The sequence below is a fragment of the Rhinoderma darwinii genome, chromosome 5, assembly GCF_050947455.1.
Source record: "Rhinoderma darwinii isolate aRhiDar2 chromosome 5, aRhiDar2.hap1, whole genome shotgun sequence".
Lineage (NCBI taxonomy): Eukaryota > Metazoa > Chordata > Amphibia > Anura > Rhinodermatidae > Rhinoderma > Rhinoderma darwinii.
In genome coordinates, this window is record NC_134691.1 from 328,884,049 (window position 1) to 329,004,683 (window position 120,635).

At 42.5% G+C, this 120,635-nt stretch overlaps 5 protein-coding genes across 9 annotated transcripts; 3 read left to right on the forward strand and 2 right to left on the reverse strand.

Annotated features, from left to right (window-relative positions):
- Positions 1-6,977: 6,977 nt before the first annotated feature.
- Positions 6,978-12,123, forward strand: CLXN (calaxin). Of its 2 annotated transcripts, XM_075827716.1 has the most exons (6): positions 6,978-7,174; positions 7,895-8,050; positions 8,311-8,415; positions 9,939-10,090; positions 11,541-11,645; positions 12,013-12,123. In XM_075827716.1, the coding sequence occupies exons 1-6, from the start codon at positions 7,096-7,098 to the stop codon at positions 12,061-12,063; spliced, it is 648 nt and encodes a 215-aa protein (XP_075683831.1). In that variant the 5' UTR covers positions 6,978-7,095; the 3' UTR covers positions 12,064-12,123. The 2 variants fall into 2 exon arrangements, with proteins under 2 accessions (XP_075683831.1, XP_075683832.1); XM_075827717.1 differs by lacking the exon at positions 7,895-8,050.
- A 280-nt stretch (positions 12,124-12,403) lies between these two features.
- On the reverse strand, positions 12,404-38,645 carry RBM48 (RNA binding motif protein 48). 2 transcript variants are annotated; one of them, XM_075827710.1, is made up of 6 exons: positions 38,526-38,645; positions 38,291-38,404; positions 36,850-37,040; positions 35,439-35,584; positions 14,914-15,395; positions 12,404-12,586 (listed from the first exon to the last, which is right to left on the reverse strand). In XM_075827710.1, exons 2-6 carry the CDS (start codon positions 38,396-38,398, stop codon positions 12,497-12,499), a joined length of 1,017 nt encoding a protein of 338 aa, XP_075683825.1. In that variant the 5' UTR covers positions 38,399-38,404; positions 38,526-38,645; the 3' UTR covers positions 12,404-12,496. The 2 variants fall into 2 exon arrangements, with proteins under 2 accessions (XP_075683825.1, XP_075683826.1); XM_075827711.1 differs by lacking the exons at positions 38,291-38,404; positions 38,526-38,645 and adding an exon at positions 38,088-38,275.
- Positions 38,646-38,941: 296 nt separating this feature from the next.
- On the forward strand, positions 38,942-92,753 carry PEX1 (peroxisomal biogenesis factor 1). 3 transcript variants are annotated; one of them, XM_075827699.1, is made up of 24 exons: positions 38,942-39,064; positions 44,873-45,016; positions 54,880-54,963; positions 55,535-55,649; positions 56,622-57,325; positions 61,404-61,523; positions 63,806-63,929; positions 64,961-65,064; positions 65,320-65,408; positions 66,561-66,693; positions 70,086-70,182; positions 73,436-73,606; positions 74,488-74,642; positions 77,624-77,813; positions 79,428-79,594; positions 79,691-79,825; positions 81,310-81,374; positions 81,808-81,950; positions 82,031-82,134; positions 83,312-83,488; positions 84,870-85,097; positions 88,741-88,905; positions 90,791-90,918; positions 92,586-92,753. In XM_075827699.1, the coding sequence occupies exons 1-24, from the start codon at positions 38,951-38,953 to the stop codon at positions 92,659-92,661; spliced, it is 3,732 nt and encodes a 1,243-aa protein (XP_075683814.1). In that variant the 5' UTR covers positions 38,942-38,950; the 3' UTR covers positions 92,662-92,753. The 3 variants fall into 3 exon arrangements, with proteins under 3 accessions (XP_075683814.1, XP_075683816.1, XP_075683815.1); XM_075827701.1 differs by lacking the exon at positions 88,741-88,905; XM_075827700.1 differs by lacking the exons at positions 38,942-39,064; positions 44,873-45,016 and adding an exon at positions 50,786-51,291.
- Positions 47,318-51,059, reverse strand: LOC142652158 (E3 ubiquitin-protein ligase UHRF1-like). Its single transcript, XM_075827702.1, has one exon. It carries the CDS (start codon positions 50,859-50,861, stop codon positions 48,597-48,599), a length of 2,265 nt encoding a protein of 754 aa, XP_075683817.1. The 5' UTR covers positions 50,862-51,059; the 3' UTR covers positions 47,318-48,596.
- A 2,955-nt stretch (positions 92,754-95,708) lies between the features above and the next one.
- On the forward strand, positions 95,709-100,290 carry LOC142652159 (E3 ubiquitin-protein ligase UHRF1-like). The gene has a single exon (XM_075827703.1). The coding sequence runs from the start codon at positions 95,889-95,891 to the stop codon at positions 98,112-98,114; it is 2,226 nt and encodes a 741-aa protein (XP_075683818.1). The 5' UTR covers positions 95,709-95,888; the 3' UTR covers positions 98,115-100,290.
- The last annotated feature ends 20,345 nt before the right edge of the window (positions 100,291-120,635 follow it).

A 120,635-nucleotide genomic window follows, 5' to 3' on the forward strand; every position in this document is an offset into this window, starting at 1 on the left:
AGAACGAACACGGTCACGTGCAGCAGGCCTAAGGCTATGTTCACATATAGCGATTTGTTGCAGATTTTTGAGCCACAAGTGGTTTCAAAAGGAATGGGAAATATAAAGGAAGAACTTCTGCTTGCTCCTGGATCTACTTCTGACTTTGGCTCAAAAATCTGCATCAATATCTGCAACAAATCACGATGTGTGAACATAGCCATAGGGTGCAATAAAACATGGCAGATTTTGTTGCTAAAAATTATCTGCAACTGAAAATCCATTCCGGAGGAGGAGGGTTATATAATATTCCCATTTTCTGAGACACTAAATTTTGGGTTCTCATTAAGGGCCTGTTCACATCAGCGTTGGCTTTCCGTCCCGAGGTTCCCGTCGGGTGAACCCCCTCAACGGAAAGTCAAACAAACCACAGCTTTTGGTTTTTTTTTTCCTCCCCCCCCCCCCCCCCCTGTGGTTATTACACCAGGTATTGGTACCTTTGGCAGTGTGGGCAGGCAGGGCCGCCATCAGGAATTTCAGGGCCCCCTACCGTGGCACCGCCTGTTAACGGTACTCCGTCCAGTACTATATCATGGTACCCAGGGCCGCCATCAGGGGGGGTATTAGGGGTACTGATGTGAGAGGCCCGGCCAAACCTAATTGAAAGGGGGGCCCGGCAAACTGCCGCGATTTGCCTTTGGTAGAAAAAAAACAGGCCCCTGCAATGGGGCCCGTTTTTTTCACCAAAAGAATGTCATGAGCTGCGGGCCCCCCTTTCAATTAGGTTTGGCCGGGCCTCTCACATCAGTACCCCTAATACCCCCCCTGATGGCGGCCCTGGGTAGCATGGGGGCCGTCAAACACCGCCGCCCGTGCGACCGATCACGCGCACCCGCAAACTCCCGCGCATGCGCACCGGCGACCGCCTGGAACCGCGCACCGAATTTTGAGGCAGATTTTGAGCTGCCCACACTATCTTGCCGCGTTTTTTGCCTGCGGCGATTGAGGACAGCAGACAGAAAACGCAGCGAAAAATGAATTTTCTGCCTCCCATTGATTTCGATGGCAGGTCAGAGGCGGGACCGCGGCAAGAAAGGACGTGCTGCTTTTTCTTTTTTCCGCGACTGGCTCCCATTGATTTCAGATGAAATCAATGGGAGGCGGTTTTGGAAGTTTTTTGGTGCTGATTCTGACGCAGTGTCCGAGTCAATATCAAGGCCCAAAAACTCTGTGAACTGGGCCTTATTGTTAGGGCTTATTCAGATGAACGTGTAATACATCCGTGAAACGTGTGTGATTTTCACGCGCCTCGCACTGACCTATGTTACTCTATGGGGCCGTGCAGACTGTCAGTGATTTTCACGCGCCTCGCACGGACCTATGTTACTCTATGGGGCCGTGCGGACTGTCAGTGATTTTCACGCAGCGTGAGTTCGCTGCGTAAAACTCACGACATGTCCGATATTTGTGCATTGTCCGCGCATCACGCACCCATTGAAGTCAATGGGTGCGTGAAAATCCCGCCCAGCACTTCCGCAGCCGTATAAACTATGAATGAAAACAGAAAAGCACCACGTGCTACAAACAGAGTGTCATAATGATGGCGCGAAAATCACGCAGCCACGCATCATACGCTGCTGCCACACAGAGCTGTTATGGACCTTTTGCAAGCGCAAAACGCCACGTTTTTGCGCGCGCAAAAAGCACACGCTTGTGTAAATCCGGCCTTAGGGTAGGAACACACTAGGCATGAACACTGCGGATTTTATGCAACACATTTTATTGTGGAAAATCCGCAGCGTATCACAGTCGCAGCAGAGCGGATGAGATTAGAACAAATCTCACCCACACGCTGCAAAAATAATGGACCTGCAGTGTGGCTTTTTGGCTTTTTAAGCCGCAGCACGTCAATGTATTCTGTGGGATCGCCGCTCCTCTGTTGCGGAAATGCTGCGGTTCTGCCGCAAAAATCACAAATGAGAAAAAAAAAAAAGGCACTTTTTTTAATTTATAAAAAAGTTTAGACTTGCCCCGGCCGTAGTCCTGGTGACGCGATCCTCTATTCTTAGCGCAGCCCCGACTCCTGTCATGACGTTTCATCCCATGTGGCTGCTGCAGCGGTCACACGGTTTACAGCGTCATCCCAGGAGGCGGGGCTACGTTCAGAAGAGAGAGACGCGTCGCCCTAAACTACGGCCGGGGCAAGTCTAAACTTTTTTTTCCCTGCAGGATTCCCGCAGCGGACATGCCTCACGAAACCTGCGCCACTATTTGGTGCGGTTTTGCTGGCAGAATTCCCTGCGGCTACCGGGGCGGATAATCTGTGGAGTTTTACTCAGCATATCCGCCTAGTGTGTCCCTTATGATGTCGCTCCTGGAGCTGCTGCCGGTCTCTAAATAGGCAGTTGGTTCAGTAGAATTTGGAATTATTTTTTTTTGTGAACCAGCTTAAAAAAATACAAAACTTTTGTGTTAGGGCCTGTTCACATCACTGTTCGCTTCCGCTCCGGGGTTCCATCTGAGGTTTCTGTCGGGTGAACCCCGCAACGGAAAGTGATAGCACAGCTTCCGTTTCCATCACCATTAGCGCAGTCGACTGCGCTATTGATTCCGTCCGAAAACCAGCCGAAATGGTGACGAACCACCGCTCCGGTGTTCCGTCTGAGGTTTCTTTCGGGTGAACTCCGCAACGGAAAGTGAAAGTGACAGCACAGCTTCCGTTTCAGTCACCATTGATCTCAATGGTGACGGAAACATCGCTAATGGTTTCCGTTCGTCACCATTCCGGCTGGTTTTCGGACGGAATCAATAGCGCAGTCGACTGCGCTAATGGTGATGGAAACGGAAGCTGTGCTATCACTTTCACTTTCCGTTGCGGGGTTCACCCGACAGAAACCTCAGAAGGAACCCCGGAGCGGAAGCGAACAGTGATGTGAACAGGCCCTAACACAAAAGTTTTGTGTTTTTTTAAGCTGGTTCACAAAAAAAAATAATTCCAAATTCTACTGAACCAACTGCCTATTTAGAGACCGTCAGCAGCTCCAGGAGCGACATCATAAGGGACACACTAGGCGGATATGCGGAGTAAAACTACACAGCTTATCCCGGGAGCCGCAGGGAATTCTGCCAGCAAAACCGCACCAAATAGTGGTGCAGGTTTCGTGAGGCATGTCCGCTGCGGGAATCCTGCAGGGAAAAAAAAGTTTAGACTTACACCGGCTGTATTTTAGGTGACGCATCTCTCTCTTCTGAACGTAGCCCCGCCTCCTGGGATGACGCTGTAGACCATGTGACCGCTGCAGCGGTCACATGGGATGAAACGTCATGACAGGAGGCCGGGCTGCGCTAAGAATAGAGGATCGCGTCACCAGGACTACGGCCGGGGTAAGTCTAAACTTTATCAATTTAAAAAAGTACCTTTTTTTTCTTCTCATGTGTGATTTTTGCGGCAGAACCGCAGCATTTCCGCAACAGAGGAGCGGCGATCCCACAGAATACATTGACGTGCTGCGGCTTAAAAAGCCAAAAGCCACACTGCAGGTCCATTATTTTTGCAGCGTGTGGGTGAGATTTGTTCTAATCTCATCCGCTCTGCTGCGACTGTGATACGCTGCGGATTTTCCACAATAAAATGTGTTGCATAAAATCCGCAGTGTTCATGCCTAGTGTGTTCCTACCCTAAGGCCGGATTTACACAAGCGTGTGCTTTTTGCACGCGCAAAAAACGTGGCGTTTTGCGCATGCAAAAGGTCCATAACAGCTCCGTGTGTCAGCAGCGTATGATGCGTGGCTGCGTGATTTTCGCGCAGCCGCCATCATTATGACACTCTGTTTGTATGTTTGTAGCACGTGGTGCTTTTCTGTTTTCATTCATAGTTTATACGGCTGCGGAAGTGCTGGGCGGGATTTTCACGCACCCATTGACTTCAATGGGTGCGTGATGCGCAAACAATGCACAAATATAGGACATGTCGTGGGTTTTACGCAGCGGACACACGGATACACGCTGCGTGAAAATCACTGACAGTCTGCACGGCCCCATAGAGTAACATAGGTCCATGCGAGGCGCGTGAAAATCACGCACGTTGCACGGATGTATTACACGTTCGTCTGAATAAGCCCTAACAATAAGGCCCAGTTCACAGAGTTTTTGGGCCTTTATATTGACTCGGACACTGCGTCAGAATCAGCACCAAAAAACTTCCAAAACCGCCTCCCATTGATTTAATCTGAAATCAATGGGAGCCAGTTGCGGAAAAAAGAAAAAGCAGCACGTCCTTTCTTGCCGCGGTTCCGCCTCTGACCTCCCATCGAAATCAATGGGAGGCAGAAAATGCATTTTTCGCTGCGTTTTTTGTCTGCTGTCCTCAATCGCCACGAGCAAAAAACGCAGCAAAAAAACGCGGCAAGATAGTGTGGGCAGGTCAAAATCTGCTTGAGGCAGATTTTTTTTTTGCCTGCAAAATACTGTGTGAACAGGGCCATACATAAACAGCACTTTGAGATAATTTACTCACCGTGTCAGAAGAGATGCTCCCACTCCAGTCCTCTTCCGGCGATGTCTTCCAGGCGAGGTCTTCGGTCCAGACGTCCAGTCCTTCACCTCCAGCCAGGCTCCAGGTAAGTTTTGTCCATGTGTGTCCGCGGCTGCGCGCGCTTCGTTCGCGGGTGCGCGCGCGGCCAATCGCGGGTGCGCGCGCGGGTGGTCTCCAGTGCGGGCGTTCGTGGGTGCGCGCTCGCGAGTACGCACGCGCGGGAGTTTCCTTGTGCGCGCGGTCGGGTGCGCGCGCGTGGGCGGACGGTTTGACGGCCCCCCATGACGAGGGGAGGGGGCACGCAGCAGCAGCAGCAGCTCACGACATTCTTTTGGTTTTTTCCTACCAAAAGAATGTTGCGGCAGTTGCCGGGCCCCCCTTTCAGTTAGGTTTGGCCGGGCCCCTCACACCACTACCCCTAATACCCCCCTGATGGCGGCCCTGTGGGCAGGTGCCAAGTCGTTCTGGAAATGAAATCCGCATCTCCATAAAGCTGTCAGCAGAGGGAAGCATGAAGTGCTGGGAAATGTCCTGCTAGACGCTGCGCTGACTCCGGACTTGATATAACACAGTGGACCAACACCAGCAAATGACACGGCCCCCAAACCATCACTGACTGTGGAAACTTCACACCGGACCGCAAGACACTTGGATTGACGCCTCTCCACTCTTCCTCCAGACTCCGGGACCGAGATTTCCCAATTAAATGCTAAATTTACTTTCATCTGAAAACTGGACACTGAGCAACAGACCCGACCTTTTGCCCCTTAGCCCAGGTAAGACGCTACTGAGGTTGTCTCTGGGTCATGAGTGGCTTGACACAAGGAATGCGACAGTTTTCTCCCGTGTGAACATACCCTAAGAATTTGTAAAATCTCATCCCCTTGCCTGCTATTGTAATCCGCTGCAGATTTTACCTGTTCAAATCCGTGAGGATTTTTGCCTGTGGCACAGACAAAAAAAAAAATACACAGGCTACTAATTCCAGCAAATTCCACACAAAAAAACCCATCAGATTTCCACCTGTGGATTAGGGGCACATCAAACTGCACAACAAACATCAGATAAGCCTCGTATCTGCCGGTAAATGCGCATCGGATTTGTCTACGGCAAATTCAAAATGTGTGAACAAAGCCTGGGTAAATTCACACACGCTGGATATTTAACACATGGGGATTTGCTGTGAAATCTGTAAGAAGACTGCAGCGTGTGGACTGATATACGGCTGATAATGAGGGGCACTAACAATATTATGAAGGAATTAACTTGCTAGATGGCAGTGTTAGGGTATGTTCACACGGCCAAATTTCAGACGTATACGAGGCGTATTATGCCTCGTTTTACGTCTGAAAATACGGCTCCAATACGTCGGCAAACATCTGCCCATTCATTTGAATGGGTTTGCCGACGTACTGTGCAGACGACCTGTTATTTACGCATCGTCGTTTGACAGCTGTCAAACGACGACTCGTAAAAATACAGCCTCGTCAAAAGAAGTGCAGGACACTTATATACATTATATACAGGACACTTCTTTCAGACGTTTTTGGAGCTGTTTTCTCATAGACTCCAATGAAAACAGCTCCAAAAACGGACGTAAAAAACGCCGCGAAAACGGCGCGAAAAACGCCGCGAAAAATGCCAGTTGGTAAAAAAACGTCTGAAAAGCAGGGTCTGTTTTCCCTTGAAAACAGCTCTGGATTTTCAGACGTTATGGTTGACTACGTGTGAACATACCCTTAGGGTTTCGTACTGTGCAGACGAGCTGTTATTTACGCGTCGTCGTTTGACAGCTGTAATATACGGACGTATTTCGGCCGCAAGTTCCGGACCGAACACAGTGCAGGGAGCCGGGCTCCTAGCATCATAGTTATGTACAATGCTAGGAGTCCCTTCCTCGCTGCAGGACAACTGTCCCGTACTGTAATCATGTTTTCAGTACGTGACAGTTGTCCTGCAGCGAGGCAGGGACTCCTAGCATCGTACATAACTATGATGCTACGGTAGGAGCCCGGCTCCCTGCACTGAGTTCGGTCCGGGACTTGCGGCCGAAATACGTCCGTCAATTACGGACGTAATTAGTGTGTGTGCACATACCCTTAGGGAGTCACAAACAGTTTCTGACCGGCAATGTTGAGGGCACTACTGTTTGGCAATGTTATGGGACATTACTATTTGTACAAGCTGTAGGTATTAGTCATATTGGTAGACAATATATTCGCCTCCTTTATTTCCAGTCGCTCAGTAGTTGTTGGTAACTAGACCTGAGTACACGCTACACCCGTGACACACAAGCATCTCATTACACGTCATCTCTAGTATACAATCTACACATCACTGCGCCGAGAACTTCCGCAACAGTTGTTTATATAGCGTCACGTGGTCCCTCTGCTACACAAGAGATAACCAATCAGATGAGTGGCGCAGTCGTGATGACGTTCCCACGACGCAGAACCCTATTGGTTCGAGTTGTTACCATGGCTACGCGTGTTGTGGCGTTCAAGTGTTTCTGAGAACATCCTTGCCGACTACACCAAAGAGTCCGGGGCTCCGAGGACTACAACACCCAGCAAACCACACCATGTCCCAGCAAGTAGCGGCCATGAACCGCAAGAACCTTCAGAAGCTGGCGGAGACATTGTGCAAGAGCACCAGACACTGTAACTATCCCGTGTAACGTAACGTATGCCAATTCTGCTGCAATCACATGTAGGATTATTCCAAGGACAGAGCCATAAAGAGACGTGAATTGACACTGTAGACCCTAGCCTAATACATTTGTGGTTTAATTCCTCACCATTTTGAAAATAGCTGCTTGCTGTCAGTGAATGGATACATTTTAATTATGTCCAGAGACTATATATGGAGCTGGTACTTCTCACAGCTGAGGGTTTGCTACAAATGTATCCAGTCTAGACAATACTCTATACAACTGTAGCAAACTCTCAGCTGTGAGAAGTATTACGTGGGTTTTCAACCTCTGGGCATTAGGGAATTCTGAGTTAATAAGAGCGGGGGCTTCCATGCCCAGGACTTTCATCTGGTGGCGAGAGCAGCTAAAAAAGAGCATCTCTGGCGCAGTCTGTCGGCTGTGATGTCCTCTCTATATGTTAAACTTAATCTTTCTAAAACCGAGCTCCTTTTCTTTGCTCCGTCATCCTCACCTAAACCTGATGTCTCCATCTCAGTCTGTAACGCTACCATCCTGATTTTAATGAGAACTGTGTAATACCTAATTTCTCCTGCGGTGGTGCTGCAGGGAAATTTAACACTTTATACAAGATTACATCTAATCACTGGGGGTCACCCTGTGAGATCAGCCTATTGCCGCGGGACCCATCAAGCTTTAGTAAATCTGGGATTATCTGTGATTCTTGCAGTCACTAAGCATGAAGTGGAATGCCTGATACGACTGTACAACACAATAGTCGGACGTCCTATAGATCCAAGCACCAGGGGTGGCATAGACAGAAACACCTTCAGGAACATCCTGCATAACACATTTACCATGACAGATGATATGATCATGGACAGGGGTGAGTACTGTGCACTGCAGCATTATGACATCACACGTCTTCTGCATCTTAAGGCCTTGTTCACACAGTGCAGATTTGCTGCAGATTTTACATGTAACTTTTAAGACAAAACTAGAAACAGAACCTGAACAGAAAAAAATATATAACGCAAGGTCTTATAGGTCTCCTTTCCTGGATCCAATTCTGATGTTGGCTTTAAAAATACACGCAACATCTGCACCATGTGAACAAGACCTAATGCTTGTGGGTTTTATTACCAGTGTTTCGGGGATTCGATAAGGACAATGACAGCTACATCAGTGTGACCGAGTGGATCGAAGGTTTGTCTGTGTTTCTCCGTGGAACGCTGGATGAGAAGATTAAATGTAAGTGTGCTCATCGTACCATTGTATTAGCATTTAAAGGAGAACTTACATCTTATTTACATCTCCAACCATTTTTTAAGACCATTAAACCCTTAAAGGGGTTTTCTAGACATAAAAAAATTGATGGCCGATCCTCTACATAGGCCATCAATATCTGATCGGTGACTCTGCACACCCGCCGATCAGCTGTTTTGAAGGGGCCGCATCGCTCGTACGAGTAGAAAAGCACCTCCCTCTTTGCTGTAGTCCACACAATTCACATATACTCACTGTCCGAATCTTCCCTCCTGGCTCATTGTCTCTAAAGAGCTTTCCCTGTTAATCAGTGCAAAGGTAAGCGTAGTCATTACACCACGTACTATACAATAATCTAAAGCCCCCTGCATTATAGGTGCTCAGCTAAGATAGTTGAATATTTCCAATGACAACCGGCAGAATTGTGAATGCAGCTCTGAAGTATAATACTGGTTGTAATTTAGGATAAGTCATGTAATGTATGTACACAGTGACTCCATCAGCAGAATAGTGAGTACAGCTCTGGTGTATAATACAGGATGTAACTCAGGATCAGTACAGGATAAGTAATGTAATGTATGTACACAGTGACTCCTCCAGCAGAATAGTGAGTTCAGCTCTGGAATATAATACAGGATAAAACTCAGGATCAGTACAGGATAAGTAATGTAATGTATGTACACAGTGACTCCACCAGCAGAATAGTGAGTGCAGCTCTGGAGTATACTACAGGATAAAACTCAGGATCAGTACAGGATAAGTAATGTAATGTATATACACAGTGACTCCACCAGCAGAATAGTGAGAGCAGCTCTGGAGTATAATACAGGATGTAACTCAGGATCAGTACAGGATAAGTAATGTAATGTATGTACACAGTGACTCCACCAGCAGAATAGTGAGTGCAGCTCTGGAGTATACTACAGGATAAAACTCAGGATCAGTACAGGATAAGTAATGTAATGTATGTACACAGTGACTCCACCAGCAGAATAGTGAGTGCAGCTCTGGAGTATAATACAGGATGTAACTCCGGATCAGTACAGGATAAGTAATGTAATGTATGTACACAGTGACTCCACCAGCAGAATAGTGAGTGCAGCTCTGGAGTATAATACAGGATGTAACTCAGGATCAGTACAAGATAAGTAATGTAATGTTCATACACAGTGACTCCACCAGCAGAATAGTGAGTGCAGCTCTGGAGTATGATACAGTCCTTCAGAGTAGCCTGCGCTTTGTCTTGTAGAGGGTAGTGCCGGTCAAACTGTTTCCTATGCACGGTGGCTGTTGATGAATGGCTTTCTATGAAACGTATGGACGCACTGGGTTCACCAGCGCAGCTCTGCTTTCTGGCACACAGAGGGAGGTCGCAAGCGGAGGACCCCCTCTATGACGTCCATAAGCCCAATTAGGGTATATGGACAGGGGGTTGTCATCCTAATTTAGATATGGATTGTGAGTATAATACTGGGCAGACATCTTATGTACATTCTGTTTTGCTGCAGACTGTTTTGAGGTTTATGATCTGAACAGTGACGGATTTATCTCCAGAGAGGAGATGTTCCACATGCTGAAGAACAGTCTTCTCAAGCAACCGACCGAAGAAGACCCAGACGAGGGCATAAAGGACCTGGTAGAAATTACACTGAAAAAGATGGTAATCGTGTTTAATATACTGCTGACCGAGAACGCGTGTTATACGTCATCTTCAGTTAACGGGAACCTCTCGGCCGGAGCCCTAACCACGGACAGCACGATATAGCGACAGGTCGCCTGATTACATGAAATGTTGTTTTACTCTTCAGCGCTGCAGCGTTTCACAGCAAATATAATTTTAATAAGTGCCAGGATTAGGGTGAAGTGTCCGCGTGGTGACTCCCCTCCGCCCAGCTCTGCTTGATTGACAGTTCTCTCCGATCCTGCTGTTTGAGCAGGGTGCCAGCTCTATAACACAGCCAGCCCCGTAAGTGATGACACGGCCATAGCTCCTTTACCCGCTGTTACTGTGACATACTATTACAGCAGTTTGTGGGAATGACCCGCTCACCACGGTGTAATAGTACGTTGCAGGCCATCAAGGGGTTAAACACTTAAAAAAACAAAAAACTGTGTGCACGAATTCAGCCTTAGAGGGATCTCTCCTACTTACATATTCAGGGTAGCGAAGCAATGTATTATTAATCACTAATTGTTCCCACATAGCGTAAACACTGCGGAATTTCCACAACAAATTCTGTGCGGAAATACCGCAGCAATTACAGTAGCAGCAAAGTGTATGAGATTTAGAAAATTTCATGCCCACGCTGCGGAAAGAACCCGCAGCGTAAACGTTAATAAATTGACTGGCGGCGCGGAATTTCATGTCGATTTATGCTGCGTTGTTGATTTTCTGTTGCGGTTTTTCCTCATTGAATTCCATGGGGATGCAAAGCCTGCAACAGAAAGCCAAGTGTCGTGACTTTTGCGGCGGAATCGCAGCGATTACGCCGCAAAAATCGCAACTCCGGGAAAAAATATATCATACTTCCCCCGAACACTCTCCTTCTTCCTAAAGTCCGTCCTCCTGGGATGACGTTTCATCCCATGTGACCGCTGCAGCGTCACATGGCATGCGATGTCATTGTAGGAGGCCGGAGCGGACGTCAAAGGAGGGAGGCGGTAAGTATGAGCGCTTTTTTACACAGCGGAAATTCCATCTGAAAATCCCGGAAGGTGCTACGGGTTCCAGGTCGGTAACACTGCGTGACTTTTACGCAGCGTATCCGACTCGTGGGAACCCGGCCTAAGGCTAGGGCTACATAGCGACTTTGGCTGCATCACAGGTCACAAGGCCAATGATCGCTGTGGATTTCTTGCGACTGTTGGTTTTCCTGATCCGTTTTTTTTAATACAGTTTTTATCCGCAATGTAATTACGAAAACACATTGACCACGTACTTTTCTTCCGTGGCATTGATGCTTTCTGCTGCAGCACTAGCCACGTGTGAACATACCCCAATATGGAGGGTCTACAGAATTACAAATCGTATTGAGAGCTACGGGGGGGGGGGCTCGGTCTGACCATTTATCCGTGTAAAGACGTAACATATTCTGTACATTCTCCCGCAGGACTATGACCATGACAGCAAGTTATCCTATTTGGATTTTGAGAGAGCGGTCACAGAGGAGAACCTCTTACTGGAGGCGTTTGGCCCTTGTTTGCCAGACAGTAAGGTGAGATGCTGCTGCACAATATCTATTTCTCTAGAGTAAGGCCTCATCCACACAAGCGTATTATGACGTTATTATACACTTTGGGAGACATTTCTTTTTGAAACTTGCGCAAAAGAAAACTGAAGCAGTTGACGTAACAACCAATCAGATTCCACCTTTTATTGCTCATAGGCTTTCTGGAAAGTGAAAGCAGCAGCCTGATTGGTTGCTATAGGCAATGCTCAACTTTCCCTTTGTTCCAGTTTTGATAAATTTCCCTTTTTGCTCCGCGTTCCTGGTTCTTAATTGACCTATAATCGGATATTCGCTGTTTAGCGAGCAGCGCAGCGTCGTACTAGAAGTAATAAATTATATTTTCCTCTGGCAGAGCATCGTGGCATTTGAAAATCAAGCGTTTGCGGAGCCCAATGACCTGTAGGTGTGAATACGAAGAGGGAGACGTGGATTTTCTTCAAGAATAAAGCAAGAAATGAAATTATCTGGGACTGCACGTATGGGGGTGGGGTGTCTATGCCAGTGTACAGCAGGGTTACACAATGTCACACATCATATACTATATACCAGGTTATAGATTTTCTTCTGATCGCACCTACACAGGACGGGTATAATGAAGGAGCAGCCGCAGGATCTATACCAGGGTCTATGGCTGTAAATGCCAACCTGCCTGTGTGTATATGTGCCCAGCATGGCCGCTCACTCTGTGCCCAGCCGGATTAGATTAGGACTGAAACCCCTAATAAACGTCTCAACAACCCGGATACCATTTGCACGTTTTTATTACAATAAAAAAAAATATATATATTCTCTGCGGTGTTATTAAATCTTGTGACTCGTTTTTTCCCCGCCGACGATCATATTCTTCTTCTCTGTTTTACTGGAGGTGCAGATTGGGTGTCGGCCGCCGCGGCCTCTGGTTTAGTTACTGGGGAGGATTCTGAAACCTGTCGAAAATAAAATGTTAGGAACTTTCGAATCGCTCTTTTTTTTTTTTTTTTTAAGATCCAATCCACTCTGAGGGTGTGTTCACACGCAGAGTTTACAGGCGTATTGTAAACGCCTCGAAATACGCCTGAAAAAAGGCTAGCTGAACGCCTACAAACGTCTGCCCATTGACTTCAATGGGAAAAATAGCGTTTCGTTCAGAGGGGGCGTTTTTTTATGCTGCCGTTGTAAAAACGCAGTGTAAAAAAACATGTCACTTCTTGAGCCGTTTCTGGAGCTGTTTTTCATTGTCAGTAGAAAAACCGCTTCAAAAAACGCCTCAAAAAACCTTTCAGCTTCTAAAACGGCTGAAAATCAGACGCTGTTTTCTCTGATCCATTTTTGACTTTGCGTGTGAACATACCCTTAAATCGAATGTCCACCTTTTTATCATTATGTCATTTCGATCCCACATTCTGTGCTGATGTCTTAGGCTTCGTTCATATCTGCGCTAGGGCTCCGTCCCGACGGAACCTTCCATCGGAACGGAGACCTGACAGACACAAACGGAAACCATAGGTTTCCGTTTCCATCACCATTGATTTCAATTGCGACGGAACGGGTGCCAATGGCTTTCATTTGTCTCCGTTGTGTAACTGTTCCGTCGTTTTGACGGAATCAATACTGTAGTCGACTGCGCTATTCATTCCGTCAAAACAACGGAACCCTTACACAACAGAGACAAACAGAAACCATTGGGACCGGATCCGTCACCATTGAAATCAACGATGATGGAAACGGAAACCTATGGTTTCCGTTTGTGTCTGTCAGGGCTCCGCAGTTGTGAACGAAGCCTTATATCTTTATAGTGGTTAGGCTGGAATCACACGAGCATGTTCAGTCCGTAATGGACGGAACGCATTTCGGCCGCAAGTCCCGGACCGAGCACAGTGCAGGGAGCCGGGCTCCTAGCATCATAGTTATGTACGACGCTAGGAGTCCCTGCCTCGCTGCCGGACAACTGTCCCGTACTGAAATCATGTTTTCACCGAACATGCTCGTGTGAATCCAGCCTTAGAGCTCACCCGAACGCTCTTGCCGCTTTATTTTAGCCATCAGTGAGGGTTTCAGTGCTCGGACCCCATCGTTTAAAATTTCTGACATGTCAAACGTTTTTTAAAAGTTTAGTTACCCTTTAAGGTCTATTTCACACAGAGTTTTTGGGCACTGTTTTTGACTTGGAAGCTGTGCCAAAAAACGTCTGAAACCGCCTCCCTTTGATTTCAATGGGAGGCGGAGGTTTTTTCTCCCCCGCCACATGCTCTTTCTTCCCCCGGTTCCATTTCTGTCCTCCCATTGAAATCAATGGGAGGCAGAGAAAGTGTTTATCGCTACGTTTTTTTGCACGCGGCGATCAATGGCCGCGGACAAAATATGCAGCAAAGAACGTGCAGGCAGAGCAAAATCTACCTCAAAATGTTGAGGTAGATTTTTCTGCCTGCAAAAAAACTCTGTGTGAATTGGGCCTAAATGATAGAATTCTACTTGCCTGCAGTTACCACTAGGGGGAGCTTAGTAGTTTATACAATGAACTCAATAATAACACAGAATACAGTAAGCTCCCTCTAGTGGTGGTTGCAAACGACTAAAACTTCCGTTCTGCAACACTGGCTATTGCACTGTATATTTGTAACAATCATCTTTCTCCAGCTCTCTGCCTTATAAGTAATGACCTGAGTGACTCTATGGTACTGAAGATTTGCACATCCCCTTCTCAGCGGCCACACTGGTAACATTAATTATTAATAATTCTATAAGTAAACATTTGCTGAGCCGCTCTCTGAACACAACCATATTTAGGAGACCTTTGATTTACATTACAATCGTACTTCTTTGCGGAGATAATCTCTTGCATTTAGAGGCCCAAATCCTGAGGCTGCACTCCTGGAGAGATTCTGATCACCGCTTGTCCCCTTCAAATCACCAGCCACATCAATATCTATATCCTACATGACTTGAATATTGGAAAAGAAGTGTATAAATTAGTATGAATAGAGATCTGGATTCACACTAGGTCTCCATAACACTACTGCATGTGACAAATCAGAAGGGGACATCTTATCAGAATCTCTCAGTAGTGCAGCCTCAGGCTTGGGGACTTCTATACCTTTGTGTGATCAGATCTCAGAAAAGAAGTACCGTATTTAAAAAAAAATATAATTCATTGCACACTATAGTATTTACGCAAGTCCCCTTTAAGTCCCTAAGTAATTATTCTGCATCCATTTCTTTGTAACAAAGAACAAAAAGGACACCAGCGGCTCCGGAAGTGCCAATATATACGTACGTTTTTTAGTTTTCCTCTTATCAATTTGGCAGATGTGTTTAGTGAATCGTCTTCCAGGTCTAATTTTGGCATTTCAGGCAGTTTTGGTCCTATTACAATCTCCGGAGAGTCAGGAAGAGATAGAGAAAGTGCCACGCTCGCCTCCCGTCTCCTCTGCCGCTCTTGAAGCTGGGTAGTCCTTGGCATAAACCTGGCAGAGCTACTCCCCACAATGTCTTGCTCTGGATTAATTGTTCTTTTTAGTCTGCCGCAGGGTGGGGGATGGACATTGTCCCCAGAACACAGGCTGCTGGAATAAGAAGTAGTCGGAGATGTGTATTCCTGGTAAGGTTCAGGGAGCATAGATGGCTGGATGGGTAAAAAGTCATCAGGCTGAGGAGTGGGGCCCCAGGTGGAGGGGCCCACAATGTTGGACACCCCAGCTACAGACACTGAATTGGACTTGTCACGCACAAATTTTCTTTTCTCTGTACCTTGGTAGTCTTCAAGAAAAAGATGTGGATATTAGGGTACAGCGCACTGCAAATTACAACCAACATGGGAGACAAGTGACGTAACATGCTTTACTTTTTAAATTGCTGCTACATGCCCATTTGGGGTCCCAAACAAAGTGTATCTCTACTAGCAGATGGGCACATAATAGGATTTGTGATGCAACTGCCATACTACAGATGCCATTAGTAGGTGAGTGAGCTTTCCTATTATATTTAATTTAATCGAGCATGGTACTACTTCATTAACATCACCTTGATATTAGTGTTACTATAATACAGCCCCCTATATACAAGAATATAACTACTATAATACTGCTCCTATATACAAGAATATAACTACCATAATACTGCCCCCTATATACAAGAATATAACTACTATAATACTGCTCCTATATACAAGAATATAACTACTATAATACTGCCCCCTATATACAAGAATAGAACTGCTATAATACTGCCCCTATATACAAGAATATAACTACTATAATACTACCCCCTATATACAAGAATATAACTACTATAATACTGCTCCCTATATACAAGAATATAACTACTATAATACTGCCCCCTATATACAAGAATATAACTACTATAATACTGCTCCTATATACAAGAATATAACTACTATAATACTGCCCCTATATACAAGAATATAACTACTATAATACTGCTCCTATATACAAGAATATAACTACTATAATACTGCTACCTATGGACAAGAATATAACTACTATAATACTGCCCCCTATATACAAGAATATAACTACTATAATACTGCCCCCTATGTACAAGAATATAACTACTATAATACTGCTCCTATATACAAGAATATAACTACTAGAATACTGCACCCTATATACAAGAATATAACTACTATAATACTGCTCCTATATACAAGAATATAACTACTATAATACTGCTCCTATATACAAGAATATAACTACTATAATACTGCCCCTATATACAATCATATAACTACTATAATACTGCTCCTATATACAAGAATATAACTACTATAATACTGCTTCCTATATACAAGAATATAACTACTATAATACTGACCCTATATACAAGAATATAACTACTATAATACTGCCCCCTATATACAAGAATAGAACTGCTATAATACTGCCCCTATATACAAGAATATAACTACTATAATACTGCCCCCTATATACAAGAATATAACTACTATAATACTGCTCCTATATACAAGAATATAACTACTATAATACTGCCCCCTATATACAAGAATATAACTACTATAATACTGCTCCTATATACAAGAATATAACTACTATAATACTGCCCCTATATACAAGAATATAACTACTATAATACTGCTCCTATATACAAGAATATAACTACTATAATACTGCCCCCTATGTACAAGAATATAACTACTATAATACTGCTCCTATATACAAGAATATAACTACTATAATACTGCTACCTATGGACAAGAATATAACTACTATAATACTGCCCCCTATATACAAGAATATAACTACTATAATACTGCCCCTATGTACAAGAATATAACTACTATAATACTGCTCCTATATACAAGAATATAACTACTAGAATACTGCACCCTATATACAATCATATAACTACTATAATACTGCTCCTATATACAAGAATATAACTACTATAATACTGCCCCCTATATACAAGAATATAACTACTATAATACTGCCCCTATGTACAAGAATATAACTACTATAATACTGCTCCTATATACAAGAATATAACTACTATAATACTGCCCCTATATACAATCATATAACTACTATAATACTGCTCCTATATACAAGAATATAACTACTATAATACTGCTTCCTATATACAAGAATATAACTACTATAATACTGACCCTATATACAAGAATAAAACTACTATAATACTGCCCCTATATACAAGAATATAATTACTATAATACTGCCCCCTATATACAATCATATAACTACTATAATACTGCCCCTATATACAAGAATATAACTACTATAATACTGCCCCCTATATACAAGAATATAACTACTATAATACTGCCCCCTATATACAAGAATATAACTACTATAATACAGCTCCTATATACAAGAATACAACTACTATAATACTGCCCCCTATATACAAGAATATAACTACTATAATACTGCTCCTATATACAAGAATATAACTACCATAATACTGCCCCCTATATACAAGAATATAACTACTATAATACTGCTCCTATATACAAGAATATAACTACTATAATACTGCCCCCTATATACAAGAATAGAACTGCTATAATGCTGCCCCCATATACAAGAATATAACTACTATAATACTGCCCCCTATATACAAGAATATAACTACTATAATACTGCTCCTATATACAAGAATATAACTAATATAATACTGCCCCCTATATACAAGAATATAACTACTATAATACTGCTCCTATATACAAGAATATAACTACTATAATACTGCCCCTATATACAAGAATATAACTACTATAATACTGCTCCTATATACAAGAATATAACTACTATAATACTGCCCCCTATTTACAAGAATATAACTACTATAATACTGCTCCTATATACAAGAATATAACTACTATAATACTGCTACCTATGGACAAGAATATAACTACTATAATACTGCCCCCTATATACAAGAATATAACTACTATAATACTGCCCCCTATGTACAAGAATATAACTACTATAATACTGCCCCCTATGTACAAGAATATAACTACTATAATACTGCCCCCTATGTACAAGAACATAACTACTATAATACTGCCCCCTATGTACAAGAATATAACTACTATAAAACTGCCAAATATATACAAGAATATAACTACTATAATACTGCCCCTATGTACAAGAATATAACTACTATAATACTGCTCCTATATACAAGAATATAACTACTAGAATACTGCACCCTATATACAAGAATATAACTACTATAATACTGCTCCTATATACAAGAATATAACTACTATAATACTGCCCCTATATACAAGAATATAACTACTATAATACTGCCCCTATATACAAGAATATAACTACTATAATACTGCCCCTATATACAAGAATATAATTACTATAATACTGCCCCCTATATACAATCATATAACTACTATAATACTGCCCCTATATACAAGAATATAACTACTATAATACTGCCCCCTATATACAAGAATATAACTACTATAATACTGCCCCCTATATACAAGAATATAACTACTATAATACAGCTCCTATATACAAGAATATAACTACTATAATACTGCCCCCTATATACAAGAATATAACTACTATAATACTGCTCCTATATACAAGAATATAACTACCATAATACTGCCCCCCTATATACAAGAATATAACTAGTATAATACTGCCCCCTATATACAAGAATAGAACTGCTATAATACTGCCCCCATATACAAGAATATAACTACTATAATACTGCCCCCTATATACAAGAATATAACTACTATAATACTGCTCCTACATACAAGAATATAACTAATATAATACTGCCCCCTATATACAAGAATATAACTACTATAATACTGCTCCTATATACAAGAATATAACTACTATAATACTGCCCCTATATACAAGAATATAACTACTATAATACTGCTCCTATATACAAGAATATAACTACTATAATACTGCCCCCTATTTACAAGAATATAACTACCATAATACTGCTACCTATGGACAAGAATATAACTACTATAATACTGCTCCTATATACAAGAATATAACTACTATAATACTGCCCCCTATATACAAGAATAGAACTGCTATAATACTGCCCTCATATACAAGAATATAACTACTATAATACTGCCCCCTATATACAAGAATATAACTACTATAATACTGCTCCTATATACAAGAATATAACTAATATAATACTGCCCCCTATATACAAGAATATAACTACTATAATACTGCTCCTATATACAAGAATATAACTACTATAATACTGCCCCTATATACAAGAATATAACTACTATAATACTGCTCCTATATACAAGAATATAACTACTATAATACTGCCCCCTATATACAAGAATATAACTACTATAATACTGCTCCTATATACAAGAATATAACTACTATAATACTGCCCCCTATATACAAGAATAGAACTGCTATAATACTGCCCTCATATACAAGAATATAACTACTATACTACTGCCCCCTATGTACAAGAATATAACTACTATAATACTGCTCCTATATACAAGAATATAACTACAAGAATACTGCCTCCCTATATACAAGAATATAACTACTATAATACTGCTACCTATGGACAAGAATATAACTACTATAATAGTGACCCCTATATACAAGAATATAACTACTATAATACTGCCCCTATATACAAGAGTATAATTTCTATAATACTGCCCCCTATATACAATCATATAACTACTATAATACTGCCCCTATATACAAGAATATAACTACTATAATACTGCCCCCTATATACAAGAATATAACTACTATAATACTGCCCCCTATATACAAGAATATAACTACTATAATACAGCTCCTATATACAAGAATACAACTACTATAATACTGCCCCCTATATACAAGAATATAACTACTATAATACTGCTCCTATATACAAGAATATAACTACCATAATACTGCCCCCTATATACAAGAATATAACTAGTATAATACTGCCCCCTATATACAAGAATAGAACTGCTATAATACTGCCCCCATATACAAGAATATAACTACTATAATACTGCCCCCTATATACAAGAATATAACTACTATAATACTGCTCCTATATACAAGAATATAACTAATATAATACTGCCCCCTATATACAAGAATATAACTACTATAATACTGCTCCTATATACAAGAATATAACTACTATAATACTGCCCCTATATACAAGAATATAACTACTATAATACTGCTCCTATATACAAGAATATAACTACTATAATACTGCCCCCTATTTACAAGAATATAACTACTATAATACTGCTCCTATATACAAGAATATAACTACTATAATACTGCTACCTATGGACAAGAATATAACTACTATAATACTGCCCCCTATATACAAGAATATAACTACTATAATACTGCCCCCTATGTACAAGAATATAACTACTATAATACTGCTCCTATATACAAGAATATAACTACTAGAATACTGCCTCTCTATATACAAGAATATAACTACTATAATACTGCTCCTATATACAAGAATATAACTAATATAATACTGCCCCTATATACAAGAATATAACTACTATAATACTGCTCCTATATACAAGAATAGAACTACTATAATACTGCCCCTATATACAAGAATATAACTACTATAATACTGCTCCTATATACAAGAATATAACTACTATAATACTGCCCCCTATGTACAAGAATATAACTACTATAATACTGCTCCTATATACAAGAATATAACTACTATAATACTGCTACCTATGGACAAGAATATAACTACTTTAATACTGCCCCCTATATACAAGAATATAACTACTATAATACTGCCCCCTGTGTACAAGAATATAACTACTATAATACTGCTCCTATATACAAGAATATAACTACTAGAATACTGCCTCCCTATATACAAGAATATAACTACTATAATACTGCACCCTATATACAAGAATATAACTACTATAATACTGCTCCTATATACAAGAATATAACTACTATAATACTGCCCCTATATACAATCATATAACTACTATAATACTGCTCCTATATACAAGAATATAACTACTATAATACTGCTTCCTATATACAAGAATATAACTACTATAATACTGACCCTATATACAAGAATATAACTACTATAATACTGCCCCTATATACAAGAATATAATTACTATAATACTGCCCCCTATATACAATCATAACTACTATAATACTACCCCTATATACAAGAATATAACTTCTATAATACTGCCCCCTATATACAAGAATATAACTACTATAATAAAGCTCCTATATACAAGAATACAACTACTATAATACTGCCCCCTATATACAAGAATATAACTACTATAATACTGCCTCCTATATACAAGAATATAACTACTATAAAACTGCCACCTATATACAAGAATATAACGATTATAATACTGCTCCTATATACAAGAATATAACTACTATAACACTGCTCCTATATACAAGAATATAACTACCATAATACTGCCCCCTATATACAAGAATATAACTAGTATAATACTGCCCCCTATATACAAGAATAGAACTGCTATAATACTGCCCCCATATACAAGAATATAACTACTATAATACTGCCCCCTATATACAAGAATATAACTACTATAATACTGCTCCTATATACAAGAATATAACTAATATAATACTGCCCCCTATATACAAGAATATAACTACTATAATACTGCTCCTATATACAAGAATATAACTACTATAATACTGCCCCTATATACAAGAATATAACTACTATAATACTGCTCCTATATACAAGAATATAACTACTATAATACTGCCCCTATATACAAGAATATAACTACTATAATACTGCCCCCTGTATACAAGAATATAACTACTATAATACTGCCCCCTGTATACAAGAATATAACTACTATAATATTGCCCCCTATATAAAAGAATATAACTACTATAATACTGCCCCTATATACAAGAATATAACTACTATAATACTGCTCCGATATACAAGAATATAACTACTATAATACTGCCCCCTATATACAAGAATATAACTACTATAATACTGCTCCTATATACAAGAATATAACTACTATAATACTGCTCCTATATACAAGAATATAACTACTATAATACTGCTTCCTATATACAAGAATATAACTACTATAATACTGACCCTATATACAAGAATATAACTACTATAATACTGCCCCTATATACAAGAGTATAATTACTATAATACTGCCCCCTATATACAATCATATAACTACTATAATACTGCCCCTATATACAAGAATATAACTACTATAATACTGCCCCCTATATACAAGAATATAACTACTATAATACTGCCCCCTATATACAAGAATATAACTACTATAATACAGCTCCTATATACAAGAATACAACTACTATAATACTGCCCCCTATATACAAGAATATAACTACTATAATACTGCTCCTATATACAAGAATATAACTACCATAATACTGCCCCCTATATACAAGAATATAACTAGTATAATACTGCCCCCTATATACAAGAATAGAACTGCTATAATACTGCCCCCATATACAAGAATATAACTACTATAATACTGCCCCCTATATACAAGAATATAACTACTATAATACTGCTCCTATATACAAGAATATAACTAATATAATACTGCCCCCTATATACAAGAATATAACTACTATAATACTGCTCCTATATACAAGAATATAACTACTATAATACTGCCCCTATATACAAGAATATAACTACTATAATACTGCTCCTATATACAAGAATATAACTACTATAATACTGCCCCCTATTTACAAGAATATAACTACTATAATACTGCTCCTATATACAAGAATATAACTACTATAATACTGCTACCTATGGACAAGAATATAACTACTATAATACTGCCCCCTATATACAAGAATATAACTACTATAATACTGCCCCCTATGTACAAGAATATAACTACTATAATACTGCTCCTATATACAAGAATATAACTACTAGAATACTGCCTCTCTATATACAAGAATATAACTACTATAATACTGCTCCTATATACAAGAATATAACTAATATAATACTGCCCCTATATACAAGAATATAACTACTATAATACTGCTCCTATATACAAGAATAGAACTACTATAATACTGCCCCTATATACAAGAATATAACTACTATAATACTGCTCCTATATACAAGAATATAACTACTATAATACTGCCCCCTATGTACAAGAATATAACTACTATAATACTGCTCCTATATACAAGAATATAACTACTATAATACTGCTACCTATGGACAAGAATATAACTACTTTAATACTGCCCCCTATATACAAGAATATAACTACTATAATACTGCCCCCTGTGTACAAGAATATAACTACTATAATACTGCTCCTATATACAAGAATATAACTACTAGAATACTGCCTCCCTATATACAAGAATATAACTACTATAATACTGCACCCTATATACAAGAATATAACTACTATAATACTGCTCCTATATACAAGAATATAACTACTATAATACTGCCCCTATATACAATCATATAACTACTATAATACTGCTCCTATATACAAGAATATAACTACTATAATACTGCTTCCTATATACAAGAATATAACTACTATAATACTGACCCTATATACAAGAATATAACTACTATAATACTGCCCCTATATACAAGAATATAATTACTATAATACTGCCCCCTATATACAATCATAACTACTATAATACTACCCCTATATACAAGAATATAACTTCTATAATACTGCCCCCTATATACAAGAATATAACTACTATAATAAAGCTCCTATATACAAGAATACAACTACTATAATACTGCCCCCTATATACAAGAATATAACTACTATAATACTGCCTCCTATATACAAGAATATAACTACTATAAAACTGCCACCTATATACAAGAATATAACGATTATAATACTGCTCCTATATACAAGAATATAACTACTATAACACTGCTCCTATATACAAGAATATAACTACCATAATACTGCCCCCTATATACAAGAATATAACTAGTATAATACTGCCCCCTATATACAAGAATAGAACTGCTATAATACTGCCCCCATATACAAGAATATAACTACTATACTACTGCCCCCTATATACAAGAATATAACTACTATAATACTGCTCCTATATACAAGAATATAACTAATATAATACTGCCCCCTATATACAAGAATATAACTACTATAATACTGCTCCTATATACAAGAATATAACTACTATAATACTGCCCCTATATACAAGAATATAACTACTATAATACTGCTCCTATATACAAGAATATAACTACTATAATACTGCCCCTATATACAAGAATATAACTACTATAATACTGCCCCCTGTATACAAGAATATAACTACTATAATACTGCCCCCTGTATACAAGAATATAACTACTATAATATTGCCCCCTATATAAAAGAATATAACTACTATAATACTGCCCCTATATACAAGAATATAACTACTATAATACTGCTCCTATATACAAGAATATAACTACTATAATACTGCCCCCTATATACAAGAATATAACTACTATAATACTGCCTCCTATATACAAGAATATAACTATTATAATACTGCTCCTATATACAAGAATATAACTATTATAATACTGCTCCTATATACAAGAATATAACTACTATAATACTGCCCCCTATATACAATATAACTATTATAATACTGCTCCTATATACAAGAATATAACTACTATAATACTGCCCCCTATATACAAGAATATAACTACTATAATACTGCCTCCTATATACAAGAATATAACTACTATAATACTGCTCCTATATACAAGAATATAACTACTATAATACTGCCCCCTATGTACAAGAACATAACTACTATAATACTGCCCCCTATGTACAAGAATATAACTACTATAAAACTGCCAAATATATACAAGAATATAACTATTATAATACTGCTCCTATATACAAGAATATAACTACTATAATACCGCTCCTATATACAAGAATATAACTACTATAATACTGCCCCTATATACAAGAATATAACTACTATAATATTGCCCCCTATATAAAAGAATATAACTACTATAATACTGCCCCTATATACAAGAATATAACTACTATAATACTGCTCCTATATACAAGAATATAACTACTATAATACTGCCCCCTATATACAAGAATATAACTACTATAATACGGCCTCCTATATACAAGGATATAACTACTATAATGATGCACCTATATACAAGAATATAACTACTATAATACTGCCCCTATATACAAGTATATAACTACTATAATACTGCCTCCTATATACAAGTATATAACTACTATAATACTGCCTCCTATATACAAGAATATAACTACTATAGTACTGCTCTTACATACAAGAATATAGCTACCATAATACTGCCCCTATATACAAGAATATAACTACTATAATACTGCTCCTATATACAAGAATATAACTACTATAATACTGCCCCTATGTACAAGAATATAACTACTATAATATTGCCCCCTATATACAAGAATAGAACTACTATAATACTGTCCCCTATATACAAGAACATAACTAATATAATACTGCCCCTATATACAAGAATATAACTACTATAATACTGCCCCCTATATACAAGAATATAACTACTATAATACTGCCCCTATATACAAGAATATAACTACTATAATACTGCCCCCTATGTACAAGAATATAACTACTATAATATTGCCCCCTATATACAAGAATATAACTACTATAATACTGTCCCCTATATACAAGAACATAACTAATATAATACTGCCCCTATATACAAGAATATAACTACTATAATACTGCCCCCTATATACAAGAATATAACTACTATAATACTGCCCCCTATATACAAGAATATAACTACTATAATACTGCCCCCTATATACAAGAATATAACTATTATAATACTGCTCCTATATACAAGAATAGAACTACTATAATACTGCCCCCTATATACAAGAATATAACTATTATAATACTGCTCCTATATACAAGAATATAACTACTATAATACTGCCCCCTATATACAAGAATATAACACTGCCCCCTATATACAAGAATATTGTAATGTCGGGGTAGGGAGACAGACAAGTGAGCCCTAATCTACCCGCCACTCAGTCCCTGCCTACTTGCAACGACCCGCCCTAGGCGACGGGGTACAACTGGGCGACGGTCCCTACACTCAATAGGTGCACGACAGACAAACAGACAAGGGTACAAAGAAGCCAGGGAAATTGGGAAGTTGCCCACGGGGACCCCGTGAGCAACAAGCGAAGTGAACGAGCCGAGTCAAATCAGGAGATGAGCGAGGTACAAAAACGCAGAGCAGAAGAGTGGTCAGTAAAGCCAAGGTCAAACACAAGCAGAGGATCAGTAGTTCAAGAAGCTGCAGCAGGGCCAGGAAATCAGCAGAGAAGAATCACAAGCAAAGGAGGAACAGGAAAAGCAGGTATAAATAGACAGAGGGCGGGAGCTAGTTCCGTCTGGCCAGGCTGTGATAGGCTCTCCCACTCCTAAGCCTGCCATCCTGAGTGGTGGAAGATGGAGTCAGTCTCACAGACATAGAAGCAGGTGCAGACTGATTACCTATGGGCGTCGACACAGAAGTTGTGTCTGGCAGATCCTTTACAAATATAACTACTATAATACTGCCCCCTATATACAAGAATATAACTACTATAATACTGCCCCTATATACAAGAACATAACTAATATAATACTGCCCCCTATATACAAGAATATAAATACTATAATACTGCTCCTATGTACAAGAATATAACTACTATAATACTGTCCCCTATACACAAGAATATAACTACTATAATACTGCTCCTATATACAAGAATATAACTACTATAATACTGTCCCTATATACAAGAATAGAACTACTATAATACTGCCCCTATATACAAGAATATAACTAGTATAATACTGCCCCTATATACAAGAATATAACTACTATAATACTGCCCCCTATATACAAGAACATAACTACTATAATACTGCTCCTATATACAAGAATATAACTACTATAACACTGCCCCTATATACAAGAATATAACTACTATAATACTGCCCCCTATATACAAGAATATAACTACTATAATACTGCCCCCTATATACAAGAATATAACTACTATAATACTGCCCCCTATATACAAGAATATAACTACTATAATACTGTCCCCTATACACAAGAATATAACTACTATAATACTGCTTCTATATACAAGAATATAACTACTATAATACTGCTCCTATATACAAGAATATAACTACTATAATACTGCACATAAATTCACTGTATAAATTGATATAAATATAATTGTGCTCCCACAATATGAAAAAATTAAAGGGTTCACTGAAGTGACAACTGAGTAAAATATACCTTTTAATAGTAACTCGTTTTAAAAACAGGGGTAACACACCACTGTGAAATGAGCCCCACCGTGAAAATTAAAAAATGTATTAAACAGAAAACACTGAGTCATTATGATAAATATATCTCAGTGTTTGTAACAATATTTTTCTGGAACCAGCATATATCCTGGGCACAACAATAGTACAATCCCCAAAAAGAAGCACCAGTGTCCGAAATAAATCACCGGATCTACTAGCGCTGGGTGTAACACAATGTTCCTGTCCCCTATGCAGACATTCCATATACAATAAACGACCCTACGCGTTTCAGATACTCATCCTCAGGGGTCCGTATCTTGGTAACTCTGGCCTCATCACCAGCGATAATAATATTCAACAGCAGATATTCTGCTGTGCGTCACGAGAAGATGCACGTATCGATGTCAACGGCATACTTCATTTCAGGCGCTGGGTTACTATAAACACCTAAACTCCACCCCTCGTATTTGGCGGCGATACCTGAACTGACCAATCACAACACCCTCTCGATTCGTGACACCTGCCCATGTGACCCCCCGCCGTCAGCTGACAGCCAGGGGTCATCATCGACCGCATCATGCCGAACGCGCAGGCGCAGTAGAAGCCAAGGACGTGTCGCCCGAACTGCCAAGCAAGAGGAAGGTAAGCGCAAAACGATAATTAATTTTGTAAGTATGTCTTGCGGGACAGTTACCCACCGCAAGTGGACTACCTCACAAAGCAACTCTTAGGTTAATAAACACATATTAGGTGGACAAGATTACTGAGTCCCTCCCATTTGAAAAAACGACAAAAGATCTCTTTATATGTTGGCTGGCCAATATGGCCATATCGAACATAGTGCACTATGCAAATAGAACCCACCCACCCACAAAGGCAACCCAAGGTGAAATTTGGCCACCTTAAGGGGAATGGTATTGCATATTAAATAAAACACGTATAATTAGTCTGCTCGTTTAAACCCGCTGGTTGTATGCATGCCAGTCTATGGATCCATTGGGCTTCTTTGCGTAGAATTAGGTTGTCCCAGTCACCTCCTCTTTTTGGGGGTCTAATAAGTTCAATTGCTTGAAATTTTAAACATGCTGCATGCTTAGATATTGGGGTGTCCCTAACATGGATAATATCTCCAACATGCTCCCTTATCCGGCGTCGAAATTGTCGTGCTGTTTTGCCCACATAATTTAGGGGGCATGGGCATGTAATTAGGTAGACCACCCCCGCTGTTTTGCAATTGACAAAATCCCGAATGTTGTATTTTTCCTGTGTTGCAACACTGGTGAAGCTGTTCCCTTTGAGAATGAAATCACACGCTTTACAGCTACCACATCTGAAAGTGCCTGGAATTTGTCTATCCAGCCACGTACCCCTAGGTGTAATGGGGTCAAAACAACTGTGCATGACTCTGTCCCTAAGGTTTTTCCCTCTCCGATACGTGACAGAAGGCCACTGTGTGATCTGATCTACCAAATCTATATCAGAACTGAGAATACGCCAGTACCTTTTCAGGATCTGCATAATATCATTTTGTTTAGAATCATAGGTGCCTATGAGTCTCGTAACTTGTTCTTCTTTACGTTTTTTAGGAACCAGGAGACATTGCCTGTCTGCGTCCCTTGCTCCCTCATAGGCCTTTCTGATTACACCCTTGGGGAAACCTCTGTCCTTCAATCTTGTTTTGAGTTCCTGGGCCTGGCACTCAAAATCACCCATAGAGCTACAATTCCTACGTACTCTCATAAATTGGCCTTTCGGAATGCCACGTTTGAGGGGATAAGGATGACAGCTATTCCATTGCAAGAAACTATTGGTTGCTGTTTCTTTCCGGTGTACCTTGGTACGAATTGTGCCTTCTTCTGTTTTTATAATTTTCAAATCCAGAAAAGACAATTCTTTTTCACTGATCTCACATGTGAACTTTAGCCCTACATCATTTGTATTGAGGGCTGCTACAAAACTATGGAACTCCTCTGCTGTAGAGTTCCAGAGAAGCAGCACGTCATCAATATATCTAATCCATAATCCAACGGATGAAGTCCATTTGGCAAAGTTGTCCCCAAAGACAATTGTCTCCTCCCACCAGCCAAGAAATAAATTTGCATAGGTGGGAGCAGCAGGACTCCCCATTGCAGTACCACATTGCTGATGAAAGATCTTGTCTTCAAAGATAAATATATTTTTTTCAAGAACAAATTGTAATAACTGCAAAACAAACTGGTTATGGGCTGCAAACTGAGTGCCTCTTGATCCAAGGAAGTACTCGATCGCCTTATAACCCAATTTGTGAGGTATGGATGAATACAACGCCTCAACATCCAGGCTAGCCAGGAGTGTGTCTTTCTCTAAAGAAATACCGTCAATCTGTTTCAAGACATCCATGGTGTCACGTACATATAATGTGAGACTCAAGACAAAAGGGCGCAACACCTGATCAACATATGTACTCACATTTTGAGTTAAATTATTAATGCCTGAAACAATGGGTCTGCCACGTAAGGGGGGATACCCTTTGTGGATTTTGGGCAGACTATAAAAACACGCCATGATAGGAAATTGTGGGAACAGGAACCCAAACTCACTCGCACTAATCAAAGATCTGCTCTTTGCATCACTCAGAATGCCCAGCAATTCCTTCTTGAATAGTGCTGTGGGGTTGTCCTTTAAAATGGTGTAACAGTCAGGGTTGAGTAAAATGTCCTCACACATTTTTTTATAATCATCCCTACTCATGACCACGATGTTCCCACCTTTATCAGATGCCTTTAGAACAATATTTTGTTTTTTCTCTAAAGTGGTCAGAGCTACTCGTTCGGACCAAGACAAGTTGTTATCCATGCCCCTACTGTCCTGACTAAGATTTTTGATCTCATCTCCCACCATCTCCACAAATAAATCCACATTGGTAAAATCTCCTATAGGTGGCAACTTTCTACTCTTCATTTTTAGGTTGGTGAAAGGACCTAAACCTGGGGTTCTACCAGATTCCTCTAGTAACCCCTCTAAGGCCACAAGGCCTTCCATATCAGATTCTTCTAGCCCCAATTCCATGCATTTTTTTCTATTATGGTGTTTGAAGAATTTGATCCATTTGAGCTTACGAGCAAATAAATTGAGATCCTTTATCCAAGAAAATGAGTCAAATTTAACTGTGGGGACAAAGGAAAGTCCCTTTTCTAATAATGTACTCTCTGATGCACTCAATGTGTATTCAGATAGGTTTATGATTTGTAGCCTATCCATATTACTTCCCTTCACTAATCCTTTTGTCCCCTCAGCATGTAGCGGGAAATGGGGGGATTGTTGGCTAAAAAATTATTGCCACTATTAGAAGAGGCTCTAGCACGGCCTCTATTTCTACCTCTTGCTCCTCCCCTATATTTTTGTTTCCCACCACTACCGCCAAAGAAAGGGCCCACTCTTTCAGAGTCTGTTGTTTCACTCTCTGATGTGGAAGGGTCAGATTCCCTCGGCCCCCTATTGGTCTGTTGATATTGCTGTTGTTGGGTATTAACAAAGTCGTAAGCTTTTTTCTCCCTAAATTCCTGTAGGTCTCTCTGGAATTGGAAGTGTTTACGTTCCTTTAAATGATTAGTGAACCTTTCTAGAGTTTGTTGAAGGATTTTGTCTTTTTTATCAAAACCAGGGGTATCTACCAAAGACTTAGTGGCCTCGATCTCTTTTTTAAGCTCAGCACTAATAGAGTCAAACTGGACTTTCTCTTCCTCCACTAAAATCTGCATCAGCCTAAGTGAACTCCCTGTGATCTCCTGTTCCCACCTTTCTTTTATATTAGTGGTTTTTAATCTTGATGCTGGAACAATGGGGACCCTAAGGCCTCTGGGAACTATATTGTTTTTTAAATAGTTTTCCAGACTCTGAATCTCCCACCAACTTCTAGTGTAATCCTTATGCAATCTATTAAAGGAACAGTGTCATCGCAAATAATTTTTTTATATGTTAAAGATGTTAGTGCTTTAATAAAAACGTTTTTATTCATTTGTGTGTTTGTGTTTTACTTTTTCTTATTTTTACACTTTTTCTTCCCTATGGGGGCTGCCATTTTTTGTTCCATTTCTGTGTGTGTCGATTAACGACACACACAGACATGGAATACGGCAGCCACAGTCCCATAGGGACTGCGAACGGCTCCCGTCCCATTGACTGCCGTGTACGGCGTCTGTGTGGGAACTGCGCATGCGCCGCTCCCACACAGTCCTATTCGAAATTGGCGCCGTCCGGCGCCATTTTCCTGTTGACCGGAAGTCGCGGCCGGACAGTAATATTACTACTTCCGGTCGCGGCTTCCGGACTTGTGCACATGGAACAGCGGCAGCAAACGGAGCGGACGGGCCGGAGGGAGCCGCGGCGGCAGGAGCAGGTAAGAGATTTCAATGTATGTTAGTGTTTGTGTGTGTTTTACTACTGTATGTAAACCTACTACACTGTGGGTTACCTCAAAAAATGGCGACACACAGCGTAGGAGGTGACACCGTTCAAACCCCTCGTTTATCCCGGCACTAGCCAGGATAAAGGAGGGGGGGATGCTGAGAGCTCACTAGAGCGAGGGCTTTTAACCCAATGTTGCAATGCTGCAATTTTGGGAACAGCCCCATCTAGTGACCAAAAATGGGTAGTATTATAAATTAGAAATAATTTATAATATTTCCTGGCTCGTGCCAAAAAAAAAAAAAAAATTTGAACAATGTTTAATCACCCACACACTAAATGTTTAATTTTTAAAAAAAAAACATGTTTTTCTGGCAACACATTCCCTTTAAGGTTTTTAAAGGTAGATTTAAGAGATGCACCCTGTGCTGTATACACCAGTTCACATTCAGAAAATACACTTTTTGCCTCACTCATCCACCCTTCTGTGTTTAAATCAGAGAGTGCAAAGGCTGCCATACCCAGATATAATGAAATTATTAACTGTATGGACTAAATTTAAATTCACTGTATAAATTGATATAAATATAATTGTGCTCCCACAATATGAAAAAATTAAGGGGTTCACTGAAGTGACAACTGAGTAAAATATACCTTTTAATAGTAACTCGTTTTAAAAACAGGGGTAACACACCACTGTGAAATGAGCCCCACCGTGAAAATTAAAAAATGTATTAAACAGAAAACACTGAGTCATTATGATAAATATATCTCAGTGTTTGTAACAATATTTTTCTGGAACCAGCATATATCCTGGGCACAACAATAGTACAATCCCCAAAAAGAAGCACCAGTGTCTGAAATAAATCACCGGATCTACTAGCGCTGGGTGTAACACAATGTTCCTGTCCCCTATGCAGACATTCCATATACAATAAACGACCCTACGCGTTTCAGATACTCATCCTCAGGGGTCCGTATCTTGGTAACTCTGGCCTCATCACCAGCGATAATAATATTCAACAGCAGATATTCTGCTGTGCGTCACGAGAAGATGCACGTATCGATGTCAACGGCATATAATACTGCACCTATGTACAAGAATATAACTACAATAATACTGCCCCCTATATACAAGAATATAACTACTATAATACTGCTCACTATATACAAGAATATAACTACTATAATACTGCTCACTATATACAAGAATATAACTACTATAATACTGCCCATATATACAAGAATATAACTACTATAATACTGCTCCTATATACAAGAATATAACTACTATAATATTGCCCCCTATATACAAGAATATAACTATTATAATACTGCTCCTATATACAAGAATAGAACTACTATAATACTGCCCCCTATATACAAGAATATAACTACTATAATACTGCTCGTATATACAAGAATAGAACTACTATAATACTGCCCCCTATATACAAGAATATTGTAATGTCGGGGTAGGGAGACAGACAAGTGAGCCCTAATCTACCCGCCACTCAGTCCCTGCCTACTTGCAACGACCCGCCCTAGGCGACGGGGTACAACTGGGCGACGGTCCCTACACTCAATAGGTGCACGACAGACAAACAGACAAGGGTACAAAGAAGCCAGGGAATTGGGGAAGTTGCCCACGGGGACCCCGTGAGCAACAAGCGAAGTGAACGAGCCGAGTCAAACCAGGAGATGAGCGAGGTACAAAAACGCAGAGCAGAAGAGTGGTCAGTAAAGCCAAGGTCAAACACAAGCAGAGGATCAGTAGTTCAAGAAGCTGCAGCAGGGCCAGGAAATCAGCAGAGAAGAATCACAAGCAAAGGAGGAACAGGAAAGGCAGGTATAAATAGAAAGAGGGCGGGAGCTAGCTCCGTCTGGCCAGGCTGTGATAGGCTCTCCCACTCCTAAGCCTGCCATCCTGAATGGTGGAAGATGGAGTCAGTCTCACAGACATAGAAGCAGGTGCAGACTGATTACCTATGGGCGTCGACACAGAAGTTGTGTCTGGCAGATCCTTTACAAATATAACTACTATAATACTGCCCCCTATATACAAGAATATAACTACTATAATACTGCCCCCTATATACAAGAATATAATTACTATAATACTGCCCCCTATATACAAGAATATAACTACTATAATACTGCCCCTATGTACAAGAATATAACTACTATAATACTGCCCCCTATATACAAGAATATAACTACTATAATACTGCCCCTATGTACAAGAATATAACTAATATAATACTGCCCCCTATATACAAGAATAGAACTACTATAATACTGCTCCTATATACAAGAATATAACTACTATAATACTGCCCCTATATACAAGAATATAACTACTATAATACTGCTCCTATATACAAGAATATAACTACTATAATACTGCCCCGCTATATACAAGAATATAACTACTATAATTCTGCCCCCTATATACAAGAATATAACTACTATAATACTGCCCCCTATATACAAGAATATAATTACTATAATACTGCCCCTATATACAAGAACATAACTAATATAATACTGCTCCTATATACAAGAATAGAACTACTATAATACTGCTCCTATATACAAGAATATAACTAATATAATACTGTCCCTATATACAAGAATATAACTACTATAATACTGCCCCCTATATACAAGAATAGAACTACTATAATACTGCTCCTATATACAAGAATATAACTACTATAATACTGCTCCTATATACAAGAATATAACTACTATAATACTGCCCCTATATACAAGAATATAACTACTATAATACTGCTCCCTATATACAAGAATATAACTACTATAATACTGCCCCCTATCTACAAGAATATAACTACTATAATACAGCCCCCTATATACAAGAATATAACTACTGTAATACTGCTCCTATATACAAGAATATAACTACTATAATACTGCCCCCTATGTACAAGAATATAACTACTATAATACTGCCCCCTATATACAAGAATATAACTACTATAATACTGCCCCCTATATACAAGAATATAACTACTATAATACTGCTCCTATATACAAGAATATAACTACTATAATACTGCCCCCTATATACAATATAACTACTATAATACTGCCTCCTATATACAAGAATATAACTACTATAATACTGCCCCATATACAAGAATATAACTACTATAATACTGCCCCCTATATACAATATAACTACTATAATACTGCCCCCTATATACAAGAATATAACTACTATAATACTGCCCCCTATATACAAGAATATAACTACTATAATACTGCTCCTATGTACAAGAATATAACTACTATAATACTGCCCCCTATATACAAGAATATAACTACTATAATATTGTCCTTTATAGTGACATTCCAGTAGGACAGGATTTATGATATGACTAACCTTTGTCAGCCGTGACTCGTGCCACATACCGTCTTCTATCTTGGAGTTTTTCTCTTGTCTCTTGTACACTCTCGAACTCTGGGGCGTAGCAGATATGAAGGACTCCTCCGAAGAAACTGAATTCATCTAATTTCCGTTTGGCAACTCTGCAGAGTGAGGAGAGAAGCCATAAAAAACATCACCACAGGTTTGCAGAACAGGAAAATAATATTATTAAGAAGCATAAACGTTCAACAAACTTCTGGCATGTCATAGTGACATGTCAGAAATTTTGATTGATGGGGGTCCGAGAACTCGTGTGAGCGCTGAGCCGCTTCGTTTGTGTTTCATTTTTTCCAGAAATCAATGGAGTGGTGTACGGACACAATAGAAAGTCTATGATCCTGTACTCTGCTACGTTGATTGCCGGAAAAAAAGCTGAACAAAAACTAAGCCGCTCAGCACTCACACGAGCACTTCAGCTGCTTTATTTTAGCAATTGGTGGGGGTCTCAGTCCTCGGACCCGCACCAATCAAAACTTCTGACATGTTAATATGACATGTTAGAAGTTTGTTGAACGTTTAGTTATTCTTTAAAGGAATCGAGACAGCTCACTAAAAGTCATACTCCCCCCTTTTTAAATAACTTTTATTACATTTCTCTAGGTGGGTATAAACACCTTATCCCGTCTAAAATTTTCTCAAACCTCCCTAATGTGCGTAGCGTTAAAGATTACTGAGGTTGTAGATCTTGGAAGGGGCACGTGGGGAGGACCGATGCCGCTCCCAGTCTCCTCTCGGCAAATTGTAATTTGCTTTACCATACGTCCATTTTTTGGTCGGCAGGTTTGGAATGCTAAACCCCGGCCACATAATAGCATGCTGGTGGTTTAGTGGTTTCAAACCTACTGTTTCCCTTTAACACTACCATTGACAGGATATAAGGGGCCTAAAAAACAGCCCAGACCTTTACCCCTCCTCCACCACATGTTACAGTAGCCGTTATGCATTCACTACGGAGAACACGATGCTCCAGAGTCCAGTGGTGACGCGCTTTGTTACTCAAGACGCTTCCACTTCACAATAGCAGCACTTATCGGTGATCGGGGAAGATCTAAATAATCAGAAATTGAATGTAGTGACTTTTGGTAAAAGTGGCCTTCTATGACAGTGCCACGTGTAAAGCCACGGAGTACGACCCATGCTACTAGCATTGTTTTTCTATGGAGATTACATGTCTGTGTGCTTGATTTTATGCACCTGTTTGTATTAGGTGTGGCTGAAAGATCTGAACTAAATAATTAGGAGGGGTGTCCACATACTTTATATAGCTCTTTTAGCGGCTCTCCACACTGACTAATATAAGGGGGTCTCAACAAGGAATACGTATTATGGCAATAACCACCTAATACATAAAGCAGCTGCCGCTCACCGTGCGCTCTGTAACCTCTGGTATTTAATGAGATAAACCTCTGTGAACTGCTCGGCCGGGTATTCATCCAGGGGATTGTATTCTTCTATTGCTCCAAACAGTGCAAACTGCTCAATCAATTCCTGCATAACACCAATGGCCGGAACCCCCTGCACCAACAAGTACCGAGACTCCAGATTAATCGTGTAAACCTACAGGCAAGAGGACAAAGCAGATTACTGAAATAGGTCTCCAGACACAGGTCCATGCACTATCACAACTCACTCATTGGCAACATTATACAATCTACATCAATTGTACTGATCCAGTTATATCCTGTATTATACTCCAGAGCTGCACTCACTATTCTGCTGGTGGAGTCACTGTGTACAGACATTACTTATCCTGTACTGATCCTGAATTATACAGGATCAGTACAGGATAAGTAATGTAATGTATGTACACAGTGACTCTACCAGCAGAATAGTGAGCACAGCTCTGGAGTATAATACAGGATGTAACTCAGGATCAGTACAGGATAAGTAATGTAATGTATGTACACAGTGACTCCACCAGCAGAATAGTGAGTGCAGCTCTGGAGTATAATACATGATGTAACTCAGGATCAGTACAGGATAAGTAATGTAATGTATGTACACAGTGACTCCACCAGCAGAATAGTGAGTGCAGCTCTGGAGTATAATACAGGATGTAACTCAGGATCAGTACAAGATAAGTAATGTAATATATGTACACAGTGACTCCACCAGCAGAATAGTGAGTGCAGCTCTGGAGTATAATACATGATGTAACTCCGGATCAGTACAGGATAAGTAATGTAATGTATGTACACAGTGACTCCACCAGCAGAATAGTGAGTGCAGCTCTGGAGTATAATACAGGATGTAACTCAGGATTAGTACAGGATAAGTAATGTAATGTATGTACACAGTGACTCCACCAGCAGAATAGTGAGTGCAGCTCTGGAGTATAATACAGGATGTAACTCAGGATCAGTACAAGATAAGTAATGTAATATATGTACACAGTGACTCCACCAGCAGAATAGTGAGTGCAGCTCTGGAGTATAATACAGGATGTAACTCAGGATCAGTACAGGATAAGTAATGTAATATATGTACACAGTGACTCCACCAGCAGAATAGTGAGTGCAGCTCTGGAGTATAATACAGGATGTAACTCAGAAAGACATTCAGATGAAGGGAGATTATTAGGGAATTGCTATTTATGCAACCCACCACCATATTAGCTTAGATTCACTTTTAGAGAAGGAGCTAGATGTAAAGCAATTTTCAGAAACAACGTTATAATTGAATTATTCAACGGGCTCTATACTACAGGTTTCCATCTGTTGTAGGACAAGAAGTCCCAGTCCCTTGCTGTCCCACATGATGGGACTTCTAAGTGCCAGATGTAGCGCTCTTATAAAGACTGCACGCACTTTGACTGCTCTCGGCTTCCGTCCATCGCGGTACTTGGCTCGTGAGGCGCAGATTTTTCGCTGTTCGTGGTGCGGATGCACTTGTAATTGCAAACGGGGATCCGTCATCTTTCACTGGAAAAAACAAGCACTACAGATCATTCCCACATCTACGACCGTTCATCTGAATTTATAATAACGCATTACTGAGGTGTCTGCAATCGAAGCAACCATTTTGCCAAAGCTATTTGCTTACCTCCTAACGCTCTTGATCTTCGGAAAGATGGCCGCTGCAAAAGAGCGTGGTGTTGAGGTGGGGACATATCTGGTCACATACAAGCCACTCTCTAGTGTCATTGTCATTCAGTACGCGGACATACCAACTACAAATTTAATTGGACGGAAGGAACCACAATCCAGAATATTGCGGGGGAGACAGTTTAAGGTGTAACTAAATTGAAAAATCAATTCTTCACATCTACGCGATATTTTGTTTATTTTCCCTTATTAAAATACAATAAACTGATGCCGAAGCGTTAAAATGGCTGTGACTGTCACTTTCAGAAATCTTGACTGACAATTGTGGGATGCCACCCCTATAATGCAGAATGTGTTGTCCCAGTAGCGGTGTGTCCCCCAGAACACTTGAGACGATGTTGTGATCTGGAGCCGCTGTGGGGAATGCTGGGAGGGGGGATAACGGGGGCTGCGGCTGTCACCGTGACGTTAACCGGCGCCAAGGACGCGTTTTTGCGCCTGACACCCGAGCTCAGGGCACAGCTGCGCCTGGAACAGGTGAGACGCGTCCCCCATGACGTTACTGCTGTCACCTGTGCACTCATTGTGACCCCCACAGGGCACCCTGCTGCCACCCATCCCTTACTTGATGGTGGTCAATAACTGTGCCATGCTTCCTCTCAAAACCCAGGTGCCAACAGCCATGCCCCGTGTGCAGGTGCTTCTGGTGGTCTCCAACGTGTTGCATTCCAGCTGCTGCAAAACTATAACTCCCAGCATGCCACTGGGTTTCAACAGCTGGAGAGCCATGGTTGGGGACACTGCTATGTAGCCTGATTCCAAATGATCTCTTAAAGGGGTAGTCCCAAGATTATCACTCATCCACAGGATAGGTGATAAATGTCTGATCGCTGGGACTTCTTCCGATCACTGGAAGGGGGGGGGGGGACCCAAAGCGCCTGTTCCGCCTCACTACACCCCCTGCAGTGAAGAGCTTAAACGGAGTAGCGGTCAAAGCAGACGCCTGCCGCTCCATTCAATGACTGAGAGAAGTCCGATCTGGGCAGGCGAGGTATGGGGCCCGACACAGGCCTCTTCACTAAGGCTCGCTTCTCTGCCTTTTGGCTAAGATAAAGTGTAGTACCTGCTCAAGCTGAAGTTAGTAATCATCCCTGCCGGTGGAAGACGGCCATCGTAGGGGGATGACAGAACGCCGAGATGAGGGCAGGGAACCACAACGGTCATCGCTCTGGTGTACGCATTTGGTTTAAAGGTACCATTTGTAGGTGACCAGGCGACCGCCGGATCGAGGTCCGGTAGTTTGGAAGCCCGAGTTGCTATGTGCCCCGGGGCTGGTGACCCTGGGGTGCCCTATCTCACTGGGGGTGGGATCCCACTGAGTGAAGGCACATTTGCACCCACTCCGTTTCACACTATATGAGCACACACCTTTATTCTTCTGGCTGGGAGATGAGGAATTGTTTATACCTGGTGGATGTCCAGGCTGTATAACAGCGCACATCCACTTATTTAATTTTGTTTTTCACTGTGTTTGTCACAAGGATTTTCCGGGATGTGGTGCCCTTTTGGGACCCTCTTGAGGTCTAGGGGGAAAATGTGTGGCCATCTGGTGCCGTTTTCCCCTGCAACCCGGCCTCCCTTCTTCGGAGGGGAGGTGCAACCTTGATGCAGGCTCCTAGGTGGACACTGGGGTGGCATGTGGGGGGGGATCATCGATCCTCTAGACCTATGGTTTGGAGCGTCGGGGAATGGTTATGTGGGGCCTCTCCCTTTTTTTTGACACAGGGGATGCGATAGACCGCATCCATGTGCACTTTTTGTGTGCCACTCCCGCACTTTTTATGCACTTAGGTGAGAGAGAGCACGGCTCGGGCTTTCAAAAAAAAAAAAAAAGGGGCCCAACCCAGTGCTTTAACTTACTACGCCGCACAGACTTTTGCAGCTTTTTTGTCCTAGAAAGGTTCACAATTTTTCTCCAATGTTTTTGGAAATAGCCAATGGCTGTACTCTGCTTTCTCCATCTATCCCAGACTTTTAATGGACCGGCTCCATTCAAGCTCCTCCCCACTACAGTCGTGCAGTGAGGTGGAACAGGAGGGTTTGGGACCTCCCTTCAGTGATCGGTGGGGTTCCCAGCGATCACACACTTATTACCTATCCTATGGATAGGTGTTAAATGTTAAAGTGTAACTAAACGTTTGACAAACTTCTGACATATCATAAGTTTTGATTGGTGGTTGTCTGATCACTGAGAACCGCACCAATCACTCAAACGAAGAGGCAGAAGGGCTCGTGTGAGCGTGCAGCCGCCTTGTTTATGTTCGGCTTTTTCCGGAAAGCCGATGTATCGAAGTACGGGCAGATAGACTTTCTACTGAGCCCGTACTCCTACGTTGATTTCCGGAAAAAGCCGAACAGAAACAAAGCGGCTGAGCGATCACACGAGCCCTTCTGCCTCTTCGTTTGAGTGATTTGGTGGGGGTCTCAGTGCTTGGACCCCCACCTATCAAAACTCATGACATGTCAAATGTTTAGTTACCCTTTTATCTTGAAAATATCCCGAATCCAGTCAAAGTACTTTGATAAGTTATAGATACATTACAGGATAATAGTGAAGTCTGGGATCTCGGACCAGCACGGAGTTCTAGAATGAAAAGTCTTTGTAGAGGGTTCAGATCCTCAGAGATTTCTATTACTGGGAATTTGACAGCTTTGTAAGCAAATGTCCATCTATTTGACTGTGTGGGTGGAATTATTTTGAGTGCATTTCTCCTTTAAATCTGAATAGCATAAATATAGACCAGTCTGTGGGTCAACGATAAAGCCGGTTTTGGGGCTTTTTGTTTTGTATGTCGCAGCTTCTATACAGCAGTGATATCGCTCTACATGTACGTGAGGTCCGCAGCGTAACTAACTATAATAAAACCTTTGACCGGGGAGAAAGGCAGAAATAGCGATGTTAATGAGTAATTACGTTAATGAGAGTCTAGACGGGGGGGAGGGGGGTTCTGCATCGTCCTGCGGAGACTATACAATTCATATTCTGTAACCCTGAGACTAAATCACTTGTAACATGTACAGGTTCAGATAAGACTTTATATACATTAGTGTAATCTGCTAACTTTGTGTGTCCGTTTTCTAGCTTTACGTATATTAAACAAGGGTTGTTTAGTTTAAAAAAAAAACATTCGGTGAGGTCTCATGCACACAAACGTATTTCTTTCCTCCCGTAGATACGGGTCCTTGGTAACACGTATTCGACCCGTATTTCCGGGCACGTTTTCGCTGCAAAATTGCACTGCACTAATCGGCAGCCCCTTCTCTCTATCAGTGCAGGATAAAGAGAAGGGACAGCCCTTTCCGTAGTAAAAGAAATTCATACTTACCCGGCCGTTGTCTTGGTGACGCGTTCCTCTTTCGACATCCAACCCGACTTCCCTGGATGACGCGGCTGTCCATGTGACCGCTGCAGCGGTCACATGGGCTGAAACGTTATCCCGGGAGGCCGGACTGGAGGAAGAAGCAGGGAGTTCTGGGTAAGTATGAACTTCTATTTTTTTTTTTACACGTTTATCTATATTGTGATCGGAAGTCGCTGTCCAGGGTGCTGAAACAGTTACTGCCGATCGTTTAACTCTTTCAGCACCCTAGACAGTGACTATCTCCTGACGTCGCCTAGCAACCGTCCCATAATTACGGGAGCCCCATAGACTTCTATGAGCCTGCCCATGCTGTAATTACGGCCTGAAATAGGACATGTTCTATATTTTTCAACGGCATGGGCACCTTCCCGTAAGCATACAGGGAGGTACCTGTGGCCAATAGAAGTCTATGGGCCTGTAATTACGGGCCATGATTACGGGCGTTTTTACGTTTGTGTGCATGGGGCCTGAGTGTGTGTGTCTACCCATTCAGAACACTCATCTATTAGGGTGGATTTACACGAGCGTGTGCGTTTTGCGCACGCAAAAAAGTGGCGTTTTGCGTGTGGAAAAGGCACTTAACAGCTCCGTGTGTCATGTTCATATGGATGTGTGGCTGCGTGCTTTTCACGCAGTCGCCATCATTGACACTCCGTTTGGATGTTTGTAAACAGAAAAGCACGTGGCGCTTTTCTGTTTACATTCATTTTTTTACTGCTGTTGCACGAATAACGCGCGTCCCACGGAAGTGCTTCCGTGTGGCGCGCGTGATTTTCACGCACCCACTGACTTCAATGGGTGCGCGATGCGCAAAAAACGCCGAAATATAGAACCTGTTGTGAGTTTTACGCAGCGGACTCACGCTGCACAAAAATCACGGACAGTCTGCACTGCCCCATAGACTTGCATAGGTCCGTGCGACCCGCGTGAAAATCATGCGGGTTGCACGGACGTAAATCACGTTCGTGTAAATCCGCCCTCAGGCTGTGGGTTTATTACAGGTGAAACTTTGAAACTAGGTGCTTCACCTGTAATAGTCGCACGACCAAAATCCGCATTGATTCGTGGTAAAATGCAGGCGGTATTTACAGCAATTAAAGTGTCCTTCTAGTTATATTCTCCCTCCCGTACGAACATTGGGTTTGGAGAGACGCTCCTGCACACTGGGTGCAACCATATGACACCTGGAGAGTATTGTGCAAGGGTCCAATTCTAATTAACTGGACCCTTGCACGATACTTTCCGGGCATCGGATGGTTGCCACGGCAACATTACCGCCCACAGTGTAGGAGCATCTCTACACACCCAAGGTGGAAGAGTATAACTTGAGGGACACTTTTAAGTGAAACTAAACTTTTAAAAAACAATCTGCACTTTGGTCAGTGAGGGTCTGAGCACTGAGACCCCCACCGATTACTAAAACGAGGCAGCAGAAACGCTCTGGTGAGCACTGTGCTGCTTCGCTTGTGATTGGCCCTGCACGGTGCGGTATACGGAATCAATAGAAATTCTGAGTCCGTACACTGCTCGCTGGGGCGGCTTACCAAGGAAAGCCACAACACAGCGCTCACCCGATCCCTTCATCCACATCGTTTCAGCGATTGGTGGGGGTCTCAGTGCTCAGACCCCTGCTGAACAAAGTTTCTGATATGTAAATAACATGTCAACAGTTTTCAAATTTTATTTACACTTTAGGAAGCAAAATGATAACTATGAAACTGGAGTAAAAACACACGCCTTTGTGAAATCCCAGCCTTAGGCGATGCACAGAGCAGCCATGAAAAAGTCTCTCTCTGGAGAACCCAGCAGGTCTGTGTATTACATGGACAGAGCATTGATTTTAATAAGAACGGTGTAATGCTTCATCTCTCCTGTGGTGGTGCTGTAGGGGAAATGAGCCCTTACTGCCGTTTTACTCCAGAGAATTCAACTGATCACTAACATCCCAGCAACAGAGCATCATGTGATCAATTTATAGTCGGGGTCCTTATAACAAAATAGGATTGTCTAAAGCAGACAATCCTTAAGGCCGGGCTCATACATTGCGACTGTGTTACCATACAGATTTCACAAAGAATGAAATCTGTGGTGAAAGTCTGGCATTTCTGCAGCATGTCTAGAATCCGCTGCTGCGTTTTTACGCTATAAGTAAATAGGGTTTGTTAAACCTTATTCACTTACATTGTACTATACTTTACAAATACGCAGTGTGTGAACCTGGCAGAGACATTCCAGGCAAAACTCAAAATCTGACAGGACCCCTACTCCTCTCCCCGCTCCTGTGATACTACCTGCGGTCATATTGCGTTTGACACGTTGTCTTGCAGCCTACTGGAGTGCCACTCAATTAGGTATAGCATTGGATAAAAGTTGCCGCCAGATTTTTTTTAAAACAAATGCATGGATGCTGTTGAGGCTGCGGGAGGGGAGCAGAGGGTCCTGGGACAGTCAGATTTTGTGTTTCAGACAGAATACTGAAAGTCTGCCTGAATGAGGACAATTTTGGTTAAATCTAAGGGCCAGGCCAAATACTTCTCACAGCTGAGTTTTCTACAGTTGTATCGAAATACATCCTCTCCTGATTTTTCTGTAATCATTTAAGGTAAAATGTGTCTGTGTAACTCAGAGCATTGTCTAAAATGGATACAATTGTGTCAGAGGTTTATGCCTTCCTGTTTATGAACCTAGTAGCTTTATAGGTTGGACTTGATGGACCTGCCTTTTTTCAACTCTGAGTAAAAGCGACATCGGGATGTACACGAGTAAGGAGCTCTCGTATGTTTTGATTAGTTTTCACCTAGGAGCACTGAAAACAGATCTCCTTGGAGACACTGGTCCAAAATGCAGCATGATACAGAGCATGGCGATATTTGTTTCTGAAGAATAGTAGTCTGTAGTCATTGCACTGTAATATTTCTTCCAGGGCTGCGCTGTAGAGGTCACATGGGAGGAGCAGCCGGTTTATCTCGGGTGGATGGAGAATCGCAGCAGAAGAATTACAGACTACACCGTTGTGGAGCTCAACAGACAAGTGGCAGAGAAACTGGGACTTGTGGATGGACAGCAGGTACTGAGCATGTACTCAAAGCACTGTGGCACTACAACAATAGGGTGTCAGGGCATGCTGGGAGTTGTAGTTTCACAACACCCACTGGTTGCAGACCACTGCTCTGGAGTGATGTATATGTAAAAAGTCTATTATATTCACCGCTTGATAACCCCTTTTTGAAAGAAAGCCAATCTAGCATCCAAAACCACCAACAATCCGTTGCTACCTTGGGGATATTGCGCCCAGCCTTAAGAGGCTCTGTCACCACATTATAAGTGCCCTATCTTGTACATTGTGATCTGCGCTGTAATGTAGATTACAGCAGTGTTTATTTAGAAAAAAATTATCATTCTTTACGGAGTTATGACCAATTTCAGATTTATGCTAATGACTTTCTTAATGGACAACTGGGCGTGTTTTACTTTTTGACCAAGTGGGCGTTGTACAGAGCTGACCAATCGGTGTCATACACTTCTCTCCATTCATTTACACAGCATATAGTGATCTCATTATCACTATGTGCAGCCACATATACACACTATAACGTTACTCAAGTGTCCTGACAGTAAATATACATTACCTCCAGCCAGGACGTGATGTATATTCACAATCCTGACACTTCTGTAGCGTCTGTGTGATATTTACAGCAAGACAAGAGTAATCTCGTTTTAAATTACAGGTTACATCGTAATCTCGCGAGATTACGCTTGCCTTGCTGTAAATATCACACTGACGCTACAGAACTATCAGGATTGTGAATAGACATCACGTTCTGGCTGGAGGTAATGTATATTCACTGTCCGGACACTGCAGTAACGTTAGTGTGTTTATGTGGCTGCACATAGCGATATCGCTATATCCCTATATGCTGTGTAAATGAATGGAGAGAAGTGTATGACGCTGATTGGTCAGCGTCATGCACTTCTCTCCACAACGCCCACTTGGTCAAAAAGTAAAAACACGCCCAGTTGTCCATTAAGAAACATTAGCATAAAGCTCAAATAGGTCATAACTCTTTCAAAAATGATAGTTTTTCTAAATAAAAAACACTGCTGTAATCTTCATTACAGCGCCGATCACATAGTGTACAATATAGGCCACTTATAATGTGGTGACAGGGCCTCTTTAAATGTTTTATTTTTCTGAAATTCTTACTACTGCATAGAAATATAGTTTATTAATTCATAGATGTTACGAAGGTTCTTATTCAGTGATGAGATATGCTGCTAATGCCAAGGCTCTTTTCACACTGCCTTTTCCCTGCACAACACATGTCAAAGGTACTTATAGGCTCCTTTTATAACGAGGGAAGCTAAAATATTTCCTGTTGGGTCGTACAACTCAGGAATACTTTATTTTTGCGGGACAGAATAATGTAGTAGACTGCGCTGTTCTTTCCAGAGGCATCCCGCAAAAAGCGTTCTCCACGCGAGATCAGTTTAATGTACGCGTCATGAGAGTTCATATCATTCCTGTTTAACGGATCCCATAATATTCTGTGGGTGACTGATGCCACTGTTAAACATAGGCTATGACAGATGCCTAATGTAGACATCAGGAGCTTTCCCCAACATATCAGTCAAACGGACCAAAAACAGTGTGAAACGAGCCTAAGCAAGATGTGGCGCTCAACATAGTGGGAGAGATCCAGCAAAGCGAATACAAGGAAAGTGCCCTAAGCAACCAGATCCCAGTCATTATTCAGTGATTTGGAAGATAAAAGCAGCAGTCTGATTCATTGCTGAACATGCAGCCAGCCTTCCGCTTTTTGGTGCCAGGATGGGCATGACAATCTGTTTTGGGTCCGCTTATTTCAGGAAAGTTCTTAAAAGGTTTGGCGTTATTCACACAGGTTTATTGTGGATGTGTAAAAGCTGCATATATGGCACATTTAATGTAGGAAAACCCCAAGTTTTTTTTTTTCTTTTGCTGCCATATATGCATCTCACATATAGCCTTACTACACCCATATAAAGCATTACTAAATACAATAAGCGCCATGTATTAAAACTTAACTAATAAGTGATCTGGGTACCCCCAATCTCTCTAGAAATTTTTTGAAAAAAAAAAAGCAAAAAGTACTGCAGCTATTGATAGGCATCTTCTATCTAGTGATCAGTAAGGTCTGAGCAGCCAGGCTCCCAATACTATCATCTGGCACCTCTCCATAACATCAGAAATGTGAACACTCCCTTTAAATTAACAGGCCCCTTCATATCCGTCTGGCCATCCATAAAAGGGTCTCACAAGAATGTAATAGCCATTCTGCGCTTCCACTGAGACATGAGCCTGTTATTATCTTGCGTGAAAGGCAGACAATTATACGGTCGTGAATGCATTTATCGTATCATATCAAATGTTCAGATCAGACAAAACCAGCGACATATATAGAAGTGTACAGACATTGACAAAGCATAACGAACAAAATTTAACGAAAATCAGCACCAAGCACCCGATTGTTTATGGGGATGGAGGGACAAGTGTCAACAAGGCATCAGTGACTGATGAAACAATTATTAGTCATCCCGTTGTATTCCGTTTAGGAAAAATGAGAACTATAGCCAAAATGGTTAATGGATAAATCATAACTGGAAAATTTCACGTTTATATAACAAGTACAAGACGTCGGGACAAGGTCACCTACAGAGGTGAAGAACTACCCGCACATGGTCATTAGTAAATGTAAGTTGGTTGTGGCACTACAAGTACCAGCAGTTATGTACTTTGGCTTTCCTCATACTCTGCAGAGACATGCTCTCCTGAAAATATATTCAAGACTGAAAACGTACATATATTAGAGGTCACAGCACGTCAAGCTGAAGTGTTCTTTGACCTGAAAATATCAAAGTGGCGCAGTCCTTGGCCATGAGACTCCATTATAAAGGAGCTTACGGTGATATTACTGAGTACTCACTAAAGCCGGTGACACCTACATCTCACTGCAATCACTATATATACACATAAGGCCTTATTAGAATGATTGGTGCATACATTTCTCTTTAATTACTTAATTTCTCCCGTAGTGGAGAAGTCCTGTATGGGAGGCAACTCTACTCGAGAGGCCTGTCCTGTAACACTCCTATTTTAATTGGGGTTTTAAATAAAGGCTTCTGGCGTTGTATAGTTGCCTCCCATAAAGGACACCCCCCTGCTGTATCTCTCAGGTGGGAGATCTGGCATCACTAGCCCCAAGAGGCAAAAGTAGCACAATAGTGCATAAATACGGTGTAAATCCAGCAGGGGGCAGTACAATAATATGAAATAGGTTTTCCAGAAATCCGAATTCATGGCTTGAGTATCCACATTTGATGCCTGTATCCCAGACGTGAATAACTACCTTTGGATAATGTAGCCACTTGTCCACATATAGCATTCTCCCATATCTAGGTTTAAGTCATTTCAGATGTGAGGCGGGGCTGTAACATCCATTGTGGCTTTTGATCTTCAAGACTGACAGACATGGAGGGCAGAGCCTTATCTGGCCAACAAAGAAGGGAATGTATGAATAATGGGGACTGAACAGAAGGCTTTTGGTGGCAGACAGTCTTGGGATAATAAGCAGAGCTGTAATAACGTAATCTTTTTAGCTGCACATGAATTATCGTCCCCTTTCGTAGCCAGGGAAGAGCTGGCCGAGAACTGTTTGCAGGGGCTTGTTCACCCGGATGTTGTAGTTCTTGCCCAGGTCGTGTCGGCAGGCAGGACAACTGTACACGGAGGCTTTGAAGGATCGGTCGAGGCAGGTCTTGCAGATGTTGTGTAGACAATCAGTGGTGATGGGCTCGTACACCACCTCCTGGCAGCAGATACACAGAAAGGTCTCCTCCACTTTGTTGATGAACCTTGGTCCTTCCTTGAGATGCATCATCACCTCATTCCACAACTTGACATTCAGCTCGTCCTTCTCGATCAGCTCTTTTTGCTCTGGGGTCAGATCGTACACAAGATCCGTTTTAGTTTTCTTAGGTGCTCCCTCAGCATCATCTTCATCATCCTCAATAACATATTTCCTTTTTCTCTTCCCTTTGATTGGAGTCTCCTGTTCATCTGAATCCATGTTTTCTTTCTCTCTTTCCTTATTGGCAACAGATTCTAAGTAACCCTCTGGGTAGTGAATGGTGAGGCCTAGTTTTTTAACACGTTCTTTGCCCTCCTTGGTCCATGGTGCTGGTTCTTCATCATCTCTCCTCAGCAGATAGCGCCAGATAAGGAAGCCAGACTTGCCCTTTTCAGGCCAGTATTTCACCACCTTGTATATGCCATCGTATCGGTTACCATCCTCTGGGGCGTATTTGCTGTGTTTCCGGCCCTTTGCATTGCGCACAACACGCACTGGTTTACCCCTTTGCCAATCCTTAGCTTCAGCCCCTTGCTTTTCATTGATGCGGGCATTGCAGTTCATGGCTAACGCACGGTTGGTATTGGTGAGTTTCTGGTCACATGACTGCTCAGCTGTGCGCTTGTTGCCAGAGAGGTCACGTCCTCCACTTCCGGTGTAGGTAAACTCAGTCCCATCATCTGCATCATCCTCGTAACCTCCTGCCAGGACCAGAGAATAGGAGCCATCATTGCTTCTGCCGTGGATGCCAGCCACATGAGGACGGTGCACACCAGCCTCGCTCACCTGCACCCTAAACTTCCACATGGTGCCAACAAGTACTCCTGGTATCGGCCCGTAGTGATTGGACGGAACAATGGTGCATTCTCTGGAGCGCCCAACACATGCCATGCCTTTACCCCAGTCTCTGTGGGAGGATGAGCTGGCAGATGCCATTTTAGCTTTCTTTTTGCTCTCTTTCAGCTTTTCACCAGCCAACACCACCTCGCTGGCATCGTTCCTACAGTCAGGGCAGTACCAGTCATCAATATCTGGCAGGGCAGATAGAGGAGGTCTAAGACAGTAGATGTGGAAGGCCATGTCACACTCATCACACAGCAGCTGCTTTGCAGGGTCCTGTTTTCCCCCACAGACGTGGCAGGCGCACATGCGGCACTTCGTTTTAGGGTCATCTTTGCAGAATTTGCATTGTGGACCAGTCTGGGTTTTTTTGGGTAACTCAGGAGGCGGGACCAGGATTTCAGGTAGGATCGGTGGACCAGGCTTCTCTATTTTGAACACCTCATCCACAAATACAATCCTGCAGTCATTTAGAGGGTCCCCTGCACCCCCCAGTAACAGCTTGGCATAGAGTTCTTTTCTGGCTTTTCCCTCTGTCTTGCGGAGGATCTCGGCGTCATACCAGTAACCCCTCTCCTTGGGCTCGTCTGGGTTGTAGTTGATCATGACCACCAGTCCGGCCTGTAGATCATCCCAGGACAGCTTGCTCCTTGCCCGGGGTCTCACGTCTTTAGCGGTCAGCTGCACCACTCCCTCCTCAGGGTAATCCTCATACCTTATATGGTAAATGACGTCATCGCCGGGGGTTCCTCCGGTCACATTGACCACCTCAGCCTCGAACCAGGCGCCCATGTGCAGATCCCGGGCGTCCACTTGCTCTTTTATCTTGTACAGTTCGAGGGTTGTGGGCTCGGCGGGCGGTTCCACCTCTGGTCGCGGCTCTTCTGGCTCTGTCTCGGACATAGGGGCATCGTCGGCCTCTTCTGCCTCCACCGGAGCCGACACCGGGGGAGGAGGGAGCTGGCGCACCAGCAGCTGCACAATGTCGTTGAGCCCAAGGCTGTAATCGAAGAGCGTGTGCCCGTCCTCCATCTGCTTACCCCGGTAGAAGAGCCGCTGTCTGTCCTGCTCCACTTTGAACAGTTCCTGGATGCGCTCCCGCAGCTCCTCCACCTTGGTCAGTTTAGACAGGGAGTCAATGCGGTGAGTCTCCCGGCCGTCCATGGTGCGCACCTGGATCCACATGATGGTGATGAAGGGCTCAGTGTCGTCTCGGTTGCTGTGCTGTGGCGGCGGCCCGGACTCTCCGGCGGATTCCCGGTTATCTCAGACTCGCTTCGGACAGGAAAAGCGTGTACGGAACTCCCGCTCACCTCGGGCTGCGCGGTTTGTACTTTGGCGGGAGTCTAACCCGGCCGCTGCTGATTGGCTGGAGAGCAGATAGCGGGAAGAGATTGTCAGGGTGCAAGCTCCGCCCCTCTCACTGTCGCGAGGTTCCCGCTCGCTGTCACTGTTGTCATGGTTACGTGGTTCGTTATGTGTCTGCGCCATGTCTCGGGTTATAGCCTCTCAGTGTATGCCTCCCTTCCCCCATGATGAGACCTGCGACACATTCACTGACTGTATCATCAAAACTAATTATATTCTAATTAAAGGATTATACAGTGATTATATGGTATCCGCCTCTGTATCACTAATTTGTCGCAGCCTGTCTTACATATGTCCGCATACAGCTCTTTGTTTTCAAGCTGTTTAACCCCTTCCCGCCGCAGCCCTTTTTCAGATTTTCATTTTCGTTTTTCCCTCCCCAACTTCCAGAAGCCATAACGTCTTTATTTTTCCGTCTGTCTAGTCCTATGAGGGCTTGATTTTTGCGGGACGAGTTGTAGTTTTTCGTAGCACCATTTATTTTGCCGTATAATGTACTAGGAAACGGGGAAAAAATTTATTTGTGGGGTAGAAAATGAAAAAAAACCGATTCCTCCATGTTTTTTTTGCGCGCCGTTTTTACGGAATTCACTGTGCAATTAAAACAACATGTTAACTTTATTCTGCGGGTCAATACGATTACGGCGATACCAAATATGTATCGTTTTTTTTCTATATTTTACTACTTTTACAAGTAAAAACCTAAGTGTAAAAAAGAAAATGTATTTTGTGTCGCCAAATTCCGAGAGCCGTAACTTTTTTATTTTTCCGTCGAGGACTTATTTTTTTCGGGTAAGCTGTTGTTTTTAATAATACCATTTTGGGGTACATGCGACGGTTTTATCACTTTTTATTTCATTTTTTGTGGGAGATTAGGTGACCAAAAAATAGACATTCTGGCGTTTACAATTTTTTTTTTTTTTTACGGCGTTCACCGTGCGGGTTAAATAATGATATATTGTAATAGTTCAGACATTTACGGACGCGGCGATACCAATTATGTTTATTTATTTTTTTTACTATTCTCTAGGGGAAAAAGGGGGATTTTTTTGAACTTTTAATTTTTTTTTTTACACCAAAAAACGATATTTGACTAATTTTTTCTTTTTTTTATTAGTCCCCCTAGGCGACTTCAACCAGCGATCGTTCGATCGCTTGCACGATATACTGCAATACTAATGCCCGGAGGCAAGGCTTAATAGGAGCACAAAAATGGCGGACCTGGGGGACTTCATTAGGCCCCCAGGCAACTATCGCCTCCCAGCGATTGCATTGCGGGGGGCGCGATGAGCTGTTAGAGGGGGTCGCCCCCCTCTCTCTAACAATTTAAATGCTGCGGTCGTTATTGACCGCAGCATTTAACAAGTTAAACGAGCGGGATCGCGCTCGAGCGTGATGCCGCTCATTACTCTGAAGTGTCGGCTGTAACATACAGCCGACGCCGACATTGTATGGAGCAGGTTCACTCCGTGAGCCCGTTCCATACTTCCCCCTACCCGACTGTCGCGTATGGATACGTCAAATGTTGGGAAGGGGTTAATATCTGAGGTAAAAAAAATACTGGAGCAGACTTAACAATTTATTTACAGCACTTTTCTGGTGTAAATACTTAGAAAAAGGAGGCCCTGTCACCAGATTATAAGTGCCCCGTCTCCTACATAATGTGATCGGCGCTGGAATGTAGATAATAGCAGTGGTTTTTATTTTGAAAAACTATCATTTTTGAGCAAGTTATGAGCTATTTTAGATTTATGCTAATGAGTTAGTCACTGATTGGTCACTGATTGGTCAGCCTCATACACTGCTCTGTACAACACCCAGTTGGTAAAAAGTAAAAACACGCCCAGTTGTCCATTGAGAAACTCATTAGCATAAATCTAAACTAGCTCATAACTTGCTCAAAAATGATCATTTTTCAAAATAAAAACCACTTCTGTTCTCTACATTACAGCGCCAATCACATTATGTAGGAGACAGGGCACTTATAATGTGGTGACAGAGTCTTTTTAAAAAAATATATAATGCCCCTGTGCCACTTTCTCCCACACGTCGAAAAAGTGTTGGGGCCTCTGTTGCTCTCCATATTTATTTAGTGTTCCTATCTTTAAGCACTACCCTTAATTACACTAGCCACAACCCCCAAAAATTCTTGGCCGGTGCCCCCATAATTCCATTCACTGCTTCAGTGCCCCACATCTACAGCCACAGTGCCCTCATAACAAATACAGTGCACCCATAATGACATGCAGATACTCCCCTTTCCTCCTTTCTGCAGTTTGCAGTCCACTTCATTCCTGGATACCACCACAGACAACGCCATGGAGATGCCGTTTGCCCCCTGAATACAATTGTGTCACACACACACAGTGACCCAAACAAATAGTGCCACACACAGCGCCCCCTGAATATAGTGCTATAGGCTGTGCCCAATACATATAATATTGCAACACATAGTGCCCCTTGCAGAACTTGCCACACACAGTACTACCTGTAGACAGTGCCACACACAGTACCCCCTGTAGACAATGACCCATACACAATGCCCCCTGTAGATAGTGACAAACACATATATTGCCCCCTGTAGATAGTGACCCACACACAGTGCCCCCTGTAGATAGTGACCCACACACACTGTCCCCTGTAGATAGTGACCCACACACACTGTCCCCTGCTGGTAGTGACCTACACATATATTACCCCGTCGGTAGTGACCTACACATACATTTCCCCCTGTAGATGGTGCCACACACAGGGCTCCCTGTAGATAGGGTGCCACACGCAGTGCCCCCTGTGACTTTAGACCCGTAATCAGACTTCAGACCAGACTAAAAAAGGAAAAAAATGTTTTAAAATAAAGAAAACCGTTCCTCACGTTTTAAATCACTGCTGCTCCAGCGCTGGCGTTTTGGTGGTCCCCGCCAGTCCTTGTAGTGATGACCTTTACCAAAAGGCAATGAAATTCCACATATGAAATTACACACCGCATGAAGCCTCACCCCAAAACCACATCCACGTTTTTACGCGTGTTAACCTGGATGGTATTTTTGGGTGGAAAAGGTGGCGACCCTACCCGCACTTGTATATATGGATCGGTGATGCAGCTGCAATGCTACCAATAGCTCTTAATACTCTAAATCTCCCTTTGGCAGTAAAAGGGGAAGAGTCCATGGTCCCAGTCAGGCTCCTGTATACACCAGGCCTCAGTGACGTTGCGTCCACATGATTGAGTTATCAAAATGCTGATACAGGCCATTACGTTACTGTGGACAAAACCTCACCGTGGCCTGCAGCGACTGGACGTCTCAGCCACGTTATATAACTTCACTGTCGAGGCAAAGCCGCTAAGGTCTGGAGTGCGTTTATTACAATTTTACCATTTTAGAGGCCTGACATTCTATTACATTACTGTTTTTATTCAGATCTACTTTAATGAGATGTCAAACTCAAAAGTGAATGGTGGACATCAGGCAAACGAAGACCCCCACAATTTTAAAGAGGAGGATCAGTGTCCCACTTTTGGTGACTCTCAAACCTATGTCTCTCCACCTGTTTGACTATTCCTGCAACTGTCAGGGCATGCTGGGAGTTGTAGTTTTGACACCTCTGGAAGGGTACAGTTTGGAGACCACTTACTTAGAGGTTCCTGTCATTCCTATTTATTTTAACGGAGACAGACCGTAAATGTGTAGCCACCTTTCTATCAAAAACAGGGAGCGATCCCTCCTTTTGCTCTAGATCGAAGGGAATCCGAGATGCAGGACTCCCCACCAATCTATCATTTATATGTCTGATTGATGTAATACAATTTCAAGTAAGTTTTTTTTTTTCTCTTCAGGTGTTCCTCAAGCCTTGTTGTAATGTCCCATCTTGTACGGAAGTCACAGTTGAACCTCTATCTGCCGATGACTGGGAAATACTGGTAAAATGATGATTTTATTTTTACAACGTCTCTAACAAAAAAGTCTCAATAGACCTTCCTGGAATAGGAAATGATGGCATATAAAAGTGTAGTGAAGCACAGCCCAGAAAAGTGGAGTTCCCCTTCCTTCTCCTGTATTTACCTGATAGGACGCCCTATTCTAGGGATTCACTCAACGACCCTTTGAAGCACTCCCCGGGAAATGGAAGAGGCGTCCATGAATTTCCTTACGCAGCTTCCCCCCCTCACCCATAAGCTTTGCAATTGGTGTAACGAGGCAAAATCAGTAAATGATGTACGTCCCAAACTTGGAGCCCGTGGGGCTCCATTTTCACAAAAGTGTGTAGTCCCCTTTTATGTTTTATGTACAGGGAGAATAAAGAAAAATATTGGCTTCTCCTTGCGGCGAATGCAACCACCGACTTCCTGCCACTGCCTATATTTCTCTCTGTAACGCAGATCTCCCCGTGACTCTCACAACCACAATTGCAAAGCCAATATTTAGAGTCATGTCAGATGTATTCTATACTGTATACCAATATGCTAATATCGATTATATGTGTATCACCAGGAGCTGCATGCGTCAGCCCTCGAAATGCACCTTCTTGACCAGATCCGAATAGTTTATCCCAAAGCCGTGTTTCCAGTGTGGGTGGATCTGCACACATGTGTCTACATTCAGATAGGTGAGTAGTCCTGGTAATAATATATTATAATAACTATGTATAAAAAAGGTCTCCACTGATATATAAGACTCTGTGCAGCAAAAAAGAAAAACGAAATTGACAGCATATGCCGTATATTGGACTCTATTCCCCTCCTAGAAGCTCTAAGTTACATGAAAGCCATTTAAAGGGGTTGTCCAGTTGAAAAAAAACCATTTTCAAATATTAGGGAATTCTGAGGTAATCGCGAGGTCTCCTCTATTCACGATCCACATCTTTTGGCCGTAGGAAAGAGCGGTTACATAGCGCATCTATTACTCTGGAGGACCTGTACTGTCCTGCATTACACAGTCAACCCATTGATATGAATGGGCACCATGTAATGCTTCATTTCCCCTTTGGGGGCGCTGTAGGGATATGTTCAAACTGCATAATGTGGTTTGAAAATATCCTATACATCTAAAATAATCGCCTGGCACTTATGTTTTTCTTCATTCAGGAATCCCCTCTATGAGCCAGAGCGGAGAGCTGTTGAGTATCAGCGGCTCCCACTCCGGTGGACCCAGGATGTTCCATGTATTATTAATCATCTAAATGGCTGCCATGTAATGCTACAGGGGAAATGTATGATTGGCTGCAACTTCCCCTTGTAATTCCCCAGATGACCCCTGGGAGTTTCAGAAGGTGGAGCCCTGACGATCATCTGGTTGCTAGGCTAGCACTGGGGTCCTGGGTTCAAATCCAACAAAGGACAACCTCTGCATGGAGTTTGTACCTTCTCGCTGGGTTTGAGTGGGTTTCCTCACACACGCCAAAAATGTTTCTGTCTGAAATAGGGAATTTAGATTGTGAGGACAGGGACTGATGTGAAAGGTGAAAATCTCTGTACAGCGCTGCAGAGTATGTAAGCAGCAGAAAACCAAAAATAAATATATTTTCGACTTGTTGTGAAGCAATATTGTTACTTTTCTCATAAATTCTGCTTATGTTTAGGAGCATTGACACCAGCTGCAAGTTATGGCCGACTGGAACCCCTGACGGAGTTAATTGTATCTCCAAAAAGCAGAACATCTGAGAACGTGCCCTCACATTTGCCCCCTTTAAAAACTCCAGAATGTGACACTGGATCCAATAGAATCACTCATGGTACCACAAGTAGCAGCGATACCTCGTCACTTAAAGACAAGAGCGAAACCTCCGAAATTCACGCTCCAGAGGCTTTGAGTATATGGGACTCATTAGGAAATCTGTTTTTATGGGCTTTAGGAAAAAATCCCTCACAGACTGGTGCCCACGAAAAGGACGTCTTTAGGAGGACTTTGCTGAAAAGTGTTCGCATAGAAGCCGTTTTCCGAGTATCCCACCATATTCCTTCTATTATAAGTAATAGCCAAGCCTTCCTAGAACATACAAATGATAACACGGTTCAGGTGTTTCTATGGTACCCAGAACCCCCAGGTTTACTTCCAGACATAGTCGTATCCTATGGGACAATTACTGAAATCCCTTCTCCAAAGAGACGGAAAAAGAACAGCAAGTTAAGCGCAGATCGATCTGCGGGGCAAAAGGAATCTGCTGATGCGGCCGCTAAGACACCTGAAACTGTGGTGAAGATTGTTTGGCATGGGTTTGAAGATATCAAAGATGTCATTGAGTATGATACCCGGAATGGAAACACACATATTGCAAAAGTTTGGGTCAGTAATCATATAATTGTGTAGCTCTGTCGTTTTGAGGCATTGCAGCATGGGAACTATACAGTTCCCGCGAAATTACGTAAATAGTGATGTACGTCCAAGATCGGAGAAAACACAGATCTCAGCAACTTAAGCCCTTAGATGCCATGGCCAATGCTGACAGCAGCATATAAGTGGTTATACAGAGGGTTGGGCTGTCTCTGTCACCCCATCGGACCCGTCACAGCATGATCGCGGGGGGGAGGAGTAGTGCTATGGTAGCCGGGGGTCTAACGATGGCCCACAGGTCTGCCATCTTAGTACACCTAATAGGTCCTGCCAGACGCCGGGCCTTATAGGATGCCTGTCCGCGATACAGGCATAATACACTACAATACAGAAGTATTACAGTGTATTATATGAGTGGTCATGCTCAGACATTGTAAAATCCCCAAGCAAGACTAAGAAAAATGTAAACACAAAAATGATCTAAAATGTTTTAAATATAAAAAAAAAAAAGCACAAACCACCCACGAAAAAAATGCTTTATTTAAAAATATATAAAGAAAATAAAAAGTACACATAATTGGTATTGCTGCGTTTGTAACAACCTAAACTATAAAAAAAAAACAAACAATGTCATAGTTGCTGTTTTTTTGTACATCACCCCTAACAAAAACAGAATAATAAGCGGTCAAAAATAGTATGTACCCCAAAATGATACCAATGAAAACGTCAACTCATACTTCAAAAACAAGCCCTCACACTCCGCTCCGTTGACGGAAAAATAAAAAAAGTTATTGCTCAAAAAATGGCGATAAAAAACAAATATTTAAAAAAAAGAATAAAATGTGCAAAAGTAGTAAAAAAAAAAACGAATAATTTGATATCACCATAATCGTACTCACCCGCAGAAGAAAGTTAGCGTGCCATTCATATTTTATGGTAAACGCCGTAAAATCAAAACTAAAAAGACAATGGCGAAAATGCTGGTTTTTTTCCACCACCCCTCAATTTTTTGGAGAAAAGCTCTACAATAAATTATGTATACACCAAAATGGTGACATTAAAAAATTGAAATTAATTTTCTGACTTCCAGTAAGGACCCATGTGGCGCCTCCATCCACTGCCATACAGGCGTCAGGTACTATGTATACGGCGATGCTTCCTTATACCTCCATACATAAAACGATGCTTCCTTATACCTCCATACAGAGGACTATGCTTCCTTATACCTCCATACAGAGGACGATGCTTCCTTATACCTCCATACAGAGGACTATGCTTCCTTATACCTCCATTCAGAGGACTATGCTTCCTTATACCTCCATACAGAGGACTATGCTTCCTTATACCTCCATACAGAGGACTATGCTTCCTTATACCTCCATACATAGGACTATGCTTCCCTATACCTCCATACATAGGACTATGCTTCCTTATACCTCCATACATAGGACTATGCTTCCTTATACCTCCATACATAGGACTATGCTTCCTTATACCTCCATAGAGAGGACTATGCTTCCTTATACCTCCATACATAGGACGATGCTTCCCTATACCTCCATACAGAGGACTATGCTTCCCTATACCTCCATACAGAGGACGATGCTTCCCTATACCTACATTCAGAGGACGATGCTTCCTTATACCTCCATACATAGGACTATGCTTCCTTATACCTCCATACAGAGGACTATGCTTCCTTATACCTCCATACATAGGACTATGCTTCCTTATACCTCCATACAGAGGACTATGCTTCCTTATACCTCCATACATAGGACTATGCTTCCTTATACCTCCATACAGAGGACTATGCTTCCTTATACCTCCATACAGAGGACTATTCTTCCTTATACCTCCATACAGAGGACTATGCTTCCTTATACCTCCATACAGAGGACTATGCTTCCTTATACCTCCATTCAGAGGACGATGCTTCCTTATACCTCCATACAGAGGACTATGCTTCCTTATACCTCCATACAGAGGACTATGCTTCCTTATACCTCCATACAGAGGACTATGCTTCCTTATACCTCCATACAGAGGACTATGCTTCCTTATACCTCCATACAGAGGACTATGCTTCGTTATACCTCCATACAGAGGACTATGCTTCCTTATACCTCCATACAGAGGACTATGCTTCCTTATACCTCCATACAGAGGACTATGCTTCGTTATACCTCCATACAGAGGACTATGCTTCCTTATACCTCCATACATAGGACTATGCTTCCTTATACCTCCATACATAGGACTATGCTTCCTTATACCTCCATACATAGGACTATGCTTCCTTATACCTCCATAGAGAGGACTATGCTTCCTTATACCTCCATACATAGGACGATGCTTCCCTATACCTCCATACAGAGGACGATGCTTCCCTATACCTCCATACAGAGGACGATGCTTCCCTATACCTCCATACAGAGGACGATGCTTCCCTATACCTCCATTCAGAGGACGATGCTTCCCTATACCTCCATTCAGAGGACGATGCTTCCTTATACCTCCATACAGAGGACTATGCTTCCTTATACCTCCATACAGAGGACTATGCTTCCTTATACCTCCATACAGAGGACTATGCTTCCTTATACCTCCATACAGAGGACTATGCTTCCTTATACCTCCATACATAGGACTATGCTTCCTTATACCTCCATACAGAGGACTATGCTTCCTTATACCTCCATACATAGGACTATGCTTCCTTATACCTCCATACAGAGGACTATGCTTCCTTATACCTCCATACAGAGGACTATGCTTCCTTATACCTCCATACAGAGGACTATGCTTCCTTATACCTCCATACAGAGGACTATGCTTCCTTATACCTCCATACAGAGGACTATGCTTCCTTATACCTCCATACAGAGGACTATGCTTCCCTATACCTCCATACAGAGGACTATGCTTCCTTATACCTCCATACAGAGGGCATCCGATGGAGCATGCCACGATTTCTTTCTGTTGGATTCGCAAATGAAATGGGAGGCATGGTAAGAAACATGCAAGCGGTTTTCTCATTATGGGAACAGGTGTCCCGGAGTGTCCCATGTGAATGGATCCGGACTGCACATGTTCGGCCACCGCTCAATTCACTTTCTATGGGCTGCCGGATATTTATAATATTTTTACTGAACAGAAGTATTCGGCACACAATGTTGTAGTTTAGAAGAGAATCTTGTTTTTATTAGAAATTTGCCAATAACCTAGTGCGAAGTTTCGGTCTTATGACCTTCATGTGTCGTTCTGGCAAGGAGTTAATCCTGTAGTTGGCGCTCTGGGTACAGTTGCGGCTAGTGAGCGCCATGACTAGCGGTTATTGGAAAATTTCTAATAAAATCAAGATTCTCTTCTTAACTACAACTTTGTGTGCCGAAAACTTTTGTTCATTACGATTGGGTTGGGACCCTACTCGTGCACCAGCCAAGTCTAGTGCGATCTGAACCACTACGTAACTATATGATATTTTTACTGTTGGAATTCAGCTCCCGTCCCTTGCTGCCGTTCACCTGCAGTCTCTTTCTTCGGCCTATATGTGTATTACGCCTCATTGATGTTGCGTCCGTAGTAAATTGATGTCGTGTGTCCAATTTCTTGCTACCATGGAGCATTCATATCACTATGAATGAAACCTCACTGCGGCCTGCAGCGATTGGATGACACAGCCATGGCAGCGGGGGACCGGTGGAGAACTTTAAATATATCACAAGGTTTTTTAAATTTTCTTACAGATGTGGGGTATTTTGGGGAATATTCCAGCCTAAAACATTTATCACCTATCCACTGGATAGGTGATGCATGTTGGATCGGGGGAAATGGAGTAGCAGCATGGCCCCACATTTATCTTTGGTTTGTCACTTCTTAGAAAACAACACTAACCCCTGTCATATTGGTGTCCCCCACTGATTCCTGATGTGGGGTATACGGACAGGTAAAAATTAACCTCGTCCTATTTGCTGTATGCATATGAATGATGATTATCCGTATTTTATCCGATCTCATGTTATCTTATATAACCGTGCTGTCTACTCATTCATTATAGGACTTTTATAGTTATATTGTCTTTATGCAGATTCCTAAAAGGTTAAGAAAGAACTTGAATATTAATATATCTTCAGCCGTCAAGATACAGTCATTGGAACCACAGCCCAAAATCCCTTCATCGATCATGCTGCAACCGCGGCAGTGCTTGGTGAGTGACTGGTGAATATTTATCCCATAGAAGATCCATTGTAGAAAATGACTCACAGATTGGACTGAACGGTCTTGTGTACTGCGAATTACCAGCGCTTATGAAATTTTACCTAAAATGTTATTAAAAATACTAACTACTAAGATTTACATGTACAAGTCATTTTCAGAACGATCTGATGGAGAATAATAGATTCTAGTGACTAATACTACGTAAGTGCTCATGATTGGCTCAATCGGATCCAAACTTATTTGACCTGCATAAAAAATGTCCGCTCTGATCTGTCTGGTTGTAGAACGTAAGCAGGGACTGAAAAGGGGAAGAGCATTTTGCTATTATCGGGGGGAAAATTTAAAAAAATATTTGGAAATTAAGTCCCTATGCACTGACATGTTTGTTAGCCTTTGGTGGGCTTGTGCTTCTACACAGCAGCCAATATGAAAAAGCAGAGCTGCAGTGTAAAGCATGGAGAGACAGCAACTGCCTTATGAGAAATAATGTTTTTTCGTCTACCTCAGAATTTCTTTAGTCAGTGTAGCAAGGCTGAGGTCACTGATCAGAGCTGTGCCATAATTGAGAAGAGCTAAACAGCAAACCCCCATAAAAAAATAGAATAAGTAATGACAACTAACCATATATTTTAATTTTTTGGGGTCCCAAGAGGGGACACTTTTTGATCTGCTTATTGTCAAGGGACCCTTCTAACAAGTAGGAATTGTCAAAACCCTTTAAATGGAAACTTGTCAAACAACTTGTACTAATCTAATAGTATATCTTCTGTCCACCCTGTGTTGTCAAGCATTGGCCGCTCCTGGTTATAGACAGACTGCTGAAGGTGGGCGTGTGTCTCTTCACTGGCTGATAATAGAAGTCTATGGGGAGGGGAGCAGGAGTAGGGAGCAGAGAGAGAAACACACAGGCTGCTGGTAAGATCTCTATGTCACCCCAGTGCTGGTTTCTCCGCTACACTGCTCACTGCTTTGTAATCTCCTCCATGTTGCTGCAGCTTCTATATATGTGACAGACAGAGACAGGAGAGCAGGATTTTCCTCTTCTATGTGTACAGTGTATAGAAGACATGATAGCAATTAGGCTCCGCTCACTAGCTCAGACACAACTAAGGGGGGATTCACACGAGCGTGATTTGGCAGCGTGTAGGCCGCGTGGTTTTCGCGCGGCACGCAATGCCCTATAGAAGTCTATGGGGCAGTACACACAGTCCGTGTATTTTGCGCAGCGTTTGTTCGCTGCGCAAAATACGCGACAGGTTCAATAACTCTGCGTATTTCACGCATCACGCACCCATTGAAGTCAATGGGTGCGTGAAAACCAGGCAGGTCGCACGGAAGCACTTCCGTGCGAACCGACTGAAACAGCGCACGAGCTGTCAAAAGGATGAATGGAAACAGAAAAGCACCACGTGCTTTTCTGTTTCCAAGCATCCAAACGGAGTGTCTTTGCGAGGAGCGAACCCCGACAACCGAAGCTAACTTCACCGGGTTCGGCCAAACTCGTTTTGGCCGAATCCGGCAAAAAAAATTCCGGTCCGCGACGTCGGGAGACATTCACTGTGCATGGTGCTGAAAGAGTTAAACTGTTTCAGCACTATGGACAGTGACTTGCGATCCCAAAATACATGAACCTGTAAAAAAACCCGAAGTTCTAACTTACCGATTTACTCCTGTCTCCTTCCTGCAGTCCGACCTCCCGGGATGACACTTCAGTTCAAGTGACAGCTCCAGCCAATCACAGGCCAAGCACAGGCTGCAGCCAATCACAGGCTGCAGCGGTCACTTGGACTGCCGCGTCATCCAGGGAGGTGGGGCCCGATGTCAAGAGAGGCGCGTCACCAAGGACCAACAGGTTTTTCGCTGTTGTGTTCGGCATTCACTGTCGTGGGTGCTGAAAGATTTAGCTCTTTCAGCACCTTGGACAGTGACGGGCGTTGACAAGCCTCATCTCTATGATGCCGGCTGCGCGAAAATCACGCAGCCGCGCATCAGACACGCATGACACAAACAGCTGTCAAATGGTTTTTGCGCTCGCAAAACGCTGCATTGTTTGCGCGCGCAAAAACGCAATGTTCGTGTGAATCTGCCCTAAGAATTAGATCTAGAGGCTGCAGAGGGGAAAACTGCTAAATAATGCAGAATACCAGTCATATATTGGCCAGAAATCGTGTTATTCCTCATGTATACACATATGACTGCTTATTCTGAGAAGTCACCTGAAAGGTTTGGTGCACTTTAAATTCAGTCCTGATTGTTGTCTCCTCTATGAAGGATACAAAGGTCACAGCAGAAGATATCAAATCTGCATTCAGCTCATGGCTGCAGTCACACAGTACCTCATCCTCCCCTTGGGTTTCAGGGAAAACAGATACTGCACAACTTTCTCTTGATGAAGGTAAGTGATAAGGAAAACATTGTGATCTGCCGATCTAAATGCTTGCTTGTTTCAGCTCCGTTCACACGTAACATTAAAATCCAATGAGTTTTTCCATGGCAGAAATCCGAGCTGTGGGTGTGCAGACGATCTGCTCTAGGATTAACCCCATTGTCATTAAATGGGGCAAATCCTCTGCTTTTCCATGCAGAATCCGTGGAAATAAATAGCATGTGGACAAAAGTCGCCACAGAAAAATATCTGTAGCATGCGAACGGGGTTGCAGATCCCGTATTCACAATCATGGGATAGAGATTGCCGTCCGATTTGATGCAGATTTTTGCCAGTAATATCCAACACACAACGAGGCCTGATTATGAAACTTCTTACATAACCTGATTTATTGTTGCCAAGTTATACATTTCTCTAAGTAGGTATTATATTCCTATAAATGTTTGACTGTGCAGGCCCCCTGGAAATACATTGTGTGCGGGCTACCTTCTCTAGAACATACAGTGGCCATTTAATACTGCCACACAGTTCCCAGCTAATGCCGCCATACAGAGCCCAAATAATACTTCCATACATGCCTAATTAATGCCGCCATACAGTGCCCAAATAATACTGCCACACAGTTACCAGATAATGCCGCCATACAGTGCCTAAATAATACTGCCATACAGTGTCCAATTAATACCACTATATAGTGCCAAAATTATACCACCAAACAGTAATGTCATAATAAGTGTGCCAAGCCAGGAAATCTTTTGGGTGTTCACAATGGAAGGAAGTTTACAGTAGTAGTCCCACTATATTGATTACTTGTAAACATATCCTAAGTGTTCTGTGCCAGAGTCATTTGTTTCGGTCTGCTGTTGGGTCGTCTTTGAGACAATGTCGGGGCCAGGTGCTCCTGGTGATGTTTCAGGGCAGTTGCTCTTTTGTGCCGCGGAGCATCACCATGAGCCTCTGGCCTCCACACAACATGTATTTACATAGAGACTCAGCCAGCATTGTGCTATGTAAAATCTGCTTATCATTTTTTTTTACAGAAATGGCAGAATTCGCATTTAGTCTAGACGATTCTTCCGAACCTACAAGTCAGGATGAAATATTCATGCTATGTCAAGACTTCATACAGAAGACTAAAATTCATGTAAATATCAAGTAAGATCATTTATTAGAGAAAAGTTGTGCCCTGGGCTGTTAATAAGGGCCGCTGAACAGGATCGGGAAAATCATCGGCCATATTGGATTTTTTTTTCTTATAGTGCCTGCAGTAAGCAATGCACCGTATCACTGTGCCGTCTGTCAATGTCCAGCTGTATTTAGATATACCATTATGTAATACATTTTAAAGTTTCCGGTCTTCTGTTATGTGTAATGCTAAAGTCTCTTTTATCTTATATAGGTTAATTTAGAATTTACTCCACCGGAAAGCGCTCCCACTCTCCAGCAACCTGACCAAAACCTCACCCACCTGCAGATGAACAGATTGGGGTATGAAAAAAATGCACACTGATCTTTTTATTTTTGGGATGTATATTATATTCTGAATGCTTAGACCCATGGGCGTAGCTATAGCCATAGGGTCTGATAAAGGGCTCAGAGGCTGAGAGGGCACAAATTGTGTTTGTAGAAGCTGTTTAAAAACACTTTTAGGCTGGGACCACACGGCAACTTTAGCCACAACACTGGCCGCGTGGCCAAAGATCTTTGAGTCGCACTGCCTGCCTCACAAGTAATGAAAGTGAATGTGGTCGCGTTAGGTCCCGCAAGTTGCCGCAACACGACAGTCGCAAGAAATCCAGCGTGTTTGGATTACTGGCGACACTGGTGTCGTGCAAACTTGCGATGCTGTGTCAAGGCCACAAGTTGTCATGTAGCCTTATCATTATGTTGCTAGAACTGAATTTATTGGGAGCTGACTACCCCCTAATTTCAGACTTTTCTTACGTGGATGTTTCCCTCGCAGTTATACATGCTGGATGTGAGGTCTGTGTGTCCAGGATGCTGCTGCCTCCACTAGCTCTCATGTATCAGCACAGCTTCATTCCTGTACTGCAGACACTGATATAGCTCCTGTCTGATCTCTTCTCCCCTGTACAGACACTGATGTAGCTCCTGTCTGATCTCTCCCCTGTACAGACACTGATGCTGCCGGTGTGTGTGATTTCCCCCCTTCCTTACTGCAGGCTCTGCATATGTCCTCCCCGCTTTCCCTACACCCTAACACAGCCTATGTGATGTCCATTTGTCTACGGTGTGTGCGTAATTTACAATTCCCTGTGTACAAACCTCCCCTTCCCTCTACCCTTCTCTGCACTACTGACTTTACACTATGCTATGGTGATAAGAGAGGGAGGGAGGCAGACTCCCCAGAAGAGAAAGCAGGCTGTTCGTAAAGCAGATAGATGACGTACCCCTTGAGCCAACAGCATCCAATCCAGGAGCAGTGTGCGGTCGGATCTATGTCAGAAGCAGCAGCATAGGCAGCTATGTACAGGAGCTGCACAGACTCTGCATTAACAAAATGGTTGAACATTTTTAATGAAGACTATCTAGAAAGTTGCTTGATTTTGCATTTAGGAAGCAAATGAGAAATAAAAAAATAAAAAGTGCTATGAAATAATCTATATTTTTATATTACAGTAGTGTTGATGTCTTACTGAAGAGCTGCTACGAGCATATTGTTCATTGTTTAATGGGACGTCCGTTATCCAGACAGTTTGTCTCCACAGCATCTGGACTCCGCAGCGGCGCCATCCTCCTTTCCGGACCAAAGGTATCCGTGTCTGATTGTTAGTTTGATATTGACTTACTGATATTATAGTGGAACTCTGACATAAGGAATAAAATGTGAAATACATTTAAAGGTGTACTCTACTTTTTAAACATTTCTATGCAAACATGGATTGCACATTGATATGATATGCCATCAGTCTCTGATCTGTGGGGTTTGACCTTTGGTACCTGCCAATGTGGGGTTGCAGCGGTGTTCTTGGCTTGTCACTGTGCAAACAATTTAAACACAGTCCCATCTAATTGTATAAGTGTTGTTGTTCCTATACAGCACTGGGTCCAGCTGCTTGTCAGGAAAACACCAAAGTGGCTGCAGGCTCTTTCTTTTCTAGATATTAGCAGGGGAACCCACGATCTTTTAGGTGGTGGATGGATAATAAATGGCTGTCCTTGAGAAGCTTTATCCCCAATGGACAGTTGATGACCCCATCGTATTTCAATATTGCGTTTCATCCGCCACCTACGGAAATATTCAATGGGCAACAGATACTACATTTTTTGAGAGAGCTCACCTCCACATCACCCAAGTTAGAATTGGCAGATATGGAATCCCTATGCCTCTTTAGCGCTAACCTACCAGGATCACCATCTTTCCTATACTGATGTTTAACAGTCCACCTACTGGAGGCAATTTACCATTTATGATCAAATGGGATGAAGAGATGGGGATCCAGCTAGATCAAGATCAATGGAGTTTCATTTGCACTACTGCTAGCAAGGGGAGTTTACAGGTCACCTTGATGGAGACTTCTCTTAAGTTGTTACATAGAATTTATATGGTACCGACCAGAATATATGCCTGATATTCCTGACACATGCTTTAGAGGGTGTGTGGACCCTGGTTCTCATCTGCACACATGGTGGACGTGTCCTAAAGTCAAACGCTTTTGGAGGAATGTTCTGACTCTTGCTAATTCCGTAATGAATACACACATAAGGATAACTCCTGAGGTTTGTCTATTGGGGGTTAAACCAGACCGCCTTCCTTACCCTGCCTTTAAATTACTTCAACTCCTTATGATGTCCGCTCGCAACCATATAGCACCAAACTGGAGACGACCTTTGCTTTCAATTACGGCGGTGAAAAAAACGTATGAATAAAATTCTAGTCTACGAAAAGCTGAACGCTGTTAGACATGATACTGTTAAACAATATGATAAGATTTGGTTTCCTTGGGTACAGCCTATGGCAGCTCCAAACCTCTCTCACTATCTGGCAATGTAGTGGTCCCTGTGTGTGGGGGTGAGTGCCCGGGTCCTTATCCTCATTTTTCCTTATTACTTATTACTCTGTGTGACATACACCGAGGAGGTCTCTATGTTCCTTTATGTCAGTCTAGATCTATATATATATTTGCTATGAATCTATATAACGTGCATGTTGTGTATCCAACTTTTGTTGAAATTTTATAAATTGATTTCGAATTACAGTAAAAAATAGCGCAGTCCCGTGTAAGCCAGAAACAACATGCAATGTTAAATACTTTTGTGTTATAAGTATTTAGCAATAAATTGATTTGAAACATAGATATTAGCAGGAGGTCCCAAAGGTCAACCCCCACTTTCAGACATATCCTATCTATATACCTTCAACTGATTTTTAGCTATATGTAGAATAGAATAGAATAGCACTTTATTGTCAAGTATGAAAAATTCCTTGAACAGAAACCCTACATTGAAAAAAGTACAATTCTATGGGACTAGCGCATATACAATAGATCATACAAACAATCACAAAACATATTTAAATCATATTTAAAGACACACTGCAGTCAGATATAAACTTTCCCTAAACCCACATGTACTAATCACCCAATATCTCCGGTCCGATAGAAACCGCTCAAACAGACCGTGCGCTGGGTGCGACTGCTATTTAAAAATTTTGTTTGCCATACCTGTACATCTTTTCTCAAAAATGCCTGACAACTTACGAACATTACAACTAATTATGGACCCGGCCATTTTAGCTACTCTACACAAGAAACGCCGTTCCTTCATTGTCACCAAACCAAAGCGTAATTCCGTAAATGAGGGCCTGTTCACATCACGTTTTGGCACTACTTTTAGCGTGTACTTTGGGAAAAGCTCCCTAAGCATGACCATAGGGCTCCACTAGAGCGTCCTTTTGGCCTCCATCGGGCTGGTATATATTGGTATACCTTTTTTTTGGAGGATGGAATAACATAGTATACTACTCTATTCCGTCCTAAAGGGGATCCTGCTAAAAAAAATTATCTCGTTTAGGAAGAGCATCGGGTAGCACTTTGCCTGGAGATTCCGGCTGTTGGCAAGCCCCCGACATCACTGTCCATGTATGTATAGTTCTGAATGCTGTGAGGGGATTTCAACTACAGAATTCCTGGCCAGAGCATCGGTACCGATCTGGCTGGGAACTCCGGGACTGGGGATGCCCCTGACGTCAATGTCTATATTTGTACAGTGACGTCCGTTTTCCCTCCAGTAGTGGAATCCCGGCAACACTCTTGCCGGGGATTCCGGCATCTTAAAGCTCCTAATGTCACTGTCCATATATGGACAGTGACGTCAAGAGCTTTCCCATGACAGGAGTCCCTGGTCAGAGCGCTTGCAATGCTCTGGCCGGAAAGGCCATAGTTGAAAGCCCCTGACATCACTGTCCATATATGGATAGTGACATAAAGGGCTTCCCTGGGCTCGGTGCTTAAAGTAGTGCTTTGCCCGGAAAGTTCAGGCGATGTATTCCGTTGAATGCCTATACAGTGGGATACGTCGGTGCCTTCCATCAGAGGTATACGTTAGGACTCCTACTGTCGTATATCTCCAACAGAAGGAAAAACGTGATGTGAACAGGCCCTTAAAAGACTCAATTGTTACCTGATAAAAACTGCAGAGCCTCAACATTAAAACCACTTTTTTTTAATCTTTAGTTTAGACCTTCTTCACTAGAGCATATATAGTAGTAGACCATGTCAAATCGTAAGAAATAGTGATCCTTAAGAGCTTTAATTAATTTATTAAATCCACCTGATTACCACCATGGTAATCTTGGAATGTTCTTATTTCTTTTTCCTAAAATCGATAGAGGTCTCTTTTTAGTTTTTTCCACATTCAGGACTAAATTATTCTCCCTAGACCACGTCTCCGGATGCTGATTCTTAGATCGATAAGAAGTCTCATCCCGACCTGTGACCTGTTGTGGAAACTGATAGAGCCGCACAAGTTTGGATATTGCATGCAGCTTTAGATGTGAATGCAGAAGAAAATATCATGACAAGTTTTATACAAGAGTTACTTTTAGAGTTATTTTTGATTCAGCTGTAATCATTTTATTACAGAGTGATTTGTGTTTACTGACTACAAACTGTGCCCAAGTGAAATGCTGTTTGTTTCCCCCAGGGTTGTGGAAAGTCAACTATAGCAAAGTCTCTATGTAAAGAGGCTTTTGACAGCCTGGAAGCTTATGTGGAAGAAATCGACTGTAAATTATTAAAAGGTATTTTATGATGAGTGTTATTTTTTTAAAATAAATATTTTTTATTTGGTATCCCCATAACTACCCATACACTAAAGTTAAGCCACCTATTGAGGTCAACGATGAGGGCAGTTAAGGCACCTTGACTTACTGTTACGTCTAGGTGATCCCGTGTGATCATGATGGCGATTACACAGCTACGATCCCTCGATCGCCGATCCCGGCGTCACTATGGAAAAAGCCTGGGACCAGATAAATGTCCCCTCTTGTAAAAGCCTGTTCGGGCCTACCAGTGGTATGTTTCAACAGAAGTCTGTGCATATTTCTATGCACAGGCACAATATACCGGCATACAGAAGTATACTGGCAGGCATACACACATTTTTTTGCTTGTCCGTCCCCCCCTCCCTAAATTAAAATACTACAAACTCCATATTGATGTGTTGATGCAAAAAAAAAAAGTTCTTCATTCCAGAAGAATGACGAGAGGAATGAAATCTTGAAAGGGTTAAATAAAAGTCTAGAAAAAAGTAATATAAAGACCTGTTCACACTGAGTTTTTTTGCAGGCAGATTTTGACCTGCCCGCACTCTCTCTTTGCAGTGTTTTTCACTGCGTTTTTCTGTCGCGGTTATTGAGCGCTGCTTGCAAAAATCGCAACGCAAAAACGCTTTCTATGCCTCGTATTGATATCAGTTGGGAGGTCAGAGACAGAAATGCCTGAAGAAAGGGCATGACGCTTCTTTTTCCTTCGAGCGTTTTTTGCGCTCACAGGAAAAAAATGCCTCCACCTCCTATTGAAATCAATGGGTGCCGATTTCGGCAGTTTTTTTGGCGCGGTTTCCGACGCAGTTCCCGCGTCAAAAACGCGCCAAAAATCTCCGTGTGAACTAGGCTTTAGACTTAGCTTTCTGGCACACGACCAAGAGTGACGCTCAGGCTGTTTTTCACGGCATCCGAGTGGCACCTGACAGTTTTCACGGACCCATTCACCTTAGAACATGCCTATCTTTCCACTGATCACGGAGGGGACTAGGGGCAGCACACACTGTCGAGTGCATTATGGCTGTCGGACTCTGTGTGAAGATATTTCCCCCTACAAGCAATCCTTCCTTATATCTCAGTACAAATGGAGTCTGATGGAGCACGGTATGATTTTTTTGGTCGGATTCATACGGAATTGCACAGAACAAAACTTTCTTAGAAATCGGTGAAAGTTCTTTCTTTCTGTTATTTTGTGTTTTTTTTTTGTTTTTTTTTTAAAAAGGCTTTATTTTATTAACTTTTTCCAAATTACAAAAGTACAATCAAAAACATTACAGTACATACTGACCAACCAAAACTAGTTGGCAATAACAATCACCATAGAATATAAGACATTCACATTGCAAAAGACAGAATTTAGACAAGAAGTATCACATAAGGATATATGTAAATTGCAATTAAAACAGGATCATAAGGTGACGATTATCAATGCCCAGAACCAACAAAACAAACACCCATTCACACGCCAGTCACACATTCGCTCCACTCATCTCCCAGTGCTCCTCCTCCAGCCAGTAAAACACAGATTAGATAGCAGTGTCCGAGGTCTCCAACCACCTAGCCCAAATCTTCCCAAATTGGTCAGGGCGTCGCCTGTTAAGGTATAACTCTTGATACATGGGTACATACTACTTCACCAATTGCAACCAGTGTTCAGGACTAGGACACACCGTGGCTTTCCATGCCATAATCATAACCTTCCTAGCACAAAACACAGCAGAAAAATATTTTGTCATAATAGCCTTGTACTATCTCATTCATAATGCCCAAGAGGCAAACCTGAGGGGAGAGAACCCGAGGAAACTCAAATTTATCATGAAGGAACTCCACAACCTTAGACGAGAATGGCGAAATCTTAGGACATAACCATACACAGTGGAGGTATGTGCCAACAGCTGATTGACACCTAAAACAGCTATCGGACCCCGAGGCCCCAATTCTTTGGAGTCTTACCGGAGTGTAATAAATCCGGTGTATGAACCGCGACTGTATTAAAAAAATCTCTCTCACTAATCACTGAGTCAAAGAATGAGAGCTCCACCACTCCTCCGACAAATCAGGAATATCTCTCCTCCACCCCATGAACGCCCTACCAAATGGTCGTTTTACAGAAGACAACAGCAAGGCATATGTTTGTGTTTTAGGAAGGTCTGGGGTGCCAAGCAAGTCCTCCACTTAAGAAAACCCCAAAGCTGACGTAACAGAACCAAACTGAGCCCCACAGGCATGTCTTAATTGGAGATAGTGATAGAAAGCCTTCTTCGAGACCCCAAACTTCCCCTCAAGCTCAGAGAATGATACAAAACCATATCCACAGAGTATAACTGACCCAAAAATCAAACCCCCGCCCCAGCCCAAATCATCGCTCCCGGCAGGGACACCAGGTGAGGCAACCATGGATTGTTCCATAATGGGGTCCTAGGGGAGTAAGAAGAATCCGCATCATCTCTCAGTAATACGTGTGCCTTCCTCCAGGCACTAGCTATAGTTTGTAACGCTAGTGGCGCCCGACACGGGTATTTAAACCTATATAATAAGTTGGTAAGACTCTCATAGGAAGTCATAAGTGCTCCTGCCAGCGCGGTGGCCGCATTACTTAAATCAATGTCAATCCACCAGTGAGCCAGCGCCAGCTGCGAAGCCAAGGAATATAGATAAAGGTTGGGTGCTGCCATCCCCCCCCATGATCTTTGGGGCCTGTAAAAAACTGAGACTAAACCTAGGTGTGCCCCCCTGCCAGTAGAACATACGTAGAATCCCATCCATTTGTCCAAAAAATTGTTTGGGCAATATAATTGGACAAATATGGAGATATAGAAATTTAGGCAGATCTATCATTTTGAAAAGATTTATCCTACCGTATAAGGAAAGGGGAAGGTTCTTCCATGCTTTTAACTGCTTTTCAGTAGAGGCCACCAATGGACACTTCCTTCTGTATTTTTGATTGCAAAAATGGCACAGTCATCCTGAACCTCGTGGTTCATTAACCATGTGCCAAAATGACAGTACAGACAGGCAGAGCAGTTGGAGTGCGGAAGTGGGGTAAAATGTGGCTCTGTAACCGATGTACTGTATATGCCATTTGGGTCTGTGGAAAGATCTGTGACAACTGATACGGGTAGCGTAATAGCTGCCATTTGTGGTAGTCAATTTAAGAAATCCGGCATTAAAATGACCAGTAATAATGGGACTGTGGCACTTGTGAACCTTCTAATCTGGTGACTTTCAGGAAAGACACTAGAAAGCATAAGCCAGACTCTGGAAGAGGGATTTGCTGAGGCAGCTTGGAGGCAGCCTGCTGTTCTTCTACTGGATGACCTGGATCAGATTGTTGGGGTGCCAGCGACGCCAGAACAAGAGCATAGCCCGGAGGCCGTGCACAGCAGGCAACTTTCACATGGTAAGTCTTATAGTCCTTTCATCAACCTGCCAAATTATACCAAGGCCATGTCTACGCGGCACACATTTGCCGTAGGTGGCTGATTTATGCCGTGGATTAGCTAGTGGATCTTCACGTAGATTAGCTCTATTGTAATTCAGTGGTGTTAATTTGCAACTTTTTACATCAGAATGCGCAGCATTAAAGAACATGCTCTATAAAATACCCCATTCACAGCATTGCCGAACCTCAGGATTTAGGTGCGAAATCCACGCCAAAATCCTGACTGAATCATCAGTGTGTGAACATGGCTTAAAACATGGGTTCAAATCTAATCAGAGGATGCCCTGTTAACATCACGCTATTACCTTCTATTTGACGTATATGCCGGGAAAAGCTCTGGAAATATATACCTCCGACGGAGAGCTGTGACGTATCCAATCCGACTGTATAGACATACAGTCGAATCTGTCGCCCATAGGCTTCCATTGTAAAAAAAAAAGTATGTGTACAGTTGTATGGCATAGCGTAGTCTACTACTCTATTCCTTATTGTTTGCAGTATACCAGCCTGACGAAGGACAAAAGGAGACTCTTTTGGCCTCCGTTGCCCTAATGGAGCCCCATGGACACGCTTATCTTGTAGACCGGGAGCTTTTTCTGGCGTGCACGCGAAGTGTCATGTGAACAGGGCTGAACATCTGCAGGGCGTTTTGTATGTTATCTCCTTGTTTGTATTGGGTTCCCGAGTGCTAGTAGGACAATTGGCGTCTTGTAAAATTGGCCTTAGTGTGTGTAAGATGGGAAGACGGAGCAATGTAGCAAAATAAGTTGATCTCACTCCATCATCCAGGATCTGCAGTCCTGCAGCTGAACAGTTGGCTAATGGTTTGTGTATTTCAGTTCTAAAAGATCTAATGAAGGAAATCATTCGGATGGAGACGCAGATCGCGGTCATTGCAACAAGCAAGTCTGAGCAATCTTTGAATCCCATTCTCATTTCATCGCAAGGAGTTCATCTTTTCCAGTGCCTTAAACCCATCCAACCTCCAGCACAGGTAACCACAACTCTCCGTCAAGGCATTCATATCAATGATGAACATATTATTCTGCTGTATCTGGCTGCCAATCTCTGGTACCCCTGCAGGTAAACCGCAACAGCCCCTACAGCCTACGGGGGTATTGTTGGTGGTCCCAGCACTTAGACCCCCCAACCGATCAGACATTGATGGTATATTCTAGTGATTTGTCAAACCCTTTTAGCAAATCAACTTTTCTGATGAGATGCATATTATCTGTATTCTTGTCTGCGCAGTTTAATGTACTCTTTTGTTCACTGTTATCAGCCATTTCAGGATGTAAAGAGGTTGATTGTAGTGTTTCCTAATGGAATTACTGACAGGAAGTCCAGAAAAACCCTAAAGACTTTATATCCCAAGAGGGAAGCCATAAAACAATAAGGCCAAATGCACACGATGCGTATTACATACAGATTTGGCGCACATATTTTTCTGCGCCAAATCCGCAGCATAATACAGTGCCAGCAAAGTAAATGAGATTTCAAGTAATCTCATCTACACGTTGCAGAATTTTTCCTCACGTAAATTGACGTGCGGATTTTAAAATCTGCAGCATATCAATTTATCTTGCATTTCCGCTTGCGAATTGTATCTCACGAGTTTATAGAAAAATGCACCAAAAACCGCAGCATAAAAATGCAACAATTTCCGCATCAAAATGTAAAAACCGCACCTAAAACCGCATAAAAAAACGCACTATTAGGGCTTGTCCACTTGTAGTGGAATTGCTGAGTATTTTCCGTCCGGAATTGCAGATGAAAAATACGCAGCGGAATACAGTAGCAGCAAAGTGGCTGAAATTTAACAAATCTCCTCCACACACTGCTTAAAATTCCGTCCAGAAATTTACCTGCGGCGCGTATTTTTCGTATCCCAGCTTGTCAATTCTTGCTGCGGAAAGTGACTGAATTGTCAACATCTCCCAACATTGAGAAAAACGCAGCAAAATCCGCACCATTTTCTGCAAATAAAAAAACCGCAGGAAATTGTGTTTTTTCCGCAGCGGAATGTCTGCTACTTTCAAAGGAATCGCTGCAATTTTCTGCAGCAATTCCGTTACGTGTGAAGAAACCCTTAGCAGCGGATTTTACCTGCCGAATTACTTGCATTTACCTGTGGTTTTGATGTGGATTTTCTGCACCAAATTACGCAACATGTGCATGTAGCCATTCAGACGAGCGTGTAACTCGTCAGTGTGATGGCTGTTAAAACAACGGCCGTCACACGGACCCATGTATTTCATTCTATTTTAATGGGGCCGTTCACACGCCCTTCGTTTCAACGGAGCGTGTGAAGGGTCCGTGGAAAAATAGGACATGTCTTATTTTCTTGCATTTTTCACGCATCCATCCATAGACTCTAGTTTATGGGGGATCTGTGATATCGCGTCCCGCATGTGTGCACCTCGGATGTGAAAAAAGTGAGTTTTTCACGTCCGAGGTTGTACACGCTAGTCTGAATGTAGCCTAAAAGAGACCCGAGCAGAGCGCTAGTACAGGCTCTGCTCCGGGACTCTGGAATTCCCTCACATCGCTGTCCATATATGGACAGTGTGTCAGGGTCTTCCCCAGAGCGGAGTCCCGAGCAGAGCGCTAGTACAGGCTCTGCTCCGGGACTCTGTGGAATTCCCTCACATCGCTGTCCATATATGGATAGTGTGTCAGGGTCTTCCCCAGAGCGGAGTCCCGAGCAGAGCGCTAGTACAGGCTCTGCTCCGGGACTCTGTGGAATTCCCCAGAGCAGGAGTCCCAGTGATGTCAGGACCACAGCTGGAGTCCCAGGAAAAGCCCGGGACTCCAGCTCTGGGGTTGCCCCTGACATCTCTGTCCATATATGGACAGTGATGTCAGGAGCAGAGCTGGAATCCCAGGCAGAGTGCTAGAAGTGGCTCTGCTCCGGGACTCCAGCTCTGGGCAAGTCCCTGACATCACTGCGGTAGCATCTACAGAGGGCACTGCGGCAGCATCTACAGAGGGCACTGCGGCAGCATCTACAGAGGGCACTGCGGCAGCATCTACAGGGGGCACTGCGGCAGCATCTACAGAGGGCACTGCGGCAGCATCTACAGAGGGCACTGCGGCAGCATCTACAGAGGGCACTGCGGCAGCATCCACAGAAGGCACTGCGGCAGCATCCACAGAGGGCACTGCGGCAGCATCCACAGAGGGCACTGCGGCAGCATCCACAGAGGGCACAGCGGCAGCATCCACAGAGGGCACAGCGGCAGCATCCACAGAGGGCACAGCGGCAGCATCCACAGAGGGCACTGCGGCAGCATCCACAGAGGGCACTGCGGCACTATCTAAAAAGGGGCTGCCCAATCTTGACATGTGTGTCTGCCAAACGCTGCCAACTGAGCCGCCGGACTGCATATAGCGACACTTAAACTGGAAAACTGTATTGTTGAAATAAGCACGTGGAGAAATATCTGAAATTTTAAACCTAGCGCTATTATTATAGTAATGTAGTGTTATTATTATAGTAATATAGTGTTATAGTAGTTCAAATAAGTAATTTTATTAACAATAATTTTGTGTTGTATCAAATTTGAAAGTAATGCGGCCCGTCCACTTCCCATTTTTTCTATATGCTGCCCACTTACCCTGCCGAGTTTGAGACCCCTGTTTTAGCGTATATGTAAAAAAACTGCAATGCAAGCGTAAAATGGTATGCGTTGCGCTACGTTTTAAACGTGTACGTTTAACGTATATGCAGAAACAAAATACAATGTGGATCTAACCTCATGCTGTTAAGCTCTTCATTGACTTCAAAAACCTGACCACATCGCTTGAAGATGTAAAAATCCATGCCTTTGCTGTTGGTGGGGGTCATGGCTTACTGGTAATTAAATTGTCATTGAATCATAGAACTTTTATTTGATTTAGAGATTTCGTTTTATATTCATTCTGATTTAGGGGACAAAAACATCACAATCCTCAAATGACGTATTTATTTTACAGAAAGAAAGATCAGAAATGTTACGCTGCGTAGTAGAAAACAGACTTTCATGTGATATTGCTCGGTTTAAAGACCTCGATCTCCAACACCTTGCGAAGGAAACAGAAGGTTTTGTAGCCAAGGATTTTGTTATGCTTGTGGAACGAGCCATAGAGTCCAGCGTTGCTACAAGAAAGATCTACAGTAAACCAGGTAATGTGTTTTCTTGGTAAGTCTGTAGTGAACCTGCAGAGGAGAAAGTCTCTCTATGCTGGAAGTTTTCTTAAAACTGAATGTCCACCCTTGGTCACCATTTATTTTCTGAAAAGGTCCAAAGTTCTGCGCTGATTCATTCCTGATAGTGGTCGGAGCTCTATTTTTCTACTACAGACCTCCAAGTGCCCTGCATAGAGACCTTGTGAAATTATAACATTCTGGACACCTGAAGCCGCCGTACTGGCAATACATTAATCTCAATTATAAAACAGTGTGGAGTCCGCTCCTAAGTGCCCCCTGGTGGTGGCAACAGGTAGCCAGAATGTTGGCATTTAACTGTTTGTCTGTGCAGGTGATTTGGAGCTCTGTATCAGAAAAGTGGAGCTCTGACTGCTATAAGATTTTACAATAATCAGCACAGAGCGTTGGACTTTTAAAGAATATAGTGTTTAAAGGTGGACTTTTACTTTAAAGCTATTTTAGTGCTCTTAAGGGAGTTGTCTTATTACATTAACCCCTGTCCATAGGCCCTGTTATTAAAGGGGTTAGCCGGGATTTCTAAATTGATGGCCTATCCGTAGAATAGGCAATCAATATTAGATCGGTGGGGATTCGACTCCTGGCACCCCCACGACACGCTGTTACGTTCTTAGCGGCTGTGCAAGATATTGCAGCGCTGTTGCATTTAAGTCAACGGTACAGAGCTGCAATATCTTGCACAGCTGCTACGAAAGTAACGGCGTGTACAAGTACGAACAGGAATGAAACCAATGGAAACTATGAGACTGCAGTGCTCATACGAGTTCCCAAGGCCCCTTTAAATGGCTGATTGGCGGGGTGCCAAGAGTTGGACCGCCACCGATCTAATATTGATGGCCCATGCTAAGGATAGGCCATCAATTTTTCAATCCCGGATAACCCCTTTAAAGGGTCCTCTATGTGCCAGAACGGAGAGCCGCTGTAAACAGCAGCTGTCAATCTGGCAGGCTCGGCCCATCCATCTATTACATGGACAGTCATTCATTGCTGGATTGGCACTGTGGTTCCAGCAGAGAAGAAAAAAGTTGATTGGTAGTAGTCACAACATGCAATTCCCAATGCCAGGCTTCTATAATAAAGGAGTTTCTATGAGTTACTTGGATCTACATGGGTGGAGGCCTTCGCCGCCCCCCCTGAACCAGGGCCCACGTTCAACTGCTTCCTCTGCACCCACTGTATGCGTCTTCTTGAATCCTGTGGGGGCAAAAAGGCTTTCTAATGTACTTTCTGTAAGAATTTTTCCTCAGTTCGCCCATTGTTTGGCCTGTGGGATGACTAGGCCACAATGGCTCTAACGGGATGTTACATGACTATGGAGGAAATGTTACTGACTCTAAGAGCCATTGTATAATGCGGTCACACTATAGGACGCTACAAACTCAATATCATTTTAGCCTTGTCATAACACAGGGGCATGGGATACCCGGGACAGAGAAGAAATTATAATGGCCTAGTTTGATCAGCCCTAGTGGTCAAGAAGCGAACTACATTGAACCTCAACTGATAAGGTTTTTTTTTCTTTCCTTTGGATCAACCAGGGGTAACTTCCTGTTTTGTTTTTTTATGTTTTAGATTTAGTTTTGTCAACATCAGACTTCCAAAAAGCTCTTAAAGGCTTCACCCCCATGTCCCTGAAGAACGCCAACTTGCACAAGCCAAAGGACCAAGGCTGGAACATGGTGGGAGGGTTGCACGATGTACGGCGGGCTCTGAAGGACACCATTGAGTTACCAGCCAAGGTACAGTCGTTATTTTGTTTTCACATTTATGCAGCAGAAAAATATTTTTGTTAAGAAAGTTCAGAGGATTGTTAATGGTTGTTTTTGTTTTTAAAGTATCCAGAGTTATTTGCAAACCTTCCAATCCGGCACAGATCTGGAGTGTTGCTGTATGGGGCACCGGGGACTGGGAAGACTTTGTTGGCTGGTGTTATCGCTCATGAAAGCGGGATGAATTTCATCAGTATTAAGGTGATAACCGTGTATTCTGACACACATACATGAACGCTGTGCATACATTCTCTGCAAATAAGATATCAAATACGTAGCATAAAGGAGTTTTACACTCATTTTAAGAACTACACCATACTGTGATTACAAAAAGTGCTTAAAGTGTAACTAAACTTTTAAAAAACTTTTGACATGTCAAAGCGACAAGTCATAAGTTTTGATCGGTGGGGGTCGGAGCACTGAGAGGTGAGTGCTATGCCGCTTTGTTTCTGATCAGCTTTCCTCAGAGCGGTGTATGGGCTGAATAGAAAGTCTTTGAGTCCGTACACCGCTCCCTCGAATTTCCGAGTAAAGCTTATCAGAAATGAATCGGCATGGCACTCACCCAAGCGCTTCTGCAGCATTGTTTTAGCGATAGGTGGGGGTTTCGGTGCTCGGAACCCCACCGATCAAAACTTCTGACATGTCACTATGACCCTTTAAAGTGAATGTCCACCTTTTGGACACCATTTTAGTTTTTTTTTTAACCTAAATAAGTCCAAAATTCTGTGATGATTAATTTTGTTGTCTATCTTTATACTGGTTAGAGGTATGTTTTTCTGATACAAAGCTCCAAATCTTCTGCATAGAGTTAAATGATAAACATCTGGTTACCTGCAGACACCACTAGAGGGAGCTCACTGTATACCTTGTCATTTAGTTCAATGTATAAACAGTATGCAATATGCTCCCTTTAGTGGCTGCTGCAGGTAACCAGGCATTTGGAGCTCTGTATCAGAAAAATGAAGCTCCAACCGCTATGAAGAAAAATTAGGAATTTAATCAGAACAGAATGGTGGAAAAAGTGAACATTGACTATAAACTATGCAATTTATCTATTGATAAAATGCTGCGATTTCTGATGATTATTGAGGAGTGGAACAAATGAGGAAGGCCGAGAAGAAGCTCAGACGCAACAGTCACATCCATGTTTGGGATTCTAACTTAGAAAATAATATTTGTTTACCTATGGGTAAGATTGGGGTCATCTGGTATCACGGCCTGCCCCGTAGATGTCCCTTAGTTTTAACTAATATTCTGGTTTTGTAATTATGTAAGTACTAGTGATGCTCACATCTGAGGGGTTGCTTCAATAAAATGCAGTCTAAGCAGTACTCTGAACAAACTTATACAGTTTTCCTGCATTGATACATTGTAGCAAACCCTCAGGACTGGAGTGAGATTTGTGCTACCGCTGATGTATTCAGATATAACTGTAGAAAAACGTTGGCTGAGAGCAGAACTAGGTCTATACGGGTTTATAGCCTCTGGATGTTGACAAAATGTTTTCAGCCACTGACCGCTAACAGAGATCTTGATTATGGTGGAGAATTAAAATACCAAGTATATTATAAGAAAGAAAACCACTAGGAAAAATATATAATGCTGTCCTAAGACCTTTTTGGGTCAATGAAAAATCCTTTTTTCGAGTATACTTGTCATGTAATTCCAACTGTGTCCTCTAGGGTCCTGAGCTTCTGAGCAAATATATTGGAGCCAGTGAGCAGGCAGTGCGAGATGTCTTTACAAGGTAAAACTTTTTATATATGATAATCTTTTACAATATAATGTATGGAAAACTATTATTTAAAGTGTACCTCTAGTTATGACTAACTTCTGACATGTCAAAGACGTTGTTGTGGGGGGTTTTCTGCTGTGACCACTAATGCCATAGGCCTCTCTTGGCTTCACTTAAGAGAGATGAAGACAGGCCAGTCATATGAATGGACACTGTGTAATGCTTAATTTCTCCTGTGGTGGCGCTGCAGGGAAATCAAACACTTACTTCCAGGTTTCTTCAAAGATTACAGCTGATCGCTGGGGGTTCGAGCAGGGGGGACCCTTTTTGATCAGCTTATTATCAAGGGACCATTCTAAAAAATAGATATTGTCCAAAGCAGAGAACCCCTTAAAGTATGAATTCCCCAAATAATGCAACCGGTCTATGGATGATCGTTTTACAGAGCCCAGGCTGCTAAGCCCTGCATCTTGTTCTTTGACGAGTTTGACTCTATTGCGCCACGAAGAGGGCACGATAATACAGGAGTTACTGACAGAGTGGTCAATCAGATGCTGACACAACTGGATGGGGTGGAGGGGTTACAAGGTAAGATTACATTATTACAACCGCTGGCTGAACTTTATAAATGGTCTAATCAATTCTGCCTTTTATCACTTTCTTTTTAGGAGTTTATGTTCTGGCAGCCACCAGTCGCCCTGATTTGATTGATCCTGCCCTACTCCGACCTGGACGCTTGGATGAATGTTTGTACTGTCCACCCCCAGACCAGGTCAGCCAGCAATGTTAGAGGAATGTTAAAATGCATGTTAGGCTGTGTTCACATCACATTTTATGCCCACGTTCAGCGAATACACAGGTAATGATCCCGGTGCATAAGCCAAACGTTTCCAAACGCTTCCATTGACCCGACTTATGCCAAATGAGTGTCCTATGCGCTGGCATATTTTTTATTTTTTTTGTTTATTGAAAAGCCTAAGACTACTGCACGTTATAGGTTCTTTAATATAGGAGCCTATTGTATGGTATACAGTGGCATATGTCGAGGCTTATGTTTGGCGCCTATATTGGGACATTTTCGCCGAACGTAAAGCAGAAATGTGATGGGAACTGAACAAAAAAAAAAACAACTGCTCCATACTGTGCATAAAGTGGTAGGGAAGTTAGGTAGACAGGAAACTCGGACTTGTCGAGCATGGGGCTCCCTATTTGGATAGATATCAATAGAATTGTATATTGTTTACCTGTGGGTAAAGGCCCTTTTACACTGGGTAACTATCGGGCAGGCAAGTGTTCATAGAACGCTCGTTGCCTATAATTGCCCTGTGTAAACGGGAGCGATCAGCAGGTGAACGAGCAAACGCTTGTTCGTCTGCTGGTCATAGAGTTTTAAAAAAGTTAAATATTATCGTTGTCGGCAGCGCATCTCCCTGTGTAAACAGGGAGACGCGCTGCCGACATGATAATAATGTATGAGGACGAGCGATCGGAGTAACGACCGCTCGTCCCCATCCATAGCTCTGTGTGACAGGAGCAAACGAGAGCTGATCAACGATGTCTCGTTGAACGGCGCTCGTTGCAGCGGCCAAAATTGGCCGGTGTAATAGGGCCTTAAGACACGTGCCTTAGCTTCCTGCCTAATAGGAGTCTAAGGTAATCTGATAGCTACCTCCTAGGCTTAGGCTGCTGCTCTGTCCCTCACGTTTTATACTGCAGCTCTGCTTTTGCAGATTGCTGTGTAGTCGTGCAAGCCCACCATGAATTCACATCAGGTCAGTGCATGGAGAGCTGATTTTTATTTCAGCAAAGATAGAATGATTATAAACTACAAGCAGGTTAAGGGTTTTTCTGGGATTTGACATTGATGGCCTATGCACGTGATGCGGCCCGTGTCTTCGTTATCTATTAGGACTTGAGAAAACGTTTTGAAATGCCTTCTTTTTAAACAGATGTCCCGATGTGAAATCCTTAAAGGTCTCAGCCACTCCATGATGTTAGACCACGATGTGGATTTTCAGTACATTGCCAGTCGGACCGAGAATTTCACAGGAGCGGATCTGAAGGCCTTGTTATATAACGCTCAGCTAGAGGCGATTCATTCCAGCATGGCGCCCAGTGCACCCCAGGTATGACCACTACTAAGTCCCTCATCATACTGATTTATCACTGAAAGCGGTCGTCTTATGGTGACAACCCTGTCCATATGTTTTATAAGGACATATAGATGTCATAGGGAGGGGGGTCTCTTGCTCGGGGCCCCCTCTATGAGCCAGAACAGATTGCCACCCTTAGGGAGTCGCTCCTGCTCCAGCGGACCTGGCCTGTCCATGCATGACTTGGATGACTTCCATTTGAAAAGAGGTTGTCTTTATGAGTTAACCCCTTTGAAGTTCTGCTACGTTTTTTCTTTTCCAAACAGTTTTATTAATTTCACAGGAAACAGAAGAAGAGGAACAAAGCCGTCAATATCGTAAATACAAGTATAACAACATAGAGTGGCAACGCCAGTTTAGGCGGATGTCATTTGAGCAGGCTTAACAGAATAGGTGTACAAAAAAAAAAACTAGTAGCTGCGAGAGCCTCTATTCGAGACCCAAAAGTAAAACATCGGGTATAACATAAATCACAAAGTATAAATCCAAAAACGTCTTACATGAGAGGCGAGAAAAGGGGGGGGGGGGAGTAAGAAAAGAGGGAAAAGGGGAAGGCGGAACGAAGTATATCCCATCCCGGGGGGGCCAGCTGCAAAGAGAAGTTGGGGGGAGAGCTCCAAACATCAGGGGTAGGTCAGAGAAGGTAAGGCCAGTGAAGGTTTGGCATAGGAGATCCAAGGGCGCCAGATTTTTTCGAAAAGAGCGGTCGTGTCGTTCAAGATGCTATCCACCGGATAGGTCATCAGTACATGATCTGTGGTCGTCCAACACCCGGGCCCCGCACCGATCAGCTGCTCCGGTGCCTCCATCCCCCAGACGTATATGCCGGAAGCAGTTGGCTCCGGCCACGGAATAGCAGCTGAGTTGCAGTACTGTATTCAATTGAGTAGGAGCAGATCTGCAGTTCTGCAGCACGGCCACTATGCTGTGTATGGAGCCAACTGCTTCCGGCTCCATACATAGCATTATGTGCCATAACGTCCGGTGCCCGCAGGCCAGTGGAGCGGCTTATCGGTGGGGGGTCCGGGTGTCGGACCTGCACCGATGATATACTGTGGACAACACCTTTAACAGAAGAAAATGACAAGATGGGGGATTTCCATGCCTGTGCTATGCTGTGCTTTGCTGCCAGGAGAATGTAGGTGAAGAGCTTAAATTATAAATACATTCGGTTCAGGGGGTCGAAAATGTAACCGAGCTGTCCAGGGGTCCCGAGTGATTATAATGTGAAATAGAGGGCGTGTGAGGTTGAACACTCTTACCCAAAAGCAAACAACCTTGGGATCTGCTAGGTTGTTTTTTTCGAGTATGTTTGAGACATTTACAATATTTATGTCTAATTCACTTGTTGTAGGACAGCGGGTCTGGATCTGACAGTGACGCCAGTTTATCATCGATGATTTTCCTCAACCACAGCAGCGTATCTGATGAATCTTCAGGAGAACCGGACGGTGCCCTAGAACAGTCCTTTACCTCCCTGGATATGGTAAAAATTCCTCCAGATGATTCAAAGTCCAATATATGGCGCCTTTATTTTGGGAGCTCCAATGACTCTGACTTGGGGAATGGCAGTTCAGATCAGGTACTAACCCTACATCACATTTAGATGGTTTTCCCCTATAAAAGGTCACACTCTTTAAAAGGATTAGATCGTGAACACTCATCCATACTCGCCATTTAAATGTGAAAAGTATTTATGATCTATACATCAAATTTTTTAATCCCTTCCCCAAAAAAATAAAAAGATACTGGAGAAGATTTATCAAAACTGCTGAAAAGCAAAAGTAGGGCAGTTCCCCAAAGCAACCAATCAAATTCAGGCTCTTATCTTTTAGTGGTCTCTTTCAAAATGAAAGAAGAAATCTGATTGGTTGTTATGGGCAACTACTCCACTTTTCCTTTGCAGTAGTTTTAATAACTCCCCCCAGTACACTCAAGTTTACCTGATGATTAAGCTTAAAGAGGACCTGTCACCTCTCCTGACAAGTCGTTTTAGTAAATTCTTGTAATCCCCATGAAATAATAATTTTGGAACATCTTTCATTAGAACTCTGCATTGTTCCGTTACTCTGTTATTCCTCCTAGAAATGTATGAATAAATTGACAACTGGGTGTTACCAAATGGGAGGGTGTCCCTACACAAACTAACACTGTCCAATCAGTGCTGACCAAATGAGATTGTGTAGGGATCCGCCCCTTTGATAAGGGGAATAGTGATACCAGGTTGACAATTTTTTCTTACATTTCTAGGAGGAATAAAAGAGGAATTGCACAATGCAGAGTTTTAAAAAAAGATGCTCCAGAATTGTTATTTCATGGGAAATATATATTTTTTTAAACTCTGCATTGTGCCATTCCTCTTTTATTCCTCCTAGAAATGTGAGAAAAAATTGTCAACCTGGTAACCACAGAATATCACGTAACAAACCAGATCCCTAAATGGTGCTGATGAGGTGCAAATTTCATTGTATCATGGGACACTAGATGTTACATAATCAATATATATATATTTGTACAGTAATAAAGCTCTCTGAAAACTGGTGTCTGCACTCTTGCCAGCATTGCAGTGTTTTATCCTAGTGAATAGTCCATTTTTGTAGGGCAACTAGTTTAAAGAGGACGTTTCATGAGAGATGTTGTTTAAAGGAAGACTCGGGGCATAACTTAACCCCTTAATGACCAGCCTATTTTGGACCTTAATGACCAGCTATTTAATGACCAAGCTATTTTTTACGTTCTTCCATCGTCTCATTCCAAGAGCTATACACTTTTTTTTTTTGTGTCGACATAGCTGTATAAGGTCTTGTTTTTTGCGGGACAAGTTGTTTTTTTTAATAGCACCATTTTTAGGTACATATTATTTATTGAGTAACTCTTATTAACTTTTTTTGGGGGGGGAATAGAAAAAAATCTGACATTTCGCCACTCTTTTTTTGCGTCCTAAATCGACGCCGTTTACCGTGTGATATAAGTAACACAATAACTTTATTCAGTGGGTTGTTGCGATTGCAACGATATCAAATTTGTATAGTTTTTGTATGTTTTACTACTTTTACACAGTAAAAACGCTTTTTTTTCAAAATTATTTGTTTTTGTGTCTCCATATTTGAAGAGCCGTAACGTTTTTATTTTTTCGCCGATGCGGTTGTATGAGGGCTTTTTTTTTGCGGGGCGACTTGTAGTTTTTATTGGTACCATTTTGGAGTAGATGCGACTTTTTGATCACTTTTTATTACATTTTTTTAAAGTCAGTATTCACAGAAAACAGCAATTTTTCCATAGTTTTTTATTTATTTTTTTACGGCGTTCACCGGGCGGGTTAAATAATGTAATAGATTTATAGTCGGGGTCGTTACGGACGCGGCGATACCAAATATGTGTAACTTTTTAACTTTATTTTGTTTTGTTTTTTAATAGTAAAGCAGTTTGTAAGGGGAAAAGCTGGGTTTTTCATTTTTTTTCACATTTTTTTTCACATTTTTTTTAAATTAACTTTATTAAACTTTTTTTTCACTTTTTTACTAGTCCCACTAGGGGACTATAATATGCGATTCTGCGATCGCATTTATAATACACTGCAATACTTTTGTATTTCAGTGTATTACTGCCTGGCCGTTTAACACGGACAGGCATCTGCTAGGTCATGCCTGCGGCATGATCTAGCAGGCATTCATTACAGGCAGACCTGGGGGCCTTTATTAGACCCCCGGCTGCCATTGGAGACACAGACACTCGGCGATCGTATCGCCGGGGGAGAGAGGGAGCTCCCTCCCTCCCTCTCTCCAAAACCACTCAGATGCGGTGCTCGCTATTGAGCACCGCATCTGAGGGGTTAAACGTGTGAGATCGATACTAATATCGATCTCACACGGCAGAGCAGGGACGCTCCCGGCCCTCAGCTACCTCTAGCAGCTGAGAGCAGGGAGATCTGACAGTTCCCTGCTCTGTTTACTTATTCCGATGCCGCGACGTAAAAAGTCTATGGCATCGGAATAAGGCTCGTTAGTGACCGACGTAGAAACACGATGGGCCGGTCACTAACGGGTTAAACACTGTGTTATGCCCAGTGCACATCCCGAGAGGCACAGGTATTCTCTTTTTGGTATACTTTCAGTCTTCCCTACTCAGGTCCTGACCATGTATACGAACATTCTAATAAACTTTGCATTCAAATTTTCTGTACAAATCCTCATCCCAGGCACTGTCAACCCCTTAGCATTGATGAAAACATACATTGCCAGGAAAGTCATTACAATACAAAAGAGCTGCGGATGTATCCCGTACACAGGGCAGCCTGCTATATGTGATCAGGCAATATTTCTCTGCAACTGTGATCCCATAGATCAGCGCTCAACGACAAACATTTAGCACAGACCATATTAGGAAGTTAAAGAACTTCATGTGTCATATTAACAAAACACCGGAGAACCCCTTTTAAGAGGCTCTGTCACTAGTTTAGTACTGCCCAATCTCCTAGCTAATCTAATAAGCGCTGCCACACTGATAATACTAGTGAAAATTGTGCCCCAAAAAGTTATTATTTTAAAAGTTATGAGCTTTTTACTAAATATGCAAATTAGGCTTTTTTTTTTAGAGAGGTGGGCATCAACACCAGGGATTCTCCTGGGGTGGAGCCTCCTCACAGCCTCTGACGCTGTCCAATCAGCATGAAGCTGCTTTACACAGTGTGAGAGACTGAGGCTGGAGGGAAGGGGGATCACTTCAAATAGCCATATCTCCGGCTGTGGACCACCTAGAACAGCGGTTCTGGTATCATATGAAAGAGGAGATTCTAATCTTTCATATGACACCAGGATCGCAGGTTATAGCTGTGAAACAACCGGAGATATCATCAGTTGAATATAGAGTCGGGAATGGAAGCTGTATACTAGATGATCACACTGTGTTGCTGGGCAGGGAAGGGGGAGAAGCTGTATGCTGATTGGACAGCGTGATACAAAAAACACCGCCCAGAGAGAAAAGAACGAGTCACCTCCCATTTGGCAAGTATAGCCAAATTAGCATATTTCGAAAAATGCTCATAACTTTGTAAATAATAAACGTTTTGAAAACAAATCACACTGTAGTTATCATCATCATAGCGCCTATTAGATTAGTTGGGAGATAGGGAATTAATAAACTAGTGACAGATCCTCTTTAACTGCAAACGTCACCTTTAAAGTGGCCATCACATGTAATGTGCCTTCCTTCAATTGTCTTTACAGACCTGCCACAGCTTATCTGGAAGTAATTCCACTACACAAGATTTCACTGGAGAATTGGTGTCTTCCCAACTTTTAGCGTTCATAACTTCCTTCTCACAAGAAGAACTCCAGGAGCAATGTCTCAATGTCCACGCTGAGACCGCTCTTACCAACGACACGAACCTGGTATAACAACCTTATCAACACTTCTCTCACCTCTTCACGTATACGTGCAGATCACTGTGCAGGTGTAGGGGACACAGAAAGTTTTTACTAAAGGGGATATACTGCTTTCTATGACTTGCAAACAAAATGTATAGCTGACAGCAGTAAAAAGCATAAAGGGGTCCTCTATTTTAGACACAATACCTTCTTATGAGAAGGGTCCACTGAAAATAAGCTGATCCCAGTTGTTCCGCTACTGGAACAATCATTGATTAGCTGTAATCATCAGAGGAAGTGTTCAATTCCCCTGCAGCGCCACCACAGGAGAATTAAAGCATTACATGGTGTCCACTGAAATTTGTGTAATGCAATCCTCCACAGAGAGACACTTTCCCCTCGAATAGGGTATTTTTAAACCAGGCAACCTCCTTCAGCTCAGAGGGGTTGAGACACCGGTAAGAAAAGGCATCTTATGTGTTGTTGTACGGACTTAAGGCGCCAGTATACACACTGTCTATTGGGCAGTCGATTCTTAATGGGGGAAAAATAGACCAGCTGGGTAAAATTTTCCTGGCCATCCCAAGATATGTGGTACCTCATATTATAAATGTACATATTAGTCTAAGCAGGGGTTGTCCAGGATGAAAAAAACATTGCTGCTTTCTTCTAAAAACAGCGCCTCACCTGTCCACAGGTTGTGTGCGGTATTGCAGCTCAGCCCTACAAACCCAATCCTTGGACAGGTGTGGCGCTGTGTCTGGAAGAAAGCAGCCATGTTTTTCTAATCCTGGACCACCCCTTTAATTAATTAAAAAATATATTTTTGAAGAGGTTGTACATATTAAAGTAAAAGTTTGCAGATTACTACTACTACCACCACCACTACTACTGCCACCACTACTACTACTGCTACCACTACTACTACTATCACTACTACTGCCACTACTACTACTACCACTACTACTACTACCACTACTACCACCACCACTACTACTACTACTACTGCCACCACTACTACTACCACCACCACTACTACTACTACTACTACTACTGCCACTACTACTGCTACTACTGCCACCACTACTACTACTACTACTACTACTACCACTACTACTACTACTACTACTATCACTACTACTGCCACTACTACTACTACCACTACTACTGCCACCACTACTACTACTACTACTACTACTACTACTACTACTACTGCCACTACTACTACTGCTACTACTACTATCACTACTACCGCCACCACTACTACTACCACTACTACTACTACCGCCACCACTACTACTACCACCACTACTACTACCACTACTACCACCACCACCACTACTACTACCACTACTACTACTGCCACTACTACTACTACCACTACTATTACCACTACTATTACCACTACCACCACCACCACCACTACTACTATTACCACTACTACTACTACCACTACTATTACCACTACCAGCACCACTACTACTACCACTACTATTACCACTACTACTACTACCACTACTACTACACAAGCATGTGTGTATCCTGATGGGTGTGGCCTGCACAGAGCAGCATCGGGGGTCGCTGGTTGTGCACCCCTATTCTATACGATGTGGCTGTACAGAGTAATATACAGCATTACTTAGTTTATGGTGGTCATTATTAACAATTCGTGTCAAAACCTCTTTGGAGCTGTCAATAACAATACATCTACGACCACCTCATATTATAAATATTAAAACAAAATTAAGCAATTTTTTTTAAAAAAATTGGCCAATGTCCGTTTTGGTAACTTGATCTCCATGCTTATATTGTCTCCTTATAACAGCCTATACAGATGCAGGGAAGGAAAAAAATATGTTTGTATGGAATAAGTTTTATTAACAATATCTGTTTATATTTTATCCATCAGGAGGAGTCATCTCACCGCCAGATGGAATCGAAGAAGAAAATGTACATCGGCCAAAAACACCTTCTGGCAGCGCTCGCCACAACCAGACCCTCCATAGGTGCAGCAGACTGGAAGTTTTTCAACCATCTGTAAGAAATAGTAACACATAAACCTTTTCAATTATTCAAATAAGGGTATGTTCACACGCAAACGCAAAATACGTCTGAAATTACGGAGCTGTTTTCAGGCGAAAACAGCTCCTAAATTTCAGAAGTTTTTGCATGTACACGCGTTTTTTACGGACGTTATTGGAGCTGTTTTTCAATGGAGTCAATGAAAACTTTTGACAGTGACGCGTAAAATTACACCTCGTCTGAACAGAACATTGCAAGACCCATTGCAGGCAATGGGCAGATGTTTGCAGACGTAATGGAGCCGTCTTTTCTGGCGTAATTCAAGGCGTAAAACGCCTGAATTACGTCTGAAAATAGGTCGTGTGCACGTACCCTAAGGGTATGTGCACACACACTAATTACGTCCGTAATTGACGGACGTAATTCGGCCGCAAGTACCGGACCGAACACAGTGCAGGGAGCCGGGCTCCTAGCATCATAGTTATGTACGATGCTAGGAGTCCCTGCCTCTCCGTGGAACTACTTGTCCCGTACTGAAAACATGATTACAGTACGGGACAGTTGTCCTGCAGCGAGGCAGGGACTCCTAGCATCGTACATAAGTATGATGCTAGGAGCCCGGCTCCCTGCACTGTGTTCGGTCCGGGACTTGCGGCCGAAATACGTCCGTCAATTACGGACGTAATTAGTGTGTGTGCACATACCCTAAGTGTTAAAGGAGTTTGCCACAAGCAACTTTGAAGATGTGTCTGTCAGACGCTTCATAGGAGTAACATTAATGGGGGGGCTGACAGCTGAGACCTCTACCGGTATAAAACACAAGCCGCAGACCCCATTAATAGCTGGACGAGGGCAGTCACCTCTCGATTTTAAATCATTCTTCTAGATATATAGTTATTCCCATCTTACACATTTATGTCAAATCTACAGGTTATGCCATAAATGCCTGATAGGTTCGGATCCCAGTTCTGGAACGAGCTGGTTGCTCGACTCTCCGCTACCTCTCCATTCATCTCAATGGTAAAAAGCAAGGGGCACAGGACCCTGGTTCTCACAGAGGTGAGATTCCCTATCAGGCATTTATGGCATATCTCCTGGATGTGCCATAGATGTGTAAAATAGGACTGTTTAAATTCAGAAGCTTGTGCATTACATTTCTGTACGGCTGTGCACACCGGTGACCTGTACTGTGGTTTTAAAGCTGGGCATAGACTTATGCTAATAGCTATCTTCCCTGACCCCACCCCCCCCCCCCCCCATAAATATGGCCACTCAGGTCAGATGAGCAGACAAGTTATTACTATGAAGGGAGATAAGCAGCTGCCGGACACAACTAGAGCCGCTTATCTAAGGGGGAAAAAATAGGAGCTGATGATTAAACTCCATACTGTACGATCCTGGTTGAGATCATCTGGCTATTTCTAGCTGGTTGTTATTGGAAACAATCATCAAGCTTGTTGCCTTACACATCCCTAAGGCCCCATGCACACGACCGTAAAAAACCTCCGTTTTTGCGGACCGTACTTTATCCTGTATCTGGTTACTGTACACTGCCTGGTGTAAAGACTATATTTCTCAGCCTGCGGCTGTCAGGGCATGCTGGGAGTTGTAGTTTCACAACCGCTGGAGATCACTAACTTTGACCATGTGTTTAAAATCACTTCTCAAACTTTTATTTCCAGCTACGAAAACTTCCAAAATCCGAAGAGCTCAAGCGAACAGACACATGGAAAAGGACAGAAAATAACACTAGCCTAATTAATGCAATAGTAATAATCTGTCCTGCGGCTCATTGTAATAAGCCATGTCACGTGGAGAATTGGGATCTAATAAATGTGTTTTATTTTTCATCTTCTCCTCCTCATTTCTTCTTTAACAGATAAAGGGAAAATTATATGATCAGGGTGGACACAAATTGCACCGAATTCTCCCCGTCTGAGCTCTGGGACAAAACTGGGGGAGATGTGACCGCCTGACCGCTTATATCTTATGGAGAGTCCTTAAATGTCTAGTGTCAGAATACCCCTTTAACCCCTGCACTGCTAAATAATGGAATAATAATAACCCTTCTCTTAGTGTTGGGATTTTCTCTCCATCCCCCGCTTCCTGTGCCCCCGTCCGGTGTGATGACGAGGCCGCATGGATGTTTTGTCCATAGTGGCTTAATTTACACGTGATTGAGGGGATGTTGTGTCACTAAGAAAGAGACGTTACTGGGGCCGAGCCATCACATTACACAGGAACTGAGGACAAAAGTATTTCAATGGTAAATGTTTACTTTTTTTTTTTTAAAACTTTACATAAAGGTTTCTGCCCTTTTTTTGCCATATATATATATATATATATATATAATATACACACACACACCATTCTGGCAAGACATGCACACAACCGTATATGTGATAATGTTATAGTTCAGGTTGTTACAAACGCAGCAATACCAATTATGAGTACTTTTTATTTTCTTTATATATTTTTAAATAATAAAGCATTTTTGGGGGGGAGTTTGTGCTTTTTTTTTTTATTTAAAACATTTTATATCACTTTTGTGTTTACATTTTTCTTAGGCCTCATGCACACGACTGTAGCCATGTGCACGCCTGTGATTTTCGGGTCGGCCGGCAGCGGACTGTCAGCCGCGAGCCGCCCGCAAATCGCGGGCCATGCACATGGCCGCGGCCATTATTTCCTATGAGCCCGGACCACAGAGGCCGTAATAAGACAGGTCCGTTCTTTCTGTGGTCTGGGCTCCTGAGCCGTGCACGGACCGTAAAAACTACGGTCGTGTGCATGGCCGCAATTCTCCATTGGATTTTCGGGGGAATTGCGGCCGCAAAAGCACGTTTGTGTGCATGAGGCCTAATACCACTGATAGGTGAAGTGAATAACATTATTTCGTTAAAATGGTGCCTGTAAAAGGGTGGAAAATATTTAGGCAGCAAGTGATCAGTCCGTTCTTGAAGTTGATTAGAAGCAGGAAAAATGAGCGAGTGTAAGGAACTACATCATGTGGACGGCCGGGTGCGTGTGCGTCACTTACCTGGAGAAGAGATAACACCAAGATGCATTATGGGAAGAAGACAAGCTGGCGGGCGCAGTGTGATGATCCGGGGGATGTTCTGCCGGGATTTCTTGTATTCTTGACATTCATGTGGATGTGACATGTACCCCCGACCTAAACATTGCTGCAGACAAGTACCCCCTTCATGGTAACCTTATTCCCTAATGGCAGTGCCCCCTTTCAGCAGGATAATGCCCCCGCCACACTGCAGACATTGTTCAGGAATGGTTTGAAGAACACGACAAAGAGTTCAAGGTGTTGACTTGTCTCCAAATTCCCCAGATCTCAACCTGATCGATCATCTGTGGGATGTGCTGGAAAAACAAGTCCATGGAGGCCGCACCTCACAACTTACAGGGTTTATAGGATCTGCTGATAACGTCTTGGTGCCCGAGACCACAGGAACCTTTAGGCCCCGCGCACATGACCGTATTTTTAATCCGTAATTACGGACTCATTCATTTCTATTGGCCACGGGCACCTTTCAGTATTTTTACGGATCGGTGTCCTTGCTGAAAAGGTTTTTAGAACCCGTCCTATTCTTGTCCGTAATTACGGCACGGACTCTCCCATAGAAGCCTATAGGCGCTTCCATAAATACGAACGGCTACGGATGTGCATCCACAAACCTTCCGTATTTACGGAAGCGCTGCTATGCAACATGTTGGTGACAACATTTGCAGCCTGCCCATTTTGCAGATACCGTTCCGTATATACGGATAAATTACGGACAGATGAAAATACGGTCGTGTGCGTGGGGCCTCAGAGATCTTGTGGAGTCCATGCCTCGAGGGGTCAGAGCTGTTTTGGCGGCACAAGAACGACCTACATAATATTAGGCCGGTGGGCTTAATGCTATGGCTGATTGGGGTGTGTGTATGTATATATATATATATATATATATTACAATAAAATAAAAAATGTCCCCTTGTGAGGTAAAAAATGAAAAAAAGTTTAATTAGTTAAAAAAAACTATGCACCTAAAAAATAAATAAAAAAAATGAACATAACTGGTAACGCCACGTCCATAGAAGTCTGAACTATTACAATATAACATTATGTAACCCACACGGTGAACGCCGTAAAAACTAACATTTTAGGCCAGAATCGCCATTTTTGGTCACATTATCTCTAATAGTTTTATGTACTCCAAAATTATAAGAAAACGACAGCTTGTCCCGCAAAAAGTAAGTCTTCACACCGCTCAATCAACGGAAAATAAAACGTTTTGGCTTTTAGAATGTGACCACATAAAATAAATGTTATTTTTAACAATTCGTTTTTTCCTTGTAAAAGTAATAAAACCTAAACAAAACCTATATAAATGTAGTATTGCGTCATCGTATTGACCCACAGAATAAAGCGAACAGGCTATTTTCACCGCACGCTGAACGCTGTAAAAACGAAACCCAAAAAACAATCGCAGTTTTTTTCCTATTCTCCCACACAAATAATTGTGTTAGTTTGGTATAATAAATGGTGCGGTAAGAAATTACAACTTGTCCCACAAAGAATAAGCCCTCATATGGCTATCCATATAAAAATAAAAAAGTTGTGGCTTTTGGAAGGTGAAGAGGAAAAAACAAAAATGAAAAACCGAAAATGGCTGCGGCAGGAAAGGGTTAAGTTTCCGGACAACGCTGAACGGAAAAGGCGCTTCAGGGATTGGGAGATGTGAGAGGCGGGGATTTTTACTATGGCCCCGCCCACATATCCCTTCTACAGCCAATCATCGGCGAATGGGTCAGTTTCCCGCCAAACTATAAACCGCGCAAACTGAGTAGCGCGGGAGTTCTGTGCACATTACACCCACTCTCCGCGACACGCAGCCAGAGAATCCGGGATACAGTAAAGACACCCGAGACAGCAGTCGGGTCACCAGCACAACTCCGCGCTATCGCTTTACCTCAGAGCAGCCGCCATCATGTGGATCCAGGTGCGCACCATGGACGGCCGGGAGACTCACCGCATTGACTCCCTGTCTAAACTGACCAAGGTGGAGGAGCTGCGGGAGCGCATCCAGGAACTGTTCAAAGTGGAGCAGGACAGACAGCGGCTTTTCTACCGGGGTAAGCAGATGGAGGACGGGCACACGCTATTTGATTACAGCCTTGGACTCAACGACATTGTGCAGCTGCTGGTGCGCCAGCTCCCTTCTCCCCCGGTGTCGGCTCCGGTAACGACAGAGGAGACCGACGACGCCCCCGTGACAGAGCCCGAAGAGCCGCGACCGGAAGAGGAGCCCACAACCCTCGGACTGTACAAGATAAAAGAGCTGGTGGACGCCCGGGATCTACACATGGGCGCCTGGTTCGAGGCTGAGGTGGTCAATGTGACCGGAGGAACCCCCGGCGATGACGTCATTTACCATATAAGGTATGAGGATTACCCTGAGAATGGAGTGGTGCAGATGACCGCTAAAGACGTGAGACCCCGGGCAAGGAGCAAGCTGTCCTGGGATGATCTGCGGGCCGGACTGGTGGTCATGATCAACTACAACCCAGACGATCCCCAGGAGAGGGGTTACTGGTATGATGCCGAGATTCTCCGCAAGAGAGAGACCAGAACCATCAAAGAACTCTATGCTAAAGTCTTAATGGGGGAAGTGGGAGACTCCTTAGACGATTGCAGGATCAAATTTGTGGATGAGATTTATAAGGTGGAAGAACCCGGGAGCTCTGCCCAGTCCTCCGAGCCGCCCCCGAAACGCCAGAGCGGTCCAGAATGTAAAGACTGCAAGGATAACCCCAAAGTGAAGTGCCGCATGTGCGCCTGCCACATCTGTGGGGGCAAACAGGACCCCGGGAAGCAGCTGCTGTGTGATGAGTGTGACATGGCCTTCCATATGTACTGTCTTGACCCTCCTCTTACATCCCTCCCCCAGGATGACTGGTACTGCCCTGAGTGTAGGAACGATGCCAGCGAGGTGGTGTTGGCTGGCGAAAAGCTAAAGGAGAGCAAAAAGAAAGCTAAAATGGCATCTGCCAGCTCATCCTCTCGAAGAGACTGGGGTAAAGGCATGGCATGTGTTGGGCGCTCCAGAGAATGCACGATTGTTCCGTCCAATCACTACGGGCCGATACCAGGAGTACCTGTTGGCACCATGTGGAAGTTTAGGGTGCAAGTGAGCGAGGCTGGTGTGCACCGTCCTCATGTGGCTGGCATCCACGGCAGAAGCCATGATGGCTCCTATTCTCTTGTCTTGGCAGGAGGTTACGAGGATGATGTTGATAATGGGACTGAGTTTACCTACACCGGAAGTGGAGGGCGCGACCTCTCGGGCAACAAGCGCACAGCTGAGCAGTCATGTGACCAGAAACTCACCAATACCAACCGTGCTTTAGCCATGAACTGTAATGCCCCCATCAATGACAAGCAAGGGGCTGTTTCCAAGGACTGGAAAGCGGGCAAATCTGTGCGTGTTGTGCGCAATGCAAAGGGCCGGAAACACAGCAAATACGCCCCAGAGGATGGTAACCGATACGATGGCATATACAAGGTGGTGAAATACTGGCCTGAAAAGGGCAAGTCTGGCTTCCTCGTCTGGCGCTATCTGTTGAAGAGAGATGATGAAGAACCAGCACCATGGACCAAGGAAGGCAGAGAACGTGTTAAAAAACTAGGCCTCACCATGCACTACCCAGAGGGTTACTTAGAATCTGTTGCCAATAAGGAAAGAGAAAAAGAAAACGCTGGTGTAAATGGTGTGGAGGAGACTCAAATCACAGGGAAGAGAAAGAGGAACTCTGAAAACACCAAAGCTTTGAAGCCCTCTATTGGGACACCTAAGAAAACGAAAGTAGAACGCTACAAGCTGACCCCAGAGCAAAAAGAGCTGATCAAAAAGGACGAGCTGAATGCAAAATTGTGGAATGAAGTGATGTCATTCCTGAAGGAGGGGCCTAAATTCATCAACAAAGTGGAGGAGACCTTTCTGTGTATCTGCTGCCAGGAGGTGGTGTACGAGCCCATCACCACTGATTGTCTACACAACATCTGCAAGACCTGCCTCGACCGATCCTTCAAAGCCTCCGTGTACAGTTGTCCTGCCTGCCGACACGACCTGGGCAAGAACTACGACATCCGGGTGAACAAGCCCCTGCAAACAGTTCTCGGCCAGCTCTTCCCTGGCTACGAGAGTGGACGGTAGATCTTGTCATGGACTGCAGTCCCCGTATGTGGCCAATACAAGCTCAGAAACTCAGATCTTTAGCCCATGTTCTTCCTAGCTCCCGGTTATGTTTCTTGGTGAAGTTTTTATAGTTCATCTTTTTTTTTTTTTTTTTTTTTATGTAAACTTTTTTATGTAACTAAACCCATCCTTCCTGCCGTCTCCACCTTTGTCCTGACTCTCCGGACTTGCTGCTCTGTATATCTCTATGTATCCAGTTCTATATTTTTGTATTTCCTCCATCCCACCAGAGCCTATGTAATAATCTATGCATATTGTGGTCTTATATAGTTGACTGTGTCTTGCCTGGCAGGACACTTATTTTCATCACTTACAATTGCACTGTTTTTTTTGTTATGTTTTACGCTAAAGGGTTAATTTGCCGTTAAATTGTCAGGTATGTACATACTGCTGTAACTTTGTAATATACACTGCATATGCTTATTCATAGTTCTGTGAATCCTTCATAGCCGTGGTCTCTTACCTGTGGCTCTCCAACTGTAGCAAAACTGCAGCTCTCATTGTGTGAAACTACAACGCCCAGCCTGCAGTTGTCAGGGCTGCAACTGGAGAGTCACAGGTTAGCGATACATTTTCAGTGGGTGTATATACCAGAGCTAGATGGATGAAGATATTTAAAGGGATTAGAACGGTGCCCCGCTGGTTATGTCTGGTATTGCAGCTCACTTATTCAAAGGGCCAGAGCTGCAATATCAGACATAACGGAGCGGTGCTGTTTCTAGGAAATAACCTAGCAGTCTTCTAATCTTTAACCCTTTAAGTTATGCCACAATCGCAGGGATCAGTCTTTGTGACCCAAGAAAATGCACATCATTGTGCACGGTGCTTTTTATGGTATCCGCAGGGGTCTGGATGCTTGGTCTTCCACAATCACAAAAACAAAATGGCCTGTGTCTTCTAAATGCCCTAACTCGTGCCACCTTCTGACCTGATAGAAATCTGATCGGGACAGTTTCCTGCCGTTATGTCCACATCTCCATAGGGGATAGAGCAGCAGTTCTGCGTTTTATAGGGAAACCTTGGATACAAATTCTCCATAGATGAATAGTATAACTGTGTATTGCAAAGTTAGAGCGCCTCATGATCTAGTATAACCTTTTTATGTTTGCTTTTTGCAGTCCTTTAAGGCTGCTCGTTTCACGTTGGCAGAGATGTGATCTACCTCAACCAGACCAGCTGTGATTTTATCTATTTCTTATGTCTAGGAACCAATAAGGACCATGACTATATAGTAGAGTGAATACAGATCAGTGATGGAACATTTAGGTCCTGTGCTATAGATGGTCATTGGGGCCCTCGTGACTGCTTTTAGTTTTGTATGTTCAGAGATTAGGTGCAAGTGTCAGATTGTGGAACTGAAGGCAATGATGGTTTCTGGATGTCACGATATGAGCTTCCCGTTTTGTTTTATCCCATATCTTTTTTTTTATTTTCTTACTAGGAAGTGTCAAATTACTGTTTATAAAGTTGTCCTCTTAATGGAATGAGGTCTCCTACTTTGGTAGATGGTAAAATGGCAATTATGGGCTATATTGGTTTCCAGCCACAATATTGTAACCGTAGTCTATAGGCTGCTGGGTAGTAACGTTATTCCTTACCACATACTACATTACTGTATATAGGGGATGGGTCCACTTTAAATGCACTTGCGCTAGTCTGGTTTCCTTTAAGCAAAGGTCTGCTGCCTGTGAGGAAACTACAACTCCCAGAAAGGCAGAACTGCATGCTGGGAGATGTAGTCTCAACAGCTGGAGGTTGCAGGCCACTTCTCGGTAGGCACATTAGACCAGTGATCTTGAATGTGTCTCTACATCTCCCAGAATGCCACTGTCTAGGCATCCTGGGAACTGTAGTTTCACAACAGTTTGAGACCACCGACTTAAACGGACTAGTAAACCTTTCCCTGTTTGGTCTTCCAGATAGTTTCGTTATTTCTTAGATCAACATAAATGGCTTTATATATTGTTTCTGCATTGTCCGCCTCTCCTGTCTAGTGTTCTAGATCTCAGCTGTTTTTTTTTGTTTTTTTTTCTTTAATCAAATTTTTGGATTAATTTCCGTTCCAAACGTTGTCTGTGTTTTTATCCATTTATGTCATGTTGGAGACATGCAAAAGTTCTATGGAATGGTTTTTATTCCTTTTACACTTTTGTAAAATTGTTCTGATTAAAACAATAAAAAAAGAAAAAAAACTTTCTACAATTTCCTTGCAGACTTAAACAAACTTGGCTTTAGACTTTACGTAAATCCTGTGCTTTTTATGTGAAAGTTATTTCAACTTTTAAAGGGGGTTGTCCAGGAGTTGAAGAAATTTGGCTGAAGGATAAAATATAGAAACAAATGTAACTCGCCTGGTAAATCCCCTGCCGCTCCAGCACTAGTGCTCCGGTGGTCCCCCATGGGTCTTTAGTTTTCTGCAGCAATTACGTGCCATACAACCACGTGACTGCTTCAGCCAATCAGTGGTGATGCTAGCATGTATGTGAACGCTGAAGCCACCGATTGGCTGTGGTGGGCATGTGGATGTGCTTGTACATCGTTGCTCCAAGGAAATAAACTGGGAGCAGCGGGGGATGTAACGGGTGAGTTTGTTCTGTTTTTTTTTTTTGTTTTGTTTTTTTTAAATTTCTATTTTCTAATATTTCCTGCAGCCAGATTAAAGTCGGGCAATCTTTTTGAAGCGGTTTCACACAGCGTGTTTTTGTTTTTTTTAAAAGAACACCATTGCAGTTTTTGATGCGGCTTTTTGAGCCATGCCAGAAATGGATTTAGCAGTAGTTCACACAACAGAACTTTTTCGGCGGATTCCAACGCAATATTCTGCCTCCCATTTGTTTCAATGGGAGTCAGGCGTTTCTTTTTCCCGCTACCTTTTTTTTTATTTTTTATATTTCCTATTTCTTTTCAATGCACTTCTGGCTGTGGCTCAAACTGCAACATTTAAAAAAAAAAAAAAAAAAACTTTAGGCCTTGTTCACACAGTACAGAGTGCATGTATATTTTATGTTTTTTTGTTTTTTAATCCAAAGCCAGGATTGGTACCTAAACAGATGAAATATATAAAGGAAGGCCTTTAATGTGTCTCCTCTCCTGGATCGAATTCTGGTTTTGGCTTAATCATGCAAAATCTGCACAAATATGCATAGTGTGAGCAAGGCCTTGGTGCCTCATGCATACAGCCGTTGTGCCACTCGGGCCGTTTTTGACGGCATCCGAGTGGCACCCGATAGTCTTCACGGACCCATTCACTTCAGCGGGTGAATCGGGTCTGTGAAAAATGATCAGAGTCTTCGATCCGAGGAAAGATAGAACATGTCTATCTTTCCTGGGTCACTAACGTGATTCGGACAGCGCAAACTGTTGTGTCCATGAGGCGTTCGGGTGGGTTCACATGTTGCAGATTTTGTTGCCGAAATTTCTGTAGCTGAAAATCCGTTCCATTCAACAGAATGAAACCTTTCCGAAATCTATGTAACTGCTGCAGAAACAACCACACTTAGGCCTGCTGCACAAGGTCGTGTTTGGTCGGACCATATGTCGGTAGTATTTTCCAGACCGATCACGGTTCAGGAATCCGGGCTCCTAGCATCATAGTCCTCCATGTGACTGGGAGTTGCTGCCTCTCTGCGGGACTACAGTCCCAAACAGAAAACATGATTACAGTATGGATCAGTATTACCACGGGGAGGCAGCAACTCACAGCTGCGTGGATGATTATGATGCTGGAGTTCTGCTCCCTGAACTGTGCTCGATCTGGAAAATACAGCCAACATACAATCCGTATCCTACAGACCGAACACGCCTGTGCAGCAACGGAGTTCTGTGTGTAAATGCTGTAGCAGCAAAGTGCATGAGATTTAGAAAATCATGTCATGCGGTGGAAAAAACCCGCAGAATACACCTTAAGAAATTGACTTGCAGAGCTGAATTTTAATCCGGAGCATGTCACTTTATGCTGCGTTTTCGTTTCTTTTCTGTTGCAGGTTTTGCATCCCCATTGAATTCAAAGTCAAGTGTTGCTAGATTCTGCCGCAAAAATCGCAAGTAAGGCTTCGTTCACATCTGCGTCAGGGTTCCGTTCTGACGTTCCGTATGAGCTTTTAGTACAAAAAGTTTCCGTTTGCATCACTATTGATTTCAATGCTGACCGATCCGGTGCAAATATTTTCCGTTTGTCTCAGTTGTGCGATGGTTCTGTCGTTTTGATGGAATCAATGCCGTAGTCAACGGTGCTGTTCATTCAAGCAAAGCTCTTGCACAACTGAGACAAATGGAAACCATTTGTACCGGATTCGTCACCATTGAAATCAATGGTGATGCAAACGGAACCCTATATCCCGTTCTGACTGAGAGCCCCAAAGGAACGTCAGAACGGAGCCCCAACGCAGATGTGAACGAAGACTAAGAGAAAAAAAATTATACTTACCCAGAATTCCCTGCTTCTGTCCGGCCTCCTGGGATGATGTTTCCTTTAATGTGACCGCTGCAGCAGTCACATGGTCTGCAATGTCGTCTTAGGAGGCCGGACTACGCACAGAAGAGAGGGAGGGGTAAGTATACGTTTTTGTTTGGGGTTTTTTCAGCGCTGCTTTCTAAAGCAGGAATTCTGCCCGAAAAATTGCAACGCCGTGTGGTGTGTGTTTTTTTTTTTGCGGACAGGAAGTTCCATGGTGGATACACTGCATAGATTTTACGCGTTGTATGCAACCCGTGGGAACCTGGCCTTAAATGAATGAAACTGATTTTGGAACTGACATTTGCCACATGTGACTGCACCCCAAGGCCCTGTTCACACGGAGCTTTTTGCAGGCAGAAAAATCTGGGACAAAACTCCCATTTGAAATCAATGGGAGGCGATTTTGCCTGGTTTTTTTTTGGGCAAAAAAACTCTTACAGGGCCTTAATGAGTCTTCTTATTTATGGTAATCTTTCTATCATTGCTGTTTTGTGTAGTTTGTCAGCAGTGCTGGAAGCAAACACTTCACACGTTACATCAGTTGATAAACTCTTGTGACTGTCCTCTGACTTGTGCATACATAGCGCCAAACGTCTTCGGGAAAATTCACAAAAGTATTTTGATCTGTTTTGGTTTTGCAGCGTCCATGGAGGGACTCGCAGCCTTTTTGTTGTAAGACTTTTATTTTTTCTAGAGTAATCAAAACCTTAACTAGCAATTTTTTTTTTTTTTTTTTTGAATATTACTTTTACAATTGTTCTCTTAACTCTGTGTAGCTTTCACTCCTGGCTTTGTTTTACCAATAGTGAAGCAAAATACTGCCATGTGTCGCTGTATGGCCGGGTTCACACGTAGCGTAAACGTTTTGGAATTTCCGCAACAGAATTGTGTGCGGAAATTCCGCAGCATTTACAGTAGCAGCAAAGTAGATGAGATGAAGAAAATCTCCTGCCCACGCTGCGGAAAAAACCGAAATGAATAAATTGACCTGCGGTGCGGAATTTAAATCTACATCCTGTCAATTTATGCTGCGGTTTTGTTGATTTTTAATGTTTTTTTTTTTTCTGTTGCTGGTTTTCCCCATTGAATTCAGTGGTGATGCAAAACCAGCAACAGAAAACCAAGTGCTGTGACTTTTATGGGGGAATCGTAGCAATTCCGCCGCAAAAGTTGCAACTTCCTGCAGTCCAGCCTCCTGAGATGATGTTGCAGCCAATTACAGACGTTGGCGTCACATGGCCTGCAATGTTATCGTTGGAGGCCGGACTACGCACCGAGAAGAGGGAGGGGCTAAGTATGATAGGGTTTTTCTTCCCCTGCAGAAATTCTGTTCGCAAGACCGCACTACAATTACTTTTACGCAGCGTATCCGACCTGTGAGAACCCGTCCTTGGACTGCGTCACACCAGTGTAATACAAGTGCCTTTGTTTTTTTGTCAGTCTATTATGGACGCGATAACCGGACCTCCCACTGTCTCAGAACCAAAAGCATCATAGGCTTCTACGGTGCTCTAACTCTGGTTCTGATGGCTTGCAGGAGGTTCGGGTGTAAAGGGCGCAAAAAAACATCCGCCATATTGGGCTGTATTGCTACGGTGTGTGTGTCTATATATAATAGATAGATGGATATATATATAAATTGTATCTTTTTATTTGTTTTTTTTAATATGTATTTCGGGGTGTAAAACTCATATTACATTCTGAAATACACCTGTGAACGGCTACTTCTTGATTTAAGTAAAAAAATATGCGGTGTACTTCATGAGAGGTATTTTTACGCTGCTAACTAAAAAAAGAAATGCCCCGTCACTTTTTTTACGAAGCAAATTTTTAGTCCTTGAAGTGTTTTTTACAAGCTGATGACCCTTCAGAAAACGCTTCAAAAATACACTCCAAAAAACGCCTGGACTTCAGAGGCCTTTTTCTCTGGAAAACAGCCTTGTAGTTAGCCTCCACTTTGTGAACATAGTCTTAGTCCTCATTCACATGGCCATGCCCATAATCACAGCCGCAACCCGCATTTTTGGCCCGTTCTCTCATACAAAGTATGTTAGCACGACCCATAAAAAAGCCAAAGATGGGGCATGTCCTATCTTTTGCGGTACGCTTCTACGGCACAGACACTTATCCGTAGCGATACGGAAAGGTGTCCACGGCTAATATAAGTGAATGGTCCGCAATTAGAGAATTTTTACGGTCGCGTGCATGGGGCCCTAGGCGGAGTTCACACGGGCAGATATGCTGCTTAAAGTTACACTTTGTATCTGCCCTGCTGGCGGCAGGGAATTCGGGGTGAAAAACTGCAGCATTTCGTGATTGGCTGCAGCAGTCACATGGGATGAAATGTGATCCCAGGAAGCTGGCCTGGAGGAAGAAACACAGACTTCTGGGTAAGTATGAGATTTCTTTTTTTTTTTTCCTGAGTTGTGTTTTTTGCAGCGGAACCGCTGCGATTTTCCCACAAAAAAAAACCAGCAACAACTGCTATTTGTTGTGGGTTTTACGTCCTCATTGAATTCGATGAGGAAAACTTGCAACAAGTAAGCAGCGTTTACGCAATTACAATTGACATGCTGCAAAATATAATTCTGCATATCAATTTCTAAGCGCACTTTCAGTTCAGTATTTAGGCAGCGTGTGGATGAGACTTGTTTTATCTCATCCATTTTGCTGCTACTGTGTTAGGGCATGTGCATACACACTAATTACGTCCGTAATTGACGGACGTATTTCGGCCACAAGTACCGGACCGAACACAGTGCAGGGAGCCGGGCTCCTAGCATCATACTTATGTACGATGTTAGGAGTCCCTGCCTCGCTGCAGGACAACTGTCCCGTACTGTAATCATGTTTTCAGTACAGGACAGTTGTCCGGCAGCGAGGCAGGGACTCCTAGCATCGTACATAAGTATGATGCTAGCAGCCCGGCTCCCTGCACTGTGTTCGGTCCGGGACTTGCGGCCGAAATACGTCCGTCAATTACGGACGTAATTAGTGTGTGTGCACATACCCTTATGCTGCGGATTTTCCACAACTACTTCCATTGCGGAAAATGCGCAGTATTTATGCAACGTGTGAACTGATTCTAACACTTGTATGAAGGAGTTCTGATCCACAATAACAGCCGTGCATCGGTCAGTCACATGATCAGGGTGGGGTTTTAGCTTCTGTAAGCAAACTTCCCGTTCACTGTTTGGGTATGTTCACACGCAGTAGCAAAATACGTCTGGAAATACGCAGCTGTTTTCAGGTGAAAACAGCTCCTGATTTTCAGACGTTTTTGTAACTACTCGTGTTTTTAGCGGAGTATTTTACGGACGATATTGGAGCTGTTTTTCAATGGAGTCAATGAAAAACTGCTCCAAAAACGTACCAAGAAGTGACATGCACGTCTTTGACGCGGGCGTCTTTTTACGCGCAGTCTTTTGACAGCGACGCGTAAAATTACACCTCGTGGGAACAGAACACCGTAAAACCCATTGAAAGCAATGGGCAGATGTTTGTAGGCGTAATTCGAGGCGTAAAACACCCTTTTTCAGCCGATTTATTGGGCCGTAAATGTCCTGAAAAATCGGAAGCAGAACACCTCCAGACATCTGCCCATTGATTTCAATGGGAAATATGGCGTTCTGTTCCAACGGGGTGTTTTTACGTGGCCGTTGTTCAAAACAGCCGCGAAAAAGCGCATGTCACTTCTTGAGACGATTATAGAAAAGCTGCTCCAAAAAAGGCAGTGAAAAACAAAACTTATTTACAGACTTTTTTGATTTTGCGTCTGCATATACCTTTAGCCAGCAGAGATCTTAGGTGTCATGCACACGACCATAAGGCTGGGTTCACACGACCTATTTTCAGGCGTAAACGAGGCGTATTATGCCTCGTTTTACGTCTGAAAATAGGGCTACAATACGTCGGCAAACATCTGCCCATTCATTTGAATGGGTTTGCCGACGTACTGTGCAGACGACCTGTTATTTACGCGTCGTCGTTTGACAGCTGTCAAACGACGACGACGCGTAAAAATACAGCCTCGTCAAAGAAGTGCAGGACACTTATATACATTATATACAGGGCACTTATATACATTATATGCAGGACACTTCTTTGGACGTTTTTTTTAAACAACTTTTACCTCCCCATTGAATTCACAACAAATAAGCAGCGTTTACATAAGTACAATTGACATGCTGCGGAATCAAAATCCGCACCGCAGGTCAGTTGCTGAGCGTTTTTTCCGCTCGTAATTTACGCAGCGTGTGGATGAGATTTGTTTTATCTTATCCACTTTGCTGCTACTGTATTTGCTGCGGATTTTCCGCAACCAATTCAGTTTTGAAAAAGATCAACAGTATTTACGCAACATGTGAACTGACCCTATACGTCTGTCTGGCGGTTAAAACAATGGCCATCACATGCACATATTTCAATATACCGTGTGAAGGGTCCGTTGAAAAAATAGAGCATGTCCTATTTTCTTCTGTTTTTACGGATCCCTCGATAGACTTACGTTTATGAGAGATCCATGAAAACGGGACACGCACGGGTGCAACTCGGACGTTAAATAGTCTATGGATGCTTCCGCAATTGTGGACTGCTACGTATATGCATCTGTATTTGCGAACAGTAAAAACCCTTAGGGTATGTGCACACGTAGTGACCAAAAACGTCTGAAAATCCAGAGCTGTTTTCAAGGGAAAACAGACCCTGCTTTTCAGAGGTTTTTTTACCAACTCACATTTTTTGCGGTGTTTTTTACGTTCGTTTTTGGAGCTGTTTTCATTGGAGTCTATGAAAACGCTCAGCAACTGACCTGCGGTGCGGATTTTGATTCCGCAGCATGTCAATTGTACTTATGTAAACGCTGCTTATTTGTTGTGAATTCAATGGGGAGGTAAAAGTTGTTTAAAAAAATTGCCGCAGAATCACAGTGACTTCGTCGCAAAAAACGCAACTCAGGAAAAAAAAAATCCTGTACTTACCTAGGAGTCTGTGTTCCTTCCTCCAGCCCGGCCTCCAGGGATGACTCTTTATCCCATGTGACTGCTGCAGCCAATAACAGTTTGTAGCGGCAGTCACCTGGAATGAAACGTCATCCCAGGAGCCTGGCCTGGATATCGCCAGAGGGCTGGCCCCCTGGGATGACTGTTCATCCCATGTGACTGCCGCTGCAGCGGTCTCTTCTGGGCTGAAACGTCATCCCAGGAGGTCGGCCTGCTAGTGTGTCGGCGAAGTGCTGCAGTTTATCGGAGCAGACTTTCTGGGTGAAAAACTGCACCAATGTTTGGTGCAGTTTTTCGGCTGGAATTTCCTGCGGAGGGTATGCTGAGGCTTTTACGCAGCTTGTCTGCCCTGTGTGAACCCAGCCATACTACGGTCGTCTGAATTTGGCTTTACCCTGTGCTTAATTTCACCACATTATTGGCTTAAGCCTGTTTTGCCTCCTGCCTACCAGGACAGAAAAAAAAACGTGAGTGTTTTTAAGGAATTACTCAATTAGCCAAGCAAGCGTACATAAAATACCCTGAGACCATAACCACTCGTCGTTTTTTCTTCGATTCTACAGGTGGTCTGGAGATGTACCATCTAAAAAAACACTTTTGCTCCCTATCATTCTAGCCAAACAGCCTATCTGGTCCCCCAACTTGTCAACATTTTTTTAATCGATGGCCAAGGGCAAGGGTGGTCAAAAAGCACAGGCAGCGTAGTTTTCACCCTCAAAGAAGATGTTCTCCAAAATTCGAAGGAAATTATAGATCTTCTGCCAGATAGAAAAGATTTCCTGCTAAGACTCTCTTATGGATGCGAAAAATATTTGAAAAATAATGAGACTTCACTAGTAGTAAGTATGTATTAAGAAGATAAAATAATAAGCTTAGCATAATGATTCTTATCTAAAAGGATTGGTATTTGACTGGGACAAGGACAGCTGAACTACACCACACAGATTATCGATGCACCCTGAAATGGGACCTACACATAACCCTATGTCCTAGCAGCAGCAATAATATCCCTGTCCTAACACCTGCGGTTAAATGAGTGTGGTGAATACATCTCAACGCGTTTCGCCTGCAGGCATCTCAGGAGACTGATTTTGATATTAGAATAACCAAACTAGCTGGAACGCCGGAGTTCTGATATTCAAACTCCGGCGGCCACGATGAGAACCGCACGCGGCGTCACGAACGCCGAGCTTATAAGGACTAAACTCCACCCTCGCTAGAAAGATGCGCACAGGGAATTCCTCTCATCCCTCAGTCTCAACCAATAAGATCACAGACTCTGGTCTCGTCATTGTAGGCGTCATAGGGGGCTCGGCTATTGCCCTGGTAACCCCCAGAAACAGCAGCAATAATGTCTGCACTAGCTGGTAATGCATCCTGTTTATACTGAAAGTTGAACACAACAAACTATAACATATACATTCGACTATCCTGTCATGTAATATTGACGCAGAGAAATGGCTAGATGAAGCCAAAACAGTGTTTTCTGAGAGTGAACATATGAAGTCCCAGGCAATGCACGGACCATGGAAACCACGGTTGTGGGATTTGCGGGAGAATTGCGGATGCAAAAACACGTTTGTGTGCATGAGGCCTAGGGATTGCAGAAGGTCCTGGTGGGAGGTACAGGTGTTACGCAATTATCTGGAACGCAAGATATTGCCCAGAGGTTTAAGAATTCCTTTTTTGCCAGCTAAAAGGGGTGAGATCTCCCACATTTGTTGCAAAATGGGAGAATGAAGTTACAGATAGTTCACTAAGGTTTATCACTATCCTCTTGGAGGAAGAACACGTTATTTTGGAACGTAATTCCTGTACATGAAAGAGAATATTGAACTCCGTAAAAAATTCCCAGCAGATGAGGAATTTGAGAAGAAAGATAGAACCTTACAAATACAAATAGAGAAAATCTCTCATTAAAGGAAAAAAGCATTCACCATTTATGAGCGATCTCTCTGACTTTAAAGCTAACAGGGCCTATGACCTTAAGGCTGGGTTCACACGACCTATTTTCAGACGTAAATGAGGCGTATTATGCCTCGTTTTACGTCTGAAAATAGGGCTACAATACGTCGGCAAACATCTGCCCATTCATTTGAATGGGTTTGCCGACGTACTGTGCCGACGACCTGTCATTTACGCGTCGTCGTTTGACAGCTGTCAAACGACGACGCGTAAAAATACAGCCTCGTCAAAAGAAGTGCAGGACACTTCTATACATTATATGCAGGACACTTCTATACATTATATGCGGGACACTTCTATACATTATATGCGGGACACTTCTATACATTATATGCGGGACACTTCTATACATTATATGCGGGACACTTATATACATTATATGCAGGACACTTATATACATTATATGCGGGACACTTATATACATTATATGCGGGACACTTCTATACATTATATGCGGGACACTTCTATACATTATATGCAGGACACTTCTATACATTATATGCGGGACACTTCTATACATTATATGAGGGACACTTCTATACATTATATGCGGGACACTTCTATACATTATATGCGGGACACTTATATACATTATATGCAGGACACTTCTATACATTATATGACCGGTACCCACATCTACCATCAAATGATTATCTTCAAGTCAATAATGATCCATATCTACCGTTAAATGATGATTTTCAGGTTATTAATTTGTCTAGTAAAGAGCTGACTGCAAATGATCTCAAACTACTATCATGCGGATTATCCTTTGTGCCCACCGCCAATTTAGATTTATTTACCTGGGTAAAGGATATCTCTTTATTCACGAGGAAATTGGCTAAGTTTACGAAGGCTAATGATTGCATCAAATGCTGCGAACTTGGCATGAATGTGGATGACCTGCCCGATTTAGGGTTTCTTGAGGGCCTATGGCAGGAAAGTGCAAGTGATATAGGCTCCGGTCCATTTACTAACCTGAAAGCTAGAAGTACTAGTATTCCCCCGATCTTTGATACTAGTTTATATAGATACATTTGAGAAGATGGTCGTTGATGCTCTATGCGAGAATTTTGAAAATGCCAGGTATAGGTGCAACAATAACCTTTCCAAACATGAAATTAGAGCTCTTCTAGAAATGGAACAGGATGATTCGATCGTTCTAAAACCCTGTGACTAGGGGGGTAATATAGTGGTCATTAACAGAACTTTATATAAGAAAATGTGTCTTGATATTCTCTTGGATCCATACAGTCAGGGAACCCAACAAATGTTTTTCTGAGAGAGCTGAATGTTCGTTTGACTGATGCTCTGGAAGAAAATTTAATTGATAAAAAGGAGCTATCTTTTATGAAACCTAAACACCCACAGATAGCCTACCTAAGGTTCACAAGGGTTACAATCCCTTGAAGGGTTGCCCGATAGTCTCGGGTATTGACAGTACCTGATCGATATATGTGCTTATTCCCTAAGAGCCTATGTTCAGGCTTTACCATCTTACGCCAGAGACACTATAGACGTGTTGAGGGACTAGAGGATCTAAGTCTGACCCCTGGGACAATTTAGCCAGTTTGGACGTGGAGGCCCTATATAGCTCCATCCCCCACATATGCCAATCTCTTCCTGGGTTGGTGAGAGGAAAGAGTAGTGTTTATAATGGAAATATGGACATCACATATTGACCTCTGGTTGAGGTATATTGATGACGTTCTGGATGGGCACAAGGGAATGTTTTCAGGAATTTGTCTCGTACCTCAATATTGGCAACATAGGCCTGAGATTTACATCTGAGATCAATGATCGATTTATTGCATTCTTGTTTTTTTTTTTATCAGTATAGACCCACAGGGGGGTACGTTGTTTAGGAAACCCACGGCAACCAATAGCCTGCTTGGTTGGGATAGCGACCATCCGTTCCCAATAAAACGAGGCAACCCTAAGGGACAATTCCTTAGACTGTGGAAGGAACTGTTCTACACTCTCTGAATTTAGAGTTAAAGCCAAGGAACTAGATCAGAGATTCAGAAGAAGAGGTTACCCCAATGAGGTTTTGGAATCCGCATACTGTAACGCAATGGCCTCCAATAGAGCCTCTCTTTTGGTTCCTAAACAATAGAGCGGGGGAGAGGGGGCATTACGACTGATGGGTACATATGATAATCAGTTTAGGCATGTGCTTAGAACTTATTGAGGTATCCCTGGATTCGACCCGGATGTGGATGACAAAGTCATAAAATATCCTTCAGTTACATACCGTCGAGGACGTAACTTGAGAGATAGAATAGTCATCTTTCTACATTTTTGTCGGCACATACATGGCTAGGCAAAAGTAATTTGTTTGGCTCATGCAGATGTGGAGGATGCAAAGCTTGTGAGTTAATTGACCCTAGTAAGAGCTTCATTAGTGTGGTCACAGGGACAGTATATGCCAATAGGGACTTTATCAATTGTAGAATTTTGGGGATTGTCTATTTGGCCAGTTCAGAAGACGTATTTTGGAACATGTGGGGAATGTCTTAAGAGAGGAGGATACTCCAGTTGCGAAACATGTTTGGTTATGCCATGGACTGAATCCAAAATGTTTAAAACTTCCGAGCATTGAGAGAGAGCGCCCCAATATGCGTAAGGGGGACTTTGTAAATAGACTTCTTCATAAGGAAACTCAGTGGATCTTTAACTTGAAAACGATAAAACCGAGGGGCTTAAATGAGTCGATTTCTTTTGTGCCATTAATTTAACCCTCCCATATTGGACATTGTTTCCAGTGTGTGGAGGAAGTCCAGTTTTGTTCTGTACAGGTTGTGAGATATTATGCGACTACTGCTTTTTGGTAAAAAAATAATAATTATTAGTTTTTTTTTTTGTTTTTTTTATGATTGGGCTTTTTGTATCCAGATGAGAGGATCCAAAGCATTAGACCCCAACTGTGTTCGTTTTATATGAAGTATCTACTATACTGTGACCTGATATAGTGTGTTGGAGTGATGCATTCTGCGTGCTAACTATATGTAAATTTTGGGCATCCGTTCATAGTTGTGGGTAGCTTTATATCGAAGTAACACATTATTTACATCTGTAATGGTATCCGGAATAGTTTAAGTGAGTCCTAGGTGTTTAACCTGGGAGTAGAGACTATGTACCATGTCTTTATGTACTACAGGGCTAAAGTAAACACTCCCCAGTGTTTAATTATAATATAGGTATAGTAATGTTAGGTGACCCAGTGAACATACTGTATCAACCCATCTCCAAAATACGGATATTGTGGAATGTATATGTTATAGTTTGTTGTGTTCAACTCTCAGTATAAACAGGATGCATTGTCATCTAGTGTAGACATTATTGCTGCTGTTTCTGGGGGTTACCAGGGCAATAGCCGAGCCCCCCTATGACGCCTACAATGACGGGACCAGAGTCCGCGATCTTATTGGTTCAGACTGAGGGATGGGAGGAATTCCCTGTGCGCGTCATTCTATTAGGGGTGGAGCTTAGTCCTTATAAGCTCGGCGTTCGTGCTGCCGCGTGCGGCTCTCATTGTGGCCGACGGAGTTTGAATATCAGAACTCCGGCGTTCCAGCTAGTTTGGTTATTCTAATATCAAAATCAGCCTCCTTAGGTGCCTGCAGAATACACTGCAGGCGAAACGCGTTAAGACGTATTCACTACGCTCAGTTCATCATTGATGTTAAGAGGGGAGGGATATTATTGCTGCTGCTAGGACATAGGGTTATGTGTAGGTCCCGTTTCAGTGTGCATTGATAATCTGTGTGGTGTAGCTCAGCTGTCCTTGTCCCAGTCAAATACCAATAGTTTTGGATGAGGAGAATCATAATGCCAAGTGTAATATTTAAACTTTTTAATACATACTTAATAAAAGTGAAGTCATTATTTTTCATATCCATAAGAGAGTCAGTGATAAGGTATTTAGTGGTAGGTGGATTGCAATATCTGGATTATACAATGACGTTTTTTAGACAAGGGAATAGGGATTCTAGATTCAAGAAAAACAATTATGACTCCTTTAACAATACTCAGTTATGATTCCAGGCCAGACCCCCATCCTGTGGGCACAAGGCTTTTACTATTCTGCAGCGACTGAGAAAAGAGTACTTCAGACTCCTGGGTGCTTTCTTGAGTTTGGAGGGTTATTCCTTCAAACAGATTTCTACTTATTTCCCCAATATTTCTAGTTATCCTGCATCTGCTGGAAGAGTTTATTGCAAAAGTGGATCTGGTAGAGTTTCTCCTCATGGAAGACGTCTGGGAGTCTACTGGAGGGTATTTGCTATTCTGAAGCTGTGTCATCAATGTAGACTTATCATAAATATTACCTACCTCAACAAGTTTTTGGTAAAGAAAAAGTTCAAAATGGACTCTATAAAATCAGTCACCAATATCCTACAACAGGTATATTTCTTGGTGTCAATCGACCTCAAAGACGCAGATCTTCAAATTCCTATCCTTACAGCTCACAGGAAATTTATGAGGGTAGCAGTTAAGAAAGTAGAGGACATCATTCACCTGCAATTCAAGTGCCTTCCATGTGGCATCTAGACTGTGCCCAGAATTTTCACCAAAGTCATCGTAGTGCTGGCAGCAGCTGTCAAAATGCGGCGGTTTTTCCTAATCCAGATAATCTGGCCACTCGCTTGTTCTAGGAAAATCGCAGATTCTTAATCACCATGACGAAATCTCAACTTTCTCTCTCACAGAGGTGGAATTCATGGTAGACACAAGGTTCTTCAGCCTAGAGAGTCCTGGATCGCCTAACATTGTCCATAGAGACAGTGCCCTGGGCCAGGATACACTTCTGGATTCTCCAGTCCAATATTCTTTTTAACGCTACGTTCATATCTTAGTCAGGGCGCCTTTCCGTCGGAACGGAGCCCTGACTGAAACAAACGGACACCATAGATCCGCTGCAAACGGTTTACGTTCGTCTCCGTTGTGAAACAATACAGTACTCGACGACGGTATTGTTTTCGTCAAAACGAAGGAAGCCTTGCACAACGAAGACAAACGAAAACCGTTTGCACCGGATTTGTCACCATTAAAACCAATGGTTATGTGTCAGTCAGGGCTCCGTTCCGATGGAAAGCTTAGTGGAACAGACCTCATTTATCTCTAAACAGTCCGATGAAAATTTTTCCACAAAAAAAGTTCGCTTTAAGTGGTGGCTCACAAGGAAGATTCTTCAGGCAGATCTCTTGCTTAGGTCATTCAGGTGGTCTCCGATAGAGAGTGGCTTCATCCAACTTCAGAAAGGTCACAGCGGTGAAACTACCCCTTTGATATCTCCAGCCTCAAAGGGAAAGCAGTGCTTATTCATTTCGACAATTCCCTGACAGCTTTGTACATAAAGAAGCAAGGAGGTCCCAAGAGCTAGCTCTTCTTGTGCAAGTGCAGAATCATCATGTTATTTGCAGAAAAGAATGAGGCAGATCTCCGCCATACATATCAAAGGTGACTTCAACCAGCGTGCAGATTGGTTGAGCAGGAATATTCTGCTTCCTAGAGAATGGGAGTCTGAATCAGGGGATTTATCAACACCTCGCTTCTAGATGTGGAAACCCTCCATAGACCTGCTAACCACCAGAGACTACAGGAAGACCGAGAGATTTGCATCTTTAAACCATCTGGACTTCCCAACCATTCTAGACTGCATCTCAGTTCTTTGGAAAGCAGAATTAATTTGTGCATTCCTTCCCATTCATCTAGGCCCAAAGGTTCTCATGGGGATCTAGAAGGAGCATGTTATGTCTGCTTGCTTGGCATTTAAAAGCACCCCGGCCCACCTGCTGTCCATGCAATATGTTAGCGCGGTTGCAGGCCCACCCGCCAGGTATACAAAAATATTGTACATTGTTCCTGATGCTCATTGAAATGCTACCTTTCTGTTTTGCTACTCCGATATTTCATAAACCAGTAAATTCCCACAAAACTGCTAAATGGGAGCAGCATGTGATTGGCTGAATGAATTCACCGGTCACTAGTCTCATACGGGAATGGTGTCTGTTATCCGTTATAGCAGCAGGAACCTGATGGAGATGAGTAAATGGTGATGATACTCAAAAATGGACTCTCCCCAATCATAGTTTAATTTCTAGTAATACGTAAAATATTACAGAAATATTAACATATGTGTGCAATAAATGTAATACATTATAGGCTAACAGGATATATATAATGTGTCCCTAATTTATTTATGAGATTCATTTTAGACCGTATGTATAATTGAGATAGAAGTTTAATTATTAGGTGGATACAATTTATATTTGACTGATCCTTACTGCCCAAATTCATCATATTTTTTCTATATATTGTACACACTAACAATGCAGTCATTTATAATATACACCTGAATAATGCAACATGTACTGTCTACACAAACAATGCCATCATATATATTCTACACATTAATAATGCTGCTATATAAACTATGGACATGAATAATGCCGCCATATATACTGTAAACATAAATAATGACCCTATATACTGTACACATGAAAAATGTTGCCATATACTGTATGTTGTACACATGAATAACGCCCCTATATATACACTGTACACATTAATAATGCTTCTATATATAATACACACATGAACAATGCCACCATATACAGTGAAGGAAATAAGTATTTAATCCCTTGCTGATTTTGTAAGTTTGCCCACTGTCAAAGACATGAACAGTCTAGAATTTTTAGGCTAGGTTAATTTTACCAGTGAGAGATAGATTATATAAAAAAAAAACAGAAAATCACATAGTCAAAATTATATATATTTATTTGCATTGTGCACAGAGAAATATGTATTTGATCCCCTACTAACCATTAAGAGTTCAGCCTCCTCCAGACCAGTTAGACACTCCAAATCAACTTGGTGCCTGCATTAAAGACAGCTGTCTTAAATGGTCACCTGTATAAAAGACTCCTGTCCACAGACTCAATGAATCAGTCTGACTCTAACCCCTACAACATGGGCAAGACCAAAGAGCTTTCTAAGGATGTCAGGGACAAGATCATAGACCTGCACAAAGCTGGAATGGGCTACAAAACCATAAGTAAGACGCTGGGTGAGAAGGAGACAACTGTTGGTGCAATAGTAAGAAAATGGAAGACATACAAAATGACTGTCAATCGACATCGATCTGGGGCTCCATGCAAAATATCACCTCGTGGGGTATCCTTGATCCTGAGGAAGGTGAGAGCTCAGCCCAAAACTACACGGGGGGAACTTGTTAATGATCTCAAGGCAGCTGGGACCACAGTCACCAAGAAAACCATTGGTAACACATTACGCCGTAATGGATTAAAATCCTGCAGTGCCCGCAAGGTCCCCCTGCTCAAGAAGGCACATGTACAGGCCCGTCTGAAGTTTGCAAATGAACAACTGGAGGATTCTGAGAGTGATTGGGAGAAGGTGCTGTTGTCAGATGAGACTAAAATTGAGCTCTTTGGCATTAACTCAACTCGCCGTGTTTGGAGGAAGAGAAATGCTGCCTATGACCCAAAGAACACCGTCCCCACTGTCAAGCATGGAGGTGGAAACATTATGTTTTGGGGGTGTTTCTCTGCTAAGGGCACAGGACTACTTCACCGCATCAATGGGAGAATGGATGGAGCCATGTACCGTCAAATCCTGAGTGACAACCTCCTTCCCTCCACCAGGACATTAAAAATGGCTCGTGGCTGGGTCTTCCAGCACGACAATGACCCGAAACATACAGCCAAGGCAACAAAGGAGTGGCTCAAAAAGAAGCACATTAAGGTCATGGAGTGGCCTAGCCAGTCTCCAGACCTTAATCCCATCGAAAACTTATGGATGGAGCTGAAGATCCGAGTTGCAAAGCGACAGCCTCGAAATCTTAATGATTTACAGATGATCTGCAAAGAGGAGTGGGCCAAAATTCCATCTAACATGTGTGCAAACCTCATCATCAACTACAAAAAACGTCTGACTGCTGTGCTTGCCAACAAGGGTTTTGCCACCAAGTATTAAGTCTTGTTTGCCAAAGGGATCAAATACTTATTTCTCTGTGCACAATGCAAATAAATATATATAATTTTGACAATGTAATTTTTTATATTTTTTTTATATGATCTATCTCTCACTGATAAAATTAACCTAGCCTAAAAATTCTAGACTGTTCATGTCTTTGACAGTGGGCAAACTTACAAAATCAGCAAGGGATCAAATACTTATTTCCTTCACTGTATAATGTACACATGAATAACGCCCCTATATATATATACTGTACACATGAATAATGCTGCTATATATACTATATACATAAATAATTGCACCATATATATTGTTCACATGAAAAATGCTGCTATATATAATACACAAAATTAAAAATGCCACTATATACTGTGCACATGAATAATGCCGTCATGAATACTGTACACATGAATAACCTGGAACACGTGCAGCACATGTGCCCCTCATATCTAAAAACACATACCACACACACCACTCAACCGAGGGCATTGACTTACAATGGGGGTTTTTGGGTTCTAACATGATGTCTGTTGTTACTTCGCATATCGCACTATTTTCCATGTCAAAATCTGACAAACACTGCGACAGAGACTCTGATGCAGATGTGAACAGAGATTAATATCCCTGCAACTACCAGCGACTAGGCTCTTTCCATCTGGTGAGAGGAAGCACTGCTTTCTCTCTGCCACTTGATTATACAGTACATGTGCAGCCAACTTCACGCCTTGCCATCTCTCTGAGTGTCTGATCAGCGCCCGCATACAGATAAGCTTGATCAGGCACCTGACCTGAATAGGCTTGTATCTATAATTTATAAGGACTGGCTAGGCATAACTCCCAACTTTGAAGTTTTGCCAAGAGGGGCAATTTTTTTCCTTTTAAGCCACGCCTCTAACCCCGGCCATACACACCCATTTAAGCCCACAAAGTATCATGCTCCCATAGTGCCTCCCCACAGTATAATGCCCCCATAGAACCGCCTCACTGTATAATGCCACTATAGCTGCCCCCACACATTATCATACCCCATAGTGCCTCCCGCACAGTATAATGCCAAATATCCACCCCCCCCAGCATAATATAATGCCCCATACAGTATAATGCCCCCATAGATGCACCCATGCAGTATAAAGCACACACAGATACCCCCATAGAGTATAATGCCCCATAGCTATCCGCATAAAGCATAATACCCACATACCTGCCCCATACAATATAATACCCTCTTAGCTGCCTCCATAAAAAAGATTAATGCCCACACAGATGCTCCCATACAGTATAATGTCCCATAGTGCCACAATGCCCCTGTAGATAGTGCCACAGTGCCCATGTAAATAGTGCCACCCCCTGTTAGCGCCATTGGGGCTCCCTCTAGGAGCGGAATCCCCAGCCAGAGCATCGCTGTGGCTGGGGATTCCGCACCAGGAGGAGCCCTTGACGTCACTGTCCATATATGGACAAAGACGTCAGGGGCTCCCTCTAGGAGCGGAATCTCCTCTACTAATAACATAGATCAGTAGATTCAGTAACCCACTTTCTTTCCGGATCTACAAGATAACGAACATGAGAAGCTGCATTATCTTGATATCAAAAGGGCTGTAATCGCTTATCTTGAAATCCCAAGATTTCAAGAACTTCGATGTTTCCAAGGAGAAAATAGAGACAATAAAGGCAGTAAATCATCTTGGGCTAGATAGATTAGGGCCACTATTTCTCCTCCGAAGGTCTTCATTATCTGAAAAACATAAGAGCACAGTCTACTTGCTCTACCACTTCTTCATGGATTAAAACGAACCATGTCTGCTTTGACCAGATCTGCAGAGCACCACCAAGGTCCTCATCATCCACCGTTGCAAACCATTACAGGCTAGACCTATTTGCTTCCAGAGATGCAGCCGCCGGCAGACAAATGCTGAAAAACGTAGCACCCCCTTGAGATTGCTTCTCATATCCCACCCCCCTCAATAAATGTATTGCTGCATACAGTATTTACATGACTGGTTATTATCTCTGGGTAGGTTATGTACGCTTGCTTAACTTGCTTAACTAGTTGTTTATTGTTAAATTGCTTAATTACACATGAGTATTTTCTGTCCTAGCAGTGTGGCAGGCAAAACAGACCCATATGTCTTTGTGCTGTCTGTGAAGTCAACTAAAGGAAATTACAGGTAAGCCAATTTTATCTTTGAGAAGGAACCAGTCAGCATGGCAGAATTTCTGTTTAAAAATAAGTTTACCAGCGTTTTGTACACAAACATGATCTTGGTTAGATTTGCAGTATTTTTTTTAAAAATCAGATAATTTTTTTATTGAAGTTTCAAAATTATATAGTACAAAACATACTAAACAAACCCTATCCCAAACCCTCCCCCCAGGCACCGTCACAAAATTCCAAATTAGATAGTATATGAAATAGAAATTGTACCAAATATCGAATACATTATTCACAAAATACAAGGTACATGGGACAGATCATTTTCCAAATGTCAAGTAGCTTAATCATGTACAAGCATGTATAATACAAAACAGATATAATATATGGCAGATATTTAATCCTCTCTATTTCCCCCCTTCTCCTTATCCCACATCTATATACATAACCCCAATATCGTATAAAGGCTGGCGGTCATACAGAGTCCCTGAATAAATTTTATAATATAGATTCCATTACCCCTGCCCATGGTACCCATATGGATTCAAATTTTTTTAAGCGTTTTGCGCTTTACATAAACAACCTTTTCCAATACAATCATTTTATTCACTTTTGCAATGAATTCGCTCCTAGTCGGCGGGGCGCCTTGTATCCAATGTAGGGCAATTAGTTTTCTAGCTATATATAGCAACCTTACAATAGCCAACCGCTCCAAAGTAGAGGGTGGGGTGTCCATAATACATCCCAAAATGCATTCCATAGGAGTCCCTTGCAACACAGGTCCATAGGCCTCCTGAATCACCTTCAGTACATCCATCCAGTACGTGGTTAACTGTGGACAGGACCACAACATATGCATATGGTCAGCCTCCTCTTCCGCGCATCTGGGGCATTTCGAGTCACTCCTT

Bases quoted from the DNA above. Each gene is read 5' to 3' on its own strand.
- LOC142652158 (XM_075827702.1), bottom strand. From the start codon at position 50,861: ATGTGGATCCAGGTGCGCACCATGGACGGCCGGGAGACTCACCGCATT.
- RBM48 (XM_075827710.1), bottom strand. From the start codon at position 38,398: ATGACGGATCCCCGTTTGCAATTACAAGTGCATCCGCACCACGAACAG. The intron at 35,585-36,849 runs GTGAGCGGCAGC...CTCACTCTGCAG, and splicing joins CAGAGGTTACAGAGCGCACG to AGTTGCCAAACGGAAATTAG. The intron at 12,587-14,913 runs GTACGTATATAT...TATTTTCGACAG, and splicing joins TAAGAGGAAAACTAAAAAAC to GTTTCAGAATCCTCCCCAGT.
- CLXN (XM_075827716.1), top strand. From the start codon at position 7,096: ATGTCCCAGCAAGTAGCGGCCATGAACCGCAAGAACCTTCAGAAGCTG. The intron at 8,416-9,938 runs GTAAGTGTGCTC...GTTTTGCTGCAG, and splicing joins GCTGGATGAGAAGATTAAAT to ACTGTTTTGAGGTTTATGAT. The intron at 10,091-11,540 runs GTAATCGTGTTT...ATTCTCCCGCAG, and splicing joins AAATTACACTGAAAAAGATG to GACTATGACCATGACAGCAA.
- PEX1 (XM_075827699.1), top strand. From the start codon at position 38,951: ATGCTGGGAGGGGGGATAACGGGGGCTGCGGCTGTCACCGTGACGTTA. The intron at 39,065-44,872 runs GTGAGACGCGTC...TATTTCTTCCAG, and splicing joins CACAGCTGCGCCTGGAACAG to GGCTGCGCTGTAGAGGTCAC. The intron at 85,098-88,740 runs GTACTAACCCTA...TTGTCTTTACAG, and splicing joins GGAATGGCAGTTCAGATCAG to ACCTGCCACAGCTTATCTGG.
- LOC142652159 (XM_075827703.1), top strand. From the start codon at position 95,889: ATGTGGATCCAGGTGCGCACCATGGACGGCCGGGAGACTCACCGCATT.